This window comes from Acinonyx jubatus, chromosome E2 (genome assembly GCF_027475565.1).
Source record: "Acinonyx jubatus isolate Ajub_Pintada_27869175 chromosome E2, VMU_Ajub_asm_v1.0, whole genome shotgun sequence".
In the NCBI taxonomy this organism is placed as follows: domain Eukaryota; kingdom Metazoa; phylum Chordata; class Mammalia; order Carnivora; family Felidae; genus Acinonyx; species Acinonyx jubatus.
In genome coordinates, this window is record NC_069396.1 from 48,964,486 (window position 1) to 49,085,913 (window position 121,428).

The 121,428-nt window shown below is 41.5% G+C and overlaps 3 protein-coding genes and 1 long non-coding RNA gene across 11 annotated transcripts; 3 read left to right on the forward strand and 1 right to left on the reverse strand.

Moving 5' to 3' along the window:
- Positions 1 to 887: 887 nt before the first annotated feature.
- LOC106973653 (zinc finger protein 226) lies at positions 888 to 14,805 on the forward strand. Of its 6 annotated transcripts, none has more exons than XM_027037726.2 (6): positions 888 to 1,054; positions 1,572 to 1,619; positions 7,175 to 7,231; positions 8,334 to 8,460; positions 9,308 to 9,400; positions 12,601 to 14,805. In XM_027037726.2, exons 3-6 carry the CDS (start codon positions 7,217 to 7,219, stop codon positions 14,787 to 14,789), a joined length of 2,424 nt encoding a protein of 807 aa, XP_026893527.1. In that variant the 5' UTR covers positions 888 to 1,054; positions 1,572 to 1,619; positions 7,175 to 7,216; the 3' UTR covers positions 14,790 to 14,805. The 6 variants fall into 6 exon arrangements, with proteins under 6 accessions (XP_026893527.1, XP_014926218.1, XP_026893531.1 ...); XM_027037728.2 differs by lacking the exon at positions 888 to 1,054 and adding an exon at positions 1,105 to 1,238; XM_015070732.3 differs by lacking the exon at positions 7,175 to 7,231 and having other exon boundaries at positions 894 to 1,054.
- Positions 14,806 to 15,613: 808 nt separating this feature from the next.
- Positions 15,614 to 33,719, reverse strand: LOC128313148 (uncharacterized). The gene is made up of 3 exons (XR_008293405.1): positions 33,371 to 33,719; positions 23,749 to 23,791; positions 15,614 to 15,750 (listed from the first exon to the last, which is right to left on the reverse strand). It is a non-coding gene; the product is annotated as an uncharacterized LOC128313148 (long non-coding RNA).
- A 21-nt stretch (positions 33,720 to 33,740) lies between these two features.
- On the forward strand, positions 33,741 to 53,771 carry LOC106973652 (zinc finger protein 227). 3 transcript variants are annotated; one of them, XM_027037725.2, is made up of 7 exons: positions 33,741 to 33,877; positions 35,824 to 35,893; positions 36,337 to 36,398; positions 37,466 to 37,551; positions 38,524 to 38,650; positions 39,964 to 40,086; positions 43,566 to 53,771. In XM_027037725.2, the coding sequence occupies exons 5-7, from the start codon at positions 38,617 to 38,619 to the stop codon at positions 45,680 to 45,682; spliced, it is 2,274 nt and encodes a 757-aa protein (XP_026893526.1). In that variant the 5' UTR covers positions 33,741 to 33,877; positions 35,824 to 35,893; positions 36,337 to 36,398; positions 37,466 to 37,551; positions 38,524 to 38,616; the 3' UTR covers positions 45,683 to 53,771. The 3 variants fall into 3 exon arrangements, with proteins under 3 accessions (XP_026893526.1, XP_014926214.1, XP_014926216.1); XM_015070728.3 differs by lacking the exon at positions 37,466 to 37,551; XM_015070730.3 differs by lacking the exons at positions 36,337 to 36,398; positions 37,466 to 37,551.
- An 11,616-nt stretch (positions 53,772 to 65,387) lies between these two features.
- Positions 65,388 to 74,052, forward strand: LOC106973663 (zinc finger protein 233-like). The gene is made up of 2 exons (XM_053209908.1): positions 65,388 to 65,538; positions 73,103 to 74,052. Exons 1-2 carry the CDS (start codon positions 65,388 to 65,390, stop codon positions 73,720 to 73,722), a joined length of 771 nt encoding a protein of 256 aa, XP_053065883.1. The 3' UTR covers positions 73,723 to 74,052.
- Positions 74,053 to 121,428: the final 47,376 nt, after the last annotated feature.

A 121,428-nucleotide genomic window follows, 5' to 3' on the forward strand; every position in this document is an offset into this window, starting at 1 on the left:
TCTCCAGTTCCAACTGAGTTTGAATCTTTCTCTGTCATAGTTCAATTTTCGATTTATAAAATACAAACTGAAGTTATTACTTTCTGGTACCTTGAAACTTTTATCATTACGAAAAGTGGCCCTATGCCAAGTAATGTTTTTCCCCCTTAAAGTTCACTTGGCCTAATACTGATATGACAAATTTTATAATGATAGGAATAATTTGAGGCTTAGGATGATGACCGACATCTTCCCGTAACAAAGGATTTCCACTCGCTTCTGCAAGGGTCAGAAGATGCCAACAATTCACTTTCATGCAGTTTCAAGGACTGAGCTGATTTAACGTTTGCCAATGAAGGCCCAGTTTCCTTTTGCTCCTATTCCTATGGTGGAGCTCTTTGGGGTTTACTAGGAAGCATCTGTGGTAAAAAAAAAAAAAAAAAAGGATTTACGTGCTTTAGTCCCTTGAGCATATCGAAAGTGCTACTTAGCTTCTCGGCTTTTCGTGAACAGAATCTATGCTCTTCTAAGTGCTGAGATGACGTGCTAAAATGGCAAGGCAACTGCAGGAGACCCTTTCAGGGATCCCTGGAAGTGAAATAGAATAGTCGAGCACTTCCGTATCAGGGGCGTGGCTTTGTCTGTTTTCCGCTACGACCTTAGGCGAAGGGTAGTCTGGAGAGCCTTGTGGTCACCGTAGCCGCAGCGCGACGCAGGTTGGCCCCTGCGGTCCAGACCTCCGTATAGTCTCGCACTCCGCAGCGACTGTAAGCCCCGGTTGTAAACGTTTTTCCCTGCGGCATTCTGGGAAGTGTAGTCCAGGAACTCCGAGTAGTCGCAGGTACTTCCATTCAACACGGTGGTGCTGGTGAATTCTGGGAAGTGTAGTCCAGGAGCTCCGGTGACCGCAGGCACTTCCGCCGCAGGAGGACGCCGTAGCAGCCATCTTTTCTCTGATTGTAGGGTTTCAGGTCCGCTGTTCACGACCCGTTCAAACTTCCCCGGAACGCACCCGGGGCCAGCAGCCACCAGCCTTTCATTGGGAGGGAAAGAGGAGCAGCGGCTAAAAACGGAGGTTAGATGGCCGAGGGGGGGTGATTTGCGTTCTCCTGGGCGGAGCTTCTTCGCGTTGGGGAAGTGCCCGGGACGGGGCGGGTTCTGGTTGTGCTTCTCCGGGTTAGAGGGTGTCCCGGGCTCTCTGCACCTGTGTCCTGGCTCCCCACCTACGACCTACCCCTCTTCATGCGGTATCGCATTGGGTGAGTTACTTAATCCCTCTATGCCTTGGTTTGCTGTTTTGTAAAAGGGGAGTAAAAGTAATACCTTCCTAATACAGTGCCGTGGGGAGAAAACCAAGATAGTACAAGCAAAAGATTTAAAACTACCTGGCGGGAGTGTTGTGGTTATTAATACTACTGTAATTATCCGAGAAGCGCCTGTTTCTCAGACTTTGCGAGCCCAGGATGCTGAATTGTCCTGGACTCCTGACCTTTTTTTGGAAGGAGAGGGTTGCTTCTAGTTGATACCGGGGAATGTGATTTATTGGGAATGGAAAGAATACTGGTATTTCACAACCTCCTTTCCTTCCCCAGCCCTGACTTCTCAACAAGCACTGCAGGGAGGAGGCAACAGAGCCCCACGTGAGTAGGACTTGCCATTCTTCTACCAAGATAGTCACGTAAACTGGAGAAAGTGTGGAACACGCACTTGGGCATCGGTGATGATTACAACTGAGCCTTCATTGCAGAGTTCCATTCTAAAAGCTTTACACAGATGAACACATTCCCCCCTCACACAATGGCTCTTTGAAGTACTGCTGTTTTTCCTACTTAAAAAAATTTTTTAAAAAATATTTTTAATTTACTTTTGAGAGAGACAGAGCAGGAGCAGGAAGAGGGGCAGAGAGAGAGGGAAACACAGAATCCGAAGCAGGCTCCAGGCTCTGAGCTGTCAGCACAGAGCCCGACACGGGGCTGGAACCCACGAACCTTGGGCATCATGACCTGAACCAAAGTCAGATGCTTCACGGACCTACGTGCCCCCATGTTTTTCCTACTTTAAAGATGAGGAGAGACTGAGGTGGAGAACATAGCCCATTTGTTCATGGGCATCCAGGTAGTAGGAGGCAGAGCGGGACATTCTGAAGCCATCACCTGAGTTCATGAATCTCTTTGATATATTCTCCTTGAGCATAAGGGACTGGCTAGAATCATTGTGAAAACATTTTGGGACTTGACTGCAGGGACCTTGAGAGCAAGGTTTAGGGTATTCTAAGAATTTCTTATATTTTTTTAAGCCGTTTTTTAAGTGTATTTATTTTGAGAGTGCGTGCGTGCAGGTGGGGGAGGGGGAGAGGGAGAGAGAATCCCAAGCAGGCTCCCTGCTATCAGCGCCAAGCCCTGCTTAGGGCTTGATCCCCCAAACCATGAGATCATGACCTGAGCTGAAACCCAAGAATCTGGTGCTTAACCTACCGAGGCACCTCGGTGTCCGAAATCTCTAAAGTAGATTTTTGGTCTGTGTCATTTGTTTTAAATAATATACATATTTTTTAATTTTTAAAAGTTCACGTATCTGAGAGAGAGAGCAAGCACAAGTGGGGGAGGGACAAGTGGGGGAGGGGCAGAGAGAGAGAGAGAAATTCCCAAGCAAGCTCTGCACCGTCAGCACAGAGCCTGATGTGAAGCTCGAACTCACGAGCTGTGAGATCGTGACCTGAGCCAAAGTCAAACACTTAACCAACTGAGCCATCCAGTCGCCCCTAAATAATACTTATATCATAGAAGTAACCTAATCATTATGGAAAATACAGAAATGCATATAAATACAAATGTTAACTACGTATAACCTTGGAATGTAACAGTAACAACAACAACATTTTAGCCTGTCTGGTTGCTCTATGTATATTTGTGTTTAGTGGAGGTTGCTTTCTTTGGTCCAGATGGGATACTGCAGTGCTCCTGAAACTGTGGCCCACAGAGCAGTGGCCTTGGCATCACTTGGGTAGAAATGCTCATCCTTGAGCCCCTTCACCGAGACCTTTTATTTAAACTTTCTGCCCATGGGGCCCAGGAATCTGCATTCCAGCAAGATTCTGGGGAGATTCCTGTGCATGTGAAAATTCCAGAAGCTCAGGAAAAGGCTCTTGTCTGGAAGCTGAGACCTGGAAAATGGACCTTGCTGGAGGTCACAGATAAAACTGAGCTGGGTACACCATAGCCCAGCTCAGTCCAGTGGTTTCTCCCCGCCCCCCCCTCCCCCCGCCGACTCGTTCTTGTCAGCTGTTGTGTCTGCTTGCAGTGTATTGACTTGAGCAGAAGGCAGCTGGCAAGTGTAGAGTCAAACTGGAGGGATTGGAGGATGTGTGTAATTAGGGAGTGAATTTGTTGCCATCTTTTGTAATAGAGAAATTCTTCCGGAAGTTTGAAGATCAGCTAGTAGTTACTGTTAACATAAGATATTTTTGCTATACTCACCTTTATCAGAACTACTGCTATTATTACTATTCTTTTTTTTTTTTAATGTTTGTTTTTGAGAGACAGAGCGTGAGTGGGGGAGGGGCAGAGAGAGAGGGAGACACACAGAGAGAGAGAGAGAAAATCCCAAGCAGGCTCTGCACCATCAGCACAGAGCCCGACGCAGGGCTCGAACTCACGAACTGTGAGATCATGACCTGAGCCGAAGTCAGACGCTTAACCGACTGAGTCACCCAGGAGCCCCATTACTGTTCTTATAGCTATGACTATTTCCTATTTTCTTTCACCTTTTTTTTAAAATACATTTTTTAAATGTTTATTTATTTTTGAGAGAGAGAGAGAGAGAGAGAGAGAGAGAGAGAGAGAGAATGAATCCCAGGCAGGCTTCACACTGCCAGTGCAGACAGAGCCCGATGTGGGACTTGAACTCAGGGACCGCAAGATCACGACCCGAGCTGAAATCAAGAGTTGGACACTTAACCAACTACGCCACCCAGGCACCCCTCACTTTTTCTTTTTATGTACCTTCAGACTTCTAGAAAAGTTGCAAAAATAGCATAACGAAGTCTCATATCTTCATCGGATTCATCAGTTACTAACTTATATTTTGCCTATTTGCTCTGTCAGTGAGTGTCAGCCTCAAACCACCAGGGACGTCTCTGTAATCAAAGCATTAGGTTGGTTTCAGCTTGTGGAAGCAAGGAAGCCCACACACCCAGGGTGTCTTGGTAAGAGGCTATTAAGTGGGGCTGCTTACAGGGTTTTTGCCTTGTGTTAACTGAGTTGGGGAGTTTTAAGCAGTGAGAGTTTGATCTGGTTTGGATGCTGTCAGGAAGCAGAAGCAATTTGATGACTGAATGTTGTAATAATTTTTGTCTAGTAGATGGGAGAAACAAAATGAGACTGCAATTGTCACTATTAATAAACTAGTCACTCATGTTAGCTGGGGGTGGGCTACAACAAAGAATATCTTTGTGTCTGTGTTACAAAGCGTCTCATCCTTTTTTAAAAAATTGTTTTTTAATGTTTATTTTTGAGAGTGAGAGAGAGAGCACGAGCAGGGGAGGGGCAGAGGAATCAAAGGATCTGAAGCAGGCTCCAGGCTCTGAGCTGTCAGCACAGAGCCCAACGCAGGGTTTGAACTCCTGGACCGTGAGATCATGACCTGAGCCAAAGTTGGACTCTTAACTGACTGAGCCACCCAGGCATCCTGTGTCTTGTCCTCTTTCTGTTCATCATGATCACTGAGTGGCCCTGTCAGATTCTCACTGATCGGTGGCAAACACCAAGCTCTAGCTGTTTGCTGCTGTTAGCTTTCAAGGCCTCCCCCTTTTTTTTCTCTTTCACAGCTTTATCATACTTGTATATTGTTATGTTTTTTTGCTGAAAAAAAAACACATTTGAGAGCGAGCTATAGACTGATCAATATGGAATTAATTATGATAATAATGTACTGTTATCTAATCCACAGTACAAATTTCAGTTTTTTTCAGTTTTTCCAAGAAAGTCTTTGAGAGCAATTTCCTTTTTTTAGTTCAGGGTTCAGTCCTGTGATATGCGTTGAACTTAGTTTTTGTTTTATTAGTCTTTATTCTAGAATGATTCTGGGGCGCCTGGCTTGCTCAGTCTGTAGAGCATGCGACTCCAGATTTTGGGGTTATGAGTTTGAGCCCCTTGTTGGATATAAAGATTACTTAAAACTTGGGGTGCCTTGGGTGGCTCGGTCAGTTGAGTGTCTGACTTCGGCTCAGGTCATGATCTCTTGGTTTGTGGGTTCATGCCCCATGTCATGCTCTGTACTGACAGCTCAGAGCCTGCAGCTTGCTTCAGATTCTGTGTCTCCCTCTCTCTCTTCTCCTCCCCTGCTCACATGCTGTCTCTCTCTCTCTCAAAAATAAACATTAAAAAAAAATTTTTTTTAAACCTTGGGGCACCTGGATGGCTAGTTGGGTAAGCGTCCGACTTCGAGTCAGGTCATGATGTCACAGTCCGTGAGTTCAAACCCCGCGTTGGGCTCTGTGCTGACAGCTTGGAGCCTGGAGCCTGGAGTCTGCTTCGGATTTTCTCTTTGCCTGTGTCTCTGCTTCCCCCCTGCCCCATTAAACATTAAAATAAACATTAAACATTAAACGTTTAAAAAAATTTTTTAAAGGTTACCTAAAACAAAAAGATAGAATAATTCCTCAGACTTCATTTCTGTAATTTAGATGATGGTATTCTTGAAGAATATTGGCAAATTATTTTTGTAGAATGTCCCTCTTTTTTGGTTTATCTGATATTTGTTTATGATTTGATTCAGGCTGTACGTTAGCAACAGGGATGCTACAGAAGTCAGTGGTAAGGCCACCTTCTTGGTGCATCACGGGAGGCACCTGTCAGTTTGTTGGTTTGACCCAACTGCTGGTGTCAAATTTGTTTTCTTGGGTAAGGTGTCTGCCAGGTTCCTGTTTTCCCTTTTGCAGTTAATATTTTATTTATTTATTCCCAAACTTTCACCATTTTTTGGCATCCATTGATGATTTTCTAACTATCTTTCTTTCATTCTACTTTTTTTTACCTTGCCTTCTGCCAGAGGGGGAACTTTTTCTTCCTACCTATTTATTTCTTATACATTCCTTTATTTATAACAGTATGGTTACAACTCAGATGTCTGTCTTTTTTATTTAAATTAGGTCAGGACTGTCAACCTATTTTTTGTTGTAGAAGCTTGGGTTTTATTAGTTTTCTTTATCTCCATGCATACTTGTCAAAAGTGCACTTCCTGCTTAAAAAGAAACTTCACTTGGGGTGCCTGGGTGGTTCAGTGGGTTAAGCATCTGACTTCGGATCAGGTCACGATCTCACGATCTGTGAGATCCAGCCCTGCTTCAGGCAGTGTCCTGACAGCTTGGAGCCTGGAGGCTGTTTTGGATTCTGTGTCTCCCTCTCTCTCTGCCCAGACTCTCTCTCTCTCTTTCAAAAATAAATAATAAACATTAAGAAAAAAAGAAAGAAACTTCACTTATTTTTGTAACTTTTGTAAAAAGTTGGCCATGTCTCTCTAAATATTGTCATTGAGGTTTCAGATTATTAGGAAGACAACCGGAGATGTGGAGCAGTTAATAAGACTCTCACCCGACAGAGTGACAACCTTTGATCTCTGTGTATTTTAACAATATTCTCTCGGTAGAGAGAATCTAAACTATAGAGTCTTATTCTGCAGAATGTGTCCCTGCATTTGCAAAGAAATAAGGAACTGGAAGGGCTCTGGGAGCTTTCCACCTCTTTCGTGGTCCCAGGACGTTGGTAGCGTTATTCTCCCCCACTTGCACATGACAAAATCGAGGCAGAGAGATGTTAATGATCTGCCCAAGATGACACTGCTACTGAATAGCCTAGCTGGGATTTCAGCCCATGCACGCTGACTCCAGAGCCAACTCTTACTGGTGCGGTCTCAATATCTATCATACCCGGGATAAGAATTCCTACGGGGATTCCCTGTAGCGAAAGCTACAGGGGCACTGTGGTGGAGCCATTTTTGTGGTTGGGCAGGTGTTCCTTGAACTACTATGGAAGGGCTAGAGGGCGGGTAACTGGTATACATGTCTCATTCTGCCTGTGAAGGCTTGTTCACCTGCGCCGTGCCGAGGAAGGAGTGCCCTTGCTGATTCACAGTGAGCTGTCCCCTAGGTTAATGACGTACCTGACTGATTGCCACTGACTTCTTTCTCCTTTCTCAGTCTGTCTTCCTAGGATTCTGTTTCTCCAGAAGGAAAGAGAAAATGAGCTTGTTCAAGGTGAGTAGGGCTTGCCTTTTTTGCTGTTAAAAATGTCCTTTTAGTCCTCCAAGGCTGGACATAAGTTCTTCTCTCTTTAGTTTTTATTTGTCTTTTAAATTTGTTAAAAAAATTTTTTTTAACATTTATTTATTTTTGAGAGAGTGAGTGGGAGCTAGCAGGAGAGGGGCAGAGAGTAAGGGAGACACAGAATCCGAAGCAGGCTCCAGGCTCTGAGCGGTCAGCACAGAGCCCGATGTGGGGCTTGAACTCACAAACCACGAGATCATGACCTGAGCCAAAATCAAAATCAAGAGTAGGACGCTTAACTGACTGAACCACCCAGGCATCCCCATCTTCATTTTAAATATAAAGAAAAGGGGTTGGGAAAAAGGTACTTGCTTAAGTTCACACAAGAAAACCAGGGATCTGGAGGCAGAGTGTCGTGTTCAAGTGAAGACAGGTACAGGAGGAGAGAGTGTTTCATTCAGGGACCTGGCATGCCCTTTGGATTATTTCCACATAGAATGCTACTCCTCACCTGATCCCAGCTCAGTGGGACGGCAGGTGCCATCAAACAGTGCTGCGGCTAAACTGTTAAATGTTCCTGGGGTAATTGGCAACGTTAGTTAAAAAGTAAAACCTTTTTAGTATAGGATACAGCGATTCAAATTCTAGGGAGTTTGCTTTTTATAGTGTTCACTGAGGGGCCGGGTGAATAGACAAGCTTTCCTTTCCATAGCAACACTTTTTTTTTTTTTTTTTTTTTTTTAAGGTTCCGTATTTATTTTGAGAGAGTGTGAGTGGGCTAGGGGCAGAGAGAGAGGGAGAATCCCAAGCAGGTTCCGCGTTGTCCGTGCAGAGCCTGATGCAGGGCTCGAACCCAAAACAGCGTGAGTGAGCTGAAATCAAGTCGAATGTGTAACCGACTGAGCCGCCCAGGTGCCCCTCATAGCAGCACTTGTGACGAGGCTGTGGGAAATCCGCGTGTGGCACTGGTAGGGTAGGAGTGGCGCTGGGAAACCTACACATTGCTCAGGGGCCAGAGCAACTTCCCCCCATCCTTCCCACCTCTCGCAGTGGACATCGGGTGTAAGATGGAGGTTGTGTGTGTTTGTCGTAGGAGGCAGTGACGTTCAGGGATGTGGCAGTGGCCTTCACGGAGGAGGAGCTGGGACTGCTGGACTCTGCCCAGAGGAAGCTGTACCAGGATGTGATGTTAGAAAACTTCAGGAACCTGGTCTCCGTGGGTGAGGACAGCCCCCCTCTGGAGTATCTTTGTGACCTTTGGGGGCTCTTGAGATGGTTCTCTGAGTTTGGGGATTGAACTTTTCCATTTCCTACGGGACACAGGATGTCTCTGGTCTTTGTGAACGGGATCTTTTAGGTCTTTTTTATTTGGGTTTGGTAAAGAACTATAAATGGACTATGTATACTGCTACGCTTTGCCTGTTTGATTTCAGATTTCACTCCTATCCCATTAATGCATTATAAAACTGGTTTATTGAGGTCTGTGAGCAACTTTGAATGAAATAAATAAGGTGGAGGATATCAGCTTCTGAGGATGCATTGCAGCAAAAACTGGCTGAGTGCAGGAGTGTGTGAGGGCTAGTGGGAGGGATTTAGTGAACACGGACATCGGTCAGAAATAGAGCATTCAAATGTTGTTTCAACAGTACATATCTTTAGGTATGTATTTGGGTCATGAAATAAATGCTATGTATTTAGCTTTTGGGTCATGATTTAAAACAGGTTGGAAAAACACAACTTTCGATACCTCGGATATGCAGTTGGAACTCAAAAAGTTTCCAGTAAATTTTAGCCCTTGTGTGTGCGTTCTTTGTTTTTAGTTTTTTTTTAACGTTTATTTGTTTTTGAGAGAGAGAGAGAGACAGAGCAAGAGTGGGGGGAGGGCAGAGAGAGACACACACAGAATCTGAAGCAGGCTCCAGGCTGTCAGCGCTGAGCCCGATGCGGGGCCCGAACTCATGAACTGTGAGATCATGACCTGAGCCGAAGTTGGCCGTTTAACTGACTAAGCCACCCAGGCGCCCCTCTCATGTGTTCGTTCTAACTCGTGACTTTGCATGTTCTTAGGACACCAATCCTTGAAACAAGATAAATGGCGTATAGAAAGAGAAGAGAAGCTTTGGTCGATGAAGACCGCAGCCCAGATGGAGAGAAATGTGGGTAAGAACCAAGCACGTGTGAGTTCTCAGTTTCCTGACCATCCTTGTTGTTTCTCGCCACCCCTGTGTTGTTGCCCGTGTCCAAGTTGCCACAGCTCTTTCCTGGATTGTGTGACTCCTCCTATAGTCTGTTCTTCAAGTAGCAGCCAGAGTGATCCTTTGTAACTTCAGGCCAGGTTAGGCTAGTCTTCTGTTCAGAATTCTTTTACAGCTTCATTTACGTAGAATGAGAACCACTGACAACAGCCTCCAGAACGTCCTCTGTGGTCTGCCGTTCATCCCCCACTGCCTTTCCGAATACATCTGTCCTCCCTCTTGCCCCATCTTTTCTGCCTACAGCGTCCTCTCTGCCGTTCCCCAGACCCACAAAGGAAGCTTCTGCCTCAGAGCCCTTCACTCGTTCTTCTCTCTGCCTGGAATACTTTTCCACCTCCAATCCTTCAGGCCCCTTCTCTCCTTCTTTTGGGTCACTCAGTTTTAATATCATGTTGGGCTCTGACCACCCTGTTGAAAATGACTTCCCCTTTCTACTCTCTGTGCCCTGCTTTATTTTGTGTCTGAGCCCTGGTCCTCACCTCACATATATTTTTGTTCATTGCTTATTACCTTTCTCTCCTCACTGGAGTGTAATTTTTAAAAGTGGGGGGATTTTTCTGTTTCTTGTTCACTATCCTTAGTGCTTAGGACAGTCCTGGTACATGGCAGGGGATCTGTAAATATTTGTTGAATAAATGAATGAGTTCCTTTAGAGGGAAACCTGCCTTCAATGGAGATAGCTGATAGGTGGTGAACAGATCCACGTGAATAGGGGATATTGCAAACCAGTTTTTGTCTTTAAATGAATTCCTGACCTAATTCTGATGTTTCTGGTGCCCCTGGTATATGTGCGTGTGCATGTGTGTGTTTGCCTTTCTGTACAAATTGACCCGCACCAACTTGTACAGAAACCTATACAGAACCTGCAGCACTGTCATTATAACCAAACTGAATAACATTCTTTCCCTGTGACTTTCCATTAGTAGCAGAGCATATTCATTTGGGGAGGAATTGTTTTTTTAATTGTGGATTCTTCTGTCCGGTTAGGCAGCTCCTCCATAGAAGGGAAAATATTCAGTTTCTGTGTCTCTTGTATCAGAGAATGAAAGGTCTCAGAAAATAGCAAGCTTGTGAGTTTGCCTTTCCCTTGAAAGATTTGCCCAACTGCATTCCATTTGCTGCTTCCAAAATCTACATGTATAATAAGAAGTGGATCTTAACGTTGTTACCTCAGACATTGTGTTTGTGTGTGTATTTAAATGTATGACTTTTGAAGGCGTTTCATATAATGACACCTTTATTGCTTGTAATGATTCTCTAATCATTTCTGATCTGTTTCTTCTAAATATTGTAAGCTATGGAATTGATTTCCCAGCTCACTAAGAAACCATTCTTCACTTTGAAAATTATTCTTGTTGAAGACCAATGGATCTATATCCAAAATTTTTCCACGCTGTCTTCAAAGAGTCGGCGTTCGTCCCTGGCCTCTAAATTTGATTCTTACTTGGCAGGGTAGTGTGGGGAGGGTGATTAGGGTATATTTAGAGAGATAGTACAGGGGCGCCTGAGTGGCTCAGTGAGTTAGGTGTCCAACTTCGGCTCAGGTCATCCATGATCTCATGGCTGGTGAGTTTGAGCCCTGTGTCGGGCTCTGTGCTGACAGCTCGGAGCCTGGAGCCTGCTTCGGATTCTGTGTCTCGCCCTCTCTCTGCTCCTCCCCTGCTCATGCGCGTGAGCTCGCTCTCTCTCTCTCTCTCTCTCTCTCTCTCTCAAAAAATAAAAACATTAAAAAAAATTTTAGATAATACAAAAGTCTCAGAAGGATCTAGTGCATAAGTCTTCATGCTTTTCTTTCTTTAGCACCTTTGATTTTCTCCTCAGTACCCCCTTGGTGTACTGCTGCCTCTGGTGCCGCCTTTCACTTTCTTAGTAATCTGTATTTACCCGTCCTTTTCTTATTTCAAAAAATGTTTTATTTTTATTGTTTTTAATTTTTATTTACTTATTTATTTAAACATTTATTTTTGAGAGACAGAAAGGCAGAGCATAAGCAGGGGATAAGCAGAGAGAGGGGGAGACACAGAATCTGAAGCAGCCTCTAGGCTCTGAGCTATCCGCACAGAGCCTGATGTGGGGCTCGAACCCACAAACCGTGAGATCATGACCTGAGCCGAAGTTGGACACTTAACCAACTGAGCCACCCAGGCACCCCTCAAAAATGTTTTTAAATGTTTATTTTTGAAAGAGAGAGCACAAGCGGGGAGCGGCGGAGAGAGAGGGGGACACAGAATCCAAAGCAGGGTCCGGGCTCCGCGCTGTCTGCAGAGAGCCTGAGGTGGGGCTCGAACCCATAAACATGAAATCATGACCCAACCCAAAGTCGGTTGCTTAACCGACTGAGCCATCCAGGCACCCCTTATTTCAATTTTTTTTTGTTTTAATGTTTGTTTATTTTTGAGAGAGAGAAACAGAGACAGGAGTGTGAGCAGGGGAGGGGCAGAGAGAGAGGGAGACCCAGAATCCAAAGCAGACTCCAGGCTCTGAGCTGTCAGCAAAGAGCCTGATGCGGGGCTTGAACTCAAAAACCATGAGATCATGACCTGAGCCGAAGTTGGACACTCACCCGACTGAGCCACCCAGGTGCCCCTTCTTTTCTTACTTCAAATACTTGTAAAAGTTCTTTGGCTCCTCTGTCCTGTTCACACTTAAACTGGGATTTATAATTCTAATTCTAATCATCATCATCATCATCATCATCATCATCATCATCTCAGACCTCAAATTGGGATTCATCTATGCATGCGCTTCTTGAGTGCCTGCTAGCTGCGACGCACTGTCAAAAGCTATCAACACTGCAACACGCTTGTCCTTACTGATCATGCATTGTGGTGGGAAAGACATGTCATTTCTGACATGATTTAAATGGTATGTCAGATGGCAGTAATTTTGTTTCAAGTAGGTTTCATTGATGCTAAGCGGTTGGGAGTTTAATGGACTACCTCTTGGTTTCTATCAGTATATAAGCCAGAGTATTTCGTACGTGGTGAAAAAGATAAGCCGGACCATCCTGAGGTTCAGTAAAGTCTTGTACTGTGTCCTAAGTGTGAAATCTTGACTCTGAACCATGCTTTCACTTGTCCTCATGTCTGAATTCTGTCCCTATAGGAGGGAACAGTCAAAGTGAGCTGAGGACTCTTCAAGACAGAGGACCACATGAAGAGCTTTCCTGCTGGCAAATCTGGCAACACATCGCAAGTGACCTAACCAGATGGCAGAACTCCATGAGAAATAGTTCTCAGTTTCACAAGCAGGGTGATTCCCCCTGCCAGCTTGGAGCGGGACTGTCTATTCAAATTTCTGAAGATGAGAACTGTATGCTAAATTGTAAAGTGGCTGGTCCCAGTGGTACTGAAAACTCAGAGTTTCCAATTCTGAGAGTCCAGGACTCTTGGAGGAAAACGTCTTTGACTGAGTCGCAGAGTTATCAGAACAGATATCAGCAAATTTCCATGAAAAATCATCTGTGTCGGTGTAAACAAGATGTTGACGCGATCGGTTGGATTTCACATCCCCTTAATCATGGGATACACAGAAGTGACAAATCTTATTGCCACGATGATTATGAGAAAGACGGCATGAAGGTTTCAGCATTGAACCAGGATAGTGATAGTGTGATTCACACAGGACAGAAACCTTACCAATGTAATGAATGTGAAAAAACCTTCAGTGACCTCTCCACCTTTGATCTTCATAAACAGTTACACTCAAAGGTGAGGTCTCATACATGTAGTGAGTGTGGGAAAGGCTTCCGTTATAGCTCAGTTCTTCGTATTCATCAGAGAGTTCACGTGGGACAGAAAGGCTATACGTGTGGTGAGTGCGGCAAGGGATTCAGTCAGAACTCACTTCTGCAAACCCATCAGAATGTCCACACTGTAGAGAAGCCATTCAAATGTGAGGACTGTGGGAAAGCCTTTGGTCGTAGATCAGCACTTACTGTTCATTGCAAAGTCCACACAGGAGAAAAACCGTATAGTTGTGAGGAGTGTGGGAGGGCCTTCAGTCAGGCCTCTCATCTGCAGGACCATCAGAGGGTCCACACTGGGGAGAAACCATTCAGATGTGATGTGTGTGGTAAAAGCTTCAGTCGGAATTCACATCTTCAATCCCATCAGAGAGTCCATACAGGAGAGAAACCATACAAATGTGAGGAGTGTGGGAAGGGCTTCATTTGTAGCTCAAATCTATACATTCATCAGAGAGTCCACACAGGAGAAAAGCCCTACAAATGTGAGGAATGTGGTAAAGGCTTTAGTCGGCCTTCAAGTCTTCAGGCCCATCAGGGAGTCCACACTGGAGAGAAATCCTACATATGTAATGTGTGTGGTAAAGGCTTTACTCTGAGTTCAAATCTTCAAGCCCATCAGAGAGTCCATACAGGAGAAAAACCATACAAATGCAATGAGTGTGGGAAGAGCTTCAGGAGGAACTCCCATTATCAAGTTCATCTGGTAGTCCACACAGGGGAGAAACCCTACAAATGTGAGGTATGTGGGAAGGGCTTCAGTCAGAGTTCATATCTTCAAATCCATCTGAAGGCCCACAGCGTGGAGAAACCTTACAAGTGTGAGGAATGCGGGCAGGGCTTCAATCAGAGTTCCCGACTTCAGATTCACCAGCTGATCCACACCGGAGAGAAGCCACACAAATGTGAAGAGTGCGGGAAGGGATTCAGTCGTAGAGCAGATCTCAAAATTCACTGCAGAATCCACACAGGAGAGAAACCATATAATTGTGAGGAGTGTGGGAAGGTATTCAGGCAGGCCTCAAATCTGCTGGCACATCAGAGAGTTCACAGCGGAGAGAAACCTTTTAAATGTGAAGAGTGCGGGAAGAGCTTTGGTCGCAGTTCACACCTGCAAGCCCATCAAAAAGTGCACACTGGAGAAAAGCCGTACAAGTGTGAGGAGTGTGGGAAGGGCTTCAAGTGGAGCTTGAATCTGGACATGCATCAGAGGGTCCACACGGGAGAGAAACCCTACAAGTGTGGGGAGTGTGGTAAGCACTTCAGTCAGGCCTCAAGTCTTCAGCTGCATCAGAGCGTCCACACTGGAGAGAAACCGTACAAATGTGATGTGTGCGGCAAGGTCTTCAGTCGCTCTTCACAGCTACAGTCTCATCAGAGAGTTCACACAGGGGAGAAACCTTACAAGTGTGAGACCTGTGGTAAGAGCTTCAGCTGGCGATCCAACCTTACCATTCATCACAGAATCCACGCCGGTGGTAAATCTTACAAAAGCAATAGGAGTGGTAAGAACAGAGAATCTACACAGGAAAATAGTTGCATAAAATGATTTTTTAAAAAGAAAACCCCAGTGTCCCGTGAATTCTTCCAATCAGAAAGTTCAAAAGAACTTGTTTGTTTCACTAAAGTCAGTGTTCAGCCCCAGCTTAACATATCCCAGTAGTCAGGAGGGCACGCAGCAGAGAATGCTTGTGGGTTGTATAGCGAGTACAGTTTGAACTTTGAGCTTTATTATTAAATACTATTCAGGGGAGAGGCTTTGGAAAGGACGAGTTTTATCAGGCCTTGTACAAAAGTCTGATGGACGTGCTAGAATGAATGCCCGTTAGAATGTAAGCTCCATAAATGCAGAGACTTGTTCTGGATCTGCAGAGTCTTAACGTGCTGGGGGCTTTGGAGGTGCTCAGTGTTTGTTAAATTAATGAATGGGGGAAATGGTATATTTGAAAATTGTGTTGAGATCACCTCCGGAATTTCACAAAAATTTATATTCCGAAGAGGTGACCTAAAATCGGCCTTAATAAAATTAGTTCAGGGAGACAGTTGAACTGAGACCACTCAGTACTGCAGTCTTTCCTGGTAGTTTGACGTTGCCCTGTTGTGAGGAGCTCCTGTCTTCTCCAGCCTCTCATCAGGTTGGGTCTTATCATTGGACCTTGAACTTAGTCTGCATAAAATCAATAGAATCCCAGACAGTTACCTTTTGTGACAGCATAGACCAAAAAATTGCTGATCTTACAATAATAAGACCTTAACACTGTCGATTATTATTTTCAAGAATGTCAAAGCAGGGGTTTAAGTGTCAAAGTTCCACTAATGACACACATCTCTTAGTAAATGTTGAATTGATCATTGGTGTCTTACTCTCCATATTTCCATCCAGACTTTGACGTCATTGCCTTCTAAGGGTTTTAGCATTACTTTCATCAAAACTTCTTAGGCAGAGAGGCTGTTTGAAGTTGATTACTTTCGTCAAGTTCTCTATCCCATTACTGCGTCCTCTCCCCACCCTGAGAAAGAAGGAAAGAAAAATTATTTGTTGGAATTTGAGAATTTCCTCAAACACATTGACCATTGAGGCATGACTGACTTTCACGCTTTTTCCTAGCAGTGGATTGAATAATTGCTTTTGTTTTGAAACTGGTATTTATCAAAATGTAGAATGTGGAATCCCTTTGATCTGGAGAAGGTAGAATATGAACTTACGATTTGGAGTTTCAAATAGAAAAGGTCAGTAGCACATCAGTGCTGTTAACTAAAATTTTTTTTCTTTAACATTTATTCATTTTTTGAAAGAGCAAGAGTAGGGGAGGGGCAGAGAAAGAGGGAGACACAGAATCCGAGGCAAGCTGGAGGCCCTGAACTGACAGCACAGAGCCCAGTGCGGGGCTCGAACTCAAAAACCGCGAGATCGTGACCTGAGTTGAAGCCGGATGCTTAACCGACTGAGCCACCCAGGCGCCCCGTAACTGAATTTTTTAAAAGTGGAAATAAATGTTCATCAGTAGGGATTTATATAAATATGTTTTGATATACGATAACATTCATTAAAATGATGGCTAAGGCTTAAAGCCAAGACAAGAATGTAACAGTTTAAGGCAGTTTAGGGACATCAAGTACCTTAATCAAACGTGTGTGTGTCTATGAATGTGTTAATAATGCATCCAGTCATGTGAAGGGATATTTACGTTACGTAAATAGTGGCAAGGAAGATTCTCAGAGATTTTATAGTATTTAACTCAGATTTTTCGTTGAGCATCAGTTTTATAGTAAAATACTGTTATTTTACAGCAGCAGAGTAAGCTATGTAAAATATAATTTTAAAAATTTCTAAGAACATATCTCTTACGGTAAACTCGTATCATCATGTGGCATGTAAGGCCAAAATTAAAGAATAGAACCCTGGAAATCAGTTGTAAAAAGAAAAAAACAGATACATACAGTGAGCGTAACTGTATTTGTAATTAGTATATTTGAAGCTTAGGCATAAATCCATGTGGCTTAGAAGATTCTAGTGTAACTCCAACAGTGGAGATTTGTACATCCCCTACTTCTTGTCAGACATCCCTGCTGGGTGAATGGAATCCCACAGTACTGGCTTGCTCTGATCAGGGTGGTAGCTGGCTCTTTCCAGACACCATGAAACAAGAGAACCTTGAGCTGTGGGAGAAAAGGGATGATGAAAAACTTGTTTACAGAGTAACTGGGCAAATCTTGAAGATGGAGAACGAAAGTACATCTGTTTTGAGGTAAAATTTAACAAAGATTTCCTAAGGAAAAGATGTGCATAGGGGAACATCTAGCATGATGGAAGCAAGCTGTGTGAGGTTTGAATATCATTTCTACTTAGTCACTTTACTGATATTTAATGCTTATTTGGTTAAAGGGCTTTGCTCAGCAATGGAGATTTTATATATATATATATATATATATATATATATATATATATATATATATATTATATATATATATATATATTTTATATATATATATATATATACACACACACACACACACACACATACATATACATATATACACATATACATATATACATATATATACACACATATGTACATATACATACATATATATATACATATATGTACACATATATGTATATATAATGTATATAATGTGAAAGGTTTCCAAGTTGATTTCTTGGACCACACCCTCACATGCTATGTGAAGTCCATGCTACCTCAAATTGCATTAGATATGAGAAATCCTAGGCCTTGCATGTTTTGTTTTGTTTAATGGATACCAGGATAGCCTGTCATTTCAAGGTAATTTGTAGTTTAATGGGTTAAACCAAAGTTTGGCAAGGTATTGAAAGCTTTATTGGAACATAGCAATGCCCATTTATATATCATCTGTGACTGTTTTCTCATTGCAGTGACACTTTAGTAGTTGTGACAAACACTGGCCCACAAAACCTAAAATACTGAACTTCCTGGCCCTATACAGAAAATGCCTGTTAATCCCTGTGTTAAACCAAAGACATTTGTCTCCCATAACTGGAAAGACTACAAGTAGGACAGAACTTAAACCTGGTTCAGTCAGGATTTCAGAATGGTTTCCTTTTGATTCTTGTATCTGCCCTTCTGGTTGATCTTGTTCTTTTGGGTTGGTCCAAAGATGCTGGTAGCAGTGGGGACTACCTGTTTCTTCACAGTCAGTGAAAGAGAATTTCCTTTGTAATACTGGGTAGTTCACTACTCTCTCCCAGCGTGCCTGGCTCCTCTGACCTTGACTCCCATCTACGTAAAGATTAAACCTCTAGCTGTGTATTCAGTTCCATTGGCTTTTGTAGGCCATTCGGTTTCAACTCCCACTTGACACCATGGGCCCACACTCATGGCCTCTGGAGGATTTTCCTATCTTAGATTTGAACTTGGCTACATATGAATACTTTGAGGGCTTGTTGTAAAGAGTTGGCTCCTTCCTTCCTTCCTTCCTTCCTTCCTTCCTTCCTTCCTTCCTTCCTTCCTTCCTTCCTTCCTTCCTTCCTTTTTCTTTCCTGTTCTGTTTTCTTTTCTTTCCCTTCCCTTCCCTTCCCTTCCCTTCCCTTCCCTTCCCTTCCCTTCCCTTCCCTTCCCTTCCCTCCCCTCCCCTCCCCTCCCCTCCCCTCCCCTCCCCTCCCCTCCCCTCCCCTCCCCTCCCCTCCCCTCCCCTCCCCTTCCCACAAAAAGGAGACCCAAAGTCAAATTCAGTAAGCAGCTGAATGATAACACATCGATTCACAAACTTGTAGATTCTCTTATGGTACAGAGCATCAAAGGGAAGGACTAGAATCCTGAAAAATTGAGGAAGAAATATATGGGTAGATTCAAAAAAAAAAAAAAACGGAGGCCTTTGATCTCTAAACTTAGGTGAGCCTCCTTTGCCATTAGAAGGAAGCCTTTTTCTCTCTTCTGATGTAGTTTTTTCTTGCCTGAAGAACCTGTTATGATTTCCCCCAAGATGGGTTCCTTGCAGGAAACTAGATCCTTAAGACTTTTCTCTACTGCCTCTCATTTTTCTAGACCTGTTAATCATAACTAAATCCTTGCAGGGAAGGGGAAAGTAGTGGGAGTGGAGGGAGCCATCAGGTATAAAGTATAACCATGAGGAGACACTATACCTTGCCAGAATATTTTTATACAATTTGTATCAATAGAAACCTAAGAAATCTATATGGTTGTGGGTCTTAAGGGTATGGAATCAGGTGGAAGTAATATAATATTGGAGTAGGGTGGATTTGTTGATATGAGTGCACTGAACATCAATTTCAGACTGAGCATCTGTGAATGCCTTCAGTTCAGTAAAATGACTAAAACCTGAAACTAAAGTTATCCTATATACACTAAAGTCAAAATGCTAGAACTTTATAAGTATGTTGTAAAATATTTTCTCAACCTTGACACAACTGACATTTTGGACTGGATAGCTCTTTGGTGTTGGGGGCTGTCCTGTGCATTGTAGCATCTCTGCAGCAGCATCTCTGGCCTCTACCCACTAGATGCCAGTTGCACCCCCCCCCCCAACAGCTGTAACAATAGGAAATAGGACACTGCCAAATGCCCCAGGGTGGGGGACAAAATTGTCCCCAGCTAAGAACTGCTGTAGAAGGTATACAAAGACATGGGAATGTCAGACTGCTGAAGTGAATTTGTCATGCAAGACCCGCTCAACGTAACCCTCTGTGTGCCCTGGGAGGGTTTAAAGAACACTGCCTTTGCCAAAGATTTAAGAAGTTCATTGGTGAGGGGAGCATTGGCAGTCTTGGTGAGTGAGTCCATTCCCATTTCCAGAGCATCTTAAAGAACAGGCCAGGTTCCCTTGAGGAAAGCATCTGATATACTGCCAAAAGTATATACCATAAATTGTTCTAGACTTTCTCAAAGTGACTTGCAGCCATATTTATGGAAGTTTTGCATTAGATAAGTGGAAATAAGTAGAATACGGAGGGATTACTGGACGGTAGACATGACATTAATTCCTGGAACCTCAAATGCATTGTGCCCACTAGTTAGTAGTTGGGGCTTATAAACTAAAAATAATAACCTAACTTTTGCTCAGGTCCATATGTAGTGGAACCCATTGTATGGTTATTTCCCAAGTCCCAGAATGCCGAATTGCAATAGAAATACCCAACCACTGGCAGAATTCTCACGTTGGTTCCCTCACCCATGAGACAAAGGCTATTTTGGTAAGAAAGGACAAATAAACACCGTAACTGCCTTGTGTGTACCAAAATAGAAAAACAAAAGAAATGCCATATTATTCAAGGGATTCTAGAGATTAGTGCCACAGCAGTATCTTGAAAGTCATAGATAGGAGTCCTGTTATTCTATCATATCCCTCTAGTTTACTCATTAAAAAAAATTTTTTTTAATGTTTATTTTTGGGAGAGACAGAGACAGTGTGAGTCAGGGAGGGACAGAGAGGGAGACAGAGAATCCAAAGCAGGCTCCAGGCTGTCAGCACAGAGCCTGATGCAAGGCTTGAGCCCACGAACTGTGAGATCATGACCTGAGCTGAAGTCGGATGCTCAACCGACTGAGCCACCCAGGTGCCCCTAATTTACTTATTTGACCTGTGCAAAAAGACAGGTGGATCTTGGGGGAATGACCTGGGATTATTGTAAATTCAATTAGGACTTGACATCACTTGTAGCGTCAGATGAGGTTTTATTGCTGGAGGACGTCAATCATCTGCTGACACCTGATATGCAGCCATTACACCAACATGCTTTCTTTTTCTTTTTTTTCCCTATACCTGTTCCTATACCTGTTTGAATGTTAGTAAACGTTCAAAGAAGTTGAGTTTCATCTGGTAGGGCCATCAATACACTTTTATAGCTCCAGCTCAGGGCTACACCAACTTTCCAGTCTTCATAGTTTAGTTCCAAGGATTGGCCAACTACAATCCATGGGTCAAATCTGGCTGCCACTTGTTTTTTGTAAATAAAACTTTATTGAAACATAGCCATGACGACTCTGTACATATTGTCCACAGTGCTTTCATGCTAAGATGGCAGAGTTGAGTAGTTGTGACAGAGATCTGTGTGGTCTGCAAAGCCTAAAATATTTACTATCTGGTTCTTGACTGAAATAATTTTGTGACCCCTGATATATATCTGATGATGTATGAAGTGTCTGACAGGTAGGGTCACTGCACAGAACTTACAGCATACATATTTAGGATTTGGGAACAAAATTAAGCCATTCTCTGCTGATAGCATTAATCCTGAGAAAGCAACTTCTGGGTTTTTCAATCCCTAATTGAAACTATCTGGCCATAAGCCAGAAAATTACCATGTGATGAAGTCATAAATTTGAATATACCAGCAGCTATACTGGTGCTGATGTTGAAGTGATCCATATGAGGTTGGGTCTAAACAGAAGTCACAAGTAAGCTGCATGAACGAGTGACTCAGATTTCCATAGCTCCAATTCTTGCTACTGTGAGTCCCATCTTTCAACCCATGCCTGTGGCTTCATGAGGAGGTGTCTGTGATCAGCTGAATGAGAAGGGAAAATTTTGTTGCTGTTCTCCAAAGAGAACTACCCAGGCCCCTGCTAGGAATTTGATTACACAAGACCACTTCCATCATGGAAGGGACAGCATTTTGTTTTCACTGGAGAAAAGTTGCTTTTAGATATGGAACTGCCTTTCCCAGTCCAGTGCTTCTGCCAGAAACACCATCTGTGGACCTCACAAAATGCTTTATTCTCTTTCATGATATTCCATCCACCATTGCTTGTGACCAGGCAAAGAATTTTACAAAAAGAAAAAAGAATTGTAGCAAAATTAATGTTCACAGGATTCACTGATCTTACACGATGTTCCCCATTAACAATTCTGCTTCAGAAGCTGGATGAGCTGGGCTTCTCAGAATTCCTAAACTCTGATTTCTCCTCCCACATTTGTGTAAAGTCTAATTCCTATTTTTTTAAATGTTTATTTCTTTTTGAGACAGAGAGAGAGGGAGACACAGAATCCGAAGCAGGCTCCAGGCTTGAGCTGTCAGCACAGAGCCCGATGTGGGGCTTGAACTTACGAAATGCGAGATCATGACCTGAGCTGAAGTCAGACGCTTAACTGACTGAGCCACCCAAGTGCCCCAAATCTAATTCCTTTTTTAAAATACACTTATCTCTAAAATCATAATGACACAACTTTTCTGATTGAACCCTGGCTGATATTGAACCCTGCAGTGTAAGTGCCTGACATTAGCCTATTGATTCCTGAGGCATCTGCTTAAAAATTTTGAGGCATCCGCTTACTCATTTTGGATAAACATATTGCCAGCTATATGGCAGTTTCTAGCAAAACAACCAGATAAGGAACTAGGCCACCCACATTCATGAACTTCCCTTTCAGAAACCCTGGGTGACCCTGTCTCTACTCTCCCATCCTCTAATCACACTTGTATGTTTCAAATAATTAAGTGAACACTTGTGAAACCCCAGACACCCCACCCTTACACCCAATTAAGCGCAGAGCCCCAGGTCTCAGCTTGCTCTTTCTCTCTGATCTCGCTGTGTGGTCCTTTGGCAAACCAGGTACCCTCCAGGACATGGGAGTTATAAATCTTACTCCTGGTTTTTTGCTGAAGTGTGTCCTGTGATCATAATAACCAATAAGGGCTGGTCCAGCCACAACACTGGCCCCAGTTGGGGAAATGTCTGTGGGGCTCTATACAAGTAATACAGAGTCTGGGCCAGTACTTCAGGCATCCATAACCAAGACCATTACCATCAGTAGGCTCTAACAGACACACCAAACCATTTCTGCTGCTCCTTTTCAGTTACTACCCACCCGCCTCAAGTGCCCTTCCCTAACTTCTATTACTATTGACTACTTTTCCTTTTGTTTATCTTTACATAAATGGGATTGCGTTGTATATATTCTTTTGTGCCCCGCTTGTTTTGCTCAACATCGTGTTTGTGAGCTTGAACCACGTTGCTGTTTATAAGCAATTGTTTACGTGATTACTGTAGAGCAGAGGTAGGCAAACTACATCCTAGGGGCCAAGTCTTGCGTATATTTTGGGATGTGTGTGTAGTGTGTTTATTTTTCTGCTTGCTGGAAGTGGAATTGCATGTCATGGGTGATGCATATATTTAATTCTAGCAGACACTGCCTAACATTTTCCAAGTCACTGAACTGACGTACACTCTCACATGCAAAGTGATAGAGTTATGGTTGCTCCCTATCCTTGTCAACACTTAGTAGTTTGCGTTTGGATTTGTATTCTCCTCCCTTTTTTATCTGGCCATCTTTAAGCAAACACCACGCTGTCTCAGATACTGTAGCTGTATAATATTATTTAATATCTGATAAAGGCTTCCATTTTGTTGTCTTAACATTATCTTAACTATTTTTAGCCCTTTGCTTCTTTACAAAATTTTTATAATTACTGCATCAATTTCCAGGAAAAAAAGTATTTCTTTTTTTTTGATGTTTTTTAAATTTTTTTTTTAATTTTTGAGACAGAGAGAGACAGAGCATGAGCAGGGGAAGGGCAGAGAGAGAGGGAGACACAGAATCTGAAGCAGGCTCCAGGCTCTGAGCTGTCAGCACAGAGCCCGACGCGGGGCTCAAACTCACAGACAGTGAGATCATGACCTGAGCTGAAGTCAGACGCTTAACCGACTGAGCCACCCAGGCACCCCAGTATTTCTTTTTTTGAGAGAGATAAAATGCAAGTGGAAGAGAGGGGCAGAGGAAGAGAGAAAGAGAATCTAATCAGGCTCCATGCTCAGTGCAGAACTTGACATGGGGCTCAATTCTACAACACTGGGATCATGACCTGAACAAAACTCAAAAGTTGGATGCTCAATTGACTGAGACCCCCACGTACCCCATAAAGCCAGCATTTCTATTGGGTTTGCACTGATATTGTAGATCACTATACTAGTTTAGCATATTTTAAATTATGGAATTTTCTATCCATAAATAGCACTACTCGTTTTTAAGCATTTCTTTTGTATATGCAGAAAAACAAAGTGGTTCCTCACCTGATAACACATGCATCAGTAGACTCCAAAAGGATTAAAAGCCCTAAATATAAAGGATAAATTATAAAGTTAATTTTGAAAATTTGAAACTTGGGAGTTTCAAAAGCCCAGAAATTAAGACAAAGTTTGTTAAATTGATTTCTTCATCATCAAGGTTGTTTATCCAATGTAGGACGCGATAAATGAATTTTAAAAATCCATTTAGGGTGCCAAGACAACTCAATGGCAAAAGAACAGTCTCTTCAACAAATGGCGCTGAGACAATGGATATATACACGCAGATGAAGTTGCACCCCGTACCACACACAATTTTCAAAAACCAACTCAAAATGGATCAAGGACCTAAATGTAAGAACCAAACATTATAAAACTTTTAGCATTAGTCAGTGGTTTCTTGATATGACATGGAGGCACAAGGAACAACAATAAAAGATAGATTTGTAGGACATCATCAAAATTAGAAACTTTTGTGTCTCAAAAAATACCACCAGGAAAGTGAAAAGACATCCACAGAATGGGAGAAAAAAATATTTGTTTTCATATCATATATGAAGTTGTATCTCTTATAATGAAGTTATAACTAGAATGAATATATAAAGATCATTTACAATTTGGTAATAAAAGACAAATAGCCCACATCATCAATAAAAAGACAGATGGCCCAATTAAACCATGTGCCAAAGCATTTGGTAATAGACATTCTTCCAAAGAAGATACACAAATGGCCGGTGAGCTCATGAAAAGATGGTCAACATTAGGAAAATGTAAATCAAAACCATAATGAGATAGCACTCCACATTCACCAGATTGGCTATATACAAAACAAAACAAAACTTGATAATAAAATGATTGGAAGTGGAGAAATTGAAACTGCCATATGCTGTGAGTAGAGATGTTTTGGAATGTGCAAAGGCTTTGGAAAATCAGTCCAGCACTTTCTCAAAAGGTTAAATTAGCAGGGCGCCTGGGTGGCTTCATTGGTTGAGCATCCAACTCTTGATTTCAGCTCAGGTAATGATCCCAGGGTGGTTGGATTGAGCCCCACACTGAGCCCTGTTTGGAGCCTCTTGTTGAGCTCTGCACTGGCCATGAAGCCTGGTTAAGATTCTCTCTCTCTCTCTCTCTCTCTCTTCCTCCCTCCCTCTCTTTCTCTCTCCCTCTTTTTCTCTCTTCCTCCCTCTCTCCTTCACACACGCTCTTTCTCTCTCTCTCTTGAAAATAAAAAAGATTAAACTAGCTATTATTTATAAATATAAGTATATGGATATGCTGTGAACCAACAAATGCACTCCTTAGATATGTGTCCTAAATAAATTCTCATACATTTGTATAGGAGTATGGAGACATATCACATCATTATTGCCAATGGAAAACTGGGTATCTTTCATGGAAGAGTAAATAGATAAGATGTTGTGTGTGAATTTTATAAAATAAATTAGATGTATGCTAAAAACATGGACAAATCTTAAAGACATAATACTGAATGAAGAAAGTTAAAAAAATCAATTAAGTTTTATAACACAATACTGACATGTTTTTGGAGTGATGATGGGGTCCAGAGCCAACGACCAAGAAAGAATTCTTGAGATGTCTTTGGTGCAAAAAGATGATTTTACTAAATAAAGGGGACATGATCAGTGGGTAGAAAGAGCTGCACTGGGGTTGTGAGGAGTGACTGATTGTATATCTGGGAGTTGAGGGGGTGGGTAAAGGCAAGGGGAATTTCCCAAAAGGACCTTCATATGCTAAAGAAGACTCACAAGATACTGGAGATCTTGCTATGGTTGAGCCAAAGTTATTTTTCCCTCTAGTAAGGCATTAACATTAAGAAAGATGGGAGTTTCTTGGAGGAATGTTTTACTCTGCCTATCTCAAGTATTTGTCAATGGGCTGCAGGTTATAAACAAATTTAATTTTGTGTACATTTTCTTCTTGCCTTTGTTACCCACATCACTATGGAGGGGAGGGTGACGTTGGGGCTCCAGGAAACTGAGTCTATAGGTTTCTGGAGATTTCCTTTTTTCTTATAAATCATTAAGACAGTTGCAAACTGATGGAGATTCATGCCCTGCATGATTGTGATCTCCATCATTTAACCATTTGTTTTTCCCTTTCCTTTGTTCTTGGGCAGCTAGGGGTACCTGAGAAATGTCACACATATCCCACCTCGGGAGAGAGAGGAGAGTTGCATGGTGTTAGCTTTACCCTCAGCTTGCCTTTGGCTCCCTCATCAATACTACTTACATAAATTAAAAGTATGTTCACACAAAAACACACCACACATATTCTGCATAAGAAGACACACAAAAAGAAATACAGCTGACCCTTGAACAACACAGGGGTTAGGGACACTAACCCACCCAGTAAAAAATCTGTGTATAACTTTTGACTCCCCCCAAACTTAATAGCCTACTATTGACCAAAGCATTACCAATAAACAATTAATATCTGTTATAGACTCTGGGTCTAAAGTTCTCTCTCGTCTAGCAAGAGAGAAGGATGCAGGATAAAAAGTGAGAGATGGTTAATGTCCAGGAAAAGACAAGAGCCCCGAATAAGTGTCCTTGCCCCATATTTATTAAGATCAAAAGCCTTACAAACACGATGGGTGCGCACAAAGAGATATTGAATCGGTGAACATTAGCTCATGGGCATGAGGGGAAAAGGGGGTTTTGAAGATACACAGTGTTTGGGGCTTGGGTCAATATAAAACAAAATCCTGGTGCTGGGAAGATGGGCAGATGGTTGTTAACGGCAGACAGGAGGTGCTGTATATGTTTATCTTAGCTAGCCTAGGGGATAAGACAGATAGGGGAAATAACCTCAAGGTTAACAAGACACCTTTTCTTTTGTTAATCATCTCCGCTCTGGGCAACTTCACCCGCAGCACAGTGGTCTATAACTCAATTTACCTGTTTACCTAATTTGTTCCTTCCCTCCTGCGAAAGCAGCTTTATGCTATAACACTAAATTGGGGGACCTTTTTCGCCCTGAATGCCTAATCTTGCTTACCTCATATAACTTTGTATTGGGGGCCTTTGCACCCCTCTCTATTCTGGGGTGCCTTTGCATCTCCCTATTCCTGGTGCCTTTGCACCTCCCTATTCTGGGTTGCTAATCTTGTTTACCCAAACTCGGGTGTGAGCATCCTATCACTTTGTAATTCTTTATGCCTTGTTAACCCATTGGTGTAAGCCCAGGGGATTCCTAAGCTTATTCCCCACAAATATGTTGTTACATGTATTTTGAATGTTGCACTGTATGTTCAAGTAAGCTAGAGAAAAAAATGTTATTAAGAAAATCATAAGAGAAGCGTTCCTGGGTGGCTCAGTCTTTAAGTGTCTGACTCTTGGTTTTGGCTCAGATCATGATCTCGTGATTTCGTGAATTCGAACCCCAAGTCAGGCTCTGTCCTGGAAGCGCGGAGCCTGCTTGGGATTTTCTGTCCCCCTTTATCTCTCCCTCTCCCCTCTCCTGCTGTCTCTGTCTCATTAAAAATAAACTTTAAAAAATTTTTTTAAAGAAAATCATAAGAGAAAATACATTTATAGTACTGTACTGTATTTATTGAAAAAGAATCCACATATAAGTCTACCTGCACAGTTCAAACCTGTGTTGTTCGAATCAACTGTACTTCAGATGAAATAATATCCTATGGGTCAGAGGAGCAAATGAAAGTGTTCAATGGGGAAAAGAAAGGAATAAATACAAAATTATTTTATCACATGTGTCCAGGATTTCAATTTAATTTTACTGAAAAAAGGTTCTGCAATTTGCTTTAAAATACCCCCGCAAAAATCTTTTTACAAAGTGTGAATAGGCTAAAAGGAAAAAGAGTTCTTTTCAACGTACAAATGAAAGAAAAATAGATAAGAAATGTAAAGATTGAAAAAGAAGAAACAAAATTGTCATTATTTACCAATGGCGTGTTTATGTATTTAGGAAATCTAAAATAATTTACAACAAAGTTATTGGAATTGACAAGTAAATTTGACCAGTTTGCTAGATACAAGGCCCGGTACAATTTGATGAAAGGGGTGGTATTTAGCATTCTCTTCTGTTTCCTGTTCTCAAAAAATTTCAACATTTTATCACTAAGTATTATGTGTAGTTGTTGTATACGTTTATTTTAGGTATCTTTCCACATTAAAAAAAATTCAAGTTAGTTGACATATAGTGTAATATTGGTTTCAGGAGTAGAAACTGATTTTAGTTTTAAGCTGGAGTTTTCTAGGAGTTTATAACCATTTCACATGTATTTTCAAATTTATCATTGTAATGTTCTGCACGATGTTTTCTTAATATCTTTATTGATGTTTCCATTTTTATCACTGAAATTGGTAGTATGTCATTTCTGTCTCTTTTTTTTTCTTAGCCACTCTTACTGGACGTTGTCAATTTTATTGGTTTATTCATTGAATTGTCTTTTGGCCCTTCACAAAAACTTCAGTCTATTTTGTTTTCTATTTCATGAATTTCTTATTTTCATCATTTCCTTCCATCTACTTACTATAGTTTTTGTTTTCTGTTTATTAAATTCCTGAGATGGATGTTTCCATTTTAATTTTCAGCTTCTCTTCTGTTTTAGTAAATGCTCTCCAGACTCTACATTCTTCCTAAATATGTGTTAAAACTTCTCAGTCTAATTGTGAATGTTTTTCTCCCTATAATTCTGTCAGTTTTGCTTTTTAAAGTTTGCTTTTGATCATGCAAAGCTGTTATTCTTGATAATTTGAAACTTATGAAGTGTTTCTTTCCATGCCTCATAATGGTTTTATCTCCAAGGGCTATTTTGCCCACTATTAATATATTTTAGTATTACAGAAATAATTTGAAGCCTAGGATGATGCTCTCTTTCTCTAGAAAAGATTTTCATTTGTTTTTGCTAGGTGGTTGAAGACAGTAACAAACGTTTCACTCTAATCCAATTTCAATTAGTGAGGTGATTTGGAGTTTGTCTTCGGTCTCTACCAAAGACAATCCATTTCCCTCTTATTTTTACTCCTACAGGGCAGCTTTTTGGGATTCTTCACTGCCCTACCCCGACCTCCTTCCGAGCGCCTTGAACGCGACTAAAGTGCTGATCAGCTTGCAACAACAGAATCTGTAGGAGCCACCGTGGAAGACCCTTGCAGTCTAAAATGACACAATTCCGCCAAGATTCACTCTGGCATTAAAGGAGTTAATACCCAGCCGCTCAGGGAACCCGGAAGTATTTCCGCTTCAGGAGGCGGAGCTGAGGGCATCGTTTATCTCGGGCATTCTGGGAGATGTAGTCTGGGCTACATGTAGCCTGGAGCACTTCCGCTTCTGGAAGGCCTGGCGAGGGAATTCTGGGAAGTGGTCCATGAGCTCCCTCTAGTCGGAAAGAGCCGGTTTCGCGGTAGGAGGGCGAGGTTGGTGCGCGCCTTCCTGTCCAGTAGAGGAGTCTTCCCTCCCAGGGAGCTCTCCGAGCCCGGAGCTGCCCGAGGCAGCGGAGGGTGGAGTTGGAAGAGGTCTGCGTTCCCCTCTGCCAAGCCTCCCGTCTGCAGCGCCTCTGGCTTCCCTGGGTCGGGGCGGCCCAGGTCTCCGTGTCGCCTGGTCTGCGGGTCTTCCGGCGCTCCAGCCGGCTTTCCTCACCTACCAGTCAGCGCTGCCACTTCCTAGCAGAACAACGCTATGCGAGTTACCTAATCTCTCTTGGTCTCATTATGCTCATCTCTCAAGTAGTGTCATTGGTATAGTGGTCCCTCATCATTTTTATACGAATTAATTTATGAAATGACCTCAACAGCCTTATGAGCCAGGTAATGCTATTCGCCTTTTATTTATTTTTTCAGCAGAGGTAGCTGGAAATACAACCTCCTACTAACACAAAGTTCTCGCTACATAATGTAGAAAAGTAAGGTTATTACTGAATACTCATATTCGGAGTACCGTATTGTAGGTAATTTGCGGGAAGAGATTACAAGTAAAGAAGCTTCGCCCTGTTTATACAGGCAAGCAGTTACAAGCTTTTTATACTGTTTAATGTTTAACTACTAGGTACACGTATTCTCAGGATTAACGATATCTTGTCTTCCTATAAGAGGGCTTGATTACACCGTTTGCTGCAAATTCGTTGATAAATTTATGCTAATTTTTCCTGGGAATTTTCTTAGTTAATTGACCTTATCCGAGGGAATAACGAAATGTATCTTATCTCCCTTGCTAGCAGAGAAAGAAACCTTGGTTAAACTCCCACAGTGATAGGGACACTAGATTATTTGCCCGGACATTTACATTTAAAAGGGACAAAGCCCAGACCTTTGAAAAACACTTCTGGAAACTTGGTAAGAAGTTACTTAGCCTCTAACAAGATTTACATATGTATTTAAAGGTCAGAAAAAAGATCCAAAAAGCACTGGGTTTCCTATGGAAATGCTCTAAGAAAAAGGGCAGAGAAAATGCATCTTTTGGACAAGGAAAATTATTTTTTTTTCTTTTTCGTTTACTCTTTGTGAGTTTACACTGTTTGCCCAAAACTTAACGCTTTAAGAGGCAGAACTGCCATTCGAGCCCAAGGTGTTACAGCCTCAAGTCTGTGTTTTTAATCTCAATGCTGTACATTAAAACAAACAAACATAGGAAATAGTTCTTTTTAAAAATGTATTTTAGGGGCGCCTGGGTGGCGCAGTCGGTCAAGCGTCCGACTTCAGCCAGGTCACGATCTCGCAGTCCGTGAGTTCGAGCCCCGCGTCGGGCTCTGGGCTGATGGCTCAGAGCCTGGAGCCTGTTTCCGATTCTGTGTCTCCCTCTCTCTCTGCCCCTCCCCCGTTCATGCTTTGTCTCTCTCTGTCCCAAAAATAAATAAACGTTAAAAATGTATTTTATTTTATTTATTTATTTTTTTATTTACTTTAGAGAAAGAACAAGCCAGGGAGAGGGGCAGAGGGAGAGAGAGAATCTTAAGTAGGCCCCATTATCAGCGTGGAGCTCAATGTGGGTCTTGATCCCATGACCCTGCGATCATGCCCTGGGCTGAAATAAAGAGTTTGGGGTGCCTGGGTGGCTCAGTTGGCTAAGTGTCTGACTCTTGATTTAGACTTAGGTCATGATCTTACAATTCTTGAGTTTGAGCCCCCCAAACTTGAGCTGAGTTCTTGAGTTGAGCCCCCCACTACTACTGCAGAGCCTGCTTGGGATTCTCTCTCTCTCTCTCTCTCTCTCTCTCTCTCTCTTTCTCAAAAAAAAAAAAAAAAAAAGAGTTGGATGCCCAACTGAGCCACTCAGGCGCCCTGCTCTTAATTTTAATGATCTTAAAGCAAAGTTGTTAAACCACTCATCCCTTATTCATGTTTCCCGTCACCTGAGGATAATATTTGCTTTTTATAGGGTGGTTATGAGTCAGGTAGAGTTTCCAGTGCCCTTCAGTGTAGTTACTAATTTGTTTATCATATCAGTCATAGTATTATTTCCATTTTGCAAGTGAATAAAAATGGAACAGAGTTCACAGAATAAGTGGAAGAACTGAATTTTAACCCAGGCATCTTGATTCCAAATCTGTAGTCTGTGTTATTACACATGGCTTTTATTCATGTATGAGACAAAACCCACAAGAAGTCTTACAGGAACAGGGAAGATTTAAGCTGTAGATGAACACTAAACCCTGGAAGGGAATAGAGCAGTGGGGTGTGATGTAATGAACAGTAGATACAAAGAGGCTTTTTGTAGGAGTGCAAGTTATTCACCATGGCCGGACATGAGTGGAAGATGGGTTTGAAGAGGAAAACGACATAGAAGATTCCTGTTTGTGTGACTTGCCTTGAGGGCACTGGATAGAAATGCAGGTGAAGATAACTGAATTTCCATGTTATGTTCTATCTCTTTGGCATCAGGGAGGCCAAAAAAATTGATTGAAATTAAGTATCCGTTCGTGTTGATTATACGAGATGTGGCTAAGGAGTGGTTAGCACTCAGGCTCTGGGTGTCAAATGCCAAATTTTGAAACCTGGCCCTGGCACTTACTAATTTAGTAACGTGGACAAAGTACTTACCCTTCCTCTGCCTCTGCCTCCTAAACTGTAAAATGGAGGAAATTATAGTATTTACCCCAAAAAGACAGTTGTGAATGGAGAATCCCAGAGTCTCAAGTGTTTGGAATAGTCCCTAGCATGCACAAAGTACTTCACAAGAAACAGTGGTGTATAACAGAAGGAATGGCCCCACAGAAACTCTGGGCTATGTGCTTATATCAATTTTTTCTTTTGGAGGGTCCTTGGATCTCAACATTTGAGTGACGGGCCTGGATTACATGCTAATTAGCTACACATGTCCTTTCCCAGTATGTATTCAAAATGCTTGCAGGGGAAGGAAACCGCAACATTATTTCTATTCGTATTTCTAGAGATCTAAGCTAAATAAGGACAACAGGCTGCTTTCTGCACAAGTGCAACAAACTTAACTCTTCCTCTGCTGGGATGTTGTAACGCAAACCTACTGCTAGGTGGATGGAATGGGGTGGTCCCTGGGCGGTCCTTGGTTGGGGGTCTCTGTCAGGACATCTAAGGTCCATCCTCCTGTTGCTCATGCCTATTTTCCTGCCTAACATGTTCAGTAAATAAGAAATGCAAACATATATTGTAGTGGATATGTGGATATTTTTAGGTATTCCTCTCTGCTCTCCACCCTCATTTCTTTGAAACATCTGTTCTATCATAGATATCAGCAAACAAGAGTTTTACAGTGACTGTTGCATAAAAATCTAATTAATAATGTATTCATCCTCAAATTCGGAAATTTCTCTGAGGAATGTTTACAACAGCCCCCCCCCCCCCCCCCGGTTGGGAAATTGATCATACAAATATGCTGAAGCTTGTCTTTTTGCTCTTGAGTATGTCTGGCTGTCCTCAGTAGCCAAGTTCTTAATTATTTGTGCTATTCACAAAAGTTGAAATCTACAATACGTTTTGCCTTCATTTTTTGTTTTTGGTCTTTCATTCGTTTTTATATCTAAAAAGTGTCTGAAACTGCAAAATAAAGGCTATCGTTTTCTCTCGTCTAGTAGTAGGTACAGTTTCGTTATTAAAGGATCACGTGATCTTCTTACAAACTGTTTTTAAGTCTCTGACTCTTCAACTATTTGCTAATTACGTTTTGTTTGTCAGTGGGAAAAACTCAGTTTCACTGGCGTCACAGAACAGCTTTAGGGCGGCAAAATGGGAAGCCGTAAAGCGGTTTCTGATCTTGGTAGTCCTCGCATTACCAGCTGGGAGATTTGCTGGGAGGGAAGGGAGTGGCCTAAGGCGGGCGGGCAAAGTTCTTCCTCCTCTTTGAGTTTCTGGGAAATGTAGTCCTGAACTCTTTCCGGAAACAAGGGGCCGCTGCGCCGCCTGTTCCCCCCGGGGCTTCCGGGAAGTGTAGTTCTGGGGCGCCGTGTAGGCAGAGGCACTTCCGCCCCGGAAAAGCGAGGCTGCCACCATCTTTTCGGTCGGGAGGTGAGTCAGCCTTGCTCCCCCCCACCCCTCCGAGCCTTTTCGGCCTGAGCGTGGGACTAGTCGCTACCGAGGCGGCCTTTTTAGGATGGAGGAGTCGCGGCCGCCGGCGGAGGCCGAGAGACGGAGGGCAGAAGTTTGGATTCCCTCAGCTCTCCTCCCCCACTTACCGAGCAGCGCTGCTACTTCTATCGGTACAATACCCGGCGAGTTGTTCTCTGCGCTCTACTTTCCTCCTCAGTACGGTAGCGAGCGAGCGAGCGAGCGAGAAACTACTGGGTAGGGTTGTGATTCCAACTGAACGAGACAGTACGTGTCCAGAGCTTAGAACGGCGGGGCACGGGATGACGGGTTGGCTCTCGCTCGTGATAGAGCAATTCGGTCACCAGCGCCCCTTTGCCTGGAAGCCCCAGTGAAGACAGGGAGCTCAGGGCTCTAGGGGCATCGACAGCGTGGCCCTGCTGTCATCGTCCCGGGCACCGAGGTCTTCCCCAGCTCTATCGATCTCTTTTAGGAAGCTCCGAGGCACCCCGCGCTAGCGCCTGGGGATGTCTGCTACGCTTGATCCCGGAGACAGAGCCAGCCGTGCCGTCCCACCGCGTCCTTTTCTTCCACGTCCCTGGGGTCGCAAAGGGGAGAAAGGACGGACTTCTTGGCTGCTCACGGCATAGCCCCGGGTACGTACCAGCGAAGGTACTTTCTTGTCCTGTCCTCTGTTTTCAATTCATCAGGTTTCTTTCAGTCAGTAAATTCGCAGTAGGAAAATGTGCAAATATTTGTCGCATCAGCCTGCCGGTGTTTAATCTCCCCGTTGGTAGGGATTTTATACCACATGCGCATATGTTTTAAATATGTCTTCATTTTTCAGTTTACCACGTTTTACATTTCTTCCTTTCGCTCTCCTTTCTTCTTATTCCTCTTTTACTTACTCGCAACTGCTTTGGGATAAAAACGGTTATCTGTCTCTGAGACTAATGTTTTCTTTTTTTGAGAGAGAGAGCGAGAGCAAGCAGGGAAGGGGCAGAGAGAGAGGAAGAGAAAGAGAATCCCAAGCACGCTCTGCACTGTCAGCACAGAGCCGGATGTGGGGCTCGAACCCAGACTCTGAGATCATGACCTCAGCCGAAATCTGATGCTCAACTGACTGAGCCACCCAGGCGCCCCCACGCCACCACCTTTTTTTTTTTTTAATTTTTTTTAATGTTTATTTATTCTTGAGACAGACACAGAGCATGAGTAGGGGAGGGGCGGAGAGAGAGGGAGACACAGAATCCGAAACAGGCTGCAGGCTCAGAGCTGTCAGCACAGAGCCCGACGTGGGGCTCGAACTCATGGACCATGAGATCATGACCTGAGCCGAAGCCATACGCCCAACCGACTGAGCCACCCAGGCGCCCCCCCCCCCCTTTTTTTTTTAACTGTAGGGTAGGTTCTGTGGGATAGGTTATATTTTTGCTCTAACTACCCTCCAAATTGGTCAGATCTTTCTTGGGCTTTTTGTTTGTTTGTTTTAAATCACAAAGACGTTACCAACATACTTACAAGGGTCTTTTTGTTTGTTTTGGGTTTTTTGTTGTTGTTTTGTTATTTTACCATTTCTTCTTTAGGGCTCAGTTATAAATGTTCTTCATCTTTGTTCAGCTGAAATTTTTTTTTTTTCCTCCCTTGTGTCAGGAGTCACTCTGTCGAGCATAGAATTCAAGGTTGACCATTATTTTTTTTCCTTCCTTTTGGAGCTCTCGTTCAGTTGTTTCAGATCTCCATTCTGTTTCCCTGATTCTGTCAGTCTAATGGTCATTTTTGTTAGGTAAACCGTATTTTCTTTCTGGGAGCTTTAAGGATTTTTGTTGTTGTTTTTAGTTCTTATTTACGTACACTTTTTAGTTCTTTGCATTCTTGAGTTTCAGTATGATTTAAGAGAGTATTTTTATTTATACTGTTGAGAATTTCTATGTATGAACTCACAATTATCTTTTGAAGTAAGACCTCTCTGCCATTTCTTTCATTCTCTTTTCCTCATACTCCTATTGGACAAATGTTGGAGCCTCTCAATCTGTCTTCTGTGTTTCTTGATTTTTATTTTGTATCTTTCTTTATCTCTATGCACATAGGATTAAAAGGCTCTTACCAATAAGCCTTTTATTGACTTCATGAAGTAAATTGACTCGAAATGATGTTTTTTAGAAAACTAATACCAGTGTCGAAATGTTACTAGCTGGGCAACAAATTATTATTTTTTAAATGTTTATTTTATTTTTTCTTTGAGAGAGAGAGCATGCGTGGGGGAGAGGCAGAGAGAGAGGGAGACACAGAAGTCCAAGCAGGCTCTGCCATGTCCACGCAGAGCCTGATACAGGGCTAGAACTCACTAACCAGGAGATCATGACCTGAGCCGAAACCAAGAGCCAGATGTCTAACCAACCCAGCCACCAGGCACCCCCGGGGAAAGAATTGTTAAGTAAGAGAAAATTTTAAGTCAAAATGAGGATTTTCAGAGAAGAAAGGTGAGTTTCATAGGAGAGCGTTATGAAGTCCAGGTACTTTTCTGGTCTTTTTTGCTGCTTTGAGAAAAGACCTGTGCAAATACAGTTTATAATGCAAAGTATCATCTGCTTTTTTGCAGGTGCAGGAAAAAAGGATTCCTGGCTCTTTGAACTTTCCATCTGCTGTTAATCCGGGGAAAACCTTATGAGGTGAGTATGATTTGCAGTTTGTATCGTGTCCTCACGTGCAGATGACCACAGTGAGGCACAGAGTTTTTTCTTTAACACCCCTGACATTACATAGATGCAAGTATCATTTCCAGGATTTAAACTGAGGCCTTTGACTTAGAACCACATTTTTTTTTTTAAGCCTATACATGTTGTTAACAATGCCCTTCATTTCCTACTGTCCCCAGGATGGAAAATTCTTATAGTAGGGTTACTGCGTTTGATTCTGCAGGCTATTGACTGTCCAGTGGCCCCTGACTAACAAACTTATTAGTAGTTGGAATCTATTCCATGCTTTCCTTACCATGCTGTATGTGACTGCAACTGCCTGGAAGTAGGAGAACTCTCGTATAATTTCTGCAAAGATCCACATGGGCTCATGGCCGCCCTGGCCTGCATCTCATGGCTTCTTTGTCCTTCCCCAGTTATGCCTTCTCAGGACTCTGACCTTTCCAAGAAGGAGCAGGAGAAAATGACCAAGTTTCAGGTAAATAAGGCATTCTTTTGTGGCTCCCAAGGTGTGTTTTTACTTTTCAGAGTTTAGGCACATCTTTTTTTCTCTTCCTTGGAAAGGTTAGTGGAGAACAACAGATTTTGAGTGCATGTTCTGGCCAGACTCTGTGTGCATGTGTGTGTGCTGTTTTATCTTTATTATTTCACAAAACAATCTCTGAAAAAAGTAATAGCAATTTGAAATAGACAAAAGTAATGTACACTCCTGCTTTGCTTACAAACCAGCTCTTTGCACTTTCCCGCATTCCTTTTTCACTTGCATTCTTAACACTGTATTTGCAGTATTGGCATTGGTGGGATCTACAGTCAACCCTCAAACTATGCTGAACCCCTTGCACAGTTGAAAGTCCACATATTAACTTTTGACTCTCCAGAAACTTATCTTTTAAGCGTACTGTCGACCAGAGGCCTTACCAATAACATAAACAGTTGATTAGTACATATTTTGTATATGTTATATACTATGTTCTTACAATAAAATAAGCTAGAAGAAAAAAAACATTATTAAGAAAATTTTAAGAGAGGATACATTTACAGTACTGTAAAAAATCTGTATATAGGGTGGACCCATGCAGTTCAAACCCTTGTTGAAGGGTCAGCTGTACTTACATACATTAAAGAAAGGCTTAATAACTCTATTAAGATTAGTAAGAGGGGCGCCTGAGTGGCTAAGTTGTTTAAGCGTCTGACTTCAGCTCAGGTCATGATCTTGCAGTTTGTGAGTTTGAGCCCTGTGTCGGGCTCTGGTCTGTGCTGACAGCTCAGAGCCTGAAGCCTGCTTCAGATTCTGTGTCTCTGTTTCTCTCTGCCCCTCCTCTGCTCACGCTCTGTCTTTCTCTCTCTCTCTCTCTCTCTCTCTCTCTCAAAAATAAATAAACATTAAAAAAAAAAAAAGGCTAGTATGATAAAGAAAAACCTAATTGGTATATGAGTAAAAGAAATGGAGTGTTAAAAAAGGCAAATTTATGGAGAAAATAATGGTCACTCATAAGTAAACGTATGCAGATGTGAACAAAGTCTTTCTGTGTATTTATCACTTAGGTTGTCGAAGATTTTTTTAAACAGGAGTTCTGTCCTCTTTGGCCAGAGTCTAGAGATTCAGGAAGACTTGTACTCTTGCATGAAAGGTGAACTGGGAAAACCTTTTGAGAGGGAAATCTGCTATTCTTTGAAAAATCTGGAAGTGTTTATTCTGTGACTTTGCAATTGCTGCTCTTAGCCAAAATCTCTGTAAAAGGATCTTTGCAGCATTGATTAAAATTAAAAATCTGTCACTATGGGACGCCTGGATGGCTCAGTCGGTTGGGCGACTGACTCTTGATTTTGGCTCGGGTCATGATTTCATGGTCGTGAGATCGAGCTCTGTGTTGGGCTCCGTGTTGGGTGTGGCGCCTGCTTAATATTCTCTTTCCCTCTGTCTCTGCCCCTCCGCCAACTCGGGTGTGCATGCTCTCCCTCTCTCAAAATAAATAAACTGAAAAAATAAATACAAAATAAAAATCTGGAACTAATTATACATGATTTGTATTGATTAAAGACAAATCGTAAATTCTAAGGAATGTTAGAGTCTCTGGTCGCAAAATGGAATGAGACCGTATAATAGTAATTGTTCACATTTATTGAGCACTTTGAGATGTGCCAGGGCACCACTCTCTGTGGTTTACATGCACTTACTCATCCAACGTTTTCAAACACCTTGTGGTTTAGACACCATTAAAGAACAGAGGAAATTGAGATAGTGGCAAGTTATGGAATTTCCCCCAAGGTCCTGTAATTAAAACTTTGAAATTTGAACTCAGTCTGTGCCTTCACCAGCTGTGAATGCCGCAGGTGGATACGGCATGTGCATTGAACACAGAAAGCCGTGTGCCTGTCCTGGAGGACTGCCAAAGGCCTGTGAAAATTGCAGGGACAGAATCCAAGCTTTGTGGGGTGATCGGGAGGGGACGGTGAATGGGGGACAGCTCTGGGACTGAAATCTGCCTGGGTTCCCTTCAAATCAGCAACAAGATTTTTGGTAATCCTCTTTACCCTTTTCAATCCCGGCTTTTTTCCAGTGGAGATTATGGGATCGAGGTTGTGTGTGTTTGATGTCGTAGGAGGCAGTGACGTTCAAGGACGTGGCTGTGGTCTTCACTGTAGAGGAGCTGGGACTGCTGGACTCTGCCCAGAGGAAGCTGTACCGAGATGTGATGGTGGAGAACTTCGAGAACCTGCTTTCAGTGGGTGAGAACAGGCGCACTGTGACACTGAACCTCACCCCTACTGAGAGCCCCTGTCCTCATTTCAAAGGTTTGGACCTTTTAAAATGGTTCCCTGACCTCGAAAGCACAAGTTTTTCTAATCCCTGGGACTGCAGGCATAGTTTTTCCTGGTCTTTCTGCTCAGGCAAAGTTCTGTCCAGGGATGATTCCACACCCCCCCCCCCCCCCCCCCCCCCACATTAGGCAATGTCTGGAGACTATTTTGATCATCACAACTAGAGGGGAGGGGTGCTACTGCCACCTAGTGGCTGCCAATGCTTCTAAACCTACAGCGTGTAGGACAACCCCCACCACAAAGAAGTAGCTGGTCCACAATATTCATAGTGCCACAGTTGAGAAATCCTCTTTAAGTTAACTATAAATGAGGGGCACCTGGGTGGCTCAGTCAGTTGAGCGTCCGACTTCGGCTCAGGTCATGATCTCACGGTCCGTGAGTTCGAGCCCTGCATTGGGCTCTGTGCTGACGGCTCGGAGCCTGGAGCCTGCCTCAGATTCTGTATTACCTCTCTCTCTGTCCCTCCCCTGCTCGTGCTTTGTGCCTCTGTCTCAAAAATAAATAAACATTAAAAACAAAATTAAAAAAAATTAACTATAAACGGGAATTATAAATTATAAATTGGCTTCTATGTTTTTCAAATACTTTATCTTTCAGATTATGGCTGTGACCCACTGGTGGGTCATGGAATTAATACATTGTACTGGAATTTTATTTTTCAGTGAAATAGAATAAACAAGAATAAGGGCAGAAACCATCAAAGTTCCTTATCAAGACCTGCTCACATTGAGGCACAAACTGATCATTTGCAGTGAGTGGTGTGAGAGTGGGAAATAGGATGAGAACAGCCATTGGCTAGATCTAATTTTATCTCTGTCTAGACACGAACTAGGTCATGACCTCAATCCATTTCTTATGGTTTGTGATCAAAAAAGTTCTTTTTTTTTTTTTTTTTAAATTTTTTTTTCAACGTTTTTTATTTATTTTTGGGACAGAGAGAGACAGAGCATGAACAGGGGAGGGGCAGAGAGAGAGGGAGACACAGAATCGGAAACAGGCTCCAGGCTCTGAGCCATCAGCCCAGAGCCTGACGCAGGGCTCGAACTCACGGTCCGCGAGATCGTGACCTGGCTGAAGCCGGACGCTTAACCGACTGCGCCACCCAGGCGCCCCTCAAAAAAGTTCTTAAATTGTCACGTTAGAGGTTCTAAGGATTGTAGAATTTGGACAAAAATACAGCTTTGTGTTCATCTTAAAAATAAGTATCTGCCTTTTCATAGGACATCTTCCCTTCAAGCCAGATATGATGTCCCAGTTGGAGGCAGAAGAAAAGCTTTGGATGATGGAAAGAGAAACCCAAAGAAATGGATATTCCAGTGAGAACCATGTGGCTGTTCCTTCAGGTACCAGCTAATCTGCTTCTCACCACGCCCGTGATTACCACTCTTGTCCGGGTACTGTCATCCCTTGCCTGGACTGGGAAAGCAGCCTCCACATTGGTCTCCCTGCCTCCTCCCTTGCACTCCTATCATCTGTTCTCAACATGGGACCTGAGTGATTCTTTAGGGAGCAAGTGGGATCACGCTGTTCCCCTGCTGAAAACCCTCCAGAGACTTCCCATTTCTCTCCGTGTCCTCACAGTGGCCTGCGCGGCCCTACCTCATCTGGATGCCTCACCAGGTTCCTCTATGATCAGCCTTGCTTTTACCCTGGATTCCATCATCCCTGGTGTCCTGGCCCCCTTGGAGTGTCGTCTGCTGTTTCAGGGCCTTTGACTGGCTCCCCCTCCGCCTGGGCATAGAGTCCGCAGCCACTCCCTTACTCAGGTCTTTGCTCGGGTTTCACCTACATCAGCTAGGCCTTCTGTGTCTGCTGTTTAATGTGTCATCCTCTCCCTTCTCCATCCCCTCACCCTGCCTTATTTTGTGTCTAAGCACCGATCACCTCCTGACCTGGTAACAGTTTTATTTACTTGTGCGTCCTCTATCTCTCCAGGAAGTAGGAATTTGGGCAGTTTTATCTGCTGTGTCTACTCAAAGCCTCGGGTGGGCCTTCTGCACAGAAGGTGATCCCGTACGTGCTTGTTAAGTGAGTAAGTCAGTTACCTAGTTACTGTTCTTGTAGAAGTGAGCTACAATACCAGCCTTTCAATAGCAGCCTTTCCCGGATGGGAAGAATGCCTTGCCCATGTCCCCAGACAGGCTGATTACTTTCCCGCCCAGCCTTTTACCGCCCTCCTTTCTCCTGCCCTCTCTCTCTCCTTCACTTTCACTTCACTCTTCAATCTCCTTTCCTTTCTCTCCCCTAGTGTCCTTTCTCTTTAATTGGCATATTTCTCAGTTCTACCCATTTAGAAGTTAAAAATTAGATATTCCTAGATCAAGTAAATTCATAGGCTCTCTCTCTGCCTGAAAATGAAACAGTAGCTTGTCTGCAAACGTGATAAGTTAGGCGATGAATTCTGCAAATGGTTGATGGATGTACCCCTTCTTTTGTCCTTTTCCCTTCCTATGTCGTTTCATGGTTGATGCGCTCAGGGTGTTGGATACTTGCTTCCCTTCACTGGGTCTCGTTTTCACATGCAGACTCAACCTCAGGAATGCCGACCCTAAGTATTGTCACTTCTCAGTTTTGCATAATAGACCAAGTCTGTCTTTTAACAAATCTTGTAGCATTTGCTGTCACCTTGTCTCAAAGGTTTTTTGACCTCTTCACCATCAGCATGTTTCAGGATTTTGCAGCCATGCTCCACATACAAAAACTGTGCTAAAGTGCTCTTTGCAGGTCACAAGAGGACAAATTAAAGGGCTTATTTTTGTAGATTCTTAAAAACAAAAAGCTTACAGATACTGGAGACAAGTGGGCATCCCATCTCTGTCACTCCTAGAGGTGGCTCATAGGTTTAGAGCACACTAATGTGACTAATGGATTGTTCTGGAACATCGTCTCCCAGTGAATGTCTAACATAGTTCTCATTTCTAAGATGTCTTGGAATATGTAAAGATTTATACTGAGTAAACTTAGAAGATAAAAGCTATTCCCAGTTATCAGAATGGATAACTAAACTATCAGAAATTATCAGTGCCAAGGACGCAAGGCATTTCAGTTCATCAGTTCTCAGGGAAGAGGCTCAGGTTGTCTACATATGAATGGAAGCCACCAGCTTCCCAGCTGGGCGCCTGCCCCTCTCGCTAACACCTAAACGATCACAGAACGCATATATGGTAGATGTTCAGTAGTTTCAAATTGGACATTTCCAGGCATCAGAAGACTGGTATACGTACCTGTGGACATGAGAAGGGTCCTGACAGGAAAGAAAATTACAGACTTCCTAAATTTTCCAGTGTAATTTGCATCCTAGTGATATTAACTAGCTGATAGAACAATGTGAGAAGCCTTTTGACATGCTGTAGTGAGTCCTGATATGAAACACCCGAAGTTAGCTCCAGCGTCACAGGTTAAGGGCACAGACCTCCACGAGACCACCCACCAAGACGTCAGACACCAGCTGGGCTCTCCAGGGCCACCCTCTTAGGACCCAGCTGGCATTCACTAAAATGACAGAACACAGGAAAGCTCTATACTTACAATTATAACTGCATTATAGCTAAAGGAATACAAACGCAATGAATTCTGTGAGCGAGTGATGGATGTACCCCTTCTTTTGTCCTTTCCCCTTCCTATGTCGCTTCATGGTTGATGTGCTCAGGATGTTGGATACTTGCTTCCCTTCACTGGGTCTCGTTTTCACCTGCAGACTTAGCCTCAGGAGTGAGGTTCAGCCTTTTTATTTATTTATTTATTTTTTAAAAGATTTTCTTTTTTTGGTAATCTCTACACCCAACGTGGAGCTTGAATTCACACCCCGAGATTGAGTCACGTGCTCAACCGATTGAGCCAGCCAGGTGCCCCGAAAAGAATGCAAATCCGAACCAGCAAAAGGCAGAGATGCATAGGGTGAGGCCCGGGACAGTTCCCTCCCACCTCCCTCTGATAATGACCCTTGTGATGACTTTGGACACATCCACATAATCCAGGATAACTTCCCCATCTCAGGATCCTTAATTTAATCAGATCTAAAGCCCTTTTGCTATGTACATGAACATACAGGTTCCAGGGATTAGGGCATGGACATCTTCACCTAACATACCTAGAAGTGTATATATACCTGTTGAGACTTTTCAGCTTATGTTATTAGAATGTAACTTTCCACTTAAGCAAATTAATGAAGGACTTTTGGTACCCAGCCCCACTCAAACATTTTAAGCCAGTGGCTTCCATACATTTTTAGCCATGACCTTCGATCAGATATTTTACATCTTTATCCAGCATAAATATAATATTTAGGTGTGTGTTTAGAACTGAAACAAGCATTTCTTTCTTTGTTTCTTTCTTTTTTTTTTTTTTTTTGAAACAAGCATTTCATACAGTGGTGTCCTTACTATGTGTGATTTCTGCCAGGACCTAAAATACTATTTAATGCCTATAAGCTTTTTTAATCTTACTGGGGAGGATGCCTCTTACCATAAGCCTATGAGGGCAAAGGTGAGTAGGCTTTTAATTGATGTTATTGGAGGATAGAATGTGGCTTGTCTTTGTTGCCCTGCAGTCATTTGATTTCAAACTTAAAGCTCTCATTTTAATCTATGAAATTTATGGTTCTAAAATGGGTTACATTCACACTTAGTGGCTAAGAGTCTGTTGACCCCATTTTTTGCTTCCACTTGCATGGAAACACATAAAAGGTTACGTGATACTGTATAGACGTGACCCTCCCCATGGTTTGTGGAGGCCTTATCGTAGGGCCTATATGTGAAATCCTGACGTTTCTGGACCTGAGCATTCACTTGTCCTTATCTCTGAATATTGCTTTTTCTTATAGGCAGCAAGAATCAAAAGGAGATGGAGACTCTTCGAAAAGTTGCATTAAAATACCTTTCACACGAAGAACTATCCTGCTGGCAAATCTGGAAGCAGGTGGCAAGTCATTTAACCAGCTGTCTTCAGAGGAAGCGTTCCCAGTTACTCCACGGTGATTCTGTTCACGTTTCTGAAAGTGAGAATAATGGAATGAATCCTAAAGCAGGTAGCTCCAGTTACACTGCAGGTGTATCTGTTTTGAGAACTCAGGATTCTTGTGGGAATACCTACCCGCGTGAGTCACCGGAGCAGAGTAGAGGTCAGCAAGTTAATGTGAAAAATAACCTGAGTATATGTGAGGCCTTCATGAAGCAATCACTTAGTGATTGTATTAGCACTGGCACAGAACAGAAACCCTATGAATACAATGAATGCGGCAAAAGCATTTGCGATGGTTTCAGTCGACATGTACCCCCAGGAGGGGATCTCTTTCCGTGTCGTGAGTGTGGAAAGGGTTTCAGTTATAGCTCAGTGCTTCCACTTCACAACGTTCACCCAGGAGAGAAATGCTCCAGGCGGTGTCCACACCTTCAGGCTCTTCAGAGAATTCGCCCAAGAGAGAAACACAATAAATGTCATGAACCTGGCGATTGCTTCGGTAAGAACGCTTTTCATCCTCATCAGTCTAACCACACAGGGGAAAAGTCCTACAGATGTGACAGTTGTGGCAAGGGATTCAGTAGCAGCACAGGCCTTATCATTCATTACAGGACTCACACCGGAGAGAAACCTTACAAATGTGAAGAGTGCGGTAAGTGCTTTAGCCAGAGTTCAAATTTTCAGTGCCATCAGAGGGTCCACACTGAAGAAAAACCATACAAATGTGAAGAGTGTGGGAAGGGCTTCGGCTGGAGTGTTAATCTTCGTGTTCATCAGAGGGTCCACAGGGGTGAGAAACCCTACAAATGTGGGGAGTGTGGTAAGGGCTTCACTCAGGCTGCACACTATCACATACATCAGAGGGTCCACACTGGGGAGAAGCCTTACAAATGTGACGTCTGTGGTAAGGGCTTCAGTCACAATTCACCGCTAATATGCCATCGGAGAGTCCACACTGGAGAGAAACCATACAAATGTGAGGCGTGTGGGAAGGGCTTTACCCGTAATACAGATCTTCATATCCATTTCCGAGTTCACACAGGAGAGAAACCCTACAAGTGTAAGGAGTGTGGGAAGGGCTTCAGTCAGGCTTCTAATCTTCAAGTCCATCAGAATGTCCACACTGGGGAGAAACGATTCAGATGTGAAACGTGTGGGAAGGGCTTCAGCCAGTCATCAAAGCTTCAAACCCATCAGAGAGTCCACACTGGAGAGAAGCCATACAAATGTGATGTGTGTGGTAAGGACTTCAGTTACAGTTCAAATCTTAAACTGCACCAGGTAATTCACACTGGAGAAAAACCATATAAATGTGAGGAGTGCGGGAAGGGCTTCAGCTGGCGATCAAATCTTCATGCTCATCAAAGAGTCCACTCTGGAGAGAAACCCTATAAATGCGAGGAGTGTGACAAAAGCTTCAGTCAGGCCATAGACTTTCGGGTACATCAGAGAGTCCATACTGGAGAGAAACCGTACAAATGTGGTGTATGTGGTAAGGGCTTCAGTCAGTCCTCTGGTCTCCAGTCCCATCAGAGAGTCCACACTGGGGAGAAGCCATACAAATGCGATGTCTGTGGAAAGGGTTTTAGATATAGTTCACAGTTTATATACCACCAGAGAGGCCACACTGGAGAAAAACCTTACAAATGTGAGGAGTGTGGGAAAGGCTTTGGGAGGAGCTTGAACCTTCGCCATCATCAGAGGGTCCATACAGGAGAGAAACCCCATAGGTGTGAAGAGTGTGGTAAGGCCTTCAGTCTCCCCTCAAATCTGAGAGTCCATCTGAGTGTTCACATTAGGGAAAAACTATTTAAATGTGAAGAGTGTGGTAAGAGCTTCAGTCAGAGTTCGCGCCTTCAAGCCCATCAGAGAGTACACACTGGTGAGAAACCATACAAATGTGATGTATGTGGTAAGGACTTCAGTCACCCTTCACGTCTTACGTACCATCAGAAAGTCCACACTGGCAAGAATCGTTAAAAGTGAAGAATGTCTTAATGGCTTCTGTCAGGATGTACGTCGTCACATATTTGGAGGGTCGTTGCTGGTGATAAACTATCAAGTATTGAGAGTGGAAAGGGATTTCTTCAGATGGAATCTTTCTAACATCCATTAAAATGATGACGTGGAACCATAATGCCAGGAATGGAACTAATATTAAGGGGGAGGAATAGCTTGTAACCCTCTTGGCAAGATCCATCTGCTGTAGTCTTTAAAAGTAAATACATGCCTAAAGATACTGTGTGAAAAGGATATTTGCCATATATATACTAGCTAGTTTTTTTGGCGGGGGGGGGGGGGTCAGGGAGGTTTCTGGATTACTTTAACTTATATTTTATACTTATTTACAGTGACCATTATTTTTACTAAAGCTGTAAAGCTGTGAAAAGTGAATAAAATTACTGACCTAAATTTCCTATAACCAAGAATTCATACTATGATTGCTTTATTTCATATGGTATATTGGATTAAAATTAAGGAATAGATCCCCTGGGATGAAGCTTTGATCTTCAGAAGTAAATTTGTATTTGCTACAGATGTATAAAAAAAAATGGTCATTGCATCATTGTTTATAATAGGAAGCAAACAATCAGTTGGATAGAGTATTTTATGATTTATTAATCCAGTAGGACACTATGCAAACATCAGATGGGAAAAGGTAAATTTGTAGTTCGGGATATTGGAAGATGTCCAGAATATATTAACCTGAAAAAAACAAGGCATGGGATTTTGTGTGATCTCATTAGAAAAGGTATAGATGAATAGGTATTTCTGGTTATCACTAAGTAATGATGTTTTGTTTCATATGTATTTTTGCATTTCTTTAGATTTCTTATTTTGAAATAATATCAAACTTTCCCAAAAAATGTAAGTTATATAACATCTCTTATATTCCCTTTATTCAGATTGATGAGTTAACATGTTTGAATCATTCTCTCCTTGTATGTGAATGTGTGTATATACACACATATTGATACCTGTATGTACACATAGAACTTAAAAAATTTTTTTAATGTTTATTTATTTTTGAGAGAGTACTAGTGGGGAAGGGGCAGAGAGAGAGGGAGACATAGAATCCAAAGCAGGCTCCAGGCTCCAAGCTGTCAACACGGAGTCCGATGCAGGGCTCGAACTCACAAACCATGAGATCATGACCTGAATCAAAGTCAGATGCTTAACTGCTCAACCGACTGAGCCACCCAGGTGTCCCTGCACACGTAGAATTTTTAACCATGAGTATGTTACAGATCTCTTGCCCCTTGCAGCTAAATACATCAGTATATGTGCTAAGAACAAAGATATTTAATTTACTTACACAGCTACAAGTATAGTGATCAGGAAAATTTAATACTGATACATAACACTATTTAACTTACAAACCTTATTCAAATTTTATCAGTTGTCCTGATAATGTATCACATTCTTTCTGGTTTAGAATCTAGTCAACGTTTATACATTTCATTTAGACTCCTTTAATCTGGATCACTGCCTTATTGTTTATTTTTAATGACCTTGATATTTTTGAGTGTTACACAGTTTGGATTAGTGTGAGGTTTTCTCATTATTGGATTTAAATTATGCACTTTTTGGCATAAGGATTCCATAAGTGATGGTGTATCACATAAGGAAACATGGTATGTTAGTCCTATTATAGGTGATGTTAACTTGGTTAACTCGATTAAGGTAGGTAAGCTGGGTTTTTCCACTGCAAAGTTACCATTTTTACCTTTGTAATTAGTACTTTGTGGGGAGGTATATTCTGGTTCTGTAAATAGCTTGTTTTTCAACAAATTTTCATCCGCTAGTTTTAGCATCCGTTGCTAAATGTGGCCTAAATCGACTTACTGATGGTTGCAAAAGAGTGGTTTTCTACCATCATCATTCCCTCAACATATGTTAGCCAATATCTGTACTGTTTGCTCATTTTTTTAAAGTTTATTTACTTATTTTGAGAGAGAGTGTACGGGTGAATAGAGGTCAGAGAGAGGGAGAGAATCCTAAACAGGCTTTGCGCTGTCACCATAGAACCTGATGCGGGTCTTGATCCCATGAACTGTGAGATCATGATCTGAGCCAAAATCAAGAGTGAGACTTAACTGACATACCGCCCCCCCCCCCGCCAGTGCCCCTACTTATTTACTCTTCATAAATTTGAGCACATCCTTACTCTGACACAATATAATGTCCCATACTTATCTTGTAGTCTCCCACCCCAGCCATGGAATCTGTTACTTCTTTAGGAGACCTTGTTCTTCACAGTGTGGAATGATATTTAGAAATTAAGGCCTGAGAAATAGATATGCCCCTTACTACTGAGGGGATGAAAATGATAGGTAGGTAGATAAGGATGTTCACAGGTAGAAAGAATGAACCATGAGTTCGAACCACCAATTCTTAATTCAACAGTATAGTGTTCTTTCTAGCCTTGCCCCATTACAAATTGCATCTTCATTCTCTAAGCATAAAAAATGTTACTCCCAGTATCATCCACATATTAACTGAAGAGAATGGACATGCACTCCCAGCTACAACTTGGTTCTGTTGTTCACGGGAAAAGAATGGAGTATTGGACAACTAAAGCTAGAAGCGACTTTTGAATGGTATAGTCTCCACCATAAGTTTTCCCAGTCTCAGGTCACCAACTCTAAACCAAGTAATATATCCTTGTTGGACCATGAAGAAAAGTATCTGATAGAAACATTAATCCAAAGATGGGCATATCCAGATGAGAACCCACCGGTTAATGATCCCTTGCAGATACTAGGACAGCGAATGTAAAGGAATAGTTCCTTTGAAGGGTGAGTTGGGGAGCAGTTCTGGCCATTGACCAGCCCTGCATTATGTCATCTACTATTCACCTCCCATTCCCCCCTATACTTAGAAGGAGCTTGACAATTTTCAGGCCATTGAGGACCACACCCCTCCATTGCTTCTTGAAAAAAAAAAACAACAAAAAACAAGTATTTTAGGAGAAACTAATGTTAAAGAGACCAAACCAGAATGTTGGTTACAAAGCAGTATATTGTAATTAAAAAGCAGATTCTGGAACCAGACTTGTCCAGTTGAGCTGTTTGCTAGTTGAGTAAGTGCAGACAAGATGCTTAACCTCTCTGTTCTGCAGCTTGTGTGTTCATTGTGGGTAATAGCTCTTCTGTTACGGGGATTAAAACTATAATAGTAAGAGCTGTAGGTATTTAGGTATTATCTTCGACAGATGAAATTATTACTATATATTTATATTATTAAATTCTAAGCCAGAGAATAATAAACTATAGGCTCTTGGCCAAAGCCGGCTTGTATCCTATTTTTGTATGGCCTGAGACCTTGGAATTTCACATTTGTAAAGAATTGTAAGGAGAAAGCAAAGAGTATGGACCATAAAGCCTCAAACATTTACTGTCTGGGCCTTTATAAAAAGTTTGCCATCGTCTGGTCTGAGCAAATTTCAGTTTCTCAAAAACTCTTCTGAGATACATACATAATATGTGATAATACAGAAGAGTTTTAGCTCAATTTAGCACTTCTCAAACCACAGGATTTAAAACTTTGAGCACTTTAAACCTTCAGGAGGTCTAAAAAATGCCCAAAGCAACATCAGAAAACTTTTTTTTTAATACAAGGTTCTGGCCATTTATGAAGAAGCAATATGCTATTATGCTATTATTAATGTCTGATTAACCTGCAGTGCTAAGAATACACGTTATTTATTTCTCCATTTTTGCATGTAAGAAAATTTAGGCTTTAAGAGATCATTTTCCCCGAGAGAGTAGATAATAAATAGCACGACCAGAGTTTGAACTCCATTCTCACAGACTTTGAAGCTACTTTTAACTGTCATCTGCATGAATTACATTGCAGGGCCAGAACCCCTAAAATTGCTCTGTAGAGCATTCTCCCTGTCTCACATGAATGAATCATGAATGTAAGAATGGAAAATCCATAGAAAAATACCAGGTTTATCTAGGAAGACTTTGTTACATTTCTACCCAGGGTTTTATTTTTTTTTTTGTTTATAGTAAATCAATAACCTAAGGGATACGTTTTATATTCTGTATTTCCTTGACTGTTTCTGACCTCACTAATGGCATTAGTTTTCTAACATTTTTCTTTGATGACTCAAGAGCCAACTCTGAAAATTAACTCAAACTGAGAAAGAACAGCCATGTTGAAAGCTTTAACTTGCCACTTGTAACCAAACTGAACACCATTTTCGGTTTTGCAGATTCTTTGTATATTCTGAGTACAAATCCTTTATGTGGTATGTGATTTGCAAAGATTTTCACCAAGGTCTCAAGTGGAAATTTTAAATATTTATGAGGTCAATTTTGAAATTGTTCTTTTATAGATCATGTTTTTGGTGTCATACAGAAGAAGTCTTTGCCTAATCCAAGGTCCCTATGATTTTCTCCTATGTTTTCTTCCAGAAGTTTTATAAGTTAGGTTTTACATTTAGGTCTCTGATCCATTTTGATCATGTTTGATCATTCATTGTGATACTTGTACATGGTACAAAATGTAGGTTCATTTTAAAACGTGGATGCTCAGTTATTCCAACACCACTTTTGTTCAGGAGACCATCCTTTCTCCATTGAATTGGGTTTTCCGTCTTTGTCAAAAACTGATTGACCATATATGAATGGGTTTTTTCTTTTCCTGGACTCTATTCTGTCACATTGATCTTTGTGTTTATTCTTGTATCAATACCAATTGTTCCCAATTACTCTAGCTTTATAATAAGCCTGTCAATCAAGTAGAGAAGCTTTGCTTTTTCAACTTTTCTTTAGTTATTCTAGCTCTTTTGCTTTGAGTTGTAGAAGTATCTTGTTGATTTCTTTAAAAAAGTATTTGCTGGGACTTTCAAGGGAAGTGTGTTGGAATATTTCACATCTTAAATCTTCCAGTCTGTGGATGTGGCATAGCTCTATTTGGATCTTTTATTTCATCAGTAATTTTTGTTATTCAGTACACAGATGTTGCCTGTGTTTTGTTAGACCTATACTTAAGTATTTCCTGAATTTTTTTTTTCATTCTTTATAGCCTCTATATATATGGTATGCAAATTGTCTGTTGTCTGCAACGTCATTTCTTATCTGATCTGGTTTTGTGTCTGTTTGGTTGTTTTCCTTATTGTACTGTCTGGATCCTCCAGAGTGCTGTTGAATAGGAATGTTGAGAGAAATCCTTTTTGCCTTTCTCTTCAAGCATTTAGTCTTTTAAGTATTACATTAACTGTAGGTTTTTGTAGATGTCTTTTATAAAGTTAAGGACAATCCTTCTATCCCCAGTTTGCTGAAATTTTTTCATCATGAACAGATGTTAAATTTTCTCACGTGCTTTTCTTCTGCATCTGTTAAGATGTCATACACTTCTTCTGTAGTCTATGAATATGGTAAATTACATTAGTTTTCAAATGTTGGAATGATATTGCATTCCTGAGATAAACTCACCTGACATGATGTATTGCTCTTTTCAAATGTTGTTGTTTTCTGCTTGTTAATAGCAATTGTTGAGGAATTGTGCGTCTATGTTTACGAGGGATATTGGCCTATGGTCTTTCTTCATGTAATGTTTTTTTTCTTGCGTTGGTAACAAGGTAATGTTGCCCTTATAAAATGAGTTGAGAAGTGTTCTGTCCACTTCTATTTTCTTTCCTCCTTTTTAAAAATATTTATTTTGAGAGAGAGAAAAGAGAGAAAGAGTGTGCACATGTGCACAAGCTGGGGAGAGTTAGAGAGAGAGGGAGAGAGAGAATCTCAAACAGGCTCCATGCTCACCATGGAGCCCAATGCGAGGCTCGATCCCACAACTGTGAGATCATGACCTGAGCTGAAATCAAGAGTGGGATGCTTAACTGATGGAACCACAGGCACCCCTTTCCACTTCTGTTTGCTCAGTTGTTTGAGGAATTGTTTTTGTTTTCCTAAAGGTTAGTAGCATATAAGCAGTCTAGGGCTGGTTTCATTGTTTTAGCAGCTTTTAAAACTTGAATTCAATGTCATTAATAGATACAGGAATACTGTAGTTGTCTATTTCTTCTTGAATGATTTAGGTAATTTGTGTCTTTTTAAGGAATTTGTCCATTTGATCCAAGTTGTCACCTGTGGCGCAAAGCTGTCATAAAATTCCCTTATTATCCTTTTAATGTCTTTAGGATCTATTAAAATGTCTTGCAGTCCTGCCATTGGTAATTTCTTGTAACCTCTTTTCGAAGTTTATTGTTTTTTCTCTGGTGTTTTTCACCTTTCAGTTCCATTGATTTCTGCTTCATTTATTATTTTCTTCCCTCTGCTTTTGTCTCCCGATAGTCTAAAATTTCCCTCTAAGCATGCCTTAGTTGCATTCCACAAGTTCTTATATATTGTCTTTGTATTTTGATTTGATTTGATTTAATTTATGTCCCATTTCCATTTGCAATTCCTTTTTTGACCCATGGTTAATTTAATTTCAAGATTTGGGGGATTTTCCTAATTTTTTCTGTGATTGATTCTCATTTAATTCTGTTGTGTCTGAGAATGTACTTTATGTGGCTTCACTTCCTTTAAATTCATTGCAGTTAGTTACATGGTCCAGGATATGATCCATCCTGGTGTATGTTCCATATGCCCTTAAAAAAGAACGTGTATTCTGCTATTGTTGGGTAAAGCATTCTAGAAATGTCAGTTAAGTGAAGTTGATTAATAATGTTGTTGAGCTCTTCTGTTTCCTTACTGATTTTCTTTCTGTTTATCCTATTGATTGGTGAGGGTGGTGGAGTCTCTGTGATTGTGGATTTGTTTAGCCTTCCAGTCCTTTCAGTTGTTGATATATTTTGAAGCTCTATTTCTTTGTGCATACATGTTTCATGCCTTTTTGGTCCAATTACCCCTTTATTATTATGTAATGTTCCTTTTTCCCTTGGTAACATTCTTTGTCTTGATGTCTTTTTTGATTATCATATAGTCACTCTTGCTTTTTAAAAATCAGTGTTTGCCTAAAATTACATAGCCATTCCAGCTTTCTTTTGATTATTGTTGCTTTATTCTCCAATCCGACAATTTCTTTTTTTTTTTTTAGCAAGACTAAATTTATTCAATACCCTAGTAAAAGTGTTTTTTTTAATGTTTATTTATCTTTGACACACACACACACACACACACACACACACACACACACACACACACAGCATGAGCAGGGGAGGGGAAGAGAGAGAGAGGGAGACACAGAATCTGAAGCAGGCTCCAGACTCTGAGCTGTCAGCACAGAACCCAATGTGGGGCTTGAACTCACGGACTGCAAGATCATGACGTGAGCTGAAGTTGGACACTTAACCGACTGAGCCACTCAGGCACCCCCCCTAGTAAAAGTTTTGAGTATAAGTATCCAACAGTATAAAAAGTACAAAACAGATTTGTAGCTTTCTAATATATTAATACAAAGTGCATGACTACATATAGGATATCCTATTCCAATCTGACAATTTCTGTTGTTGTGCGTATGCCATTTATATTTAATTGGTGTGTCTATGCCATTTATATTTCATATAATTATTGATATGCTTGGATATAAATCTATATTTTCATTGCCTACTGTTTTTTTTCTTCCTTTTCTTGTTAATTGGAAGTTTTTTTGTGAATTCATATAATGTCCAATATTGACCTATTATTTATATCACTTTTTGTAATTGTTTTAGTGATTACCATAGGACTTGCAATATACATCTTTAATTAATCACAGTCTACCTTCAAATAATGTATTCTACTTATACAGCCATATACCCACAATTCCTTCCTCCAACGTTTTGTGCACTTGTCAAATATTTTTCTTTTGCACATGCTATAAAGCCATAATACATTGCTACTGTTTTTGATTTAGACAATTATCTTTTAGAGCAATTAAAAATACCAATTAAAATTTTAACTGCTTCTGGCAATCTTTATTTCTTTGTAGGACCAAATTTCTGTGTACTATCTTATTTTTCTGCCTGAAGAACTTCCTTTAAGATTCCTAGTAGTGCTAGTCTGCTAATGAATTCTCAGTTTTTTTGTTTGTTTGTTTTGGTTTTAAGAAGTATTTATTCCTCCTTCATTAAAATTTTTTTTTATTAAAAATTTAAAAATATTTATTTATTTTTGAGACAAAGAAAGAATGCGAGCAGGGAAGGGAAAGAGAGAGAGGAAGACACAGAATTTGAAGCAGGCTCCAGGTTCCAAGCTGTCAGCACAGAGCCTGATGCCAGGCTCAAACTCACAAACTGAGATCGTGACCTGAGCCAAAGATAGACGCTAGCCGACTGAGCCACCCAGATGCCCCTTCTACTTCATTTTTGAAAGGTATTTTTGCTGGGTGTGGCATTTGGAGTTGACAGATTTTTTTTTTTCTATATTGTATTGTCTTCTGGTTTGCATACTTTCTGATAAGAATTGTTCTGTAATTCTCTCTCTCTTTGTCCCTTGTGTGTGTGTGTGTGTGTGTGTGTGTGTGTGTGTGTGTGTGTGTGTTGTGTCCTTCCCCCTCTCTCTGGCTATCTTCAAAATTTTCTCTTTATCTTGTATATTTTGCAGTTTCAATATAATGTGTCTAGCTATGTTTTTATTTTAACCTTTAATTTAAAAAACGAAGGAAAAACCCATAGAAAAATACTCATTCACCTAGAAACTGTTTTACCCCTTATCAGTAAGACACTTCATGTAATAAATGAAATGACTGAAGTGTGTGTGTGTGTGTGTGTATTTAAATTTGAGTATAGTTGACACACAATGTTACATTAATCTCAGGTTTACAACATAGTGACTTGACAGGTTTATACATCATGCTATGTCCACCACAAGTGTAGCTACAATCTGTCCTGATAAATTGCTATTACCTTTCTTATTCCTTATGTAGTGGCCTTTATTCCCATGACTTATTCATTCTGTACCTGGAAGTCTGTATCTCTCATTCCCCTTCACCCATTTTTCTCAACTTCCCACCCCCACCCTGCTGGCAACCATCAGTTTGTTTGCTATATTTATAGGTCTGATTCTGCTTTTTGTTTGTTCATTTTTTTTAAAGACTTAATTTTTTAATATATTTATATACATTTTTTGAGAGGTCGTGCACATGAGTGGGGGAGGGGCACAAGGAGAGTGGGGAGAGAATCTTAAACAGGGCTCAATCCCATGGCCATGGGATCATGACCTGAGCCAAAATCAAGAGTCCAATGCACAACCGCCTGAGCCACTCAGGAGCCCCTAAAGATTAAACTTATGAGTGAAATCATATGGTATTTGACTTTCTCAGTCTAGCTTATTTCACTTAGCATAACACTGTCTAGGTCCATCCATGTTGTAATATTCCATTGTATGTTGAAGGATATATTTTTTAAAGCATTAGAAGGGCCTTGTTTGTATACACTTTGTCATTGGTTATATTTTGTAGCTCACTAATGTCCTTCACTTTTAAACCCTTTTACTTTAATACATAATCAAAGAACTAGTTCCAAAAATTTACTCACACTTTCACAAAGAATAGTCATATATTATGGAATATTTAAAATTGATTTTTAACTTGAATATATACCTCTTGAATTTGTTTTATGTGCATGAAGAACCACTAGAAACACACAAAAGCTAACAAAACTTAGTGCATGGACATTTGGCAAAGGCAAACCTGGGGTCAGGATGGGGAAGAGTTCTCAATGTATATTTGTATAATTTTAATTATGAACCATATGATCATACTACCAAGTGTAGGAAAAAACTCAGTTTAAAAATTCTCCCCAAATTGCAATATTGGAGCTCATGTTTCCATTTGAACAGTTTAATTATTTGATTAGAGTCTCACTTATGATAAGCACTGAGCAATGCATAGAATTGTTGAATCACTATATGAATCACCTGAAACTAATATAACACCGTATGTTAACTATACTGGAATTAAAAGAAAAAAGAAAAAGAAAACATTCCCATTTTGAACCCCTTAAAGTTGCACTGTTTAAGAACTGCAGAGTGATGTCAGCAAAAATTATGGAGAAAGTAGTTCCAAGGGCCCAGCCTCCACAGAAACAACAATAAAAGGTCAAAAGCTCAGAATCAACTTCACTGGGATCCTGGAAGATGGCTAAAGATGTACAACCACCCAGTGAATGGTGAATTGAGAAAACGGCAACTTGAAGATGGTAGGGGAGCTTTGTGGTATTTTACTTGCCCTTGCTTCACCCACCTCCCCTACTCAGCAATGGTCTTGATGGGGACAGCCTACACTCGCATCTGGTAGGAACCAGATCGTTGGCTTCAGAGGGACCAGAGCTAACTGTGTTCTCAAAGAATTGTGTTTTGTCTGTTCGGAATCATCTAGGGGCTACCTGAAGGACTGATGCCATGTCCTTGATTTTGTTCCGTCTATATTGGAACAAAAGATGAAAATTACAAGGGTTTCAGGAGCTCTATGAGAGGAATGGGGGGGGGGGGCAGAAACAAATATATATTTCTATTATCTCACAACCCATTTCTCATCAGAAACCATGGAATCAGAAGGCAATGGATAACTCCTATATGATTTAAAACAAAAAAACATGAAACGACAATTATAAACCTATATTAATGGGGTATACAAGGTATAAAGATGTAATTTGTGATAACCTAAAGAGAAGAAGACAGATATATGGGAGCAGAGTCTTTTATACCATTGAAGCTAGGTTGGTATTAATTCAAAAGAAGTTGAAATACATTTAAGAGATTAACTGTAACCTCAGAGTAACTGCTAAGAAAATAACTAAAAGACATGAAAAAAATGAGAAGGAAATCATAAGGATACAAAAAAATCAAACACAAGATATGGCATTAACGGAGGAACTGAGGAACAAAAATAGTAAGATGTATGTAAAACAAGTAGCAATATAGCAGAAGGAATCTTCTTAGGAATTAATTTAAATGTGAATTAAATTATGGATTATTAATGTGATGTCAATTAAGCTTCCCAATTAAAAGTAGAGTTTGGCAAAATGGGTAAGACAAGATCCAACTATATGCTGTCTACAAGCGACTCACTTTAGAATCAAAGAGCCTAGTGTCCTGCATTAACCTAAATGTAAATGTAATGTGATTACAATCACATATGAATAAAGGTCCAGGGAAACCCCACCTTTGTTGCCATGAACTTCCTTTCCTTGAAACCTCTGGATAGGTAGAGAATTTACTTTTTACAAATGAATAAACTTTCTTTCCTCCTTTCTCCCCCTACCCTCTTTTTCCTTTTTCTTTTCTTTTCTCTTTTTTCTTTTCTTTTCTTTCCTTTTCTTTTCTTTTCTTTTCTTTTCTTTTCTTTCTTTCTTTCTTTCTCTTTTTTCTTTCTCTATGTATCAATTATCTATCTATCTATCTATCTATCTATCATCTATCTATCTATCTTAGTCATATATGGATATAGATGTATATCTTCATTCTCAATTGCCTTTGGTCTATTTTTTCAATACTTTCATCAGTACCACACTGGTTTAGTTACCATAGCTTAGCAGTGAGTCTTGATATTTGGTAAAGGAAGGATGTCTTCCCATCTTGTTCTCTTTTAGGGTGTCTTGGCAGTTTCCAGTAAGGGTAATAAGAGACACAAACAGAACCATCTGTGTAGTATTCTTTCTTTAAAAAAAAATCTGAATCAAATTGAACCTCTAATTCTAACCATTGGCATATGGAATGTATGGAGAAATATTTGTGATAACATGAATAAAACTGAAGGGCATTATGCTAAATGAAATAAGCCAGAGAAAGACAAATACTTCCTGTTATCACTTACGTATAGAATCTAGGAGGGGGGAAAATAAAAAGCTGAATTCATAGAAATAGGGAGTAGAATGATGGTGGTTGCTTGAGGTTGGAAGGTGGGGAAAGTGAGGAGAGGTTGGGTTAAAGGGTACAAACTTTCAGTTATAAGATGAATAGGGTCTGAGGATTTGATAGTGCCCTATTGCATACTTGAAATTTGCTGCGGGTAGAACTCACAGGTCCTCACCAAAACAAACAGAGTTAGGTTGATGGATGTGCGAATTCATCGTGGAAATCCTTTCACAATGAACACATATCAGTTCACCACGTACACTTTAAATATGTTACAACTTTTTTCTCAATCATATCTCAATGAAGCTGAAAAAAAGTTGAATTTGTTTCTATTATCTGATCAAGATCCCCCAGTTTCACACCTAATTTTGAATAATCATGGTTCATTGATTGCAACCACCCTGTAGAAAAATAAAACATCTTATTGTATTTTATGATGTCAAGTGCAGAATGGACTGTAGGTGATATGCTGAAAGCAAACTAGAGAGACATTTTCAAGATGTATTTCAGGCTTTTCTTTTCCAAACTGAAGTACTTCCTTTACTTCCCTGCCACTACAATTTTTTTTTTTTCATTTATCAGAAAATACCCTCATTTCCAAGTGCCCAATTAAAACCGAGAGGAGTGGGAAACTTTAGTTATTTGTCTTGTGGTCTGGATCCATCAGAAGTCACTCTTTGTTTTTGCGGAAACTTATTAGTATTGGAAAGAAAACCTCGTATCAGGTAAACGTTGTCAGAGATCTACATATATATAATATATATACATATATATATAATTTTTTTTTTTTTTTTTTTTTTTTTTTTTTTTTTTTTTTTTTTTTTTTTTTAGAGAGAGAACGAGTTGGGGAGACAGGCAGAGAGACTGAGGGGGTGGGGGGAGGGAGAAAGAAAGAATGTTAAGTAGGCTTCAAGCTCAGCGCAGAGCTGCAGAGCCAGAAGCTGGGCTCAATCCCAAGACCCTGAGATCATGACCTGAGCCAAAATCAAGAGTTGGAGGCTCAACCCATTGAGCCACCCACAGGCGTTCCTAATGAAGGTTTTTTTTAAACAAGTAAAGAAGGAAAAGAAAAAGAAAAGAAAGGTCAAACGCTAATAGCACCTGAGAACGGACTTAACTGCAACTGTTATACATTTAAGGGGGGAAAAAAGTGGCAACCTTTAGAGCCGCATTACGGAGGATTCTGGGAAGTGTAGTCCAGGCCTGGGGGAGTCACAGCCACTGCCACGGAAAGAAGCTATAAGCCCTTTGTACCGCAGGGGGTTCTGGGAAGAGTAGTCGAGGGACGGTGGCCGACAGGGCACGTCCGCCCTGGGAGGGCGAAGCCGCTTTCATCGGTACCTTGTGGGAGGTGAGTCGGTGCAGAGACCCTGCGTCTCTGCCAAGCTTGCCCGGGCGCAGAGCCCGCAAGTGCCGCCCTGTCGCTCGGGGAATAGAAGAGGCATAGAAGCCGCTGAGGGCCGGGGCGGCGGGGTGTGTCACCTTGGCGTTGGGGGCGGGGGTCGCGACCTCGGTTTCTCTCGCCTCCCCCACTCCTACACGCTCTGCCGCCTTCTAGCGACATTTCGTGGACTTGTTTACTTTCTCCATTTGTCCTCTGTAAAGTGGAATTAAGGGTAGTACCTTCCTAGTAGGCACTAGTGTAGTGGGGTTTACGTGAAGTAAGTAGATGTAAGAATGCTTGAAAGCGATCCTGGCACAGGGACGGTGGCCGGTTGTTACCAATCTACGATTTCTTTCCAAGAAGCGCTGGGTTCCTGGAAGCTTGTGAGCCCAGGGTGAGTTCAGCGCTGCAGCGTCGTCGGCCCTTCTCTGACGCCTGCCCGAAGTAGGGCCTTTAGGATTCCTCTTGACTTTTCACTATCCCACCCCACCCCCTTTTTAAAAGGAGGGCTGGCCTCACTCCCAGCTCGGGCCTGTGATTGTCCTCCTTGATTTATCCTGGACCAGAGACAAAATTGTGATCTCTCCCAGCCTCCTTTCCTGTCTCTGCCCCAAGTTCTCAGAGGGTGCAGAGGAGAAGTGACCCCCAGCGTCCTGCTAACTGGACGGGCGGACCTAGGCCGGCGGACTCCATTTTGTTCTGTGTCCTCCATCTTGAGTGACTATGTCCCCGACATGGCCCCCTTTATGGGAGAACCACAGAAAGAAATTCCCGCTCAAACCTCAGACCACGCCTACTCCCCTGGAGTAACTTCCTGCTCACCCGTTCAAACTTCCCGTTCAAATCACGCATGGCAACCTGTGCAACGGTACTATGACCCTTCCCCAGCCTCGGCTAAGGCCATGACCATCACCCCACCAACTGCCCCTAGATCCCTATAAAACCTTTGTGCTTTTGAAACACGCTGTCTCTCCGGCATCTCACCGCTGTGTCGGTGCAGGTAGGGGATTGAGCTCGAGCTAGCTCAAATAAAGGCTCTTTGCTTTTGCATTGGACTCGGCTCCCTGGTGGTCTTTGGGGAATCACGAATTTTGGGCATAACATTTGGGGGCTCGTCCAGGATCCCCAAGACCCCCGAGGGACCCCCCGACCCAGAGAGCCTGACTGGCCATGGTTAGTGTCTGTTCGTTCCCTGTCTCTTCTGTGTGAGCTCATTTCTGAAATTCTGGTAGTGCCTGGTGTGGTCTAAGTGGACGTACTGGAGGACCACGGGCTGGGAGTTTCGGAAGACATTCCGATCCCCCCTTCTGGAGGGACGTGGATTCCCCTCAAAGGTCTGAGACAAGGCAGGTCGCTCCCACCGGTCATTGTGAGGCCGTCGTCTAGCTTTCAGTTTTGCTTCCATGGAGTTGGAAGACTTTCTAGGGGCCCTCTGTCTGTTTCTGTGTTTCTCTGTTTTGTTCTGTGGACTTACTGGACGGACGTTATGGGACAGACTCAGACTACTCCTCTAAGTATTATGATTGATCACTTTAAGGATGTCAGGGGAAGAGCTAACAACCTCAGTGTGGAAGTCCGAAAGGGTCAGTGGCAGTTTTTTTGTTCTAGCAAGTGGCCAGCTTTCAATGTCGGATGGCTGCCAGAGGGAACCTTCGACCTCCCTACCATCCACCGAGTCAGGAGTATCGTCTCTCAGCCTAAGGCGGGCCATCCTGATCAGCTCCCTTACATTATCACTTGGCAGGACTTCGTAGAAGATCCACCCTCTTGGCTTAAGCCCTTCCTAACCCTGCTCCCTCCGGAGCCGAAACCCATTCTTGCTTTGCAGGAGACAGAGAAGAAGGAGAACAAGAAAAGTCTTATCCAGCCTTCAGCACCCCTCTACCCTGTCCTACAAGGGGGGACTAAAGAAGAATTAATTTTTCCTCTCCTATATAACCCCCCCTAGGATGCCGGAAGAACACCATCCTCCCCCTCCAGGGGAGGCAGATGCTGTTCCGAGAGCAGGAGGTGGAAACGCTCCAGTGGGAAGCCCGCCCTTTACCAGACAAAGGGCTCAGAGGGAGCAATCCGCCTCTGCTGCTGACTCTACTATTCTGCCCCTGCGAGCCACCGGACCCCCCAGACGTAGAGGGGAATCAGCCCCATCACTGTTGGCCTTTTGCCACTAGTGACCTCTACAATTGGAAAGCTCAGAATCCTAAGTTTTCCGAGAAACCGGCAGGGCTTATTGATTTATTAGACACTTCTTTTTACCCATCAGCCCACATGGGACGATTGCCGGCAGCTTTTGCAGGTCCTGTTCATGACCGAGGAAAGAGAAAGAATCCTCAATAAGGCCTGAAAACTAGTTCCGGGCGCAGACGGGAATCCCACCACCAACCAGGCTCAGATAGATGCCTCCTTCCCCTTAACTTGGCCCGAGTGTGATTTCAACACGGCAGAAGGTAAGGAGAGGCTCCAGGTCTACCGCCAGACTCTAATGGGGGGTCTCTGAATGGCTGCTAGGAAGCCGACCAATTTGGCCAAGGTAGGAAATGTGCAACAGGAAAAAGGTGAATCTCTGGCTGCCTTTTTAGAACGGATCATGGAGGCATTCCGTACCTATACCCCCATGGATCCAGAGGCTCCAGAAAGCAAGGCAGCTGTTATCATGGCCTTTGTAAACCAGTTGGCCATAGACATTAGGAAAAAATTACAGAAAATAGATAGACTAGGAGAAAAAAGTCTGCAGGACTTACTGGTGGTAGCCAAAAAGGTATATAATAACTGGGAGCCTCCTGAGGACAAGCAGGCTCACGCCATGGCAGCTGCCAGCAGTAAGCAGACTCGAGACCTGGCCAGAATACTACTAGCCACCACTGCTGACTCCCCCGAGGAACGAGACCGCTGTCTCTGGCAGCTGGCAGACGACTCAAAAGGAGCTAAAGGAACCACCAAGGGGGGAAGCAGAGGCTGCAGAAAGATCAGTGAGCATACTGCAAGGAGATGGGGCATTGGGCCCAAGATTGTCCAAAAAAGGCCAGCGGGAAGGGAAGCAAGACTGATCAAGTAAAAGCCTTAGAGCTAGATGAGCTGAGTGATTAGGGGAGTTGGGGTTTGGACCCTCTCCCCGAGCCCAGGGTAACTCTTAAAGTGGAGGGGACCCCTGTTGACTTCCTTGTTGACACTGGAACGCAACATTCGGTCCTCTGTACCCCACAAGGAAAACTAGCCAGCAAGAAGTCCTGGGTACAAGGGGCGACTGGTATGAGCCAGTATTCATGGACTACCCAAAGAATGGTAGATTTGGGGAAGGGCCGGGTATCCCACTCCTTCATGGTAATACCAGAATGCCCCTACCCACTGTTAGGACGGGACTTACCAAGATTGGAGCTCAGATAACTTTCAGACAAGGGGGGGCCTCAGGTCACCGATGGCAAGGGCCACCCCATCCAGGTCCTGACCATGAAACTAGAGGATGAATACCGCCTCCACTAGGAGGCTCTCCCGAGAGAGGATAATATAGACAGATGGCTACAAGAATTCCCCTCGGTTTGGGCAGAGACTGGGGGATAGGACTAGCCACTCACAGAACCCCAGTCCTGGTAGAGCTCAAGCCAGGAGAAGGTCCGGTAAGGATCAAACAATACCCCATGTCTCAGAAGGCCCGGAGGGGATCCAGCCACACATCCGGAGACTATGAAGCCTAGGGGTACTAGTTCTTGCCAGTCTGCCTGGAACACCCCCCTACTGCCAGTCAAAAAGCCTCACACAAATGACTATCGACTGGTACAAGACCTCCGGGGAGTCACGGACATACACCCAACTGTTCCCAACCCATATACTCTCTTGAGCTCCTTGGCGCCCTCCAGGGCCTGGTGTATTGTACTAGATTTAAAGGACGCCTCTTCAGTCTGCTGCTGGCACCCCAAAGCCAACCCTTGTTCACCTCCAAGTGGCATGATCTGGAGGAGTGCTACAGCAGACAACTCACCTGGACACGGCTGCCTCAGGGGTTCAAAAATTTGCCCACCATCTTCGACGAGGTGAAGATGGGTCCTCGTGAGTACAGAAAGGAATACCCTGGCCTCACCCTTCTACAGTATGTAGATGACATCCTGATTGCTGCCGAGATGGCCGAGGACTGTGAGCGAGGGACCCAGGACCTGCTGGCTACCCTGGGGGCCTTGGGGTACCGGGCATCCGTGAAAAAGGCTAAGATATGCAGGGAGAGGGTAAGTTACCTGGGATACATCCTGGAGGGCGGACAGAGGCGGTTATCAGATGCCAGAAAAGAAACTGTCCTGAAGATCCCTACTCCCACCTCCCGAAGGGAAGTAAGGGAATTCCTAGGATCAGCTGTCTACTGCCGCCTCTGGGTTCCGGGTTTTGCTGAGATTGCCAGGCCCCTATATGAAGCTACCAAAGAGGGGAAAACATTTGAATGGACTGAAAAAGAAGAAACTGCCTTTAATCAGTTAAAAAAGGCCCTCCTAGGTGCCTCAGCCCTGGGCCTGCCAGACATTATGAAGCCCTTCCACCACTTTGTAGATGAACACAAGGGAATAGCAAAAGGGGTTCTAACTCAAGCCTTAGGCCCCTGGAACCGCCCCGTGGCTTACTTGTCCAAAAAGCTAGACCCAGTGGCTGCTGGCTGGCCGCCATACCTAAGAATTATTGCGTCGACAGCACTCCTAGTCAAGGACGCAGGCAAACTGATCCTAGGACAGGAGATCTGGATCATGACCCCCACATGCCATTGAAGGGGTCCTGAAACAGCCTCCTGATAGATAAGCAACACACGTATGACTCATTACCAGAGCCTCCTACTCAACCCTCCACGGGTGCAGTTCCGCCTCAGTGCGGCCCTCAATCCTGCAACCCTGCTGCCTGACCCTGACCTAGATGCTCTACTACATGACTATGTGGGGATCCTGGAGCAAGTACATGGATTCCAGACGGATCTGACCAACCAGCCCCTCCCTGATGCTGAGGCTACTTGGTTCACTGATGGCAGCAGCCTTGTGCGGGATGGACACAGGTATGCGGCTGCAGGGGTGGGCACTGAAACGGACACCGTATGGGCGGAGGCTCTACCCTCTGGAACGTCAGCCCAACAAGCAGAGCTCGTCGCCCTCACCAAGGTGCTGATGCTGGGAGCTGGAAAACGAGTTAACATCTACACAGACAGCCGTTATGCGTTTGCCACAGCTAATATTCATGGGGCAATTTATCAGGAGAGGGGGTTACTGATGGCAGAAGGACTGACTAAAAAATAAGCAGGAGATACTTGACCTGCTTACAGCCTTATGGCTTCCTGCCAAGCTGGCCATTATCCACTGCCAAGAGCACTAGAAAACTGATAACCCAGTAGCTAGAGGTAATCAAAAGGCTGACCAGGCAGCCAAGGCAGTAGCCCTTACTTCAGTCCCCACCATGACCATACAACTACCGGACCCAGGAGACCCAGTTTTACCAGACCAGCCCAAATACTCCCAGGAGGAGTTACAGCAGATCAAGAAACTCCCCATGGCCCAGGAGATAAAGGGATGGTGGTATACACCTAACAAGGAGCTCGTGCTGCCAGACCGGCTTGGAGTCTCGGTATTAGAGCACATGCATTGGTCTACTCACATGGAGGCCTGAAAATTAAAAGACTTAATCCGACATGCTGGAATCAAGATTCACCAACAGGACACCAAAATAGAGCAAGTTGTGTCTGTCTGCAAGACCTGCCAACTCACCAACGCGAGGGCCACATCAAATAAAAAAGGAACCAGGCTCAGAGGCACCAGACCGGGAGCCCAACGGGAAGTTGACTTCACTGAAGTCAAACCAGGAAAGTATGGTTATAAATATCTTTTAGTATTTACAGACACCTTCTCTGGCTGGGTGGAGGCATACCCAACCAAGCATGAAACGGCTCAGATGGTGGCTAAGAAGCTACTAGAAGACATCTTACCCAGGTATGGTTTTCGTGCCATGATAGAATCAGACAATGGACCAGCTTTTATCTTGCAGGTAACGCAGGCAGTAGCCAAGGCAGTGGGGGCAAACTGGAAATTACCTTGTGCTTATAGGCCCCAGAGCTCAGGACAGGTAGAAAGAATGAATAGAACCCTAAAAGAGACCCTTACCAAATTAACCATGGAGACTGGTGGGGACTGGGTGACTCTCCTACCTTACGCCCTTTACCGGGTTAGGAACACTCCTTACACCCTGGGTTTTACTCCCTATGAGATCATGTTTGGCAGGCCACCCCCTATTATTCCCAACCTTTGAGATGAACTTCTTGCTGAGTTTAAAGATCAAGAACTTTTTCTTTCCTTGAGAGGGCTCCAGAAGGCACATGAGGATATTTGGCCGCGCCTCCATGCCATCTACGAGGCTAGCCCAACCCCGACACTTCATCAGTACAGGCCGGGAGACTGGGTCTACGTCAAGAGGCACCACCGAGAGACCCTTGAGCCACGCTGAAAGGGACCCTACATTGTGGTGCTGACAACCCCCACTGCTCTCAAAGTAGATGGCATTGAGACCTGGGTCCATCACACCCACGTTCGGCCAGCAGACCCCTCCTGGATCCGGAATGACTTTGTCATGCGATGGGCCGTCAATCAGGACCAACACAACCCGCTCAAGCTCAAGCTACAGCGCATTCGACCCACCTAATATTGGTAACTCTTTCAGCTCTGCTTGTCACTGCTCATGCTGCCGAGAGTCCCCATGCCCCCCAAAACATCACCTGGCAGATCATAGACACCAGCTCGGGGACAATACTTAATCAGATTTCCCAGAGCCACCCCAGGGACACTTGGTTCCCAGAACTTTGCGTAGACCTCCAAACTCTGCTCCCCTTATCACCATACGCCCCCAGATTCCATGTGCAGAACCTTTATTTCTATGTCTGTCCTGGCCACTCTCGCTCAAGCACATGTGGGGACGTGGCTGGCTACTTTTGCGCCTCCTGGTCATGTGTCTCGACGGGGCACATCTGGTGGACCCCACCACACACCAGAGATCTCATCGTGGTAAAGCGACCCAGTGGCCCCTGACTGCCATATGCCTGGGGGCGCGGTAATCCCATAGTTCTATCCTTTACAAGCCAAGGTAAAAAAAACAACAGGACTGGAGAGTGGAAAAACCTGGGGACTCAGGATATACGACCGGGTTAGGCTGGGAGCCAAGGACAAGGGAACTTTATTTACCCTCTGAATGCAAGCGACTCCCCTTGCCCAGCAGTCCCCCAAGGGGGTAGGACCCCACCAAGTACTAGTTCCCCGACCTGCCCCCACCCGGACGGCCATGCCCAGAAACACCCAGGCCCCGGCCACACAGCCCTCCACATCCCCTGTCCCTACCGGAGTGTCACCCGCATCTCCTGCCCCAGGTCACAACTCACTACCTGATACAGACCCCCTGTAGAGCATGGTTGTTGGAGGATACCAGTTACTAAACGCTTCTAGGCCCAACCTGACCAAGTCCTGTTGGCTCTGTCTAAATGTCCGGCCCCCATATTACAAAGGTATTGCCATTAAAGGTAATTATACAACAGCCTCCAACTCTAGCTCCTGAAGATGGCAGTAGGCTACTGCAAGACTAACCATCCAGGCAGTAACAGGGCAGGGCACTTGCATAGGCCACGTGCCCCCCCCCAACCCGGGCAGTCTCATTTCTGTAATGAAACCCTAACAGTCCCCAGAGAGACAGTGTATCTACTTCCCCCCAAAAATGCATGGTGGGCCTGTTCCAGTGGCCTCGCTCCCTGCGTCCACTCCCAGGTCCTTAGCGCTCATTGGACTGGGATTAGTGGGGGCAGGGACCAGAATATCCTCACTCGTCATCCAGGACAAAAACTACAGAACCCTAAGGCAGCCATTGACTTAGTCATAGAAAGAATTGAGAAATCAATTTCTCATCTACAGGAATCCCTTATCAGAAGTAGTACTCCAAAACAGAAGGGGATTAGACTTATTATTCATACAGCAAGGAGGACTATGCGCAGCCCTAGGGGAAGAATGTTGCTTCTATGTTGATCACTCGGGTGTTGTAAAAGAATCTATGGCCCTCATAAGGGAAGGGCTGCAAAAACAAGTTAGAGAGAGAACAATCTCAGTCCTGGTATGAGTCTTTGTTCAACTGGTCTCCCTGGTTAACTACCCTCATCTCGGCCCTTGCCGGACCCCTTGCCATCCTGCTCCTACTAGTAACCCTTGGACCCTGTATCATCAACAGGCTGGTCCAGTTTGTCAGGGACCACGTGGGGGCCGTCCAACTAATGGTCCTCCGTGCTCAGTGCAAGCCCCTAATAACAGAAGAGGACAAAATAGAAATGCAGCCAGTCCCATGATTGGGTCTGTAAGCTACATGACAAGGGGGGAATAAAGGAGCGGACCTAGGCCAGCCGACTCCATTTTGTTCTGTGTCCTCCATCTTGAGTGACTATGTCCCTGACATGGCCCCCTTTCCGGGAAAACCGCAGAAAGAAATTCCCGCTCAAACCTCAGACCATGCCTACTCCCCTGGAGTAACTTCCTGCTCACCCGTTCAAACTTCCCATTCAAATCACGCACGGCAACCTGCGCAATGGGACTCTGACCCTTCCCCAGCCAATCGGCTAAGGCCATGACCATCACCCCATTAACTGCCCCTAGATCCCTATAAAACCTTTGTGCTTTTGAAACGCACTCTCTCCAGCATTTCACTGCTGCATCGGTGCAGGTAGGGGATTGAGCTCGAGCTAGCTCGAATAAAGGCTCTTTGCTTTTGCATTGGACTCGGCTCCCTGGTGGTCTTTGGGGATCATGAATTCTGGGCATAACACTAACAGTGTCCCAATCTCAATCACAAGTTAGCAAATATAAAAGTCTAATGAATCGACATCTCACTGTGATTGTGATTTGTATTTCCCTCATGATAAATGATGTTGAGTCATGTGCTTTTTTTTTAGTGTGCTTTTTTTTTGTATATCCTTTCTGAAAAGTTTAGTGAAGTTAGCAGCCTATTTTATTTTATTTTTTAAATTTTTTATTATTTTTGAGAGGGGGGAGGGAGACACAGAATCTGAAGCAGGCTCCAGGCTCTGAGCTCTTTTCTTTTCTTTTCTTTCTTCTTTTTGATAAATAACTAGGAGGAGAATCTAATCTCTGGGTTATATGCTTAGCTTTTTAAGAGATGTCAAATAATTTTTCATTTGTAGTTGCATATTTTATATTCCTTTTGGCAATATGTTAGAGTTCCAGTTGGCTCCACATTTTTTCTAACATTGGATATTTTCAATCTTTTGAATTTTAGTCATCCTAATGACAGTTGTGTTGTGATATATTGTTGTGGTTTTCATTTGTATTTTCTGATGCTTTAGATGTTGACTACCTTTTTTTTTTTTTTTTTTTTGCCTTTTGGACATTTGCATATTTTCTTTTTGAAAGGTTCAATTCTTTTGCTCAATTTTTAAGCTAAGTTGTTTACTTTGTATTGAATTTTAATAGTTCTTCTAATATTCTGGATACAAGTCATTTTGACCCATGAGCATTTAGATCTTCTTTCACTTATTTGGGTCATTTCATTTCCCTCAGCTTTGTTTCACAGCTTTCAGTATGTGGGTTTCTTACATGTATTTGATAAATTTATCTCTAAGGGATTGATATTTAGGCACTATTCTAAGTGCCATTATTGTTGAAATTCAGTGTCTGTTTGTTGCTAGAATATAGATATATACTTGGCTTTTGTATCTTGACCTTGCTAACTTTGCATAGTAAATCTAAAAACATTTTTCTGACCTGTTAGAATTTTCTACACAGATGGTCATCACTAAATAAAAAGTTGTACTTCTTCCATTCCTGTCCCCATTGTGTTGATTTCTTTTTCTTCTCTTATTGCACTGGCTAAGACTGTTAGAAGACTTTTGGATAGAAGTACTCACCATATACATCCTTTACTTGTTCCTAATCTTAGGGAGAAAGTGTTTAGTCCTCCATCACCTGCTGGCCTTTTTGTAGATGCCAGTCACTGGGGTTGAGGAAGTCCCCTTCTAGTCCTACTTTACTCAAGAGCATTTATTATGAATGACCATCAACTTTTTGTAAATGCTTTTTCTTTTAATAATCGGATCATCATATGTTCCTTTGGTTCAATTTGATTCTTTCGACCTTGTTTTTTAAGCTTAGTTAGGTTGGGTCTAGAGTAATCTTTATTCCAGAGCAGTGGCTTTCCAGCAGCTTTGCCCCACCATGGGACATTTGGTAGTGTCTGGACATTTTTGGTTGTCATGATTAGGGTGGGTACTACTGACAACTACTGGGCAGTGGACGGGGATGCTGTTAAATATCCTACAATTCACACGATAGCACCTGGCAACAAAGAATTGCCTGCTGCAAAATGTCAACTGTTGAGAAACTCTGTTCTAGAGATAGTTTAGCCCTTTTACCTAAGCATGGCCCCTCAGTTGCTGCCAAATGTCCCTAGTGGTCAGTGAGGGTTTTCCATTTTGACTGTTTGGAATTCAAACACCTCTAAGTCCTACTAAGCTACTAAGCTCTGGAAACCATTCAGCCCATAACTCTCCGGTTACTTTTTGCCTGGCCTGTGGAGTTTCCTCATATATGTGCACAGTTTGGTCTTTAGTGGTGGACTCAAAGGGATTCCTGTGCAGATTTACAGTGCTTTTCTTCTGCATTCTTTCTGGAACTCTGCTCTGCAATTTCCAGCTACCCAGTCTCCTTGTTCTGATTTCTGTCTCTTCCACTCAGCAGGTCTCTGTTTGGGCTCCTCCTTCTTGCACCTGCAGTTCAAAAGTTATCGATTGGCAAATATCTGGGGTGATCATAGGACACCTCATTTGTTTCCTGCATTTAAGAGATCAAAGTATTGTGCTTTCGATGTCTGAAGATGGTTGTTTCATACTTTTCCCCCCTATTTTCCTACTCATGATAGGAGGGCATGTTTAGTCCTAGTTATTCTGTTATAGCCAGAAATAGAAGTTTCTGTCACCTACATTTTAAAAACATTTTTATTTATTTTAGAGAGAGCATGAGTGGGGGTGGTGGTCAGAAGGAGACAGAGAGAGAATCTTAAGCAGGCTCCATGCTCAGCACAGAGCCCTACTTGGGGCTTGATCCCATGACCCTGGGATCATGACCTGAGCTGAAATCACAGTCGGACCCTCAACTGACTGAACCATCCAGGCGCCCACATCTGCATTTTTAATGACTACATTATAGTTCAATGAATTGTTCTTAAAGAATTCCCTAATCTTAGACATTTAGGTAGTTTAAGATTTTTAAAAAATGTTTTAATGTTTATTTTTGAGACAGAGAGAGACAGCATGAACTGGGGAGGGTCAGAGAGAGGGAGACACAGAATGTGAAGCAGAACTGTGAGATCATGACCTGAGCCGAAGTTGGATGCTTAACAGACTGAGCCACCCAGGTGCCCCTAAAAAATGTTTTTAAAGAACACTGCAGTGTTCTTACATACAAGGTCTGTTCCCAAAAAGTAATTCTGGAGACTGCCACTTCTGGAAAGATGGAGGAAACATACTTTTCCCTATTCTTTCCACTAAGTACAGCTAAAAATCCTGGATGTTGTATGTAAAGCAAACATGAAAGCAGGCAGACTGGCTTGGGACCTAAGACTCGAGGAGTGATATGGCAGTGAGTTACTTGGGTTTTCTTTTTGCCTCATATATCCCAGACTTGGTGCTGGAGATGATGGCAATGTGGAAATACCAATGAGTGCAGACCAAAAAAAAAAACACAAAAAACCCAACCAACCAAACAAACAAAACCCGCCCCACACCTGCCCCTGCCAGGCTGTAATGACAAGCCTAGGCTTCCTGCCTTGCCAGCTATAATGAGTCCCCCAAACTCCCTGTCAGGGAGTAATAAGGACTCACCCACCACTATGTTGTCAAAGGAGACAATGTGGAAGCCTGGACTTCACACTCACCTAGTGATAATGAGTTGCCTCTCCTTTTCCCAGCTTAGGTGGTGTTAGAGGAGACCTAGTGGAAATTCAGGACTTTGACCACTACCTGGCAGAGCTGAGGCCAACTCCTCGTACCCCATGTCAGTAGAAGCCAATGGGGAACAGTAACAAACCACCTCTGCCCCTTTCAGCCACAGTCTTATCTGCAGAGACCAGAAGTAAAGGGCCCGAAGTCTCACCCCAGCCCAGAAGTAGTTAACTCCTTACCCCACCAGATATCAACAGAGGCCAAGTAGGGAATCTGGGCCTAGCTCTGCCCCCCTCCACCTTTGAGAGAGGTGTCAGAGGGGGCCTAGTAAAACAGAAGATTTACATGAAATCCCAAGTCTTATAATACTCAAGATGTCTGAGTTTTGGAAAAATGACTTGTCATACAAGAACGAGGGGAATCTCAACTTGTATGAAAGACAATCAGATACAGTAAAATGATGTTCACTGATGTTAGCTCTCAGAAGGGATGAGATACTAGTTACCTGACAAGGGCTTTTTTTTTTTTTATTGTGGTAAAATATACATAACAAAATATATCATTTTAAGTGTACTTCTCAATGACCTTAAGTACATTCCCAGTGTTGTGCAGCCATGACCACCACATATCTCCAGAACTTTTTTCATCTTCAAACTGAAACTCCATACCCATTAAACAGTAGCTCCAATACCTCCTCCCCCTAGTCTGGAAACCACCATTTTTTCCTTCTGTCTCTATGTATTTGCTCCTCCTGGAGAAAGCTTACATGAGCAGAGTGAACCACGGTGATAAAAGGATTATTTCAGAACATTGTTAATGTCTAACCTAATTAGAAGTTCTGTGGTACTTGTATTAAGTTATCTATAGTTATATAACAAATTACTCTTAAATTTATTGGTTTAAAGCCACAAGCATTTATTTACAGTTTTTGTGAGCCAGGAATCTCGGGCAGGTATCTAGGTGGTTCAGGCTCAGGATCTCATGAAGTCACTGCCAAGGAGATGCCAGAACTTCAGTCTTCTGAGGGCTTGATGAGGGTGAAATGTCTGCTTCCAAGATGGACTCATTCACATCATTGTTGGCAAAATATCTCAGTTCCTCGTTGATTATTTGGGGGTCTCACTTGCCAAGTGGGCCTCTCCCTGGGGCTTCCTGAGTGTCCCCAAAACATGGAAGCTGTTTTCCCCAAGAGCTAGTGATCTAAGAGAGTGGAAGGCAGAAGCCACAGTATCTTTTATAATCTAACTTTCGAAGTGTCATAGCATCACTTCCGCCATATTCTGTTTACACAGAGTGATCCTGACACATTGTGAGAGGGGACCTTTATAGGAGTATGGATATCAGGAGGCAGGGATCATTGGGGGCCATCTTGTGTGCTGTGTACCATAGCACCTTTTGTACAAACACAAATCCACAAAAGCTAAGAGATGACTCTAACTGTTCAGCAGAAAATCCAGCCAAATTAAGTGGCCACAATGGTCATAGGATTTTTACTCCCATATGATATGTCCGCTATGAGAATACATTTTCTAGTGTTTTTTTTTTCTAGTTATAATGTTTATCAGTTGGGTATTCTATATTAGGACTTCATTGGAATAAAGGGGAATCCTCTCAAATCTAGCTTGTTTAATGTGTGTTTACTGGCTAAATTAAGGATATAAGGAAACTATCTCATGGATTTATTATTAGGACAGAGAAAATGTTTCCTTTTACAAATAAATTCTTTGCACTTTTCTGAGGATGTCTTCTCTTTTTCTCTGTGGGAACTCTTGGCATCACATGATAATCTTTCTGTAAACACTAAAGGACAGATTCGGCATTTCCCAGCCATTTTTGCCTTGTCTTATACATACATGCAGGTGGTAATAGTGTAACCATGATTTTAAGGCTTATAAATATCCAGGATTTTGTAGATCTTATATACCTGCTGCAGAAAAGAGGCAGGAATTACTTAAGTGATTATTTTTATGGACAAAGAAGTAGAGTTTCTCCCCTGTAAAATCTTTCTGATACGTCTTTTTGTTGCTCTGTAGCCTTGTATTTCTAATTTGACCTCATACATTAGTCTTGGTATGTTATAAATGAGTCTCCTTGGTACCTAGTGGGCAGGAAGGAGCCTGCTCATTACTGTGTTTCCATAGGCACGAAAAAGCCAGTGATAAAGTCAAGCTGAAGTCTTCACTGGTTGAATAAGATCTCCCGGTGTGATTGATCTGTGAAATATTTCTGTCTCTGAACAATATTCACTTGTCTTCATGCTCGCATCTGAATCCTTTTTATCCTTCCAGGACACAGGAATCAAAACAAGATGGAGACTTTTCAAAAAGTAGGATTAAGATACCTTTCACATGAAGATGTTATATACTGGCAGGTCTGGGAACCATTTACAAGTAAATTAACCAGAAATCAAGACTTTGTAATAAATCTGCAAAGCAAGAAGTCTGAGTTGCCAACACAGGGTGATTCCTCCTGTCAGGTGTGGGCAGGAGAATCTCAGGTTATTGAAGATGAGAACTGTGTAATAAAGCTTCAAGGGAAGAGTTCCAATACTATCAAAAGTCAAGAGTTTCCAATTAAGACTACTTGGGATTTCTGGAAGAAAATCTACCTGAGAGAGTCACACAATGATCAGAATAGGTGTCAGCAAATTGATGTAAAAAATAAACCATCTAAGTGTGACCATTGTGTTATGAGAAGGATCTCTCAACATTACGATGATCAGGAAGTACACAACAGCGAGAAGGCTTATAACCACAATAGTTGTGGAAAAGAGTTCCTGAGGAAATCGTTCCAACATAGTATAACCCACTCAGGAGAGAAACACCATGTATGTAGTGAGTGTGGGGAAGACATCAGCAACAGTTCAGTGCTTTGCATTTATCAGAGCGTTCATGCAGGGGAGAAATGAGGTAGGAATGGTGAGTGTGGTGAGGGCTTCAGTCAGCTCACACCTGCAAAATCATCAGGGAATCAACACAGGAGAGAAGCCCTACAAATGTCAGGTGTAGGCTAGGGGCTTAAGTCAGAACTCCTGTCTTCCCACCCATGAGTTCCTTCAACCAGGAGACAATCTGTATAGGTGTGACATGTGTGGGAAGGGCTCGAGTCATAGCCCAGATCTTAACATTTGCTGTATCAATGACACTGGAGAGAAATCCTCTAAATGTGAGATGTGTGATAAAGGCTTCAATCAGGCATCACAACTTCAAGCCTATCAGAGCCACCCCACCCCCCCCCCCCCCGCTCCTAGAGAAAAAAACATACAAATGGGAGGCATGCGACAGGCTAGTTAATCAGAATCCTGGTCCTCATCAGAGAGTTAGCACTGGAGAGAAACCATATAAGTGTGAGGTATGTGGGAAGGACTTCAGTAAGGCCTCAAATCTTCAAGTCCATCAGAGAATCCACACTGGAGAGAAGACATATAAATATGGTATGTGTGATAAGAACTTCAGCCTGAATTCCCACCTTCAGGCCCATCAGAGAGTTCACATTGGAGAAAGACCATATAAGTGTGACACATATGGTAAGTACTTCACTCAGATTTCCCATCTTCAGGTCCACCAAAGAGTCCATACAGGAGAGAAGCCATACAAATGTGAGACGTGTGGTAAGGGCTTTTGTCAGAGTTCACATCTTCAAGCCCATCAGAGAGTCCATACAGGGGAGAAACCCTACAAATGTGAAGAATGTGGGAAAGGCTTCATCTGGAACTCCTATCTTCATGTTCATCAGAGGATCACACAGTTGAGAAACCCTATAAATGTGGCATGTGTGGTAAGACCTCATATCTTCAAGCCCATTGGAGAGTCCATACGGGAGATAAACCCTACAAATGTTTTGACTGTGGTAATGGCTTTAGTAAAAGTTCACATCTTCAAGCCCATTGGAGAGTCCATACGGGAGATAAACCCTACAAATGTTTTGACTGTGGTAATGGCTTTAGTAAAAGTTCACGTCTTCAAGTTCGTTAGAGAGTCCATAATGGTGATAAATCCAGTGCACGTGATGAGTGTGAGAAAAGTGTTCTTCAGACTGTAGACTTCTCATTTTCATCAGAAAATCCACACAGCAGAGAATATTTATAAAATATTGTATTTTAAGAATTCAGCAATGAGCTGAGTTTTTTTTTGTTAATGTTTATTTACTTTTGAGAGAGAGACAGAGTGCAAATGGAGGAGGGGCAGAGAGAGAGGGAGACACAGAATCTGAAGCAGGCTCCAGGCTCTGAGCTGTCAGCACAGAACCCGATGTGGGGCTTGAACTCACGAACTGGGAGATCATGACCTGAGCTGAAGTCGGAAGCTTAACCAACTGAGCCACCCAGGAGCCCGGAGCTGAGTAAGTTTCAGTCAGAACTTCTACATTCAGTCAAATCTACACAGGAGAGAGCCCTTAAGAATGATAGGTAAGGTCAGGATGTTAGCAAAAGTATATAGATGGACATGACGAAATCCATACCCACTAGAATATAAGCTCCATGGGGGCAGGAAGTTTGTTTACTGCTGAATGACCATGACCTCCAGCCAGTGCTTAACAAACAGTAGGTGCCCTGAAAATGTCTAACTTGGTGGAAAGGAAACCTATCATAAATATGACAAATACATAAAAATTTTAAGGAGCTCAACCCAGTCAGTCATAATCAGTTGTCCAAGGAAAAGGATTCTTGTAAGGAGCTTTAAAACATAATTCAAGGAAGTGACCACTTAATAAAAAATACATAAAATCATGCAATGTGTAATTTGCGTGTAAGATTTTTTTGCAGTTGGCTCCTGTCCTCTGCAAGTTTTTATCTTACCACTTAAGACTCTCTGTACATCATCCATTGTGTATAAATCTCATTATCTCTTTTGGGTCTTTTGTGACAAGAAGGGACTGAATGATAAAAGAGAAACTTGTCTTCAATTCCATAAAGTCTTCATGAGAAAGGTGTGTGAAAAAAGGGGGACATATTATAGTATGCCTTTTGGACGTTGAACTAAGCTATTAAGGCACAGAGTATTTTGAATTTTTTTTAACGTTTATTTATTTTTTTGAGACAGAGAGACAGAGCATGAACAGGGGAGGGGCAGAGAGAGAGGGAGACACAGAATCGGAAGGAGGCTCCAGGCTCTGAGCTGTCAGCACAGAGCCCGAAGCGGGGTTCAAACTCACGGACCGGACCATGAGATCATGACCTGAACCAAAGTCGGACGCTTAACCGACCAAGCCACACAGGCGCCCCAGGCACAGAGTATTTTGGATACCACCCCACAATTCTTATCTGCTTTGCTTTTTTTTTTTTTTTAAGTTTGCTTGGTTGAATAGTTTACTTCAGTGTATATTTACTGGAGAGAGAGAGAGAGAGAGAGAGAGAGAGAGAGAGAGAGAGAGAACGGTTTTCACACAATTTTTTTTTTTCCTGGACCTTACCTTTCAGCTACTTGAGTTCCATATTACCATCAGAAATCCAGGGCCAGTAACGCTGTGCTTTGTCATTACCAGATCCTAGGGTGGACAAGTGGAGCTCATGGCTGTTCATATGAGGATGTTTTCAGTTGTAAGAAATAGAAAACCCAGTCTGAACTAGCTGAGACAGAAGGAGAATTTATTGGTGTATGTAATTAAAAAGAATATGGATAGGACAAGATATAGGCCCCATTGAAAATGGTTCTGGATTAATTCTTTTTGCGATTTCCTCATCTCTGCGCTTTTGGTTGAGTTGATTCTCATGTTTGTTCTTTCCAACTCGTAGCAAATTTATTTAAACAGTTGATGCTCTGTTAACTCTTCTAGCACACCCCCTTTTCTATATACTTACAGAACAGTTTTCTGGACCTCTTGTTGTCCGTGTTTGTCACCTGAAGGGTTGGCATTTTCCTAAATATGCCCTATCTAAATGCCAATATTTATAGTACGATTTGCCATTTTTATCATATATCAGTGTTCTGGAGAATCTTTTTCTTTTCCCCTGAGTAAAATTAGATTTTTCTCTAAAAAATAATGCCTGGGGGCGCCTGGGTGGCTTGGTCAGTTAAGCGTCCGACTTCGGCTCAGGTCATGATCTCACGGTCTGCGAGTTTGAGCCCTGTGTCGGGCTCTGTGCTGACAGCTCAGAGCCTGGAGCCTGCTTCGGATTCTGTGTCTCCCTCTCTCTCTGCCCCTCCTCTGCTCATGCATTGTGTCTCTCTGTCTCAAAAATAAATAAAAACATTAAAACAATAAAAAAAATAATGCCTGAAATTTTTAAATAAGCAAATAATTTAAAAAAGGCACTAATGTCTCCATAATAAACATAATAAACAAGATTTTATTGAACATTTTTAGGGTATCTGCATATGGATACATATCTTTTCAGTTTTGCAAAACTAGGACAATATGCATACTATGTTGTAACTTGATTTTATTCACTCATTAATATGTTGGAAACCTTTTCTATCAATATTGATCTATAATGTTTTAATTGCATAGTATTCCAGTAATACAGACATATCACATTTTAACCAATTACCTACTGATGAATGTTCAGTTTGTATCTCCTAAACAGTTCAATGCAAAATTTAGAACAGTGACATCCATCTTCCTGCTCTTGTACGGTTATTTCCTTGGGAGAAATTTTTAGAACCAGTGCTGTAAAATGACAAACTATGTCTAAAATGTATATAGCTATTTAAAGGGCCAAGAACAGTGAAGACAGTCTAGAACAACATGAGGGGTTATACTTTCAAATACCAAACCTTTGATGAAAATGGAATTTTTACAACAGAATGGCACAGTGGTGGTGGGCACCGTGGTGGACAACAGACTAATGAAACACAATAGAGTTCATGTATGGTACCGTCTTGATATACAACGAAGGAATCATTGCAATACAGTGGAGAGATCTTCCAGTAAATCAGTGTATCAGTAGAGGATCGTTTCAGTATATGGTAGTGATCAGATACATAGAAAATGAATGAACCTTGACTTCTATCTCACACCATGCTGATTTGTAAATCAGTTCCATATGGTTACTAAGACCTAAAAGTGAACATTGAAACAGTAGAGCCTAGAGCTGCACCACCAATATGGTAGCCAACTAGCCACAGGTGACTGTTCAGATTACAATTAAAAGTTTAGTTCTTCAGGCACTCTAGCCCCACTCCTCAAGTGCTCAGTAGTCATATGCTACCATATTAGCACAGATACAAAACACTTCAGTCATCTCAGATCTATCGGATAGCAGTGTATGCTATAAGATGCAAGGTAGTCTTTTCCTGTTGGGGCCTGTCATTGATGATTCTTTCCTGTTGAGGATTCTTCTGATGGACTTTATAATTGGTACTTGTTCAGGGTGAGTGGTACACGTGAGAGCTCCCCCTTCTGGCCTCCCGACTCTATTTTAATGAGGTTTCCTTTTAATGATTTTCAGAGTTCCTTTTATTGCTGATGAGTATTCCATGGGGTAGGTGTACTACAGTTTGCTTAACCATGTACCTGTTAGAGGGCATTTCGGTTGTTTCTGGTTTTTGATGTGATGAATAGAGCTTCTGTAAACACTCACAGGTTTTTGCATGAACATAAATTTTTGTTACTCTGGGATAAATGTTCAAGAGTGTAACTGCTGGCCTATTTTTTTTTTTTTTTTTTTTAGATTTAGTTTTTGAGTAATTTCTATATCCAGTTTGGAGCTTGAACTCACAACCCTGAGATCAAGAGTTGCACGGCCTACTGACTGATCCAGCCAGGCTTCCCAATGCATGTTTTGTTTTATTTATTTATTTTTAATGTTTATTTATTTATTTTGAGAAAGAGAGACAGTGTGAGCAGGGGAGGGGCAGAGAGAGAGGGAGACAGAGGATCCAAAGCAGGCTCTGAGCTGTCACCACGGAGCCCCATGCAGGGCTCAATCTCACGAACTCCGAGATCATGACCTGAGCCAAAATCAAAAGCCAGACACTTAACTGCCTGAGCCACGCAGGCACCCTGCATGTTTTGTTTTAAAAGAAATTCCCAAACTATTTTCCAGAGTATCTGATATTTTATATTCCCAGCAGCAATGTATGAGTGATTCAGTTTCTTCATACCCTTCCTAGCATAGCATTGTCACATTTTACATGTTTTTTTTGAGAGAGAGAAAGCATGAGTGTGCATGAGTGGGGGAGGAACCCAGAGAGAGAATCTTAAGTAGACTCCATGACCAGCACAGAGCCTGACATGGGGCTTGATATCATGACTATGAGATCATGACCGAAACCAAAATCAAGAGTCTGATTCTTAACCAATGGAACCACCCAAGCACCCCACATTTTATATTTTGATCCACATTGTCTGAGAGTCTTCTAGAAAGGCTATGCCAATATACTCTGACAAAAGACTCATGAGAAACCTATTTCCCTACCTCATTACCAAATAGTAGGCACTGTCCATTTCTCTGTGTCAAATGTAAGGAAACAATGAGAGGGCAGATATTGTAAAAGATATTCATTACCTCTGACATCTGAGACCTGGGATTTCTGTAGGGTTTCCACCATTCCCTAAGTGATAAAAAGTGGTTCACTTGGGCCTAAACTGTACAAACGATGTGGTGTAGGCCAAACACTTGCTTTCCTTTTGGATGTCAGGAATGTGAATGCATTGTAGGCAGAGTGTGTGTATGTGACTAGCCTGTAATTAAATCTTAGGTACTGAATGTCTAATGGTGCTGAGTGTCCCCTGGTAGACATACTTCACATGTGTCGTGACAGCCCATTGCTGGGGAATCAAGAGTGTCTTGTTTGACTCCACATGGAGAGGACTCTTGGAAGCTTGGACTGGTTTTTTTTTCTTTCTCTAGAAAATTGTGTCTTCACCCCACAAGACAAAATTTTAGATAAACCAGAGAAATAAAGAGGGTGGATGGAGGAGGGAAAGACTGAGGTTCCCTGATAGAAAACACTTTCATGGTGTTGTCACAACCCTCCTCCCCAGCCATTGCTAACCTTGTAAATGTTAGACCTACTGCCTGGGGTTTGAGTAAGCTTACAAAGAGGGGGTAAAACAAAGGGGACTTTTAAAGACATGGCTTTGTATTTTGTGGCTACAATGTATGATAAAAATTGATGCAAGTTTCTAAGATTATGACCTAAACGCTAGAGGGATCATCTCAGTCAGAGAAAGCTGCAGAGGATGTGTCAGAGGCCACAACTCCCTTGCTTCCTGCTTCCTGTCAGCAGGTTAAAATGTAAACTTTGGGGGCGCCTGGGTGGCTCATTTGGTTAAGCGTCCAACTTTTGGCTCAGGTCACGATTTCACGGTTCGTGGGTTCGAGCCCTGCGTCAGGCTCTGTGCTCAGAGCCTGATGCCTGCTTCAGATTCCCTGACTCCCTCTCTCTCTGCCCCTCCCCCACTCACGCTCTGTCTCTGTCAAAAATAAGTAAACATTTAAAAATTAAAAAAAAAAATTAAACTTTGAATTTTGGGAACAGAATAAGTCTCTGTAATTGATGATTTTTGCTATGAGTCTTGTCTGTTGGAGCCTCTGGGAGAAAGGAGGCAACATGAAAAGAGAGGCCATCTCCTTGTGGAGATACACTTTTGGAGTTTTCAAAAGCAGTTTTTAGCTGCTAATGAGCTCTCAGAGAATCAGATGTCTAACCCCAAGAGGCAGATGCTTCTCCAGCTTGGTGTGCATATTTTTGAAAGGTCATTTTGGACTCTAAGAATAACAAGGTAGAAAGGGCTCAGGATGGCCTTACTTGGGCTTGGGCACAGCCATCTTGCCCTATAGTCGCAGCTTTGCTGCTGCCAGAGAGAAGCAGGTGGCTTTTTTGGAATGCTGAAATCACAGTTCCTCATTGCCTGGACCGGTCTCTGGGCTGAAATCTGATACTGTCCGCCCGAGCTGTTCCAGCCCCAGCATGGACTGTGCTGAATTGAAGTGGGTTGGGATCACTCCACTCAGGAAACTGACTCAGACTGTGCCACTGTGTACCCCTCTGGGGGGCCCTAAATTGTGACATCATGGATACTCCAGCTTCGGGGTATATACATCCAAAGGAAATGAACACAGGTCACCAAAGAGGTACTGCACCTCCGTGTATATGGCAGCATTATTCACAATAACCAAACTATGGCAGCGACCTAAGTGGCATCGACAGATGAATGGATAAAGAAGACATGATGTAGATATGAACTACTATTCAGCCATGAGAAAAAAGGAAATTCTGCCATTTGGGGACAACACGGATCAATCACATTATACTAAGTGTGATAAGTCAGACAGAGAAAGACAAATACTGTATAATTTTTATATGTGGAATCTAAAAAAGCCCCAAAACAAAAAAAACTAAAGTCATAGAAGCAGAGTAAAATGGCAGTTACCAGGGACTAGGAGTGGGGTAATGGGAGAGATATTGGTTAAGGCTACCTCTGGCAACTAGGAGATAAATAAGTCCCTGGGGCACCTGCGTGGCTCAGTCGGTTAAGCATCCGACTTCAGCTCAGGTCATGATCTCACGGTTTGTGGGTTCAAGCCCCAAGTCAGGCTCTGTGCTGTCAGCCCAGAGCCTGGAGCTTGCTTTGGATTCTGTGTCTCCCTCTCTTTCAGCCCCTCCCCTGCTGTCTCGCGTGCTCTCTCTCTCTCAAAAATAAGTAAACATTAAAAAATTTTTTAAAAAGTGGAAAACCCTTTATGGGTGCCCCTGGGCCCTCTGGATCGCACAGAAACACCCTCAGAAAAAGCTTATTGCCTGATGGAGTCATGTGACACTGAGGTGCTCGCTGATCCACACTAGATGTCAATAGACTGATTGCATCCCTAGCTCATGGGACCTGTCAACTAGAAACACATCTGGACTTCAGTGAGGAGAGACTTCATTCAAAGGGACTTTCATTAGGGCGCATGCTCCAATTTCCCAAATCTGAAAGTGTCTCAAACGGAGGCAGAAAAGGGCTTTTCTTTTCTCAGGTGGGGTAAGAAGACCTAGCAGGCACTTTGTGGGGGAGGAGTAGGTGGCCAAAGCAGGGCGTCACAGGAAATGTTTCATGTCTTCAAAGATATCCCAAGATGTCCTCAAGGTGCTTGAGAGCAGTAGGTAAGGGGAGAAACCCAGAAGCAGCACCCAGAAAGTGACGCTGCTGCTCTCCAAGTCCCCTGACCTGGGAACCTCAACAGTCACACATTCCCCATCCAACTGTGGGCTCACCCTGTCCCTCCATTCATTGTGCAGTCTGCCCCTCATGTGTTTGGGGGGCTGTCGATATGAAACAGAGGAAGAACTAATCACCTCTCAGACAGTGCAGGAGCTTGATTAATAAAATATCCCTGGAGGGTGAGGGGAAGCTTCATCAAGGCATCACCTGAGTAGGGTTTTGAGGGGCACGTGCAAGGTCTCATGCCTGCCCTGCAAATGTGAAGGGAAGGAGAGCCCCCCAGGTGGAGCCAATATCCTGAGCAAAGTGGTGAAAGGACTTGACTTGGGAAAGGTCATGTCTGGAAAGCTGGGTCTAGAAAACAGACCCTGATGGATGTCATGGGTGAAACTGAGCCTGGTGCACCAGACCCTTATTTGGTCTAGAGAGTTTTCCCCACTACACATCTGGGATTGTCAGATCTCCATGCAACTCCCAGTGCCTGAGCAGAAGGCATCTGATGATCCTGGAGCCGGCCAGAGGAAGTTACTTGGGAAGGAATGTCTCCAAGTAGGAAGAGAAACTAACAATAGCAGGTAACATGTCTCAAAGACTTCCTCCTGCATGCCCTACACGGTTCTGTGTGTTTTGATGTATATTTACTGCATTATGCCTCCCCACAGGCCTATGAGGAAGTTACACCTTGTCTTCCTTTTACACAGATGAGGCAACAAGGCACAGACAGGTAGCAGGTTGGTGGTAGAGCCTCAAAGATGTGGCTCCAGAAGCCACCCCCTTCCCTATTCTGTATTATCTGGCAGAAAGAGCATTTGTCAGCAGGAGCTTTCTTTCTTTTCTGTGTTTGTCCTTTATTCTTTGCAGTGGGCGGTATAGTGTCTCTCAAAGATGTTCATGTCCTAATCCCTAGAACCTGTGTTCTCTTCTATGGACTTAGCAGGTGTAATCAAGTTAAGGGTCTTGGGGAGAGTACCATGCATTATCCAGGTGAACCCAATGTAATACAAGGGTCTTAGAAGGGGAAGGCAGGTGATTGGAGGGAAGAAAAAATGCTATGCGACTGGCTTTGAAGGTGGAGGAAGTTGCCACAAGCAGCTTCTAGAACTGGAGGGGGCAAGAAACGGATTTTCCCCGTGGGGCCTCCAGAAGGAGTCAGCTTTGCTGACATCTTGATTTTAGCCCTGTAAGACTCACTTTGGACTTCTGACCTCCAGAACTGTGAGAGAATAAATATATGTTCACTTAAATTAGTACAAAGTTAGCTCATTACAGCCTCCATAGGAAACGAATCCACTCCAGGACTGTCCTTTTACTGAATCGGTGAGTATTCCCCCTCTCCTCTTTGCCTTTACAGCAGCCCAGTGACAAAGAGCAAAGAGGTTCTAGACTCAGCCAGATTTGGGTCCAGCCACTGCCACTTGACAGCTTTATGACTTGGGTGACCTATTCTCACTGAATCTCTGTCTTCCTATCTGTCAGGAGCAACAGTTATCAAAATCCTCATTATTTTTTGAGAATGTATCTAACGTGCCAGGCCTTACAGAGATAAGCTCAAAAAAGCCCCCAGCATCTCTGTGGGTTGAGTTTTATTATCGCTATTTAAGGATTGTTAAACAGGGACTCAGAGTTTTTGCTAATATGATGAATAAAACTCAAGCTTTCATTGGTCCAGGAAAAAGAAGAGAATGTGCCTTTGAGCCTCTTGCGGCTTCCAGAAGAAAACCCACCAGGAATTATCCCTTTTTATGAAACAAATATGAACATAAAAAAAAAAAAAAACACCTACGAGGCAACAAATAATAAGTAAAGCCACCAGTGAAGATTTCACACTTTTCAAAGATGAAGTTCCCTGGTGTTCTGGTGTCTTCTCAGCCCATTTGCAAGGATAGCTCTCTGATGGGGAATATAGCCTCTGCTTCTCTGCAGTTGGCAGGAGATGGGGTTCCCAACCCCCACAAACAGAATTATAACAGCTTTCTTTCTACCCCCATGTTTAAACCTCACAACTACTCAGCAATGAGAAAGAATGAAATCTTGCCATTTGTAGCAACATGGATGAAACTGGAGGGTATTATGCTAAGTGAAATAAGTCAGGCAGAGAAAGATACCATGTTTTCACTCATATGTGGATCCTGAGAAACTTAACAGAAGACCATGGGAGAGGGGAAAGGGGGAAAAGTTAGGAAGGGAGGCAAACCATCAGAAACTCTTAAATACTGAGAACAAACTGAGGATTGATGGGGGGTGGGGGAGAGGGAGCTTTGAGGAACGGTGGTTGGCATTATTAGACCCCACTGTTCTCATCCCAGAGGAAACTAGCGGTAACGGGAACCCAGCCCATACTTGCTTACCAGGGCACTTGGCGCTGCGTCTGTTTCATGTACGGGGGGCTCTTTATTTTTTTCCAGTTTTCACAAAGATGCCAAACAGGCTGGAGGATTCCTGGCCTTTCTCTCATGACTTCTTTTCCTTTATCTAGTTGCGTTTTCTTGTGACTCTGTCCTTCTCCAGAAAAAGGAGGAGACAATGACCAAGTTCCAGGTGAGTTGTGCTTTTTTTTCTCATTTGGCAATGAGCGGGCACATCTTTTGTCAATTTGATGAGGACTAAAGGATGACCCCCAAATATTTAGTGTTTGTAATATGTCGAACGTGTGCTTTTTATCACTGAATTTCATTTATACTTTTTGTTGCTCACTGTTGTTTCACAAATACTGTGAAAGTGAATAAAAATGTCTGTGTTACTCTTCTGCTTACAAATCAGCTGTTTTCAATGCTTTTTAAAAAATAGACCTTGATAGGGGAGCCTGGGTGGCTCAGTCGGTTGAGCGTCTGACTTCAGCTCAGGTCATGATCTCACGGTTCGTGGGCTCAAGCCTTGCATCAGGCTCTGTGCTGACAGCCCGGAGCCCGGAGCCTGCTTCTGATTTTGTGTCTCCCTCTCTCTCTCTGTCTCTTCCCCCCTCACACTCTCTTTCTCTCAAAAATAAATAAACGTTAAAAAAATAAAAATAAATAAAAATAAAAATAGACCTTGATAACTACAGTAGCAATAATAGAAAAAGTATGATTTTTATAGGTAGTTTCTTTCCCTATTTTTATAACGAATTTGAGGTAGAATTCACATATCCTACAATTCATCTATTTAAAAATTCAGTGGTTTTTAGTATATTCAGGTATGTGTAACTATCACCATAATTTTAGAACATTTTCATCACCTCAGAAAGTAACCCTGTACCATTTAGCTCCCTGCTCCACCCCTCCTAAAAATGGAAACCTCTAACATGTAGTACTTTAGGACTGGCCTCTTTGTGTGTGTGTGTGTGTGTGTGTGTGTGTGTGTGTAATTTTTGATGTTTATTTTTGAGAGAGACAGAGCATGAATGGGGGAGGACCATCAGGAATGTATGATGGCTCCAGTTTCTCCAAATCGTTTATTTCCAGCCTTTGTCACTTATGAATAAAACTGCTGTAAACACCTGCACTGTAGTTTTTGGATGTGTTATCATTTCTTTTGAGTAACTACCTAGGAGTGAGATTGCTGGGTCTTGAGGTAAGTCTTAGTCAACTTTGTATAGCAAAGCGTCAAACTACTTTTCAAAGTGCTGTTATATTTTGTGCAACAGTTTCAATTCTGTATCCTCAATAGAACTTGGTATTATCCTTTTTTTTTTTTTGCTTAATTCGATCCATTCTAATGCGTGTATGGTAGTATCTCATTGTGGTTTTAATTTGCATTTCCCTAGGACTAATGATACCGAACATTTCCATGTGATTATTGGCCATTCCTCTATCTTTTGAAAGTGTTTGAGCACATTTTTTTCCATTTACAAAATCGATCATTTGTCTCATTGAATTCTAAGACTTCTTTGTAAATTCTGGATGCAAGTTCTTTCAGTTCACTTTCTATCATTTCTCACTATGTAGCCTAACATTTAAATTCTGTTAATAGTGCCTTTAATTTAATGAAATTGAATTTATCAAGTTTTTTTTTCTGATTTATCCTTTCTGTATCCAGTATAAATCTTTGAATAATCTGTTTATAAATATTTTCTCCTATGTTTTCTTTTTTTTAAATTTTTTTTAACGTTTATTTATTTTTGAGACAGAGCATGAACGGGGGAGGGGCAGAGAGAGAGGGAGACACAGAATCGGAAACAGGCTCCAGGCTCTGAGCCATCAGCCCAGAGCCCGACGCAGGGCTCGAACCCACGGACCGCGAGATCGTGATCTGAGCCGAAGTCGGACGCTTAACAGACTGAGCCACCCAGGCGCCCCTCCTATGTTTTCTTAAAAAAGCTTCATATCTCCAGTTTTAATGTGGGCCTATGATGCATTCTGAGTAATTTCATAAATAGCGTACAAAGGATGAAGGTTCATATATTTTAACATGTGGTTGTTCAAGTGTTTCAGTAAAATTGGTTCAAAGACTACCCTTTCTCTATTGAATTACCCTAGTACCTTTATCAAAAGTTAACTGACAGTATATGTGTGGTACTAATTATGGATTCTCTGTTGCAATGAGCTGTATATCTGCCTCCATGCTAATAGCAGCCTGTCTTGATTGCTCTAGCTTTAGAGTAAGTTGTGAAATTAGGTAGTGTGAGTCTTCTAACTCCGTGCTTTTTCAAAAGAACGACCCTATGGAGATCAATAGAATGTTGCTGCTTTCCATCCCTTAGCCAGGATGTCCCTGATAAAAGATGGGATCCAGGGGGCAACTGGGTGGCTCAGCTGGTTGAGCATCCGACTTCAGCTCAGGTCGTGATCTCGTGGTTCGTGAGTTTGAGCCCTGCATTGGGCTCTCTGCAGTCAGCACAGAGCCCACTTCAGCTCTTCTGTTCCCATCTCTCTCTGCCCCTCCCCTACTCATGGCATCTCTCTCAAAAATAAACATTAAGAAAAATGGGATCCAGGCATCACCACACCTGGCCAAATCTGAGGCAGTCATCTTAGCATTGATGCCCGGGCCAATAAATGACCCGTCTTCATGTTTCTCACCAACAATTGGACCTTTGCCTAAAAATTGTCCCTGCCTAGCATAAAGGACTCTGGTAATCTCTTCCATCCAAAGTAGAAATCAAATTATACATCTCTACATATACTAAAGCCATAAGATATGGCCTTGCCAGGATACTCATTTTCCTCTTTAGAATTCTGGAAATTACTGATAGTTACCAAGGCACACATTTCACTTCCCCAAAGATGCATTGCTAGCTCTTGGAAAAAGGCATTTGATAAAACTTTCGTATTTCTGACAGGTCCCAGAATGCTAATCTAATTAAGAAACCGAATGGTAGCCAAGATGGCAGAGCAACATGGAAGTTCTCAGCTTCTCTCATCGCTGAAATGCAACTAGATCAGGACCAAACTATTTTTTCACACCTAGAAAATGATATGTATAAGAAAATAAGATCCATCTATATGCTGTTTACAAGAGACCCATTTTAGACCTAAAGATACCTTCAGCGTGAAAGTAAGGGGATGGAGATCGATCTATCATGCTAACGGTTGTCCAAAGAAAGAGTAGCCATACTTCTATCACACAATCTAGATTTTAAAATAAAGACTGTAGGGGTGCCTGGGTGGCATAGTCGGTTAAGCGTCCGACTTCAGCTCAGGTCACGATCTCGCGGTCTGTGAGTTTGAGCCCCGCGTCGGGCTCTGGGCTGATGGCTCAGAGCCTGGAGCCTGTTTCCGATTCTGTGTCTCCCTCTCTCTCTGCCCCTCCCCCATTCATGCTCTGTCTCTCTCTGTCCCAAAAATAAATAAACGTTAAAAAAATTAAAAAAAAAAATAAAGACTGTAACGAGATGAAGAAAGGAATTCTATCATAACTCAGGGATCTATCAAGGAGGTCTAACAATTGTAAATATTTATGTCCTAACATGGAGCACCCAATTGATTTATTAATATATAAATCACTTAATCACGAAGAAAGAAGCTCATAGTTAATAATACCATAATAGTAGGGATCTTCAACACCCCATTTACAGCAATGGACAGATCATCTAAGCAGAAAACATAAATTTTTGATCTTGTTTCCACCCTCTAGGCCTGGAAACCAGATTGAAGGTGTGTACTCTCTTGGGACCCATCTGAGCCTAAACTTCTACTACCCCTAAAAACTTACCTGAATATTCAGGTTAAAAGGGGTGGATAATCTCTGTTCTTCTGATCCTCTTCAGGAAATTAGTATTCCAGCTGCATCTCTAAGGGCTATAGGAACTGCCAGAAGGCAATACAGAAAACTTCACTTAGCAAATAAAATATTACACTTAGACATAATAAAAGTCAGCACTATTAGTTTGCTATGGCTAGCATAACAAAATACTACCGGCTGGGTGGCTTGAACAACAGAAATTAATTTTCTCTGGAGGCTGGAAGTCCAGGATCAAGATGTGGGCAGGTTTGGCTTCTTTTGAGGCCTCTCTCCTGGACTTGGAGATGGTGCCTTATTGCTGTGTCCTCACATTGTCTTTTCTTTGTGCCAAGCATACATGTGTGTATGTTGTGTGTCCAAATTGGATTAAGGTCCACCCCCAAACACTTCATTTTAACTGGATCACCTCTTTAAAAACCTTATCTTCAAACATGGTCAAATTCTGAGGTACTAGGTGTTAGGATTTAAAGTATGAACTGGTGGGGGCGCCTGGGTGGCTCAGTCGGTTAAGCGTCCGACTTCAGCTCAGGTCACGATCTCATGGTCCGTGAGTTCGAGCCCCGCGTCGGGCTCTGGGCTGATGGCTCAGAGCCTGGAGCCTGCTTTCGATTCTGTGTCTCCCTCTCTCTCTGCCCCTCCCCCGTTCATGCTGTGTGTCTCTCTGTCTCAAAAATAAATAAACGTTAAAAAAAATAAAGTATGAACTGGTGTGGACATATGGGTGGGTGTACACAATTCAGCCTATAGCAGCACCATATCCCATAATGATGAAACCAGACAGCGTAATAATACATGCCAAGGAATCCCAACATTGTACAACAAAGCCTATCAAGTGCAGTTGCACACCATTCTGTTGACTGTTGGTCTGGTTACTGTTGATTTGGATGTTTTCTTTGGTTTGCAACCAATAGGCTCAAACCTTCCAAGTAAGCCAGTTTCAACCAGACATGGCAAATGCTGAGGTTTGCATGCCATCAAGTTTGGCTAATACAAGCCCTACAATCTAAAGACCTTACCTGCTTGCCTATCACTCACCAGTCCAACAATTGAGGTAAAGAGCCCTGAGTAATTGACCAAATTAGAAGGCTTGCCTAAAGGCTAATGATGGATATTTCAACTGGCAAGCAACCTGACAACCTATGAGCACTATGCACTCAAATCGGTGTGATTTTTAGGATTTAAAACCTATTTGCAACAGGAACCCTTCACCTTGGTTAGACACGAATACCCCTAATTTTTACATATGCTTTATCAAAATTTCAGTTCATACCCTCCAAGAACTTCCAGACCTGCCACCTTGACCCAAGAAATAGACCAAGATGTTATTATCAATATCTTTTCAATGGCAATGTCTCCTGATCTGTTGACTCTACCATACCTCAACTATTCCATCATTATTCTACTGTATTTTAAAATAGCAGATGTCTGTGTCATCTGCAAATAATTTTATTTCTTAATAGCCTGTACACCTATAAGTTTTTGTACTAACTTGGACCTTCAATTCAATATTGAATAAGCATAGTGAAATTAGACATCTTCGCCTTATTTTCAATCTTAGCAAGAAAGCATGCATTCTTTCAATATTTCTACAGCTAATAGCATTAGCTGTAGAGTTTTTACAGATACCTTTTTATCAGAGGGTATTCCTTTCTACTCATAGTTAATTGAAACTGTTAATCATTAACAGGTGTTGAATTTTATGGCTATTAAAATGGCCACGCGGTCATTCTTTTTAGTCTCTTATTAACATGGTGAATTAAATTGACATATTTTTAAATGTCAAATCAGGGGCGCCTGGGTGGCTCAGTCAGTTAAGCGTCTGACTTTGGCTCAGATCATGATCTCACGGTCTGTGAGTTCGAGCCCCGTGTTGGGCTCTGTGCTGACAGCTCAGAGCCTGGAGCCCATTTCAGATTCTGTGTCTCCCTCTCTCTCTGCCCCTCCCCTGTTCATACTCTGTCTCTCAAATAAATAAACGTTAAAAAAAAAAAAAAGTCAAATCAATGTTGCATTCTCTTAATGATCCCCACTTGGTCATGAATTTATCCTTTGTAAATATTGCTGGATGTGACTTCCTGATGTTTTGATATAATTTTCATGTATATTCATGAGCTATATTAGTCTATAGTTTGCTTTTCTCTCCTCCATCCCATGCAGCACCTGTTACTCCCCGTGACTCATTTATTCCATAACTGAAATCCTGTATCCCCATTCCCCTTTAATCATTTTGCCCAGCCCCCACTCCCTCCACTCTGGTAACCATCAGTTCTCTGTATTTGAGTCTGTTTCTGATTTTTGTTCTTTTTTAGAAAATTCCACGTATAAGTATAATCATATGACATTTGTCTTTCTCTGACTTATTTTACTTGGTCCATCCATGCTGTTACAACTGGAAAGATCTCATTTTTGATGCTTAGTAATATTCCATTTTATACATACACACATATACACTTGCACACACACCACATCTTCCTTATCCATTCATCTATCGATTGACACTTGGGTTGTTTCTACATCTTGGCTGTTGTAAAGCTGCAATAAACATAAAGCTTCACATATCTTTTTAAATTAATATTTTCGTTTTCTTTGGGTAAATACCCAGTAGCAGATTACTGGATCATATGGTATTTCTTTTATTTTTAAAAATCTTTATTTATTTTTGAGAGAGAGACAGTGAGATGGGGGAGGAACAGAGACAGAGGGAGACACAGAATCTGAAGCAGGCTCCAGGTTCTGAGCTGTCAGCACAGAGCCCGATGCAGGGCTCAAACCTATGAACCATGAGATCATGACCTGAGCTGAAGTCGGTTGCTTAACCAACTGAGCCACCCATGCACCCCTATATGGTATTTCTATTTTTAATTTTTTGTGGAACCTCTATACCATTTTCCATGGTAGCTACACCAATTTACATTTCCACCAACAGTGCACAAGTGTTTCTTTTCCCCCACAGCTTTGCCAACACTTGTTATTTCTTGTCTTTTTGATAATAGCCATTCTGACAAGTGTAAGGTGATATATATATATTTTTAATGTTTACTTATTTTTGACAGAGTGCGGGCAGGGTAGGGGAAGAGAGAGAGGGAGACACAGAATCTGAAGCAGGCTCCTGGCTCTGAGCTGTCAGCACAGAGCTTGATGGAGCTTGAACCCAGGAACCGTGAGATCATCACCTGAGCTGAAGTCAGATGCTTAACCGACTGAGCCACACAGGAACCCCTCTCATTTTTTTTTTTTTGAATGTGTGATTTTATTAGATAATTATTTGAGGTGGCCATTTTGGCATATAGTGGCTTGGTATTAAAGCAGAAGATAAGCTTGCATTTCTAGGATAGGCTAAAATTATGGACATGATATTCTTTTTTTTTTAAGTTTTTTTTTTTTTAACGTTTATTCATTTTTTGATAGAGACAGAGTGTGAGTGGGGGAGCGGTAGAGAGAGAGGGAGACAGAATCTGAAGTAGGCTCCAGGCTCCAAACTGGCAACACAGGGTCCCACGCAGGGCTCAAACCCACGGACTGCGAGATCATGACCTGAGCCGAAGTCCGTCGCCCAACCGACTGAGCCACCCAGAAGCCCCATGGACATGATATTCTTAAAATGATTACTTTGTTAGAAGTTTTCTCTCAAAGAAAAGAACACATGGCTTAAAATAAGCTTTAAAAAAAAATCACCAGTGTCATAGTTACAGTATGCAAATGAAGTAGGATTCAACCCTATTTTATGGAACACATTACACTGAATGAGGAAGGGGTGACCACTGTCCTAATGTAGGAGACAGAGAATGACTCAGCATTGTAGTCATGTGGTAAATGATCTTAGAGTCCCAAATAACACAGGAGAATTTTGGTTTTGGAGGTGACCCGTTCCATTGACTATAGAACTTAATGTATTTTTGTGCCATAACCCCAAATAATCTGACCTCTTGAAATGCTTCACTTTATTCCCATAATTACGTTTATCTCTGACAACAGTTTCCATCACAGAATGCTTATATGCCAAAGCATTTGACATGTTGTTTCCTACAATAGTCCTGTAACGTATATGGTTCCATATCCTTTTTTCAAATTAAGGGACTGAGGCCCAGGGTGTTAAATTAGGCCACTCAGCTGGCAAGTACATAAAACAGAGCATTTTGTCTGGGTACGTATAACATCAAAGCCCAAACTCATAACCAGTACACTTATACTGCCTTGTTTGAGGATTGTGCCTGATTCTGTTTAGAAAAAATAATTCATTGTGGTCACAAAACATAAGAGATTGAGGGAAATTTATAGTCTTTTTAATTCTTACACACTACATAGAGGAAAATGGAGGCCTTTTTACCTTTATGATAAAATTAAGGTGTTTACACTTTTTAAAAATTTTTTGTTTCTATTTTATTTTTGAGAGAGCGAGAGACAGAGTGGGAGTGGGGTAGGGGCATAGAGACAGGGAGACACAGGATCTGAAGCAGACTCCAGGCTCTGAGTTGTTAGTACAGAGCCTGATGCAGGGCTTGAACTCACGGACTGTGAGATCATGACCTGAGCTGAAGTCGGATGCTTAATCAACTGAGCCACCCAGACGCCCCAGTCTATACTTATTTTTTTCTATTTATTAAAAAAATTTTTTTTTAAACGTTTATTTATTTTTGAGACAGAGAGACAGAGAGAGACAGAGCATGAACAGGGGAGGGTCAGAGAGAGGGAGACACAGAATCTGAAACAGGCTCCAGGCTCTGAACTGTCAGCACAGAGCCTGACGCGGGGCTCGAACTCACGGACCGTGAGATCGTGACCTGAGCCAAAGTCGGCCGCTTAACCGACTGAGCCACCCAGGCACCCCAGTCTATACCTATTTATAAAACATAGTGAGTTCATACTTGTGTTTTAAATGCATTTCTTTGTCTAACGCACCAAACTATCCATATATGATCTAGCACTTCCCGAAGATAAATTACCTTTGGGCTATTTATGCAAATGAAATAGGTAGAGTGGTGAGCTGAGGAAGAAGTAAAAATATGTTGAATTGTTGTACTGTGATAGGTATTGATCAGTTTTCACATAATTTTAGTTTCAGAGATTTGATATAGGTTGATCCCAGAAGAATGCTAAATAAACAGCAGTAAGTGGTTGACTCCATCTTGTTGCTTCTGTTCCCCACTAGTGGTGGGAAAGCAATGAATAATTCCTCTAAGTGAAAACAGTCCATGCCCCAATAGCATATATTACATTGTTCCCTGAATGACTTTATACTCTTACATACATTTAGCTATCTGATGCGCAGAATCCCAAGTAGATATACAGGGCTTTTAGGATTTCATCTTAATTTATTTACAGCATTTTTAAGGGTATCTCTTTATATGTTTAATGGTTGCTCTGGATTTTACAATATACATATGTGATTTAAAACAGTCTGCTGACATAGGCATTTTACCACTTTGAGGTGTGGAAGCCTTACTTCCATTTATGTTCCTTTACCTTCCCCACTTTTAAATATCATTGTCTTGAGTATCCGGTGGTGGTATAGTGTTTGTTTCAATCATCTAATATGTCTATAAGACTCAAGAGGATTGTCTTTTTTTGTAGCCAAATTTCTGTTCCTTGTGTTGTGCTTCCTTCTTAGGTTCCAAGAGTCCCTCTTGTACCACTTCCTTTCTGCTTGAAAAATTTTCAGCCATTCTTTAAATATAGGTCTGCTAGCAATAAATTCTCTTAGTTTTCCTTCATCTAAGAATGTCTTTTACCTTCATCCTTAAGGATAGTTTTGCTGGATATAGAATTTCAAGATGAGTTTTGTTTGTTTTTCCAGCACTTGGAAAACGTGCGACTTCTTCTGACCTCTATATCTCATTGTGGTTTTGATTTGCATTTCCCTGGTAATGAGTGATGTTGAGTATCTTTTAATGTGTCCATTAGCCATGTGTATGTCTTCTTTGGAAAAATGTCTATTCAGGTCTTCTGCCTATTTTAATCAGATTATTTGTGGTTTTGGTGTTGAGTGTAATGTATTCTTACATATTTTGGATATTAACCTTTAATCAGATATATCATTTGCAAATATCTTCTCCAATTCAGTAGGCTGTCTTTTTGTTTTGATGGTTTCCTTTGCTGTACCAAAAAAAAAAATTTGCTGTTCTTGTAATATATTTGCCTGGTTTGGGTATCAAAGAAATGCTTGCTTCATAAAATGAGTGGAAAATAATTTCCTCCCATTCTCCAGAAGATTTTGTATAGAATTCACATTAATTTAACTCTTTGGTAGAATTCACCAGCAATATGAGACTTGAAATTTTTACTAGTTTTTTTTTCTATTTTAAGGAATATATTTAACTATAGATTCCTTTTTTAAAATATAGAAGGTGCCTGGGTGGCTCAGTTGGTTGAGCGTCTGACTTGAGCTCAGGTCATGATCTCACAGTCTGTGCTGACAGCATAGGGCCTGGATCTCACTTCAAATTCTGTGTCTCCCTCTTTCTCTGCCCCTCCCCCACCCCTGCTCACACTTTCTCTTTCTCTCTCTTTCTCCCAAAAATAAACAAAAATTAAAAAATAAAATAAAATATAGAGCTATTCCATTGTTCTATTTTTTCTTGGATTTGTTATGGACATTTTATATCTTTCAAGGCTTTTTTTTTCATCTAGGTTTTATGGGTATGAAGGTATTAATAATATTTTATCTTTTAATGGCTTTAATATCTGAAGTGATATCCACTCTCCTTCCTGATGTTGATAATTTTTGTCTTGTCTCTTTCTCCCTAATTAGACTGGCTAGAGATTTGATTTTATTGGTATTGTCAAAGAATTACAAAAATTTTAAATGTTTGTTTATTTTGAGAGAGTGTGTGCACATGAGCAGGGGAAGGGCAGAGAGAGAGGGAAAGAAAGAATCCAAAGTAGGCTGTGTGCTGTCAGCACAGAGTCCAATGGGGGGCTCATTTCTCATGAACCATGAGATTATGACCTGAGCTGAAATCAAGAGTTGGAAGTTTGAGCCATCCAGGTGCCCTGAGAATAAAATTTTTGTTTCACTGATTTGTCTCAATTGTGTTTCTGGTTTTTGTTTCATTGATTTCCACTTTATTATTTTTTTTTTCCAAATTAAACTTGGGATTTAATTGACTTTTCTTTTTCTAGTATCTGCATGTGAAAGCTTAGGTGATTGATTTCTTCTATTGCAATATAAACACCTAATGTTATAAATTCTTGCATCACTTTAGTTGCATAAATTACTTTTGTATTTTACTTTAATGTTTTTGTTATTTTACTTAAAAAATTTTTTTAATGTTTATTTTTGAGAGAGAGAGACAGAGCATGAGCAGGGGAGGGGCAGAGGGAGAGGGAGACACAGAATCCGAAGCAGGCTCTAGGCTCTGAGCTATCAGCACAGAGCCCGATGTGGGGCTCAAACCCACAAGCCATGAGATCATAACCTGAGCTGAGGTCAGATACTTAACCGCCTGAGCCACCCAGGGGCCCCTGTATTTTACTTTACTTTTAATTTTTGTGATTTATTTTTTGTCCCATCTCTTATTTCTGATTTCAACTCTTTTGAAAGTTGCACTGTATCTTAAAGGAACTTTTTTCTGCTATTGCGCACAGTGATCTACAAGTGCCAGTTATGTCAAATTGGTTGATAGTGGTGTTTAGGTTCTCTAAATCCTTACAGATTATCTATTTACTTATTCTGTTGGAATGGAAGTCTCTAACTCTAATCATGGCTGTGTCAAGATCTTCTTTTGCTTCATGTATCTTTAATTACCTTAATTAGATGTATACACATTTACATTGGTTATGTCTTCTTGATAAATTTGCTCCTTTATCATTGTGGGATGTCTCTATACCTGTTAATATTTTTTTGTTCTAAACTTTACTCTTATAATAATATAGACACTGTAGCTTTTTCCCCCACGAGTATTTGCATCTCTTTCCATTATGTTATTTTTCCCATCTGCATCTTTGTATTTAAAATATGTTTTTGTATACAACATATAGTTGGGTATTGCTTTTTTAAAAATACAATATTAGGGGCACCCAAGTGACTCTTTCATTTAAGCATGCAACTCTAATTATTTATTTATCTATCTATATATCTATCTATCGATCCATCCATCTCTCCATCCATCCATCCATCCATCCAAATTTTGATTTCAGCTCAGGTCATGATCTCATGGTTCATGGGTTTGAGCCCTGTATGGGATTCTCTCTCTCTCCCTATCTCTCCCTCCCTTGCTCCCTCCCCCAATCTCTCTCTCTCTCAAAATAAATAAATAAACTTAAAAAATACAATATTAGAATATTTGCCTATTTATTTCGTTGTTTAGACCATTTATACTTAATGTGAATGTTGACCGGTCTGGATTTAAATCTAGCATCTTCCTATATTTATATTTCATATGTTCTTTATTCCTTTTCTCATACTTTCTGTTGGATTATTTTTTGTGATTCTATTTTATCTCTATTGACTAATTATAACCATTTGTTTTGCTTTTAGACTAGTGTTTCTAATATGCAATATCATAATCTACAAAATAATACAATACTGTTTAAAGTATAGTGTCAGATTATTACAACAGTACACTTCTCATCCCTCCCTTCTATCCTTTTGTCATGATTACACATTTTACTGTGTGTGTGATAAACTTCCAGAAATATTATTTATGTTTCAAATAGTCAATTAGCCCTTCAAAGCTTACTTCAAAGCTATCACACTGTGTGTGTGTGCGTGCATCTCACATCTTCTTTGTCAGTTGATGGATACTTGGGCTACTTCCATATCTTGGCTATTATACAACTAATGCTGCTATAGACACAGGGGTGCATGTATCTCTTTGAATTAGTGTTTATGTATTCTTTGGATAAATACCCAGTAGTGAAGTTGCTGGATTGTAAGGTAGTTTTTAGCTTTTTTAAAAGTTTATTTGTTAATTTCGAGAGAAATAGAGTATGACCTGGGGATGGGCAAAGAGAGAGGGAGAGAGAGAATCCTAAGCAGGCTTCACACTGTCACTGCAGAGTCCCACATGGGGCTTGAGCTCATGAACCTTGAGATCATAACCTGAGCTGAAATCAAGTCAGATGCTTACTGAGCCACCCAGGTGCCCCTGTTCTTAACTTTTTGAGGAAACTCCATACTGTTTTCCATGTTGCCCTACTGGTTTGCATTCCCACCAATGGGGCAAGAGAGTTCCCTTTTCTCCACATCCTCTCCAACACTTGTTGTTTCTTGCATTTTATTTTATTTTTTAGTTTAAATTCAAGTTAGAACATACAGTGTAGTATTGGTTTCAGGTTTAGAATCCAGTGATTCATCACTTCCATATAACACCCAGTACTCATCTGAACAAGTGCCCTCCTTAATGCCCATCACCCATTTAGCTTATTCCCCCCCCAACCTCTCCTCCAGCAGCCCTTAGTTCTCTGTATTTAAGAGTCTCTTACAGTTACCTCTCTCTCTGTTTTTATCTTATTTTTCCTTCCCTTCCCCTATGTTCATATGTTGTTCCCTAAATTCCATACATATGTAAAATCATATGATATTTGTCTTTCTCTGACTTATTTGGTTTTAGCCATTCTGACAGGTGTAAGGTGATATCTCATTATAGGCTTGATTTGCATTTCCCTGATGAATAGTGATGTTGAGCATCTTTTCATGTGTCTGTTGGCCATCTGTATATCTTCTTTGGAGAAATGTCTGTTCATGTCTTCTGCCCATTTTAAAATTTGATTATTTGGTTTTTGGGTGTTGATTTGTATAAATTCTTTATAGATTGTGGATACTAACCCTTTATCAAATATGTCATTTATAAAAATCTTCTCCCATTTGGTAAGTTGTCTTTTTGTTTTCTTGTTTCCTTCACTGTGCAGAAGCTTTTTATTTTGATGAAGTCCCAATAGTTCATTTTTGCTTTTGTTTTCCTTGCCTCAGGAGATCTATCTAGAAAGAAGTTGCTACAGCCAATGTCAGAGACAATACTTCTATGTGCACTTCTAGGTTTTTCATGGTTTCAGGTCTCACATTTAGGTCTTTAATCCATTTTGAATTAATTTTTGTGCATAGTGTAAGTGGTCCAGTTTCATTCTCTTGCATGTAGCTGTCCAGTTTTCCCAAAATCATTTGTTGAAGAAGACTGTCTTTTTCCCATTGGATATTTTCTGCCTTGTAGATGATTAAGTAACCGTATAATTATGGGTTTATTTCTGGGTCCTCTATTCTGTTCTATTCTATTGATCTATATGTCTATTTTTGTGCCAGTACCATACTGGTTTGGTTACTGTAGCTTTGTAATTTAACTTGAAGTCTGGAATTGTGATGCCTCAAGCTTTGCTTTTCTTTGAAATTGCTTTAGCAATTTGGGATCTTTTGTTTCCCTACAAATTTTAGGATTGTTTGTTCTAGCTCTGTGAAAAACGCTTTTGGTATTTTGATAGGAGTTGAATTAAATGTGTACATTTCTTTGGGTAATATAGACATTTTAACAATATATGTTCTTCCAATCCATGAGCATGGAATGTCTTTCCATTTCTTTGTGACATCTTCAATTTATTTCGTCAGTGTTTTATAGTTTTCAGAGTACAGGTCTTTCACCTCTTTGATTAGCTTTATTCCTAGGTATCTCATTATTTAAAAAAAATTTTTTTTAACATTTATTCATTTTTGAAAGGCAGAGCACAAACGGGGGAGGGCTAGAGAGAGAAGCAGACACAGAATCCGAAGCAGGCTTCAGGCCAGAGCCTGACATGGAGCTCAAACTCATGGGCTGCGAAATCATGACCTGAGCCAAAGTTGGCCGCCTAACCGACTGAGCCACCCAGGCGCCCCAGTATCTCATTACTTTTGGTGCAACTGTAAACGGAATTGTTTCCTTAATTTCTCTTTCTGCTATTTCATTGTTAGTGTATAGGAATGCAACAGATTTCAGGGGCGCCTGGTTGGCTCAGTTGGTTAAGCGGCCGACTTCAACTCAGGTCATGATCTCACAGTTGGTGGGTTTGAGCCCCACGTTGGGCTCTGTGTTGATAGCCTGGAGTCTGCTTCAGATTTTGTGTCTCCCTCTCTGTGCCCCTCCCCCCAACTAGCACTCTCTCAAAAATGAATAAATGTTTAAAAAATGTAAAAAAAATATGCAACAGATTTCTCTATGTTGATTTTTTTTATCCCGACACTTTGCTGAACTCATTTATCCGTTCAGATAGTTTTTTGGTGGTCTTTAGGGTTTTCTATTTAGGGTATCATGTCATCTGCAAATCATGGAAGTTTTACTTCTTCCTTACCAATTTAGATGCCTTTTTTCCCCCTTTTGGTTGTCTAATTGCTGTGGCTAGGACTTCCAGTACAATGTTGAATAAAAGTGGTGAGCGTGGACAACCTTGTTTTGTTCCTGACCTTCAGGGGAAAGCTCTCAGTTTTTCCCCACTGAGGATGATGTTAGCTGTTTTTCATATATGGCCTTCATTATGTTGTGGCTTGTTCCCTCTAAACCTACTTTGTTGAAGGTTTTTATCATGAAAGTATGCTGTACTTTGTCAAATACTTTTTCTGCATCTATTGAAATGACCATACAGCTTTTTATCCTTTCTCTTATTGATGTGATATATCTGGTTGCTTGATTTACAAATATTGAAGCACACTTGCAACCCAGGAATAAATCCCACTTGATTGCTTCATTGCAGTGATTTTTAACAATTCATTGTTGGATTTGGTTTGGTAACATTTTGTTGAGAATTTTTGCACCTATGTTCATCAAAGATATTGGCATATAGTTGTCTCTCTCTCTCTCTCTTTTTTTTTTGTGTGGTGTCTTTATCTGGTTTTGGTATCTAGGTAATGCTGGCCTTATAGAATGATTTTGGAAGTTTTCCTTTCTCTTCTATTTTTTGGAGTAGTTTGAGAAGAAAAACCATTAAATCTTCTTTAAGCGTTTGGCAAGATTCACCTGTGAAGCATCTGGTGTTGGACTTTGGTTTGTTGGGAGATTTTTGATTACTGATTCAATCTCCTTGCTGTTAATCAGCATATTCAAATTTTCTATTTCTTCTTGTTTGTTTTGGTAGTTTTATGTGTTTCTAGGAATTTATTCATTCTTCTAGGTTTTCCAATTTGTTGGCATATGGTTTTTCATAATATTCTCTCACAATTGTTTGTATTTCTCTGATGGTTGTTATTTCTCTTCTTACATTTGTAATTTTATTTGAGCCCTTTCTCTATTTTTTGGTGAGTGTGGCTAGGAGTTTATGAATTTTGTTTATCTTCTCAAAGAACTGGCTCCTGGTTTCATTTATCTGTTCTACTGTTTGTTTATCTTCTGTATAATTTATTTCTGTTCTAATCTTTATTATTTCCTTCCTGTTGCTGGTTTGGGGTTTTGTTCTTCTCTAGCTCCTTTAGGTGTAAGGTTAGGTTGTTCATTTGAACTTTTTCTTGCTTCTTGAGGTAGACTTGTATTGCTATAGACTTACCTCTTAGAACTGCTTTTGCTACATCCCAAAGGTTTTGGACTGTTATGTTTTGTTGTTTTGCTTTGTTTTTTGTTTTTTATATTTTTCTTTTTTCTTTTTTTTGTTTAAATTTTTTTCTTTTTTTTAAATTTATTTTTTAACTTACATCCAAGTTAATTAGCATATAGTGCAACAATGATTTCAGGAGTAGATTCCTTAATGCCTCTTACCCATTTAGCTCATACTCCCTCCCACAACCCCTCCAGTAACCCTCTGTTTGTTCTCCATATTTAAGAGTTACTTATGTTTTGTCCCCCTCCCTGTTTTTATATTATTTTTGCTTCCCTTCCCTTGTGTTCATCTGTTCTGTGTCTGAAAGTCTTCATCTGAATGAAGTCATATGATATTTATCTTTGTCTAATTTTGCTTAGCATAATACCCTCTAGTTCCATCCATGTAGTTGCAAATGGCAAGATTTCATTCTTTTTGATTGCTGAGTAATACTCCATTATATATATAAACACCACATCTTCTTTATCCACTCATCCATTCATGGACATTTGGGCTCTTTCCATACTTTGGCTATTGTTGATATTGCTGCTGTAAACATTGGGGTGCATGTGTCCCTTCAAAACAGCATACTTGTATCCTTGAATAAATACCCAGTAGTGCAATTGCTGCGTTGTAGGGTAGTTCTATTTTTAATTTTTTGAGGAACCTCCATACTGTTTTCCAGAGTTGCTGCACCAGTTTACATTCCCACCAGCAGTACAAAAGAGATCCTCTTTCTCCACATCCTTGCCAACATCTGTTGTTGCCTGAGTTGTTATTGTTAGCCATTCTGACAGGTGTGAGGTGGTATATCATTGTGATTTGATTTGTATTTCCCTGATGATAAGTGATGTTAAGCATTTTTTTCATGTGTTGGTTGGCCATCTGGATGTCTTCTTTGGAGAAGTGTCTATTCACGTCTTTTGCCCATTTCTTCACTGGATTATTTGTTTTTTGGGTGTTGAGTTTGATAAGTTCTTTATAGATTTTGGATACTAACCCTTTATCTGATATTTCTTTGGCAAGTATCTTCTCCCATTCTGTCCATTGCCTTCTAGTTTTGCTGATTGTTTCCTTCACTGTACAGAAGCTTTTTATTTTGATGAGGTCCCAATAGTTGATTTTCATTTTGGTTTCTCTTGCCTCCAGAGATGTGTTGAGTAAGAAGTTGCTGTGGCCAAGGTCAAAGAGGTTTTTGCCTGCTTTCTCCTCAAGGATTTTGATGATTTCCTGTCTTACATTTAGGTCTTTCATCCATTTTGAGTTTATTTTTTGTGTATGGTGTAAGAAAGTGTGGACCATTATGTTTTCATTTTCATCTGTTTCCATGTACTTTTGGATTTCTTCTTTGATTTCTTGGTTAACCTATTAATTGTTTGATAGCTTATTATTTAACCTCCATGGTCAGAAAAGATGCATGGGATGACTTCAATCTTTTTGAATTTGTGGAGACTTGGGGACTAAAGTGTGATCTATTTTGGAGAATGTTCCATGTGTACTTGAAAAGAATGTGTATTCTGCTGTGTTATAACAGAATGTTCTAAATATATCTGTTAAATCTACCTGATCTAGGGGCGCCTGGGTGGCTCAGTCGGTTGAGTGGCTGACTTCTGCTCAGGTCATGATCTCACAGCTCATGAGTTCGAGCCTCATGTTGGGCCCTGTGCTGACGGCTCAGAGCCTGGAGTCTGCTTTGGATTCTGTGTCTCCCTCTCTCTCTGCCCCTAACCCATTCACATTCTGTCTCTGTCTCTCTCAAAAATAAATAAACATTAAAAAAAAATCTACCTGATCTATTGTGTCATTCAAAGCCATTGTTTCCTTGTTGATTTCTGATTGGATGATTTGTCCATTGACGTAAGTAGGATGTTAAAGTCCCCTACTATTGTATTGCTATTGTTTGGTTCCTTTATGTTTGTTATTAACTGTTTCATGCATTTTGGTGCCCTTATATTGGATACATAAATATTTACAATTGTTATATCCTCTTGTTGAATTGTCCCCCTTGTTATTATATAGTGTCTTTTGTCTTTCATTACAGTCTTTTTTTAAAGTCTAGTTTGTCCAATAGAAGTTTTGGTACTCTGCCTTTCTTTTGACGTCCATTTGCATGATAAGTGTTTCTCCATCCCTTCACTTTCAATCTTCAGGTATCTTTAGGTCTAAAATGAGTCTCTGTAGACAGCATATACATGGGTCTTTTTATTTTATCCATTCTGTACCCGATGTCTTTTGGTTGGAGCATATAGTCAATTTGCATTCAAAGTATTATTGATATATATTTATTGCCATTTTATTGCTTGTTTGTGGTTGTTTCTGAAGTTTTTCTCTGATCCTTTCTTTTTCCCTTCTTTATGGTTTGCTGGTTTTCTTTAATGATATATTTGTATTTCTTTCTCTTTGTTCTTTGCATATTTATTAGTGGTATTTGATTTGTGGTTACCATTAGGTTTGCATATAACGTCTGCATATAGCTGTCTATATTAAGTAGATGGTCGTTTAAGTTTGAAACCATTCTTTACTCTCCTACTCCTCTCATTTTGGTCTATGGAGTCATACTTACATTCCTTTACTTTGTGAGTTCTTGGACTGATATTTTTACAGAAATATTTATCAATCCTGCTTTTGTGTTTCCTACCTTCATACGGTCACTTCTGTGACTCTGCAGAGTCCCCTTTCATATTTCTTGCAGGGCTGGTTTAGTGGTCACAAACTCTTTCAGTTTTTGCTGGCCTGGAAACCCTTTCTCTCTCCTCTATTCTAAATAATAGACTTGCTGGTGAGAGTACTCTTTGCTGCAGGATTTTTTTCTTTCAGCACTTTGACTATGTCATGCTACTCCCTTCTGCCCTGCGGTTTCTGCTAGAAATCCCCTGATAGCCTTCTGGGGTTTCCCTTTTATATAACTGTTTTATTTTCTCTTGCTGCTTTTAAATTTTTTTCTGTATGACTACATTTTGCCATTTTATATTTTAATTTTTGTTTATTATTTTCATTTAAACTTTATTTAGCATACAGTGCAATATTGGTCAGGAGTAGAATTCATCACTTACATAAAACACCCAGTGCTTATCACAATAAGTGCCCTTTTTAATACCCATCACCCATCTAGCCCATCTCTCTCCCACCTCCCCCCATCAACACTCAGTTTGTTCTCTATCATTAAGAGTTTCTTGTGGTTTGTTTCTCTCTCTTCTCTTTTTCACCCCTTCCCATGTGTTCATTTGGTTTGTTTCCTAAATTCCACATATGAGTTAAGTCATATGGTATTTGTCTTTCTCTGATTGGCTTATTTCACTTAGCATAATACATTCTAGTTCCATCCACATCATTGGAAATTGCAAGATTTCATTCTTTTTGATGGCTGAGTAATACTCCATTGTATATATTTACACCACATCTTTATCCATTCATCAGTTGGTGGAAATTTGGGCTCTCTCCATAGTGGCTATTGTTGATAATACTGCTATAAATATTGGGGTGCATGTACCCCATCAAATCTGTATTTTTGTATCCTTTGGGTAAATACCTAATAGTGAAATTGCTGGATCATTGAGTAGTTCTATTTTTAGTTTTTTTCTTTTTTTTTTTTTTTTGAAATTTATTTATTTTGAGAAAGAGAGAAAATGGGGTAAGGGGCAGAGACACAGAGAGAGAGAATCCCAAGCAGATTCCAACATGGGGCTCAAACTCACAAACTATGAAATCATGACCTGAGCCAAAGTCAGATGCTTAAATGACTGAGCCACCCAGGTGCCCTTCTATTTTTAGTTTCTTGAGAAACCTCCATACTGGTATCCAGAGTGGCTGCACCAGTTTGCATTCCCACCAGCAGTGCAAAAGGGTTCCCCCTTTCTCTGCATCTTCACCAACACCTGTTGTTTCTTGTGTTAATTTTAGCCATTCTGAAAGGTGTTGGGTGATATCTCATTGTGGTTTTGATTTGTATCTCCCTGATGGGTGATGTGGAACATCTTTTCCTGTGTCTGTCAGCCATCTGCACGTCTTTGGAAAAGTGTCTATTCATGTCTTTTGCATTGTTATTGGGTGTATAGAAATGCAACCAAGTTCTGCATGTTGATTTTGTATCCTGCAACTTTGCTGAATTCTTGTATTCTAGAAGTTTTTGTGCAGTCTTTCAGGTTTTCTACATAGAGTATCATGCCGTCTACAAATAGTAAAAGTTTGACTTCTTGCTTCCTGATTTGTATGCCCTTTATTTCTTTTTGTTGTCTGATTGCTGAAGCTAAGACTTCCAGTACTATAAATAGTACTATAAATAGTAATGATGAGAGTGGCAATCCTTGTCTTGTTCCTGACCATAAGGGAAAAGCTCTCAGTTTTTCCCTATTGAGGATGATATTAGATGTGGGTGTTTAGTATATGGCCTTTATGATGTTGAGGTATGTTCTTTCTTTTCCTACTTTCTTGAGGATTTTTGTAAAGAATGGATGCTGTATTTTGTCACATGCTTTTTCTTTAAAAAAAATTTTTTTTAACATTTATTTATTTTTGAGACAGAGAGAGAGCATGAACAGGGGAGGGTCAGAGAAAGAGGGAGACACAGAATCTGAAACAGGCTCCAGGCTCTGAGCTGTCAGCACAGAGCCTGACGCGGGGCTCAAACCCACGGACCGCGAGATCATGACCTGAGCTGAAGTCGGATGCTTAACCAACTGAGCCACCCAGGCACCCCATGTCACATGCTTTTTCTACATCTATTGACAGAATCCTATGGTTCTTATCCTTTCTTTTATTAATGTGGTGTATCTCATTGATTGATTCGTGAATATTGAAACTGGCCTGCAACCCAGGAATAAATCCCACTTGATCATGGTGAATGATTTTTTAAATATACTATTGAATTCGATTTGCTCATATCTGGTGCGAATTTTTGCATCTGGTTTCATCAGGGATATTAGATGATCTGTCAACTGTTGTAAGTGGGGTGTTAAAGTTCCCTACTATTACTGCATTATTATTGAGTTGCTTTATGTTTGTGATTAATGTATTTCTATATTTGGGTGCTCTAAAGTTGGGGGCATAAATATTTACAATCGTTAGATCTTCTTGATGGATAGACACCTTAATTATGATATAATGCCCTTCTTCATCTCTTGTGATAGTCTATAATTGTTTTAAAGTCTAGTTTGTCTGGGGCAACTGGGTGCCTCAGACAGTTAAGCATCTGACTTTGGCTCAGGTCATGGTCTCATGGTTTATGGGTTTAAGCCCCGTGTTGGGCTCTGTGCTGACAGCTGAGAGCCTGGAGCCTGCTTCAGATTCTGTGTCTCCCTGTCTCTGCTCCTCCCTGCTCATGCTCTGTCTCCCTCTGTCTCTCAAAAATAAATAAACATTTAAAAATTTAAAAAATATTAAAGTCTAGTATGTCTGATATAAGTATGGCTACTCCAGCTTTCTTTTAACCACCATTGGCATGATAGATGGTTCTTCATCTCTTCACTTTCAGTATGCAGATGTCTTTAGGTCTAAAATGAGTCTCTTGTAGGCAGCATATAGATGGGTCTTGTTTTTATTTTTTAACCCATTCTAATACTCTATTGTATTTTGATTGGAGGCAATTCGTCCATTTACATTCAGAATAATCATTGAAAGATACAAATTTTGTTTGTGTTGCCTGTAGAGTTGGTGTTTCTGGTAACGTTCTCTGGTCCTTTCCAGTCTCTATTGCTTTTGGTCTTTTCTGTTTTTTTGTTTTTTGTTTTTTCCTCCACTCAATGAGTCTCCCTTAAAATTTCCTATAGAACTGGCTTAGTGATCACAAACTCCTTTAAGTTTTTGTTTGTCTAGGAAAGTCTTTGTCTCTCCTTTATTCTGAATGATAGCCTTGCTGGATAAAGAATTCTTGGCTGCATATTTTTCTGATTCAGCACGTTGAATATATCCTGCCACTCCTTTCTGCTAAGTCAAGTTTCTGTGGACAGATCTGCTGCTGCAAACCTGGTCTGTCTTCCCTTGTAGGGTAAGGACTATCTTCCCCTTGATTCTTTCAGGATTCTTTACTTGTCTGAGTATTTTGTGAATTTGACTATGATATGCCTTGGCAATTGTTGGCTTTGTTGAATTTAATGGGAGTTCTCTGTGCTTCTCTGTGCTTTGATATCTGTGTCCTTCCCCAAATTAGGAAAGATTTTGGCTATAATTTGTTCAAATAAACCTTCTGCCCCTCTTTCTCTTCATCTTCTGGAACTCCTATGATACAAATGTTATTATGTTTTAATAAGTTGCTGATTCCCTAAGTCTGCCTTCGTGATCCATAACCTTTGTTTTCCTCTTCTTTTTAGCGTCATTATTTTCCATAGTTTTATCTTCTATATTGCTAATTTGCTCCTTTGCCTCATCCATCCTTCATGACATCCATTCAAATTTGCATCTCATCTTTGGCCTGATAAGATTTTAGTTCTTTTATTTCTGCAGAAAGAAATTCTCTGGTATCTTCTATGCTTTTTCAAGCCCATCTAGTATCCTTATAATCTTTGTTTTAAGTTTTATTTCAGTCATCTTATATCTGTATTGATTAAATCACTGGCCTTGAATTCTACTTCCAGTTCCTTCTTTTGGGGTGAATTTCTCCATCTTGTCATTTTGTCCAAAAAGAAAAGAACAAAGGAAGGAAGGAAGGAAAGGGAGAGGGAGAGAGGGAGACAACAACAACAACAACAACAAAAACCCGAAAACTAGATCCTGGATGTGTTTCTGTCTGCTTGTTAAAAGAATCTTGATCTAAAAATAAAATAAAACAAAATGAAAATAAAAAAATACATACAATAAAAAAATATATATATAATTTAAAAAGGAAATAAAAAAAAGAGAAAATAAATGAAAAAAAAAAGTAAACAGGAAGCTAGATCCTATTTCCCCTAGAGCTGAAGCTTTGTAGCACTCTATAATCAGTAGAGTTGGTGCCAGGGAATTGTTTGTGCTGGTTTTCTCGGGGAGGGACCTGCTGGGCTGATTCTCAGGCTGACTTGTTTCAGTGGAATCCTGCTTCCGGGGGCATTGGGGTAGGGCTTGGCGTTAGTGGCTCTGGCCTCCATTAGGTGGCACTGTTTTGCTCCCTGAAGGCTTTCAGCTCTGACTGGGGGGAGAGGATAAATATGGCATTGTCCTGCTTTCTCCTCCCGGAGCTGAAAGATCATGTCCCCCCACTCTTCAGGGAACCCTCACAGAAGAGCAATCAGTCACCCCTCTTGTGTCCCTGGTTTCCATCAGAACCCTGTGTTTACCTTGCCTGTATCCAAGCTTTTTTTTTTTTTTTTTTTTTTTTAATCTCAGGTGTGCAACTCATTTTCAAAACTCCAAATTTCAGGGACTCCCACAGTGCAGACCTGCTCTGTTGCTACGCGGGAAGGTCTAACTGTACTTTTGCTGGCCCTTGCAAGGAAAGCAGCCACATGACCATGTAGCAGTTTAGGGTTTATATCAAAACAGAGCAGAAAGCCAGCAACTCCGCTTTCTGCCCTCAGCTCCAGTCCCCGTTCCTATGCCTGAAAACTGCGCAGCATGGTGGCACCACCTGTCCTTGCGACCCCAGGATCCTCAGGTCATGCTGTCACTCCTGGGATTCCACCCTGCTTTGCCACCTGAGCAAAGCCTTTAAAGCACATCCCCCACTGTAGCAGACTTCTAAAAGTTCAGATTTTGCCCTCCCCTGCTTGTAACACTTTGCAGTAGGCTCTGTAAACAGGCCCCCTCCCCACTGCCATACTCATAGCTGTATGTCTCCACACCTCCTACCTTCCAGAAGGTGGTAGCTTTTCTACTTATAGACTTGCAGTTTTGTTCTCTCAGACCTCTGACTGATTTCTTGGGTGTTCAGAGTGATCTGGTGACTATCTAGCTGTGTTTGAGGGAGGAGACAAGCTTACCTCTCCCTACTCCTCTGCCATCTTAACTCCTCTCCTCAGCTTTCTATTTAAGTACTTTGAAGTTTTATTGTTAGGTTGCTTTATAGTTTATCCTTGCTATATTTACTTAATGAATTGACTTTTAATCATTACATAATATCTTTTTTTATTAAAATGTTTATTTATTGGGGCGCCTGGATGGCTCAGTCATTTAAGCATCCCACTTTGGCTAAGGTCATGATCTGGCAGTTGGTGAGTTCCCCTGGGTAGGGCTCCAGAGCCTGGAGGCTGCTTCAGATTCTGTGTCTCCCTGTCTCTCTGCTCCTCCCCAACTCCTGCTCTGTCTTTCTCTCTCAAAAATAAATAAACATTAAAATTTTTTTAATGTTTATTTTGTGAGAGGAGTGTGAGCAGGGGAGAAGCAGAGTGAGAGAGTAGGGGAGGGAGGGAAGGAGGGAGAAAGAGAGAGAGAGAGAGAGAGAGAGAGAGAGAGAGAGAGAGAGAGAGAGAATGCCAAGCAGGCTCCATGCTCAGTGTGGAGACCAATGGGGGGCTTGATCTCATGACCCCCAAGATCATGACCTGAGCCAATATCAAGGGTTGGATGCTTAACCAACTGAGCCACCCACATTCCTGACTAATATCCCTTTTTATCCTTGGTAACTTTTGTTGTTATAAGACTAGTATGTCTTATATTAATGTGGCCATTTTGACTTTTTTTTTTTCTTTTTAAAACTTTTTATTTTGAAATACTTTAAGACCTAAGAACTTGACGGGAGCAAGGGGAAAGTAGTATTGCCACACAACTTTTCACAATGACAAAATCTCACATAACCATTGTACGCTCCTGGTTTTAAACCAGGAAATTGCCCTTGATACAATATTATTAACTGTACACATTTTTATTTGTTTTCATCCTTTTTTCACTTGAAAATTTTAATGAGATAATTTAGGTTGTCATGCAGTTATAAGACACAATACAGAAAGACCCCTTGTGCCTTTTGCCAAGTTTCCTTCCATAGAAAAATTTAGCAAAACTATGATATAATAATGCAACCAAGATATTGACACTCATACAATGCACTGACCTAAATCAGATTTCTCCAGTTTTATTGGTACACGTTATGTGTATGTCAAGTGCCGTGTAGATTCATGTATCCACAACTATAGTCAAAATATTGAACACTTCTTGTCTTATTTATAACCCTACCTACCACCTCCAACTTCTTCACCCCATCCCTAACCTCTGGCAATCACTATCTGTGTCCATCTCTGTAATTTTGTCATTTCAGGAATGTTATATAAAAGGAATCTTAGAGCAGGTAACCCTTGGAAATTAACTTTTTTACACTCATCAAAATTCCCTGGAGATCCATCCAATTGTGGGTATCAGTAGTTCAGTACATTTTAGGATAACGTAGTATCCCATGCAATATGCCACAGTTTGATTAACCTTTCAGCAGTTGGAGGACATGGGCACTGATTACATTTTTTCAGCTATTAACAAATAAAGCTGCCATGAGTATTTGTGCACAGATTTTTGTGTGAACATGTTTCCTTTTCTCCAGGATAAATGCCTAGGAGCAAAATTGCTGGCTTGGCAGAGAGCTGCATATTTTAATCACTGTTTGCATGCAGAAAGTGTGTGTGTGTGTGTGTGAAAATTTATCCCACATACAGGTTTTGGTAACCACCACAACACTCAGGATATAGAAGTGGCCCACCTGGTATTATTCCTTTATAAATAGACCCTCTATCCAACCCCAACTCCTGGAAACCACTAATCTGTCTTCTATTATTATAATTTGGGGTATTATACTTTATTTTTTAAGTAGGCTCCACACCCAAAGTGGGGTTCAAATTCATGACCCTGAGATCAAGAGTCACATGCTCTATAGACTGAGCTAGCCAGGGTCCACTTGGATATTATAACTGCAGCTGCTGTGAACATTTGCAGATAGGCTTTGGTCATATCGTCATATGGCATGTTTAGTTTTTAAAGAAACTGCAAACTTTTCTAGAGTGACTGTACCATTATATTCTCACTAGCGACCTGTAATAGATCCATTTGCTCTCCAACCTCACTAGCCCTTCAGATTGTCAGGTTTTTTTTTAATCCACTCTTCCGAGTATGTGGTGGTATCTTGTCATGGCTTTAATTTGCATTTCCCAAACAGCCACAGCTTTCTTGTGATTGTTACACGGTAAAATTTTACCCCATCATTTTACTCTTAACCTGCTTATATCATTGTAACTGAAGCACCTCTCTTGTAAACAATGTATAGTTGTGTCATTAAAAAAAATTTTATTCTGACAATCTGTCTTCTAATTGTTGTATTTTTATTTTTATTTTTTTTAACGTTTATTTATTTTTGAGACAGAGAGAGACAGAGCATGAACAGGGGAGGGTCAGAGAGAGGGAGACACAGAATCTGAAACAGGCTCCAGGCTCCGAGCTGTTAGCACAGAGCCCGACGCGGGCCTCGAACTCACTGACCGAGAGATCATGACCTGAGCCGAAGTCGGCCGCTTAACCGACTGAGCCACCCAGGAGCCCCTAATTGTTGTATTTTTAGATGTATTTACTGAAATGTTTGGAATTCCCTTCACGTTTGTAATTTGGTCTGCCATTTGATTTCTGTTTGTTCCCACTGCTCGCCTTTTCCTGCCTTCTTTTGAAAAATAAACAGTTTTCAGGGCAATCAGTTGAGAGTCGACTCTTGATTTTGGCTCAGGTCATGATCTCGTGGTTGTGAGATCAAGCCCTGCGTTGGGCTCTGTGCTGGGCCTGCTTAAGATTCTCTCTCTCCCTCTCTCTATGCTCCTCCCCTGCTCTTGTACTCGCTGTCTCTCAAAAAAAAAAAAAAGAAAGAAAGAAAGAAAAGAAATGATTTCACAGAAATTCAGCATTGAGCAAGGCTGCTTTTTTGCCATGATGCATCAAGGCAAAAGCAAGACCACTCTGCAATCCTGTTTCAGCAGGGACAAAATAGTATTACCCAAGTGACAGAAATGGGTAACTAGCACCCTCTCCCAGCTGCTTTGAGTGACTGCCATTTCTTCATCAATTCTACCCTTAGCCTTGGTCTAACCTTCCCTCCTACATAACATTTATGAATATACCCAATCACAGAATTACCCCCTGACAACACCCAACCCAGAGCAAAGCCCCACTTTTTTGAAGCCTCTGCGATATCACCTCACACAACTCACTGAAAATCCCTTGGTTGCGGTCTTTGCTGTCCCTTGCTGCAATGAGTAATCAGCCTAACTTGTTCAGTTACATAGCAAGAGTGTTTCTGCTGGAACTCTGTGCCTCTGGAGTTGAGCCAAGGTCCAGTTATCACCAAGTAGGGCAGATGAAACTAAACACAGCAGTTCTCAGGGACACAAACAAATAATGAAGTTCTTCTACGGTTTGAATAGCGATCTGAAGCAAGGTTTAGCAAAGATAATGACTAGGTAGCATTGACAGAATGGAGGTTCACTATAATCCCATTGAAGCCCTCGCTGCCTTGGATGGGGACTTCCTGCTCAATAACAGTGTGTATGTATGAACAATTTCCACCCCCAGCTGAGTATTCAAGATGCTGCCCAGAAGGCAAGTTCATGCAGAACTTACCTCTGAGGTTTCAATGAAGCAATTTGGCATTGGGTTTGTTTTTCTAGGATTGAAGTCCCCCGGGATATTTTGCTGTAGTTATCTGATGAAATTTGAGCTGCTCCTTGGTGAAACTGTTTTCCAGGCTTTTAACACCTGCTCCTGTGGTGGTCTGTCTGCTCGTTGATAGAATGAGCACAGGTTCCATGACTCTGGTCAAGCTGCTGTAGGGACTGGGAAAGTCAGAGGGTCTCCTCAGACCGTAGCCTTTTGGACACAAACTTTGCTTCAGGTCGCTATCAAAATGGTATAATAACTTCTTCCCTAGTGTTTGCGTCGCTGAGAACTTCTTTGTTTTGTTTTGCCTGCCCTAACTGGTGGCTATTGTGCTTTGGCTGAGCTCCAGAGACATGAAGTTACACAAGCACCATCCTTACTGCCTGGTCAATACTCATGGGGCCTCTTTTTTGTTTGTTTGTTTTTAAATGTGTTTAAATTCAAGTTAGTTAACATACAGTTTAGTATTGGTTTCAGGAGTAGGACTTAGTGATTCATCACCCAGTGTTTGGCCCAACAAGTGCCCTCCTTAATGCCCATCCCCCTCCCCCACCTGCCTCCCCCACCTCCCTCCAATACTCCTCAATTTGTTCTCTCTCTCTCTTTTTTTAAAATGTTTATTTATTTTTGAGACAGAGAGCATGAACGGGGGAGGGTCAGAGAGAGAGGGAGACACAGCATCCGAAACAGGCTCCAGGCTCTGAACTGCCAGCACAGAGCCCAACACGGGGCTCGAACCCAGGAACCCAGGAACCGTGAGATCATGACCTGAGCTGAAGCGGGTCACTTAACTGACTGAGCCACCCAGGCGCCCCATCAATTTGTTCTCTTTAAGAGGTTCTTATGGTTTGCCTCCCTGTCTGTTTTTATCTTATTTTTTCTTCCATTCCCTATGTTCGTCTGTTGTGTTTCTTAAATTCCACATATGACATTTGTCTTTCTCTGACTGACTTCGCTTAGCACAATACCATCCAGTTCCATCCACATTGTTGCAACTGGCCAGATTTCATTCTTTTTGATCATCAAGTAATATTCCATTGTAGATATATACCACTTCTTCTTTATCCATTAAAGGGGCACATGCACCCCAATGTTTATCACAAAACTTGCTTCCAGGCTTACCACCTGCTGCCTCTATCATTTCCTCACTCATAGTGCTAACTTGTACAGTTGCCTAACTGGCACAATTTCTGGAGGGACGATTTAGAATTGCACTGGCCACTTGGGGAACTTTTACAAGTGAGCGAGACTGTTTGAGATGCACCTTGGAACAAAGTGAAGGAAAGATAAATTCATTGGGAGATTTTTTTTTGCCTAGAAGTGAGAGCATTTTGTTTAATTTGGTAGATACCTGATCCTTTGTTTCTGTATTTAAAGAGTTGACCATTGATAACTTTAAAAATTATTTTTTAGGGGTGCCTGGGTGGCTCAGTTGGTTAAGTATCCGACTTTGGCTCGGGTCATGATCCCACGGTTCATGAGTTCAAGCCCTGCACTGGGCTCTGTGCTGACAGCTCAGATTCTCTCTGTCTCTCTCTCTCTCTCTCTCTCTGCCCCTCCCCTGCCTAAGCTCTGTCTCTCTTTCAAAAAAAAAGTTAAAAAAATAAAAATTATCTTTTAAATTTAACTTTTAAAAATTACCAGGCACCAAATTTTCTCAAAACCAGCTATGTGTCAGTCCTTGAATGCGTCTATTCCAAATCTTTTTCTGCATCTAAACTTTCTTCCTTTTTCTTGCAAAGAGAACATATTAGCCTCATCATGGTATAAATGCATCATTGTCTGAAGCTGGATCCCTCTCATTTTTGTTTTTCTGTTCCACTTCTTTTTTTTCTTTAATGTTTATTTGTTTTTGAGACAGAGAGAGACAGAACATGAACAGGGGAGGGGAAGAGAGAGAGGGAGACACAGAATCTGAAACAGGCTCCAGGCTCTGAGCTGTCAGCACAGAGCCCGACGCGGGGCTCGAACTCACGGACCGCGAGATCATGACCTGAGCCAAAGTTGGACGCTTAACCGACTGAGCCACCCAGGCACCCCTGTTCCACTTCTTTTTTTATCTTCTCCCATGTGTGAGTTAGAGGGAGCGGAGAGAGAGGGAGAGAGAGAATCTTAAGCAGGCTCAATGCCCAGTGTGAATTCCAACACGGTACTCCATCTCAGGACCCTGAGACTATGACCTGAAATCAAGAGTTGTACGCTTAACCAACTGAACCACTCAGGTGCCCCTATTTTCTCTCTCTCGTGAAACATTTAAGATTATCAAAAAAATCATTTGGTTGTTATTCACACACGCTAGGAGATAAACTGTCAAAATGGTTTAAAATAGAAGTTATTAAACTTCAAATTATTATATGAATAATGTACCAAGAAGAAAAATTACAATTTGGGTATTTTTATGTAAAATGACTAAGTTAATACATGTCCAGATTAATACAGTTTCCTTTCATTACCAGATTTATTCTGTAAACTCCCAGGTAACCATCAACAGTATTCTGCTGTTCTTATGTATAGTGTTCTATAAATATCACTTAGATCAAGGTGGTTGATATTGTTCATATCTGTCTTCAGATGTAATTAAAAAAACTCCAATTCTAATACTTTTTGAGAGAGGTTAAAAATCTTTACTTCTGATTTTAGGTTTTCTTATATTCCCCTTTAATTTTGTAAGTTTTGTTTCATGTATTCTAAAACCTTGTGACTTGTCACATAAACAATAATTATGGGGCACCTGGGTGGCTCAGTAGGTTGAACATCCGACTTCGGCTCAAATCATGATCTCAGGGTTTGTGGGTTCAAGCCCCGGGTAGGGCTCTGTGCAGACAGCTCAGAGCCTGGAGCCTGCTTCAGATTCTGTGTCTCCCTCTCTCTCTGTTTCTCCCCTGCTTGCACTCTGTTTCTCAAAAATGAATAAACATTAAAAAATATTTAAAAAACATTAATAATTGTATGTGTCACTGATGTATTGACCTTTTTATCATTGTAAGATTTCCCTGTTGTGTCTCTGTGAGAGTTTTTGTGAGGAAATCTACTTTATATGATACTAACATAACTGCCAGTCTTCACACATTTACTGTTCATATGGACTTTTCAACCTATCTGTGTCTTTATGCTTAAGGTGCCTTTCTTGAAGACAACGTATAGTGAATTTTTTACCCATTCAATCCTTGCATTTGTATAGTTAATTAATATTTGATGCCATTATTTACATGGTTACATTTAGGGCTTCCATTTTACTATTTGCTCTCCCTTTTTTCCCCTTTGTTTCTCCTTTCCTGCTTTCTTTTGAGCTAATTGAATATTTTTGAGCATTCAGTATTAATTCAGGCTGTACATATTTGCATTAAGTTACTTAAGTGATTATGTTCTTTCTCACAGTTGTCTTAAAGTTAATATTGTGTCATTTCCTGTAAAAATATTTTTTACATGTATCGCATCCACATGTTATTTTGCATCATCAATCATGTATATTAAATAAATTAAGAAAAATAGCATTTTATAATTATCCACATATTTACAGTTTTGGTGTTCTTCCTTAATTCCTGGAAGTCCATGTTTCTAGTGTCATTTCTGCTTGGAAATGTACATTTCTCGATGTGCAGTTCTGCTAGGAGTGAATTCTCTGTTCTCTGTGATTTGAAAATATCTTTATTTTGAGAGGACATTATTCTGAATGTGTGTGTGTGTGTGTGTTTCCTCACAGCAATTTACAGACAGTGCTGCTATTTTTTTTTTTTGCCCCACGTTGTTTTGTGATTGGACTTTTCCCCAAATGCCAACAGTCATTTGAACCATTGTTTCCCTCTGTAATGTCATTTGTCTTTAGCTGCTCTCATGATTTGATTTATATCCTTGGTTTTTATTAGTTTGATTGCAGTGTAGATAGGTCTGGTTTTCCTGTTTGAAGTACACTTCTTAAATCTGTAGATTTATATCTTGCACCAAATTTGGATTTTTCATCTTTATTATTTTTTTAATTATTGTCTGCCTTATTCCCCCTACCCCTCCTCCTAGGACTGTAAATACACTAAGTTATCCCTTTTGATTATCCTTCTGATCACAGAGGTTCTTTTAAATTTGGGGCTATCTCTGTTCTTCAGATTTAATAATTTCTCTCTCTTTTAAAAGTTTGTTTGAGAGTGAGAGTGAGTGAGTTCAGGGAAAGGGGCAGAGACAGAGGGAGTGAGAGAGAATCCCAAGCAGGCTCCACACTGCTAGCACAGAGCCAGACACGGGGCTTGATCCCACAAACCACAAGATCATGACCTGAGCCTAAATCAAGAGTTGGATGCTCAACTGACTGAGCAACCCATGTGCCCCCAAATTGGATAATTTCCATTAATCTGTCTTCAAGGCCATGGATACTTTTCTCTGTTGTTAGCATTTTGCTATTTTAGGAATCTAGTGAACTTGTTTTGGTTATTGTCTTTTTAATTAATTCATTTGGTTTTTAAAAAATATTTTTAAATTTATTTTTGAGAGAGCGAGCGAGTGTAAGCAAGCAGGGGAGGGGCAGAGAGAGAGAGAGAGAGAGAGAGAGAGAGAGAGAGAGAGAGGAGACACAGAATCCGAAGCAGGCTCCAGGCTCTGAGCTGTCAGCACAGAGCCTGATGTGGGAGTCGAACTCACAGACCACGAGATCATGATCCGAGCCGACGTTGGACGCCCAACCGAGCCACCCAGGTGCCCCTAATTAATTTGTTTTTTTTTTTAAGTGAAATTCTATTGTTTACAGAAAAATAAAGCAGCCAGGGAGTTCCCATACATTCTATCCCTCCTCCTCCCCCAACCCATTTTCCCCCATAATTACCATCTTGCTGTCGTGATACATTTGATACTACTGATGAACCAATCTTGATCCATACTATTAACTAAAGTCTGTATTTACTTCAGTATTTACTCTTTCTGTTGTACAGGTCTATGGGTTTTGACAAACACAAAATATCCTGTATCTCCCATTACAGTATCATACATAATAGTTTCACGGCTCTAAAATTACTCTATGTCCCACTTAGTTAACCTCCCCTCTTATTTTCTTCAACCCCCGATCTTTTTATGGTTTCTATAGTTTTGCCTTTTCTAGAATGCTGGAATGCTATTCTAGTATGCTATCTAGATGCTAGATGCTAGAATGCTATCCAGCTAGTAGCTGGAATGCTATAATATGTAGCCTGTTCAGACTGGCTTCTTTTACTTAGAAATATACATTTAAAGTCACTTCGTGTCTTTTTGGTGGTTCGATAGCTCATTTCTTTGTTTTTAATCATTGAGGAACACTCCATTGTAAGAATATACCATAGATTGTATGTCTACTCACCCATTAAAGGGCAACCATGTTCCTTCCAGTTTTTGACAATTATAGGTAAAGTTCCTATAAACATTTGTGTGAAGATTTGGAGGTATATAGATAGGTTTTCAACCCCAGTGAGTAGGTTCCTAGAAGCATAATTGCTAGATTATATGGCAAAACTAGGTTTAGCTTCATAAGAAACTGCCAAACACTGTCTTTCAAAGTGTCTGTACCACTTTGCTTTTCCACGAGCAATAAAATATCATCTTTGCGCTCTACATTCTTAACAGCGTTTGGTATTGCCAGTATTTGGTGTTTTAGCCACTCTAATAGGTGTAGAGTGGTATCTCATTTTTTCTAATTTGCAAGTTCCCAATGACATGACCTCTTTTCGCATGTTTTTTTTCCATCTGTATCTTCTTTAGTGAGGTGTCTGTTGAGATCTTGTGCTTATTTTTAAGTTGGCTCGTTGTTGACTTTAAGACTTCTTTGTATATTTGGGATACACAGCCTTTATTAGATCAGAGTTTTTCAGGTATTTTCTCTGATTTTGTGGCTTGTCTTTTTATTCTGTCAACAGTGTCTTCTGCAGAACAGAGTTTTTAATTTTAAGGAAGTCTAACATTTTTTTTCTTTCATTTTCTTTCTTTTTTTCTTTCTTTCATGGATTGTGGTTTTGGTTTTTTATCTACAAACTCATTGCCAAACCCAAGGTCATCTAGATTTTCTCTTATCTTCTGGGAGTCTGACAGTTGTACATTTCTACATTTAGGTTTGCAATCCGTTTTGAGTAAGATTTCGTGAAGGATGTAAGGTTTGTGTCTATTTCTTTTTTTTCTTTTGCATGCGGGTGTCCAGTTCTTCCACAACTGTTTGTTGAAAAGACTTTCTTGTCTCCATATTATTGCCTTTGCTCTTTTTCTCAAAGATCACTTAACTATATTTGTGTAGACTTGTTTCTGGGCTCTATTCCATTAACCTGTTAGTCTATTCTTTTTTCAGTACCACACCATTTTGAGTACCGTGCCTTTGTAGTAAGTCTTGTATTCAGGTAATGTCAGTCCTGTCCTGTGACTTTATTCTTCTTCCTTTGTTGGCTGTTCTCAGTCTCTTGCCTCTTACACAAACTTTAGAGTCCATTTGTCCATATTTATAATATAACATTCTGGAATTTTGTTGGCATCATCTTGAGTCTGTAGATCTAATCAGGAGAATGGACATCTCGACAGTATTAAGTCCTCCTGTCCAAGAACATGGAATATCTCTCCATTTATCTAGACATTAATTTTTTTTAATGTTTATTTATTTTTGAAAGACAGAGACAGAGCATGAGCAGGGGCGGGGCAGAGAGCAAGGGAGACACAGAATCCGAAGCAGACTCCAGGCCCTGAGCTCTCGGCACAGAGCCTGACGTGGGGCTTGAACTCACGAACTGCAAGATCATGACCTGAGCCGAAGTCGGACGCTCAACTGACTGAGCCACCCAGGCGCCCCAGACATTAATTTTTTTTTTACCAGAGCTTTATAATTTTCCTCATGTGGTTCTTATACGTATTTTGTTAGATTTATATATAAGTATTTCCTATTTTTGGAGCTAACATAAGTGCTATTTTAATTCAAACTACAACTTTCCATGCTGTTACACAGGGAAGAAATTGACTTTTGTATATTGTATCCTGTACCTTGCTCTAACCAGAAGGAGGTGTTTGTTTTTTGTTTTTGTTTTTTTCAGTTCTTTGGGATTTTCTACATAGTCTTTGTGAACAAAGACCGTTTAATCTCTCCCTCTTCAAGCTGCATACCTCTTATTTCCATTTCTTATTTGTTAGCTAGGACTTCCAGTACAATATTCAATGGGAATGGTGAAGTGAACATGTTTGCCTTATCTCTGATCTTCAGAGGAAAACTTCTAGCTTATCACCATTAATTTGTTATGTTGTGCTAGGTTTTCTTGTAGATGTTCTTTATCAAGTTCAGGAAGTTCCCCCACTATTCCTAGCTTACTGAGTTTTTATCATGGGAAGAGACGCAGTAGCACTGGCCTGCAGGGCACTCTCCTTGTGTTGTCCTCTGAGAAGCTTTCATTGGTGGATGGGGCCTGCAGTCAGGCCCAATGTCTGCCTTCAAGCCCTCTGCTGGGGCCACAGTTGGACTGGCGTGTGTGGTTGTGTTCCCCATTTCCTTGGGCAGGAGTCACTTTGGAGTGGTGCTGGTCTTTATTGGGGATGTTTCTTTGGATAGGATCTGGCCAAAGCCGTATGGCGGGGGTGGGGGTGGGGCGGGCAGATCTTCAGGAGATGTGGGGACAGAGTGAGTGATACCAGCAAGGTCAGCACCAGTCAGCTAAGAGGGGACTTGCAGCCACCCAGAATTCCTGCTTAGGCCAGGGCAGGTCCACACCATGTGTGGCAGGATGTGTTGTGTTAGCAAGTTAGGTAGGGAGTGTTGGTGCTATGTTGGTTCCTGTGTATATCTAGGCTGGGGGGTAGGGTTGGGAAATGGCATCTACCAACTCCTTTGTTCCCAGAGATGTCTCCCAATGATATCTGCCTCTCCAGTACATGCTCTGAGATTAATAAATCTCCTTTTCATATACCCCAGGCATTTTTCAAACTGCTGCTTCTTGCTGTATCTCTTTAGGGCTGTTTGTTGTGCTATCTCTTTAAGGGTGAGGACTCCATTTCCTATTGCCCTCCAAGCTCTTGCAGAGCCACCTGCTGACTTTTAAAGTTCCAGTTGTTAAGCCCCATTGGTTGTAAAAACTAAAGAAATTTGGCCCCTCTCGTTTTTAAAACCCAATGTCATGGGGATTTATCTTTCCTGTGTGGGTCCCCTATGGCTGGGGTACCTGGCATGGGGTCTGGTCCTCTCCCCTCTCTGCACCCATGGCATCCCTCCCTCCTGCAGCCTATTTCATAAGTCTATTTAGATTTCATGTCTCTGCCCTTCCTACCCTCTTTGATGTGGCCTCTTCTCTACATGGAGCTCTGGAGAGTCTGTTGTGCCAGTCCTTGGGTCATTTCCTGGAGTATTTATAGTGATGTGGGTGTTATCTAGATGTATCTGTGGGACATGGTAAGCTTAGGGTACTCCTCCACTGTCTTCTCCCTGGACCTTTTATTTGGTTATTTTTTGATAGTTTCTATTTTTCAGCTAAGGTTTCTTGTTTTTTTTTTTTTTTTTTTTTTTTCCTTCTTTGGTGAGCATAGTTTCCTTTACATTTTAAGCATAGTTATAATAGCTTTTAAAAATCATTGTCGGGGCGCCTGGGTGGCGCAGTCGGTTAAGCATCCGACTTCAGCCAGGTCACGATCTCGCGGTCCGTGAGTTGGAGCCCCGCGTCGGGCTCTGGGCTGATGGCTCGGAGCCTGGAGCCTGTTTCCGATTCTGTGTCTCCCTCTCTCTGCCCCTCCCCCGTTCATGCTCTGTCTCTCTCTGTCCCAAAAATAAATTAAAAAAAAAAAAGTTGAAAAAAAATTAAAAAAAAAAATCATTGTCTAATTCCCACATCTGGATCATTGCAGTGTTGACCTCCATAGATGTGTTTTCTCTTGAAAATGAGTCATGTTTTCCTGTTTTTGTTTTCTCACATATCTAGTAATTTTGAATTATATCCTGGACATTGTGATTAATCAGGAAACTCTGGATTCCATTATGTTCCTCTATTTTCTTTTCTTATATTTTTATTAGGCACTTAATTTAGCTGGACTCAAACCAAAAATGTTCCCTTTCCTGTGGGTGGTAGATCAAATTTTAATTAACTTCTGTTAGTATTGGCTTGGATTATTTGTCTCCTCTATCTAGTTGAGGAGTCAACAAGACATTTGGGAAATGCTTATATACAGAACTTGGGGTTTCACCTCTCTGGCCCTCTTCCAGGATATTCTACACACTTTATTTTCCAGCAGCAGTTGTGTAGGCCTTGAACAATTTTGTTGGAAAACTTATGATTTTCCATCTACGTTTTAGTTGACCAAAATAGTGCAGACTGGACTTGCTCTCTGGGTAAAAGCCATGAAAATCAGGAAACTGACCTTGTGTTATTTCTTTCTTCCAAGTGTTGACCATCTCCAGAAT

Coding starts and splice junctions, on each gene's coding strand:
- LOC106973653 (XM_027037726.2), top strand. Junction 8,461..9,307: donor CAGGAACCTGGTCTCCGTGG/GTGAGGACAGCC, acceptor GCATGTTCTTAG/GACACCAATCCTTGAAACAA. Junction 9,401..12,600: donor CCAGATGGAGAGAAATGTGG/GTAAGAACCAAG, acceptor CTGTCCCTATAG/GAGGGAACAGTCAAAGTGAG.
- LOC106973652 (XM_015070728.3), top strand. CDS start 36,339: ATGCCTTCTCAGGACTCTGACCTTTCCAAGAAGGAGCAGGAGAAAATG. Junction 36,399..38,523: donor AGAAAATGACCAAGTTTCAG/GTAAATAAGGCA, acceptor TTGATGTCGTAG/GAGGCAGTGACGTTCAAGGA. Junction 38,651..39,963: donor CGAGAACCTGCTTTCAGTGG/GTGAGAACAGGC, acceptor GCCTTTTCATAG/GACATCTTCCCTTCAAGCCA.
- LOC106973663 (XM_053209908.1), top strand. CDS start 65,388: ATGGCATTGAGACCTGGGTCCATCACACCCACGTTCGGCCAGCAGACC. Junction 65,539..73,102: donor ATTCGACCCACCTAATATTG/GTAACTCTTTCA, acceptor TTATCCTTCCAG/GACACAGGAATCAAAACAAG.